This window comes from Polypterus senegalus, chromosome 1 (genome assembly GCF_016835505.1).
Source record: "Polypterus senegalus isolate Bchr_013 chromosome 1, ASM1683550v1, whole genome shotgun sequence".
Taxonomy (NCBI): domain Eukaryota; kingdom Metazoa; phylum Chordata; class Cladistia; order Polypteriformes; family Polypteridae; genus Polypterus; species Polypterus senegalus.
The window spans coordinates 31,313,770-31,457,948 of NC_053154.1; the positions used below are offsets into that span (position 1 = coordinate 31,313,770).

Here is a 144,179-nt window from a genome sequence, read left to right on the forward strand (position 1 = left end):
CACATTTTAGTCAAGAAAGGGAGAATTTCACTGTATGATACAAATGTAAAAAAGAACTGAACTAAGTAAAGCCGTTCACATTTTAGTTTTCAGGTTATAACACAAATTTAATCTCAAGAGCAACCAACACAAAGTCAAAATGGAAATACAAATAAAACTGTATTTATGTACAGTATAACGTTTCTCCGGAATTTCAAAACCAAAGAGGAACCGTTTGTTTTGCATATCGTTTTCTTTGTAGTTTTATTATGATTAATTTAAAATAGACACCAATTTTAGTGGGTAAGGTATCAAAAACGAATACTATTTAATTCCTTAATACGTGCTGAAATAAATGATCAACTGCCCGTTATTTCCTAATAATTAAATACACAATTGCATTAGAAATGCAAGCGATTAAAGAAGAGGGATATTATAAAAAAGAAATAGGTAAGCAAGTTGGTGGAGGAGCTCCTAAAAGTCAATAACGTTTACAGGAGCTCTAGAAAAAAGTATTTAGCGAAGCCTTACATATGCACTCCAAACACCTTCAAGGCGATATTCTGGGCTCTCTTAACAAATGCAAGGCTCCTTTAACTCATTTGTAAAAAAAAAATAATTCATTTAAGGATGACTAAACTAAGTATTTATTGTAAATTCTCCCAAGTACGCTGCCCTATTACAATTTTAATAGGTACTGACATCTAGGCATTTGTTTGTTGACAGTTCAGTAGTAGCATGTAGCATACGTTATATATTATACACCTAAATAACATTTTTTTTTAATTTTCATTAACAGAATATATCAATGATGCTCTAATGTTAATAAAACCAATTGAACGCACATGCGTCAAACAAAATAACGTATATACATCCGCTCCGCTATGTAGTTCAGTTGTGTGTTAGCAGTCGACGATTATAGAAGTGCATAAACACTCAATGGCCGACAGAATCATGACTGAAGATCATGTAGAAGTCGTATTTCTTCAGCATATTAAGTTAGATATACTGGCGGTACTTCAGCAAGTAAATTACCATTCAGTTTTATTTTAAAGATCCCACGCCTGATTAAAATAAAACAAATTTCACTAATCCGCTACTAATGCGATAAAGACAGGGTGAATTTTTTCTTGGCTCGACTAACATTATTTTACTTCTTGAGCAGTTATCCTAGGAAACAAATAAGATATGTACAGAATTACCACACTCTTCATATACATCTACAATCTTTATTACTGTTTACTTTTCTCTGGTTTCTTTTCTGATTCTTTTGTGGTGCCCTTCTGTACTACTATGTCCAGTAATATGAGGCAGATGACGGGCAGACATTCAATAATAGACACTGAGGCCAGAAGTTGTGTTGTCAACCGCACTTTAGTCTTTACTTAGTAAGAACCGCAAAGACAAGAAGAGAAAGCCTGTGTCTCCAAAGATATGCTGCCTAGGAATACTGCCAAACATTATTATATTAATCTCAATACATAACATATACGACCACCACCTGACCAAAGTCCTGTGCAGCCACCTGTGATGTTTGAATGAAAGCAGAGAGCTCAACCTGTCATAAGACCCATTGCGTTCAATTCTCTAAGACGATGTCTTGAAAAATAATAAGGATATAAGGATATGTTAGGCAGAATTCCCAGTGGGGGTTTGGAAAGATTTTGGCCATGAACCCCTACGGATTTTGTTTTTTGTTTTTTTTTTTTTCTCAGGCTTAAATGGAGGTTTTCTTTTTCTTTTCCTCCACCCTGGTCATCTGACTTTATCATCAGACCATCATTTAGACTAAAAAAAAAAAAATTCTACATTGAAGAACTAAGTTTGTCTTAATTATACATCCATCGTATGTGTGAGTTATTTATTTTTGTATACTATTATACTATTACTATTTTTCTTATCTAATTTTGCTTTGTCTTTCTTTGCACAACTACTTCTTTGACATCATGTAAAGCACTTTGAGCTACATTATTTGTATGAAAATATGCCATAAAATTACATTTTTATTGTTGAAACACACCGTTGTTTTCTTTGGCGACCGGGCCCGCTAATTCTGCGGCTCAACGCGCTTTTTGTCCCTTTGTCCGCTCACACACGCCGCGCGGCTCCGCCTCACAGAGCTCTGCCAGGGCGCTACACTACTTCTGTATTAGTTAAATGCTTTCTTATCGCCCAAACAGCGCCAATATTATTTTAACAAATAGTGTCCTGTAAATGTCGCTTTCATTTTACACTCGTTTAGTTTAAGTAGTTTTTCCTGTGAAAATTGACAAAAGTGCGCAAAATTACCAAGGGCCGTCTTATTTACATGGACTTCTACATAGGAAAGTAATCTTCTAGTATGAACTCTGAGATCTGAAAGACCGTTGTACTTTAAAGACTAATATGAATAAACAAGCTATTAACTGGGTCATTTAAAACGCAGTTTCGTAAGTAGTCGTGGCCGAGTGGTTAAGGCGATGGACTAGAAATCCATTGGGGTCTCCCCGCGCAGGTTCGAATCCTGCCGACTACGGGCAAACTGTTTTGATCCCTCTAAATTAGACAGAAATGATTAAACAACAGTACACGTGCAGCACTTCTTAACTGGTGGTACCCTATAGGACTGATCCTGAAAACCCCTCATCTAGATTGTTTCAGGCGTCAATTTACAAGGGCATCAACTTTCAGATAACTGTGGAGTTATTATTGACTGGCAAAATATCAAAATAACTAGAACTAAAACCCATGTTTGTTGAATGTGTTAAGACTCTCAAACAGTCCACATTTTTGTCATAGTTCAGTCCAGTGTAGCACCTATAGATCAGCCTTGCATAGTTGGTGAGAGGAAAAAGGACATAACAACTGCAGGAATGCAGGCACTGAGAACCACTGAAAATCACACAACGACTTAGAGTTGAAGATCAATAGAAAGAATTTTGTGTACACGAGCTGAATGAACAAGGACGGATGGTCAGTGTTCAGACAATTGTGGAGAGACAGTCTTGACAAAAGTTAAGGGCCAATTTTTGACACCAATCCATCTCCAGTCTGAGTGTATTAATATTTCTTGTAATTTGATTCCCCCCGTCTTGTCTAATATGGCAGCAGTTGTAAGTCTAGTGTTTGCAATGTTCACTGTCTATCCTCACAATTCATCATCTCACATATCATCCCATTGTAGCCTGCACATCAGTGATAATGTGCTGTATACTTTCACTTAGTATTAAGTAGAAATTCTTAAATATTGCTCATTTTCAAAGCTGAGATTTAATATACCATACAGTCCAAGGTAATTAGTTAATTATTTGTCTTCATTCCAAAACAATTAGAGTTTTGTATTCTATAATGTCTTGACCAGGATGTCATTTTTTCTTCCTGTAGACCACATTTAATCTGCCGTCTTTGCCAAGGCCTAGTTGACTTGGGTGACTTTACATGGAGAAGCTTATAGTTTGGGTTAGATACAGAGCCCCTTCACCATAACAAATTAACAATCCAGAATTAATTTCTTGTGATTAGCTAACTGGTGTTTCACTGTAAACATATACCAGACCATGTTTATCAAGTAAATATTTAATGTTTGCTAGCTTTCAGCCAATGTCCCCAGTATTCAGTTATTTCTGAAATTCACATATTAAACATAGTGATATTCAACCCAGTTGAGGACAGCAGGGAGCTTTATGGCAATGCCTGGATCCTTTTTATGTATTATGAACACGTCTCTATGAAGTTGCATGAAGAGTAGGAAACAAAGGCTGGAGTTCTAACTAAGAGGACTAAATGTAACCCAAGAAGTAGTCATAGACTGAAGTTTTAAAAATCTTTCTGTAGATAGATAGATAGATACTTTATTAATCCCAAGGGGAAATTCACATACTCCAGCAGCAGCACACTGATAAAAAAAACAATGTTAAATTAAAGAATAATAGAAATTCATGTAAAAGCAGACAATAACTTTGAATAATGTTAGCATTTACTCCCCCGGGTGGAATTGAAGAGTCGCATAGTGTGGTGGAGGAACGATCTCCTCAGTCTGTCAGTGGAGCAGGACAGTGACGGCAATCTGTGGTTGAAGCTGCTCCTCTGTCTGGAGATGATCCTGTTCAGTGGATGCAGTGGATTCTCCATGATTGACAGGAGCCTGCTCAGTGCCCATCGCTCTGCCACGGATGTCAAACTGTCCTGCTCCGTGCTTACAATAGAGCCTGCCTTCCTCACCAGTTTGTCCAGGCGTGAGGCGTCCCTCTTCTTTATGCTGCCTCCCCAGTACACCACCATGTAGAAGAGGGCACTCGCCACAACCGTCTTATAGAACATCTGCAGCATCTTATTGCAGATGTTGAAGGACGCCAGTCTTCTAAGGAAGTATAGTCGCAGTCGCAGTATTGGCAGTCCAGTCCAATTTATCATCCAGCTGCACTCCCATGTATTTATAGGTCTGTACCCTCTGCACACAGTCACATCTGATGATCACGGGGTTCATGAGGGGCCTGGTCCTCCTAAAATCCGCCACCAGCTCCTTGGTTTTGCTGGTGCTCAGTTGTAGGTGGTTTGAGTCGCACCATTTAACAAAGTACTTGATTAGTTTCCTATACTCCTCCTCCTGCCCACTCCTGTTGCAGCCCACAATAGCAGTGTCGTCAGCAAACTTTTGCATGTGGCAGGACTCCGAGTTGTATTGGAAGTCTGATTTATATAGGCTGAACAGGACCAGAGAAAGTACAGTCCCCTGCGGTGCTCCTGTGTTGCTGACCACAATGTCAGACCTGCAGTTCCCGAGATGCACATACTGAAGTCTGTCTGTAAGATAGTCCACGATCCATACCACCAGGTATAAATCTAGTCCCATCTCTATCAGCTTGTCCCCAAGGAGCAGAGGTTGGATGGTGCTGAAGGCGCTAGAGAAGTCCAGAAACATAATTCTTACAGCACCACTGCCTCTGTCCAAGTGGGAGAGGATTCGGTGTAGCATATAGATGATGGCATCCTCCGCTCCCACCTTCTCCTGGTATGCGAACTGCAGAGGGTCGAGGGTGTGGTGGACCTGTGGCCTCAGATGGTGAAGCAGCAGCCACTCCATGGTTTTCACCACATGTGACGTCAGGGCGACAGGCCAGAAGTCATTCAGGTCACTAGGATGTGATACCTTTGGGACTGGGGTGATGCAAGATGTTTCCCAAAGCCTTGCGACTCTCCCTTGTTCCAGGCTCAGGTTGAAGATGCGCTGTAGAGGACTCCCCAGCTCCAATGCACAGGCCTTCAGCGGTCATGGCGATACTCCATCTGGACCCACTGCTTTGCTAGCACGAAGTCTCCTCAGTTCTCTGCTTACCTGGGCTGCTGTAATTGTGGGTGGGGGGAAACTCTCTCTTATGCTGGTATCAGCAGAAGAATGGGTGGAGGGTGCAATACTCTAAGGTGAGAGTGGGTTGGGGTGGTCAAACCTGTTAAAGAAGTTGTTCATCTGGTTTGTTCTCTCCACGTCTCTCTCAATGGTGGCACCCTGCTTCGAGCTGCAGCCAGTGATGATCTTCATCCCATCCCACACTTCCTTCATGCTGTTGTTCGGCAACTTCTGCTCCAGCTTTCTCCTGTACTGCTCCTTCACTTCCCTCCGGACGGCTGGACTCGGATTTCCTTCTGCACATTTTGGAGTGTACATAAATGATCAGTTGACCCAGTTCATGATGAGAGTACATTGACAATGTGATATGACAATAGGGAGGAATAAGTAACACTACGGGAAATGTAAGTACAGTTAAAACTGCAATGACTAGCGATTCTTATATGGCTGGATTATTAATTTGAGGGTGCATAAGTTTTCCTCAGTCCTGACACCAGCAACATGGAAGGATCTTAGGATAGGAAGGCATGAGAATATTGGGCAATTCCAGTTTTTAATGGAAATGAAATTATTTGTTTTTATCATTTGGGGTTTGAACTCGGGTAACGTTCTAGCTTAACCAACATTAAATTAGAAAACAGCTTGTCAGAAGTGAAATTTGAACCCACATCTCCAGGGGAGCCTGCAACCTGAACGCAGCACCTTAGACCACTCGGCCATCCTGACTTAACATCCATATTAAAAGTGGAACCAAATTGTCATTACGCTTTTTATAACTATTTAGTGACAGTCTATGAAATACCTTTTGTGCGGATCGCATAAATCATCTTATGCAACATCATAGGCGGAGTTTCATGGGGACATGTCTCCAAATGATTGCCTTTTCCTGAAATGTTTAGATTTTCTTTTTTAATGCCTTAACTAATGTAAGTATTGTATCACCCCAGCCAGGTTGAAGGCCTTTTGGAGTGACTGTTGGGTCCGATTGAGGGAGGGTTAAGTACAACGCGGAGGGCTGACAGCAAGGGTATGATTGACGTGGAAAGTGGGGGTACCCGGGATGAGAGGAGGGTCTAGAAGGTTGTGTTATGGGGTTACAAAGTCGGCGTTTTTCTTTTTCTGTTTTGCTTTTCTTTAATGGCGTCCCTCAGGACCACAAATGTGAGAGAAATATAGAAGATTGTAAATAGTTCAAAAGTCAAAGACGTTCATTTTTTTGTTGTTACAACTAGTGGTGTAGTGGTATCTGGAGAAGTAGGTATACTGTAAATTTAGCCCCCAAATTTTTTAGTGGCCTACACAGCAAAAGAAAAAAGTGCCCCGTTACTAATAGTGACAGTCTTACATATTTAGTTCCCACTAGAAAGGGGCAGTACTATTTACTTCTGCTGCCTGACTTCATTCACTTCAAGGATCATTATGAGCTCAACAAACCAGAGATGCAGATTTTGCAGATTTACAGAGTGTTTCAACTGCATAATGCATACATTTTCTTAGTCCATGGGGAAAGTAGATTCTTTTGTAAACAGTGTCTTAGAATATCTATTCTGCAACAGAAAGTGAAGGCCAGAGAGTGACACAATTATAAATTGCCATTCATTATTGGTGTCTACAAAAAAAACATTAGTCATAAAATTATTGGTGTGAAAATGGTACTAACACACTAACACAGTTTCAAGTTTAAAATCAGCATTTCTCAGGACGAATAGCGTACCTAGCTAGAAATGCTGTAATGTCTGAGCCATTTGGACACCGGCTAGTGCTCGGGGAAAATGGTGCAAGTGTAACATTATAAACTCTCCCCAACACCTGTTAATCTGTTTATACTCAAAAATAAGAACTGATGTGAAAGTCAGGTTGAATTTGTTGACAGCTAGCAACTTTGAAGCTAATGAAAGTAAAGGAAGCTAATTTAACACTAGCCACAGCATGAGCAAATTGGAACAACAAAAAATAAACAAAACTAAATGAAAAAGCTGCTAGTTAATGCTGTAGAAATGCTGCATTGACATAATTTACAAATATTGCTATTATGGTTGACGTGTTCTTCCATTGAAATTGCAACGTCGATCGGAGATTTAGCGCCTCCACCGTCAGCACCCCCTCCGACTGAGTTTGGGGACCGAGAGACTGTGGGCGTTGGGCTGTGGCTACATGTCCGGCTGGATAGTAGCAATAATGTAGCTTCACAAGGTCGTTTGTTCTGAAAGCTAATTTTTGTTTGTATGGTTCGCTTCATTTTCACTATTAACTTGGTTATATTAACTTTTCACGTAAGGACATATTTTGGTGTGTAACAATTGACCGACAGGAAGGTGGCGGCAATGGATATTTTTCCCGGTTTAGCAAAGGAACGGCATGTCCCGCCCTACTCTGCCTCTGATTGGCGCAATCCGTTTGCTGTAACCATCGTTAGTTCTCCAAAAACATAACCAAAACAGACAACAATGGTAGAAAAAAAATGACGTGTCTGCAGCACATAAATACGCATCAGCGTGTCACTGTGGATGTAGATTGTCAGTGTGTGGACTGAAAAGCTCTGTATACCCGCGTATACCCTGTATTACACTGCAGCTTATACCCATAATAGGGGGATTTAGAAGTAGGTATACGCTGTGACGACATAAGAAGTGGGTATACGCCGTATACCTGCGTATACCCTGGACTACACTACTGGTACAACCCTGTGTTTTTTCCTTCTTTACTGTTCAAGTAAACTGTTTTCTGAATTTAACTTCGCCTGTCTGTTTTTTTCTTCTTTTTCGAACCTGACGCGGAGGTCGCTTCAGTATTTTCATAATAAACGCCAAAAATCCATCCTCCCTAAGCAATGCTCACTTACACCTCGCCTGTCCTTGAAACAGAGAAAAATTCTGTACTACACAAAACGCGGTCTTGCTTACTATTTAAAACTGAGACCGAGAAAGGTCACTTCAACTTGTATATTTTATATTCTGTGTTTTACTCATTTACGTGTCAAGTGCTGCTCCTGTGGGCAAAACAGATCCTCAAGAGGCTGTTTAAATGATTGCAAAGAGACGTGCATGCAGAGGTGTGACCAGAACATAATGTGTGGGTGGGCATTTGGCTTGTCTGGGGGGGGCAAAAAATACCAACCATCCATCCCCATTTCTCAAATAATAATAACAACATAGTTTTATATAATATATAATAGCAAAAAATGTGGCATAAATCATAACTTATTGTTCAATAAAATTAACAAAGGCAATAGAACTTGTATTATTATTTTTTGTGAACAAATATAGAACTACATCTACAAGGTAAATATTAATAAAGTCAAATGTATACAACATATTAGAGCAAGAACAGAAACGTGGCTCATTGTAGTCATTAGGGAGGCTATAGGATATCAGTTTCCAGTGTTTAACCTGGATATTATCTACAGGACCAGTCTGTGGTTACTCTTGGCAAATTCTGAAATAAATTAATTCGTGTCTAGATTTTCTGTGATGTTTTTCTCATGTGCCAGAATGACTAAATTTCTCTTCCTTGAATGTAGCATTGTTCAGCGGAGTGGAGTGAGAATGCAGTTCAAAGTAGAGAAAGAGTTTTCGCATGCAGCTGAAGACACACCAATGATGAGTGCTGTGACATATAGCGAATGCAATATAGGGAAGGCCTCTTTGTACTGCTGAATGCATTTGCATGCTTCAGACAGATTAACATCAACTGGCAGTTTATTGATCAACATTGCTTTTGCCACAGCAATTTCATTTTGCAAGCTCATGCTGTTTTGCTCTGTGCCTGCAAGTGCCTGAAGTGGTTTCAGGAGAGAATGATCAAGAAATAATTCTGATTTTGGCAGGAGAAGCGATGTGGCCCTCAATAATTCAACATTTCTCTGAAAGAATTTTGTCTCCAATTCAACATTAGCTCTATCAAAAATGCTGAACATAGCCCTTTAAAAGTCTGATTATAAGCAATTTGTTCATCAGAGTCACCATGCCCAAGCGTAGACACAGCAATACTATCATCAAGCTGTGAATTAACTTTCCGTTTCTTTTTGAGCGAATTGGTAGGCCTACTTTCACACTGAGAGAAATGCATCTCCCAGAATGAGTGGCATCTCATCTCCTTCAGTGTGGCCACTGAAGCTGTCACCACCTCCCCAGTAGTGCACAAATCCACTGCATGTGCCTGTAGAATTGCATTGGCTGGTTTCAGCACACCAAGAACATGAAGGAGGAATTTTCCAGTATTGAAGAAATTCTGCTTTTTTATTGGGTCAAAAGACCACATGCCTCTATGCAAATGTCAAAAGGGGCAGTCATAGCCTCTGCTACCTCTGAGAGAAGTCCCCTTATAGCTTCCTCATTGTTGACAATGGACTTTGTGACATCATAATGACTGGTCCATTGCATTTCTAGAAGTCTTTTCTGTGTGGGTGTATTGTATGTGTGTGAAACATAATGTCTGTGACAAAATGTGTTCAATGAATTTGACCAGTCAAAGAACTTCTTAGTCAGAGGTTCTGATTCCATTGCATGTATCACTGCTAAATGGAGCTGGTGGTGGTAGCAGTGTACATATGGAATGTACTTACCAACTTTGTTTTGTAACAAAGCCTGGACACCACCCCTTGCCCCAGACATGACAGAAGCACCATCAAAACACTGACACACTAAATTGCCTGGGCTGTAACCTATAGCTCAGAGAGATGTGACAGAATTTGGTTACGAATATATTCGGCATCAAGCTGATTCAGTTCAATTAAGCCAATCAGGTGTTCTTCAGGGATGAAGTTCTGGACAAATCTAATCACTACAGACAAATTCTCAATGTTACAGCAATCCCTGGTAACATCACTTTTAATGCAAAATCCATGAGTCAGCTTTTTCATATTTGGTCCTGATATCTTTTACCACCATTTTAGCAATAGTCTCAATTATTTCATTTTGAATTATATTGGATGAGTATTTTGCATTGTCTGGGATGTATTTTACAATTTCTGAAAGTTTGGCATCTTTTTTGATTATGTAATCAAAGAACTTAAGGAAAAGTCCCTCCTCCCCACCTTTGTGATTGTGACCACGCAGTGCCAGTTCATTGACTGCAAGGAACTGAACGGCCTCCCCAATGCTTTTCACACAACATCTATTCTTTTGGTTGGACCCAGCAGTTGAACTATGCTTTCACCCGTCTCTGCCCGGCGCCGTATACTCTTGCCATGTAGACATCGCTCCGAAGTGCGGTATACTAGACGCGTGTTTGTGGAAGCCGCCACCGTCTCTTTCTAGAGCTTTTTCCAATGAGTGTAGCCGTGTTTGGCGAATATGTCCTCGCGGTTCGAATTGGAAATACTAAATTTGCGGCAGGCAAAGCAAAAGCTGGCATCACGGACAAGAGAATATTCAAGCCATGGTTGAGACTGATACCAGCTTGCACTAAAACATCTGAGTGTCTTTCCGAATGCGCGCTTGGGATAATTAATAAAAAATGGGCTGGGATGGGCTATGTAGCCTATATTTAAGTCAGACAGACCGGACTGATATATTTTGTTGAAGGCAGAGGTTTGGAGTACCCGACATGGGCGCAGAGCTGGAGGATTGCGTAGGCTTAGCTACATCTTTTGGAGTTTCGGTTCCCGACGTGGGTGCGCTGTGCTCCGTGTTGCTAGCAGCGGTGCTGGGCTCAACCGTGGAGCCAGCAGCTGGCGGAGGGACAAAGGTTAAGATGTCTGCTTTTTAATAAGCCACCTATGCATAGCCTTTGGTGTTACCAACCACAAAATAAAAGAAGAATGGAACGTATGCTCTGCTTTAATTAAAGAATGCGGTCAACAGGCTCAAAATGTGCGGCGAAGTGAACTTTGAAAATAAAATGTTATTCTTCTCCAGATTTTTCATTGGACAGACAGAGCATTTTGCAGGGTGGGCACAGCTTGTCTCTGGGGGGCAGTGCCCACCCCAGCCAACCCGTGGTCACGCCTCCGCGTGCATGTGTCCATATCGCACGTGTAAACAGCCGAAAATCGGTCTGTGAAAAAGTCAGGCAAACGAAACACAACTCGTGACAAAACATTTAATACACAAACAACTATTTGATAAAGTAAATAAAACATTAAAAGTGCTTACATTTTTCCTTCAGTCCATTCATTTTTTAACCCACTTATCCGGAGCAGGCACGCAAGGAAGCTTATCGGGCGCAAGCCAGGAGCGATCGCTGAATAGGACGACAGCCCATCGCAGGATGAAAACACACACACACACACACACACACACACACATACACACATACACACATACATACATACATACATACATACATACATACATACATATCAGGGGCTACTTAAGCAATCTAAATAACTTCCATGTCTTTCAAAAAAGTCCAGTCTCAGAACGTCGTTTCAATAGCCTATATTTAACAAACTTGTGTACTTTTTCGAAATGTTAAAGTTTTAAACGCATTACTGTGATATTTAGCTCATGTTGTAGTATTATATTACAAACTATTTGATATGTGACTTGGGATATGATGTAAATATGCAGCAGTATGATTGTGACTATTTTTTATGGTTGTCAAACTCCGCCCATGTGCAGTACCTGCGCAGTCTCGAGCCATTCGTTTCTTACGCGGCTTCAAGTGAATGGCGAGAGGGATGTGTAGCGCATATTAACATGATCGTCTTTATCAGTTCTCGAGACCACTGTAGTGCACATTCAAGCTTTATGTCGAGGTTCGAATATGACTAGCTTCGGGCACACGGCAGAACAGCGCTACAATTTGGCTAAGATGCTCCCACTTCCATTACGATCGTAAATGTCTGATGCCACACTCACTTTCGCTGAGTTACAGAGACATTGGCGATTATAGAGCGCCTTTTAGGATCCTGAACATGTGCGACATTCGAGTGGAAAAAGACTTTTGCATAATGGCATTAAACAGTGCAAATACTGTAGCAATTTCCGCATAAACAGTGCAAATACTGTAGCAATATCCGCAATCTAAGATTATTTATTGAGTAGCATAGTCCTTAATTAATAACTTTCTCCAGTATTATTCGTTGGAAACAGTGTCACATTATCAAACTTTTCTTTTCTGTTTATAGACTTGAATGGACTGCGGTGGGATGGCGCCCTGCCCGGGGTTTGTTTCCTGCCTTGCGCCCTGTGTTGCCTGGGCTGGCTCCAGCAGACCCCCGTGACCCTATTGTTAGGCTATAGCGGGTTAGATAATGGATGGATGGGACCTGAATGGAGCTGTTATTCTGCTAAAAAATAAAAATGTTTCTCATACAAATGAACACTTCCGGGAATATTAAAATGCATAATATGGCGGTGTTACTTTCCCGTATATTTTAAAATATTTAAAAATAAATAAACTATGTTTATTCGTTTTATGAGACTTTTTTTTGCGAAAACGGATTTTCATATATTTAGCACTCTGTGCTAACTGTATTTATTGTATATATAAACAACATACACGAATATATAAAAGTACCATTTGTATGCACTCTTAAAAAAAAAAAAAACTAGCAGAACCGGATCCTTACTAACTGCCCTAAAAACATTAGACGATCCCATGAGTCAGTACCTTGCGCATGAGGCTCCATAGCTCAGTGGTTAGAGCACTGGTCTTGTAAACCAGGGGTCGCGAGTTCAATTCTCGCTGGGGCCTTGATTATTATTCTTTGGGAAAAAATGGAGGTACCAGCCGTCAAACAGTTTAACAAAATAAAAGTTAAGATTTCAGTCTCAAAACTCTGCAGAAGCTCATTATAAGAGCTCATGAAGGCCATTTTGGGTTTCTGTGGCATATGGTGCTTTGCTTAGTTCCACTCCTTAGTATTTGCTGTTTACTGCTAGCCAGCACTGACCTAATGAATTGTTGCCCAATTTACTGATGTTTGATTTACTTGCACATAGATGTCCTTGGGAGGATCACTTATTAATGCCAAACTAGGTGGGAATTGCATTTTAACCGATTGTATTGTTCTGTGCTGTTCATTAATTTGTTGAAATGTATTTTCTTAAGTAGCTGTCTGTTTAATTCTGCTCTCCCAACTTTGAATGCAATTCTTTCCAAACAGGTTATACAGATGTTGGGCAGGTGTTTTTGGAACATATCCTATAGTCATTGAAAACAAGGCTGGAAGAAGCTTTGGAATGGACTCTAATCCATTGCAGGGAGTGCTTACATGTATTTCCCTACATTAGGCCAGTTTAGAATCACTGCGGTAAACCTAGTCTGGACATTTTAGGGAGATCTGGGGAAACTGGAGTACAGAGAAAAAAATCAGTCAGGACATAGAAAATGTGTTAATTCTACATAGACAGTAATTAGGCCAGTACTGTATTTCAACTTGTGATTCAGACGTAAAGAAACAGCATTAATTGTGATTAGTAATGCTGCCCCATAGCTTTAGGACAATGACTTCAATTCCTTTCTAGGGTCGAGATGGATGGCATGTTCTCGCTGTGTTTATGGGGATTTTTCTCCAGGTACTTTAGTTTTCCCTTACATCTTAATGATGTGCACATTGGAATAGTGGGAGTCAAATATGTCACTGGTCTATGTGTGTGATATCTAAACAAGGTTTTTTGGGGGGTGTTTTTTACTGCTATCTTAGAGATGGCCTGTTTAAAGCCCATTAAAAACATTCCTTTTGTGATTTTGAGCCATACAACAAATACATTGATGTTATCGTAAACTGGGGAGCTGTAATTCCATCCATTATGTAATTATAATTTTATGTATTTTATATATGTATTTATATATTTTAATTTAAAGAGCCTTTGTGAAAAGCCAAAGTCCTATCTATCTATCTATCTATCTATCTATCTATCTATCTATCTATCTATCTATCTAGTGTAATTATAGTGTTTCATTTTTAATTGTATTACCAAATTGACACAATGCATTGTATTAATGTCATGTACTCAAATGTTTTATTGCCATTTGTAAAAAGTGCATTTCAGTTTTTAACTTTTCTGCATTCCTTGCTGACCTTCTTTTGTTTCAACAGATTAGCCATTTCTAAGTCTTATAGAAAGGTCAGCAATGGTGAAATTGAAAACAAAAAAATACTTTATGCAGTGGCTAATGAGAAATTACTAACTTCTATGAATAGAAGATTAATTTTTCAGAGGTGCTGAGTTTATTAAGGCAGTTCAATTCAGTGTTGTAGGGTCTTGTCATTCACTCATATTTTAGTGCATATAGTGGCCTTTGAAGTGTATTTGATCAGTTGACACAGTTCAGGATGAGAGTATATTGATAATGTGATAGGCAATACAGGGGAGTAAATAACAATACAGGAAATATAAATGTAGCTAAAACTGCATGACTAGCGAGCCTTATATGGCAGGATCGTTAGCTTGAGCTTGTAGACCTTTTTCTCACAAATCAGACATGAAAGAGTGTTAAGCTACGAAGGAATGAGAATGCTGGGCAAATACATGATATTTTTGATGAGATTTGTTTGTATACTTTGGGGTTTAAGATTCTCCTATAACATTCTCGCTTAACCATTATTAAATTAGAAAACAGGTTGTCAGAAGTGGGATTCGAACCCACGCCTCCAGGGGAGACTGCGACCTGAACGCAGCGCCTTAGACCGCTCGGCCATCCTGACTTGAAACTCCTTTTTCAAGTGGAACAAAATCACCTTCAATACTATAAATCATTGTAATTTGATGACATTTGATAGAATATTTTTGAAGGAATGTCCCCCATAAAGATTCTCAGAAAGTCGCCACTACTCACAGGTACGCTATCAATGGGCGCTGGTACGATGAAATTTCTATAGTTGCGTTACACTGACAATAGATCTGAAATACCGGGCTGGGTGGCGTTTGATGAGTCTGTCCTCTTGAAGTTTCGAGCAGCCATATACTTTACATCGACACTTGAGTGAAAAGCACGCTCCACGCTCCGTGCAGCCGTGAGTCGAGGTAATTCTTGGTAGCGAGAACCAATCGGATCGCTCTCCGCTACCAAGATTCTACCAAGAATTGAAAGCACGGGCCAATCGCGGCCCGTATCGGCTACCAAGAATTGACCAATCGCGCCCCGTTTCGGCTACCAAGAATTGGCCAATGACGGCTCGCTCTTCTACCAAGAATTGACGAATCACGACTACCAAAACTGGGAGAGGGCGGCCCAACCTCCGAGTCGGCACACAGACGCTTTGCGATTTGCGTTGCTTTTTGAACTGTCTAAAAATGTTACTCACTAGTCTCGGTTTGTGCAGATATATTTACGTTCACCTACACATGTTCTGAATGATTTTTTTAAACATTCTTGGTTAAGTTTCTTACATTTAGTAAACATTTGTTCAACACGTGTAAAGACAGATATAATAATGTATAAATACAGTATAATAAACATTGAATTGTATAATCATAGTTTAATTTTACAGAGTGAGCTTTAAAAGTAATAATATGAAGTGCTCATTAATTATAAAAATTCAAATCATAGAGAAAATCAACTATGTGTACATATTTCCTACAAAAGACCCTCGGGAAGTCTTTCTTGTAAATAAAGACCAATAATATATATATATATATATATATATATATATATATATATATATATATATATATATATATATATATATATATATATATATATATATATATGTGTGTGTGTGTGTGTGTGTGTGTGTGTGTGTGTACCTGTAAAAACAAAAGATTGGTATGCTTTTTTATACTTAACACTAAATTATTCTTATAAAGCAGACCTACACCTTTAATACTCAGATGATTCTACTCATGCTGTAGAATTGCATATATATTATAGATATACATGCTGTAAAATAGCATACATATTATAGATATATATATAGTTAATATTATATATATATATATATATATATATATATATATATATATATATATATATATATATATATATATATACTCAGCAAAAAAAGAAACGTCCCTTTTCCAGGACTGTGTATTTCAACAATAATGTAAAAATAACTTTACAGATCTTCATTGTAAAGGGTTTAAACAATGTTTTCCATGCATGTTCAATTAACCATAATCAATTAATTAACATGCACCTGTGGAATGGTCGTTAAGACCTTAACAACTTACAGAAAGTAGGCATTTAAGGTCACAGTTCTAAAAACGCAGGACACTAAAGAGACTTGTCTATCGACTGTAAAAAAACACCCAAAGAAAGATTCCCAGGGTCCCTGCTCATCTGCGTGAACATGCATTAGGCATGCTGCAGGGAGGCATGAGGACTGCTGATATGGCTAGGGCAATAAATTGCCATGTCCGCACTGTGAGATGCCTAAGACAGCGCTACAGGGAGACAAGAAGGACAGCTGATCATCCTCGTAGAGGAAGAGCCCGGATCTCAATCCCATTGAGCACGTCTGGGACCTGTTGGATCGCAGGGTGAGGGCTAGGGCCATTCCCCCCAGAAATGTCCAGGAACTTGCAGGTGCCTTGGTGGAAGAGTGGGGTAACATCTCATAGCAAGAACTGACAAATCTGGTCCAGTCCATGAGGAGGAGATGTACTGCAGTACTTCAAGCAGCTGGTGGCCACACCACATACTGACTGGTACTTTTGATTTTGAGCCTCCCTTCATTCAGGGACACATTGTGAAACATTTTAGTTTATGTCTTATGGTGTTGACTCTTTTAGTGTTCATACAAATATTTACACATTAAGTTTACTGAAAGTAAAAACAGTTGAAAGTCAGAGGACGTTTCTTTTTTTGCTCAGTATATATATATATATATATATATATATATATATATATATATATATATATATATATATATATATATATATATATATATATATATATATATATATAGTTATATATCATGCAGTAGAATAGCATATATATTATAGATATATATATAGTTAATTATGCTTGTTTACTAGAACACATATAGCTATTTTGCACTAAGTATATAAACATTTCCCTCTGCAATATTGCAATATTTCCAAATATTTATTTTACCTACTTCAAGAATGTCAGTTTGTGCAGATATAATTACATTTACCTGCACATTTTTTGAATGATTTTTTAAACATTCTTGGTTAAGTTTATTACATTTATTAAATATTTATGCAACAAGTGTAAAGACAGGTATAATAATCTATAAATATAATAAACATTGAATTGTATAATCAGTTCAATTTTACATAGTGAGCTTTAAAAATAATATGAAGTGCTCTATAATTATAAAAATACAAATCATAGAAAGTGAAAAGTTTTTTTTCTTGACTTTATCTTTGCCAATTTAAAAACTTTAAACTGAATTGTTTGGGCGAGTTCATTTTTATCTGAAAATGATAAATCAACTATGTGTACATATTTCCTACAAAAGACTCTGGGAAAGTCTTTCTGGTATATAAAGACCAATGAATTACTGCAGTAAAAATTATATATATACTGTGTATATATGTACCTGTAAAAACAAGAGACCGGTATGCTTTTTTTTAATACTTAACACTAATTTCACAAATCGTTCATATCAAGGCCAATATAGAATAATAATAATACTCTATATTAACACTGATGTTATAAATTATGCTTATAAAGTAGACCTACACCTTTAATACTCGGACAATGCTATATATATATATAAGTGGTGTTTATGCTGTTTACTGTTTACTTTGCAATATTTCCAAATATTTAATTTTACCTACTTCAAATTAATTGTCAGCATCAACTAGAATATATTACTTCCCAAATGTTGTAAATATATACAAACACAAAGCTGTGCACTATTATTTATTAAATCTTATTGTGCTTTCATTTTTATTTTATCCTTCTTGATTATCTGTGCAGCCGTCTCAGACGATAGTAAAGGCACTTTATAAGGAAGTGAAATGCATTATTATTTGTTATAATTATGATTCAATAGAATGGGCAGGCAGTTTGTTTAAGTGTGATTTTTAACTTTGCTTGTAGTCTGTGTGTTCCTTGACAAATCATTCACTGAACAGTTTTCGTTTAATCAAAAAAGAAAAATAAACAAACTACAACGTAGGATTCAAAGCACCATTCGTTGAAGAGAAAGTTTTTTTTTTTTCCATTCGGCAATGTGCCCTGAGCGGGATTCGAACTCGCGTCCCTGCAGTAATTTCTGGTAGGTCGTCTCTCAAGAATTGCAGCCGTACCTCGACTAATGCGCGATATCCTCATCCCAGTTTTTCACTCAAGTGTCGACTTACAGTATATGGGGGATGTAGTCGTGCAGGTTTCAACCGTGAAGATTCTGAAAAGTTACTACATGCTTATGTGATCAACATGTTACTGTAATACACTAAATACCGCTAGAAATTAAAACTTGCACATTATAGAAAATGATTCCCACATTCTTAACAAGCGCTGTGAGATACTGCGCAACATGCTCACCGGTTCCAGACGCCTCACAGCCTTTGTGTCACCCTATTGTGAAATGAGTGTTACCATTTATACCAATTGCTGTTTTAGCGTTTGTGTTTTGGATCAAGTACATCGTGTCCATACCTTGTTCAGATTTTTTCCCCCTTTGTATTCTTGACTGTACACCCTCCTTAGCTACCCTGAAGATGCTATCAAGTGGATGACAGAGAGCTTAAAATTCTTTCTAGGACATGATCCTTTTTTTCTAATCGAGTGGGAATCTCCGCCGACAGAACGAACTGTTAAAGACTGTGGGAGCTTGGACTGTTATTTACGGACCGTAAACGTTGCATCGGGAGTGATTTTAATATTTTAAATAAATGTGATTGTAAAGGGGCTCCATAAGTGTACTCCTTGCGTCATCGCGCATGTTTATTTCTGGTTCCCATGGAAAGAATAAGAAAGGGGACGATATTAGCAATAAATCAAAAACATTACAAATAGAAAGAAAGAAAGAAAGAAAGAGTGGTAGTCTCTTGGTGTGGGGGTCCCAGTGCCCACAATCCAATGGTGGCATCATCGTTGGTAATCATGAAGCGTCTTTTGGTCCAAACCATGACAAGAAATGTAACTGAAAAGAGTCCGTTCAATAATGACATTTCTGGCCGGGATTTCAAGGCAGTGGGATGTATTAGTTTGTGACCTGCTAAGGATGTTTAGGCGGACACCTTTTTAATAAATTGAGAACCACTGCCTCGGTTCTGTCCCCCTAAAAAAAAAAAAGTCCCCGAAATTCCCCGACGTGTACACAGGACATTAAATTGTTGCTTACATGACTACACTAAAGACCATGAATAAAACATGTCTGTATTATCTTGCATTTGTTTTGTTGCAAATTGTGTATGGGTGATCCATACTATTTGTCATTTAAATATTTGTCATTTATCTAACTACATATACTGTACTGCTCAAAAAAAATAAAGGAACATTTTTTAATCGGAGTATAGCATCACGTCAATGACACTTCTGAGCTATTGATCTGGTCAGTTAAATCACAGAGGGGACAGTTAATCAGTTTCATCTGCTTTGGTGTTAATGAAACTAACAACAGGTGCACTAGAGGGGCAACAATGAGACGACCCCCAAAGCAGGAATGGTTTAACAGGTGGAGGCACCTGACATTTTTCCCTCCTCATCTTTTCTGACTATTTTGTCACATAGTTTTGCATTTGGCTATGGTCAGTGTCACTACTGGTAGCATGAGGTGATACCTGGACCCTACAGAGGTGGCACAGGTAGTCCAACTTCTCCAGGAGGGCACCTCAATACATAACATTTTATTTAGTAGCGTTAGGATTTTACATAAGTTGTGATCCACAAACAGTTGATGAAAGTCCATTAACAATATGATGTGACAATATAGAAGCAAAATAGAAGCAATTTACCTGTTAATATTTCAAAATGTGTTGAGAACGCCTGAATCTCAGCTTGGACCTTTTGCAATGGGGGTCTTCTCAGACACTTGTCTTGTGTGTTTTGATGTGAAGGTCATTTTCCAGTAGATTTCTGAAGGAAACGATGGGCGTTACAGGAGAAATTTTGGTGATGACTGTGATCTCAAGAACATTATGATCAGTCAGCGTTAGTTTAGAAAACAGCTTGTCAGAAGTGGGATTCGAACCCAACCTTCTAGGGAAGACTGCGACCTAAACACAGCACCTTAGACCGCTGGGTGGAATACCTTTGGCGCAGAACACATAAATCATCTCATGCGACATCATAGGCGGAGTTAACTGGGGGCATCTCCCTAAAAGTTGATTTTGTACTCAAACGTTTAGATTTTCTGTTTTAACGCCAGACCTAATTTAAGTATGCTGATAATACGATCATTACATCCATCCTCCCGAAGCAATGCTCATTTACTTATTACGCTCGCCTGTCCCTAAAACAGAGGAACATTTTGTACTAATTAAACTATTGTCAAATACTGCTCATGTGGGCAAAACAGATCCTCATGAGGCTATTTAAATGAATTCAAAGAGGCACGCTTGGGCGCCTGTGTCTGTGTTGCATGTGCAAAGAGCAGTGGAATAAGTAACAATAACATGAAATACAAGTAAAGTTAAAACTGCAATGACTAGCGAGCCTTATATGGCTGGACTATTAATTTGAGCGTGCAAAGGTTTTGCTCGGACCCGACACCGGTAACGATAAGAATGCTGGGCAATAACAGTTTTTGAAAGAAAGTATATGACACGTATTTGTCTTTTGGGATTAGATAACTCAGGTAACATTCTTGCTTGGGCAACATTAAATTAGAAAACAGGTTGTCAGAAGTGGGATTCGAACCCACGCCTCCAGGGGAGACTGCGACCTGAACGCAGCGCCTTAAACCGCTCGGCCATCCTGACTTATGGAGATTACATAAATATTCTTAGGTGGAGTTTCATGGGTACATGTCCCCAAAAGGATGCTTTTTCCTGAAATGTTCATATTTTCTTTTTAATGCCTCAACTAAATTAAGTATTTTGATAATAAACGAATACGATCACTAAATCCATCCTCCCTAAGCAATGCTCAATTACACCCCGCATGTCCTTAAAGCAGAAGAGCATTCTATTCTACATATATTGCGGACTTACTTTCTGTTTAAAATTGAGCCTGAGAAAGGTCACTTCAACTTGTACATTTTATATACTGTATTTTACTCTTTTACATGTCTCCTGTGGGCAAAACATGTCGCATGTGCAAACGGACGCCCGCAGCTCTGTTGAAAACTCAGTTGCACGGAACACACACCTCGTGACAAAATCTTCTTCCGCTACCGTGGCTGTCCGTTTGCCTGTCCCGGACTTGAAATCACCTGTAGAGCGCAAACCATTTGAACTATTGACCTGCAATTTGGTACATATATACTAGGTGACGTCTACTATCCGCTTTAAGGATAAGTGAATCAGTATTATTCCATGTGGTACTTAGGTAGAGAACCTTTACAGGTAAGGGAATGAGAGCCTACCAGGTTTATTTTCTCTCATCTTTCATTAGTATTTTCTCCTTCTTAGTTACCATCACCGGTGTGTTTGTTTTTGGTAAGAAAGCCACCTTTTTTATACATATTTGTTCTCATCTGCCATTATTTTGGGTTTCCTGGATGGCAAAGAGTGCACCCTATGACCCACACCACTCACCCTCTGTTTTGGGCACTAATGAGTAAAGTGTATCCGACCTGAGGTATTCATTTGCTTTAAGCAGTGTTGGACACCATTTCTGGAGTTGATGTCAGTCCTCTCACACCTACGCTCTCACTGGGTGAGTTGTAAGTTGTTGGTTTAATGAAATCTACAAATATTTGGGGTATGAGAAGACACACAAATAAAACACACAGATACAGATAGAATGTGCTGATGTTTTTCCATGGATTAATCAGGCCAAGAATCAAACACACTTGTGTATTTGTAGCTAATGCTAAATGGAAAAAAAGAAATTTCAGATGTTTGTATAGATCCCCAGTTATTGATGTTAAGATTTTTGATGGAATGAATGTGTATATTCTACTCCTTTCTCAAAATGTAGGGAGCATTTTAAAGTTTGTGTGAAGAGAGGAGGTTGTTAACTCAATAACATATATGTTTACATTTTTCAGTGTTCATAGCAGTAAAAAATGAGAAGAGGATTACAGCAGCATAATTAAAATCATATAAGGGCATAGAGATAATGGACACAGAACCACCCTTTTTCCTGAACCAGTTTGCTTCCATCTCAGAAACATTTAAAGGTATAGCCTTTCCAAAAAAGCATTTGACACCAGTAAGGAAGCAACTCAATGCCTATTCTGCCATGCACCCAACCACATTTCCTTACATTGAGTCACTGTACGTATGCGCAAGCTGTACAGATGTAGGGGCTTAACCAGAGCACCTGGAAAAATCACCAAAAATAAAAAACGTGTGCATGTGAGAAATGTATAAAACCCAACACAAACAGTGACAGTGCAGGGGGTACAACTCAATCTTCTGGAATTGTGCTTCATCAGTGGCAAGCACTGAGCCAACATACCCCAATGGAAGCGATCATGTTGTAAAAGAATAAGCATTTCTTATAGATTAAGTCTGTGGATATGTTAGCTCTTTTTGACGAACATTGCTGAAGTTGAAATCATGAAAGAAGAGTTAAACTCTGGTGAAACTGCTTCAGCTTTTTAGCTGTACCGTGACTCTTCACCTCATTGAGGATCATGTTAATTTTTTTGTTCATAAACTTAAAAATTGATCACTTTGATCTTACATTAGACTATTAAGGACACAATTACATTTTTAAAAACATGACATGTGTGTGCAGTAAGTAATCAAGTGCTCAATGAGTTTCACACGTGTTTACTTTATTGCTCATTTTGTTTTTGTCCCAGCTTGTATGTACATTCAATACAAAAATCAGAGGACAGCACAGAAAATGCTGCAAAAATGAATGATGGCTGGTGATTGAGGGAGTCCTTTAACATGACTTTGGTTTACAGTCTCTTTTGTTTGAAAGCCTTTTTTTAGATGCCTGGCCAAAAATAAGCACATTCTTCCTAAAAGGTTATTGTTAAAATGCTAATGTTTTGAAATTGTAACTATTGTAAAAAATGTTTTTTGTACAGTAACATAAGTAAATGAAAAACCATATATTTATATCATATATAGACATTAACTGCTTAATGACCAATTTTCAAGAATTTAAAATAATCATCCCTAAGATAAAGGATCAAGAAAAAGTTATAAGATACTCTGGATAAACCTGATCATCATGAAATACAACAAAGATAGTAGGATTTGGAACTGAGTCTACCAGACTATCAAATAAGTCATTGTTGTTGCTCTGAGAAATAGGTGGTGGGACTCTCATTGAGGAATTTCCAGTAGTGTACTTTCCAATCAGCACCTGAGCCAAGTACATGTAATGTCGACCCTGCTGATCTGCTGGGGAGTATGTAACAGAATATTGTGAGTTCTTAGCAAAGTAGACGCCATGTCCATACACGGTTCCTTTTGGGGAAAACAGAGAAAATAAATTAAAGGTTATTGCAGCATAAGAGCAATTCTTTAAAGAATAATAGTCAGAAAATTAATAATCAATGTTGTTGAGACTAGAAATTAAACAGAATATGCGTTAAAAGAACAGGTAACCCTTGAAGGATTTGCCCCGACGTGTGTTAAAAAATCTCTTCTCTAATGTTCTTATTTATATACACAAACATACGCTTTATTCATTTATAATAACCTTAGTATGTGCAAGTCTGTTTCTAATTACAACATGGTGTCTTTGCTTTTTACTTCCTAATTAGTCAGTCAGTCATCGTCTAACCCGCTATATCCTAACACAGGGTCACGGGAGTCTGCTGGAGCCAATCCCAGCCAGCACAGGGCGCAAGGTAGAGGAACAAATCCCAGACACTGTGCCAGCCCACTGCAGGGCACACACACCCACACACCAAGCACACACTAGGGACAATTTAGGATCACCAATGCACCTAACCTGCATGTCTTTGGACAGTGGGAGGAAACTGGAGCACCTGGAGAAAACCCACGCAGACACGGGGAGAACATGCAAACTCCACACAGGGAGGACCTGAGAAGCGAACCCAGGTCTCCTTACTTCCTAATTATCTCCTTTTTATTTATTTCTCAAAGATTAATATATTTATAAATGCTTTTAAAGCTCTAAAACATAAAGTCACTTGAAAAATAAAACCAAGTGACTTTATCAAGCTGTGATCTTTCATCATGCTCTCAGTTTGTAAAAAGAAATATGCCATGAACTTAACTCTTACAACATATTTATTCAAATTTGACTCAGGTTTGCAATTTAAATCAATAAAAACACCCATTTCATATATTCAGAATGAAACTTTGTAACATTTCCTACATTTTCTATAACTAACACAGTAAAAAAAGGAAATATCCCATAATTTGTGCAGCTTTTTAAAAATATTTGGCTTGCCATGTCTCTCTGGTCAGTTTTGACTCACCAATGAATTTTACTGTTCATTTATTTACTGTTCATTTAGTGTAGTACTAAATGTCATCTTTGTAACTAGAAAATGCGAAGTCTTTCAGGAAAGTGACCTAAGTTAACAAAAAGCAAATGTTTTCTAAATGCCAGATTCTGAACAGCTGCGACACATTTTAATTACTGCCATGTCCTTTGGGTTAGTTTTGACCCACCATTGACTTTACTGGATTTTACTCTCCATTTGCAGTAGTTTGTTCATTAGCCATAAAAACACTTTGCAAGTAATCTTTTTAGTTCAGAAAGTTGAAGACTTTTAGCAATGTGCCTTAACTTTACAAAAAGCATTAAAGGATACAAACACTGTCATGCTCCGGTCAATTTTGACCCACCATATACGTTAGTGGTTTTACTCATTATTTAAGGTGCTTTAAAAACATCCTAAACATAATCTGTTCTAAAAGTATCATCAGTACTAAAGGTCAAGATGACCAATCAATACAGTGGTGTGAAAAACTATTTGCCCCCTTCCTGATTTCTTATTCTTTTGCATGTTTGTCACACAAAATGTTTCTGATCATCAAACACATTTAACCATTAGTCAAATATAACACAAGTAAACACAAAATGCAGTTTTTAAATGATGGTTTTTATTATTTAGGGAGAAAAAAAATCCAAACCTACATGGCCCTGTGTGAAAAAGTAATTGTCCCCTTGTTAAAAAATAACCTAACTGTGGTGTATCACACCTGAGTTCAATTTCCGTAGCCACCCCCAGGCCTGATTACTGCCACACCTGTTTCAATCAAGAAATCACTTAAATAGGAGCTGCCTGACACAGAGAAGTAGACCAAAAGCACCTCAAAAGCTAGACATCATGCCAAGATCCAAAGAAATTCAGGAACAAATGAGAATAGAAGTAATTGAGATCTATCAGTCTGGTAAAGGTTATAAAGCCATTTCTAAAGCTTTGGGACTCCAGCAAACCACAGTGAGAGCCATTATCCACAAATGGCAAAAACATGGAACAGTGGTGAACCTTCCCAGGAGTGGCCGGTCGACCAAAATTACCCCAAGAGCGCAGAGACGACTCATCCGAGGCCAAACAGGCCAAACAATACTGAAGTCAATCTCACTCCATTGTTAGCGGTTGCAAGGATGCTAAGATTCACACTGTGCTAAGACAGTGATTTGTTTATTTTATGGGGACCCTGTGACCCTTGGGCGGAGTGGTGGCCCTGAGGCTAGGGATATGTGCTAACCATCGGAAGATTGCCAGTTCAAATCCCATAAACCCCAGAAGTGACTCCACTCTGTTGGGCCCCTGAGCAGGGCCCTTAACCTGCAATCGCTCCATCCTGGGTATGATGTTAATCTGCAAGCAGGTCCTCCAATTTGGAGGGATAACTTGGGCGTTGGTGGCAGGATTGGCACTTCAGCCACTGTAAAAAAAATCACACTGTTCAGTGTGGTGCTGAGGTGTCACCCGTTGCACCACTGCATTTGGATCTCAGTCTGGGTAGTTTGATGTTTGGTAAATGCGGCAACAAGCTATAATCAGCACATGCTCCCAGCCTCCTCCTATGAACACATCCAACCTTAACCCAGCATGCACACAGTCACACAAAGAGACACTTATAAAGGCACTCAAATGAATTGATAATAAAATATATGTTAAACAAATAAAGAACGCACAAAAAATCAATTATTAAACAAACAACATATATGCAAAAGCCCTCCCCAGTCTCCTGATAGTGATAATTTTTTAACAAATACTGAACAAAGTAAATCGAACAAAGCATTAGGCACTAGAGAATAATCAGCACTTACGGCACAGTCCAAAACACAGTCCAGTTCAATAGGTGCAGATGATGATGGTGTATGGAATGAGAAACCAGCCCTCTGAATGAAATGTAAAGTTTTGTCCTACCAGGTTCCAGTTGTTGTGTGAAGATTTAGTGTAACTTAGCGAGCGCCTCAGTTGGAAATGCATCCAACCAAGACAAAGTCACACAAAGAAGGAAGTACAGGACAAGCAAATACACCCATATAAAAACTGCAATCAACGGGGATTGCATTTTGTAATTCAATAAAGTGTGAAGTATTGCAATGAATAAACACAGATGATCACGATTCTCTCAACATATTGTTGGCAACTTTTTTAATGAAAGTGGCTAATTATCTTTCTTCCCAGCAACCCACATGACATTCTGAAGTTGCCAAATGGTGTAATGCTACAGGGGCTGCTGGGAGTTGTAGGCAATTTAATTAGTGCTGCCACACCATAATATTAAATATAATACTCAAATCAACAACACAATGGGCAAACAATACTCAAATGAATGTACAATAAACTAGGCAGGATTAGAACTCTACAGTAGAGTGTCAATCATTCTGATAGACATATGCGCACAATGATAAATCAATTTTGATATACTATATGCTAAAAACAATTTAATAAGCTAGCAGGCAATCAACCTTCCTAAAGAAACATGTCTGGGACCAAAATTGTAGCTGAGACTAAAATCTGTGCAATAAATAATACTTTAGTTGTTAATGATCTGTGAATTGCAATGTTGCTGTTCTTTTCAACATATGCAGCATTTATCAAATAGGCAAACTATAGCATAAGTTTGCTCTTTTCAAATTGTCTTTGCCCCCTTAAAAAAAATCAGTGCAGAACAAGACATTGAAAAATAGGCAAAGGCCAAAATAGCCTCTTTATAAAATGAAGACCCGTGCAGAAGCGCCACTTTTCTTATTTGCCCTGTAACTGGTCCTGATATGTAGTCTGTACAGAAATGCTGAAGGCTTCTGCTATAGATAATCAAGTGACAACTTTGCTCCATCTTTTTTGATAACCTGTTCCTTGCTGATGTGAAGCTGCTGACAATTCTATCTGCACCAAGAAACAAAGTTCTCCACCTGAATCCTCTGTCTCATCCCCCTTATCAGTACACCCCATAAGTACAGGAGCATCTGAACATGTAATTAATTTATATTATGTCACCATAGGTTGTACAAAGAGCTGGAGCCCAACAAACCAGTGCCCATGTAACAACTTAACAGCTATTTTTTATCATTTATTTACTTCTTTTTGGAAAGAGTTTTTTTTTTTCTGTGATCCCACCAGCAAATGCAGATGAGGTGACACAGCTATGAATATACTTGTAAAGCATGATATAAGTGTTTTATATTTAGGAATTTTAGTGCCCCAGGCACTCTCTTGATTTTCTGTATGATTAATGCAGGCTCAATAAAAATAAATTCCCTTAATCCATCCATTATCCAACCTGCTATATCCTAACTACAGGGTCACGGGGTTCTGCTGGAGCAAATACCAGCCAACACAGGGTACAATTCCCTTAATTTCATAAGAAAATAATCTTTTGTTCTTGAACACTTACCCTTCATTTACCAAATATAAATGATCTCAGTAAATGCAGTTTATCCTTAAATAAGATGGCCACTATCTTACATATTGTGCCACATGACATGCACACATGCACTTGACAACCATGCTACAGTCCAGCAACAATTGTTTCAGATTGCGAAACCAAGGACGTCATCAAGGAATAACACAGAATAGAAAAATATAGACGCCTAATAAAAATAGTAAAAACGTTATCATTTATCATCATCTTTTGATCCTTTTAAGATAAAGATGACTACCTTGATTTTAACCTCATTTTATTGGATCTATTTATTGAATTTTTTAACCTCTGCATGCACCTTGATTTTTATGGATTATTTATTGGTGAAGTGAAACATGACATGTTTGAATCCTTCTTGCTTTTAAATAAAACCACTTGGAGCACCCCTTGCTGAGCATGTGTGTTCTCAGTTGCCCACTCATCCTTGGGTAAGTTATTGGCAGTTACATGTTCACAAGTTTCTTAGAAGTGTCACAAAGATTGTGGGGCCGACCATCACAGGCCATTAAGACTTAATCTGAATGTGATGGTCAGCGTACTATGAAACAGCATGGATTTAGACTAGGTATTATAAAAGAGGAAATGAAAGAAAAGTGAAACTGTGGCTGCAAAGTGGAGGAGCAGGAGTAAAGCAAGCATAAAAACAATGCTGAAGCAATCAAAGCTGAAAGGTAAACAATAAATCTGGGAAGAGACACAGCCTTACTCCTATACATCCATTCATTTTCCAACCCGCTATATCCTAACTACAGGGTCATGGGGGTGTGCTGGAGCCAATCCCAGCCAACACAGGGCGCAAGGCAGGAAACAAACCAGCCCACCACAGGCCTTACTCTTAATATTCTAGAATATTAGATGCTGGATAACACCAATGCCTATAAACAGGTGTGATGAGTGTTGATGAGCTGTTATCTAGAAAAACACTTTATTGTATTTCCGAGGACTTTGTTGCCTTTGTCCATAAAATGAAAACATCCTAGTCATCATTTTTTTTCCTATTCTCCAACATTCAACATACTCACCATTTTGTCCTGCAAAGCTCCTGTTGAAACCATTTCTGTCAATTGAATCACAGGCATCTTTGTCAGTGCCATGAAAAAGATGCATCTCATTTAACGCAGCCTCCCCATTCTTATCTTTAAGTTGTCTTCTTTTTATATCAAAAGCTTGCCATAAAAATACATTTTGGATTCGCTCAATCTGTTTCATGTAATCAAAAAAGAAAACACACATTTTATTGATTGCAGAGTGGGATAAACATGGCCATTTTGTCTACATATTGATGAACAACTTACACTGATGATAGTTTTATTAGCAGCAGTCTGCCTGAAGATGTCTGAAACTCGTTGGAATTCAAGAGATGAAGGATCAAGTAAGACTCTCTGAACTGAAGTACTATCTGTCATTGTCCATGAAGGAGGAATTCTTGAAGCTATAAAAGTAGCATACAAAAATATTTATTATTTATTTAAATATTAGATTGGACAACTTCCCTTATATCATGTAGATCAGTTTAAATGCCTAGGGGTAAATATCACAAGTAAGCATAAAGCTCTTTATCAACAAAATGTTGCCGCCTGTATGGAAAAAATTAAGCAAGACTTACATAGATGGTCAACCCTTCATCTCATTCTAGCTGGAAGAATTAACATTGTTAAGATGAATATCCTTCCTAAGCTTCTCTTATTATTTCAAAACATTCCAATATACATTGTAAAAAGGCACTATATAGGCGTATGACCCAACACAGACTGGACACTGAGGCACACTTAAAATAAATAAACTATTTATTTTCTTCTCCTCTGGGCACACGTCTTCCCCTTATCCCACAGGCAGTACACAGTCCCAAGCACAGCACACAAAAAGCAAAACACTCCTCTCTTTCTTCCACCACCAATCCTCCTAGGCAACCTTGGCCTCCTCCTCCCCATTCTGGCTCCTGGAGTGGTGGATGCTGGCCCCTTTTTATAGTTCACCTGGAAGTGCTCCAGTTGCTTGATCGCCGAGTTCCGGCTGCACTTCTGGGTGTGGCAAATACGCTGCCCATACAGGCTCAGGAGTCCCAGTTACAACACCCCCTGGCGGTGCCTGCGGGACCTAACAGGGCTGCACCCAATTCCAATTCCCATGGAGCCCTGCAGAAAACGTAGGCTCCAACCCAGGGGGGCAGCCATCTAGCATCCAGGGGGAGGTATTGCACCATCCAGGGCTGCTCCCCCTGAATATAGAATGCAGGGGAGTCCCGGCCAGGCATAGACCCAGGCCGCCTGCCACAACATTAGTAAATAATTTTTTAAGAAATTTGATTCAACCATAACCTCATTTATTTGGAATTCAAAACATCCACATATCCAAAGGGCAACCCTACAAAGACCTAAAACAGAAGGTGGCATGGCTCTACCTAAGTTTCAATTTTGTTACTGGGCAGCGAATATACAAGCTATAAATATCTGGACATGGACACAAATACATGAATACACACAGGCTTGGTCTGCAATAGAAATACAATCCTACAATGCTTCTTTATATTCCTTGCTTTGCACCCCAATAAATACAAGTTATCGCCAATGTACTAACAACCCAATTGTGCTTCATTGACTCAGAATATAGAACCAATATAGGAAGCATTTTAAGACAGAGAAGCTTTTATCTGTGGCACCTCTGCACGAGAACCACCTCTTTCAACCCTCTCAAACAAAGCAGTTCTTAATGTCTGGAAAACATTCGGGATTAAATCACTTAGAGATCTGTATATAGACAACGTCTTTGCATCCTACAATTACAATCCAAATTTAACTTTCCAGCAACACATTTCTTTCACTACTTTCAAATTAGAAACTTTGTTAAACAGAACCTGCCCAATTTTCCTCACCTCCCACCTTCCTCTATGCTAGAAAAAATACTGATCAGTCCTAAGGACTCAGACAGTATTTCTGTAATATATAAAACCATTTTACATTCCATTCCTTTTAAAGATCCAAGAATACGATGGGAAAAGGATCTCTCACTCAACATCTCAGAAAAGGAGTGGAAGGTAGCAATGCACAGAATTCACTTGAGCTCCATATGCACAAAGCATAGAATTATTCAACTTAAAATTATATATCGAGCGCATCTGTCTTGTTTTTAAATTGTCTAAAATTTTTCCAGGGCAAGATCCAACCTGCGAATGCTGCAATCAGGTTCCAGCCTCATTGGGTAACATGTTTTGGGCCTGCACCAAATTAACATCATTGTGGACCAAAATCTTTGAATGCCCATCAAACAGCCTTGGTGCCACAATCCCTCCTAACCCATTAACAGCTGTGTTTGGTGGACTTCCAGATGGGCTTAAAGTGGAGAAGGACAAACAATCTGTGATTTCCTTTACTAAACTATTGACATGTAGACTTATTTTGCTCAACTGGAAGAATCCTAACTCTCCTATTCTAAGTCAGTGGGTAAGTAATGTTATATACTAGTTGAAACTGGAAAAAATCTAAGTCTCTTTTAGAGGATTGTTAAAAAATGTTTTTAAAACCTGACAGGATCTAATCAATAACATTTTAGAATAAGCATTTAAATTGAGGAAGCAGATTCTCTCCCCTGTTTACTCCATTTGTCTTTATTCATTTATTAATTTATCTATTTACTTATTTTACTAGCTTAAAGTTTTACTCTGCTGGCCTAGCTCTCTTTTTCAGGGGTAGGGATTGATTTGTTTAAAACCTATTTTTGTAAAACTTGAGTTATTTGTGTGGAATTTTATTTGATTTTAATAAAAACAAACATTTATATGATAAAGATTGTTCATGTCCAGAATTAATTTTGCTTTGTTTCTACCTTCATACAGTCATCTATTAATTAAACCTGTTTAATCTGGTCTAAATCTGAACCAAAGCTTAATCCATTTATATTATGCACAAAGAATGAAACAAAGGTGGTCATGGTGCCATCTCCACAAAGGGCACATTCATACCCAAACCTGCACTTACTCAAATGAGAGTCATTCAGAGTAGCCTGTCCACCTAATGCACATGAAATATAGGAGCCATTCTTAGTACGCTGATGTTCAAGCTATATACAGTCACTGGCCACTTAATTAGGTGCACCTTGCTAGTACTGGGTTGGACCCCCTTTTGCCTTCAAAACTAACGCAGTTCTTTGTGGCATAGATTCAACAAGGTGCTGGGAACATTTCTCAGGGATTTCAATCCATATTGACGTGGTAACATCACACAGCTGTTTCAGATTTGTCAGCTGCACATCCATTATTCAAATCACCTGTTGCACCACATCCAAAAGGAGGTCTACTGGATTGAGATCTGGTGACTGTGGATGCTATTTGAGTATATTGAAATCATGTTCAAGAATCCAGTTTGAGATGATTTTTCACATGGCGTGTTATCCTGCTGGAAGTAGCCATCAGAAGATGGGCACACTGTGGTCATAAAGGCATGGGCATGGTCAGCAACAATACTCAGATAAGTCTGTGGCATTTAAACAATGCTCAATTGGTATTAAGGGGCCCAAAGTGTTTCATGAAAATATCCCTCACACCTTTACACAACCAGCAGCATGAACTATTGATACATGCTTTCATGTTGTTGGCACCAACCCTAACATCTGAAAGTCACAGCAAAAACTAAGTCTCATCAAACCAGGCAACGTTTTTCGAATCTTCTATTGTCTAAGTTTTTTGAGCCTGTGCAAATTGTATCCTCAGTTGCCTGTTCTTAGCTGACAGCAGTGGCACCCGGTGTGGTTTCCTGCTGCTGTAGCCCATCTGCTTCAAGGTTTGACGTGTTGTGCATTCAGAGATGCTCTTCTGCATACTTCAGTTGTAACGAGTACTTATTTGAGTTACTGTTGCCTTTCAATTTAGCTCAAACCAGTTTGGCTTGCTCCTCTGGCCTCTAGCATCAATAAGGAATTTTCTCCTAGAGAACTACTGCTCACTGGATGTTTTCCCTTTTTCTCACCACTCTCTATAAACCCTAGAGATGGCTGAGTGTGAAAATCCTAGTTTCTGAATTACTCAGACCTGCCTGTCTGGCACCATTAACTGTGTCACATTCGAAGTCACTTTAATGACCTTTCTTCCCCATTCTGGTGCTCTGTTTGAACTTTAGTAGGTCATTTTGACAATGTCTACATGCCTAAATGCATTGAGTTGCTGCCATGTGATTGGCTGATTAGATATTTGCATTAATAAGCAGTTGAACAGGTGTACCTAGTAAAGTCACCGGTGAGAGTATGCTCTATATGCCTGTTGCTTAGTTTTGTAACTAAGAATATATAGTTAAGTAAGTACAAGTTTTATTTATTGATAGTTTGTAATAGTATTTCATTTTCAAACTCATATATAAGTAATAATTTTCATTTTGTCATCATGCTATAATTTTGCTACAGCCAGTAGGACAGATTCAGTTTGTTAGTGAATAGCAAGATATTAGGGCTCACACTTTTCTGATGTTAGTCTCATTACCAGTTGTTAGCCCTTGTTCTCTCTGTCCTCTTCATCCACTACACTCTACTATTAAAATTGAATCTGTTGTAAATAAGAAATTCAGAAACACTAGGCTAATATATAGCTGCTCAGATAATACTCATATTTTGTCACTGCCACCAGCAATGATGTGAGGAGTTTCTATAAAATTACTTTCTAAATACAACCATTTGAAAACATAGTAAAGTCAAATGACCTTCTTTATTCTGTGAAAATTTAGACAAATTACAGGATTATGTAAAGCTTTATATTTTGTTTGTACTTTAATAAGAGAACTTACCCAAATCTTCTTTTGTTATCCTTATCACTATGTGTTCATGTGATGAATTTTCAATAGTGGCTACCATTTTTATTTTATTAACCTGGAAGTTTCTCCCAGAGTCATCCATGACTGTAACCATTTGACTTTGATCCTTTTCCAGGGCATAATTTGCCTCTGAGTTGAAAGGTATTGCTTTTCCATTTTCATTAAAGCACCATTGCACAGCACTTTTCAGCAACTTTTGTTTTAATAAATGTTTTAGGAGGTCCTGAACCTTGTTGACCATGAGCATCACATCCTCTCGTAATCCTTTGAACCATAATCTGATTTGGATGCAGTGTTCAAATGCCACCTGGACACTGTGAAGTGCTGAGTCTTCAAAGATAATGTCTATGTCCTTTTTTTTAAGGTGACACAACAAATCATCTTCTAGGCTTTGTTCATGGTAAGTTTGGTTGAAGGTGGATTCCAGCTTTTGTTTAGTATTTTGTACATCACTAGCATTCCATCCCATCACATCAAAAAGAGCAGGAGTTATGTCCATTTCTGGAAAGTCTAATATCTGCTTCAGGCTATTAGGTGACTCTGCAAAACAGAACACACAATGAGATAGTGTACAACAGTTCTGTCTCCAACATTTGTATTTGTAGTACCCATGTGAGGTGTTTGAAATGTTACTATGAAAATAGTTTATTATATTTACTCACAAAAATCAAACTGTAATGTCAATATTAATCTGTTTATGCAAACAAAACATAATTAAAAGGGGTTATGGAATATGAATACAATTACCAGAGTTCTAGCTAGATTCTGGCAAGCTCTATTGCATCTGTCACAATAGGTTTGACATTCTTAAATTGGCCTAATTCATTTTTGGCCTGGATAAATTTCCTCACCCCTTGCTGGGTCCACTTATGCATCTACTGACTCAGGGCCAACAAGAATCAACGATCAGTGTAATGCACATGTTTATAAAGACATGAGAGGGAAAGTGCAAACTCCACATTGAAAATAGAAAACCAGATAAAAAAATCTGCACATAAAAGCGCACTTGCTTCATTATACCACATCCTTACTTGAAAACTAACAGTGTCAGATCGGGAGGAGTGTGAGCATGTTTGAGAGAATATACTGTAACTGAATAAAAAAATGCTAACTTTTACAAGTACCATAACTTTATACAGGCTGTTAAGATGAACTTATATGCAATTTTCTTTTTGTTTGTTTTTTATTAAGTTTTAAATGAATAAAAGCACACTTGTTTCATTGAGTTGTTATAGACCCAACTGAAATGTATGTTTTTATTATATAATAGTAACAGTAATAGCAGCCCACCATTCAAAGCACTAAATAGAGGGAGGACCTTAGCTTGAACCAGTTACATCTTGAATATGAAGCAGCAGTTCTTACCACTGAACCAGCAAATCAGATATCTGTGTAACTGCTGCATTTCCACTATGAAAGATGCAAAGCACATATGCATGCAGACATTTTTACTTTATATCGATTGATATTTCGGTTTCTGTTTTCACATATTGACAACAACATGTAAATTAAACAATTATTCAAAAATAAAATTGAATAAAAAGCACATTTGTTTTGCTATACCCATTTCTGTAGTGTTTATTTGATATTTGGACTTCACACATTATACTCTTCACGTCAATATTTTGTCATTATTAGTATAACATGAAAAAAAATTCTGCTTTAGTTATGTGTTCAACATTTCTTGCCTTGCCAGAAATGTCATCCTACATTTACACAGATTGTTGTAGACACAGAACACACATTAAATGTATATATTTCAAGTCTTCTTCTTCTTCTTTCAGCTGCTCCCGTTAGGGGTTGCCACAGTGGATCATCTTGTTGTCCACATATTGATTTGGCAAAATTTTACACCGGATGCCCACCCTGATGTAACCCTCTCCATTTATACGGGCTTGGGACTGGCACGAAGAAACACACTGGTTTGTGCATCCCCTGTGGCTGGGTTTAAATGTATATATTTCAAATAACAATATATTATTTTGCTATATAATTACAGACACCTTACTTCCAGATAAACAGATTTCAGCAGTATTTTGTGTCTGACTTCAACTGCCTTTGTGCAGGATGGGATGGTAGGTTGCCTGCCTGTGGCCGATTGACACATTTGCAAAACACAAAAAAGTGCTTTTTGTGTGCAATTAATGCAGTAATGAGGAGATGATAGTAAAACTAAGGTGGCCTAGTATTACGATTATTTTAACAGGCTTCAGAGATTCTAGTGTTAAGTGCCTGTTTAACTGGTGTCACATTACATGAGGTGTAGTCAGAGGAAATGATGATATCAGTTGCTGAACCTGTCACCTGAGGATGTCAGATTACAAGACCAGAAATTGTAGGAGATGGCAAGGTTGAAAAACCAAACCTTTGACAGTGAATGTGAAAGAATTCTATCAATTTCTATCCTAATTTGACTTAAGTTTAAGACAGAATTGACCTATCTGATGTAAAGATTGCTTACTGTGTTGTTCTTTTTCTTTTTTTTTGTGACGTCAGACCATGACGATTGAAGGGAAAATAAAGAATCTGTACTTTCTTTAACCTCACCTTATTTTTTGAAGTTTAAATAAACAATAAAACTGGGATAACAGAATTGTTTCAGACATAACAGAAAACTCTCAATCCTATTATCTCTAAAAAATATATCACATTGTTACAAAAAGTGTTGCAATAAACCAATTAAGATGTTTTAATTTTACTTTTTGAGGAACTGTAAAGATGTTGGTTTTCATAAAACTTCGGTGTCATCTTGAAGAAATCAAAAACTCTTTTCTCAAAAAGAACAATTCTGATTAAGGAGACATTGTAGGTTTTTTGCACTGCAGCAGAAATTCCTTCCAGCATTGCTTTAGCCACAGCATTAGGTTGTAATCCACCTGCTCCTAAAAAATAAATAAATAAATAAAGATTTTAATGAAATGCAAATCAATATTTAAGTAATAAAATGTGATTATGTAATCTTCTATCTATCTATCTATCTATCTATCTATCTATCTATCTATCTATCTATCTATCTATCTATCTATCTATCTTTTATTACTGTTTCATGTAAAATTTGTTGTTTATTCCAGGTAATGGAAAAGAAAAAATCAGTTAAAATTATATATAAGGTATGAGAACTTTGCTGTACACCCCAAAGTCAGACAACAGTAATTTCTGATTAATTTATATGGTTTGTGACAATAAATCCAGGAAAGCAAATGCTTGTATTTACCTGTACAAATAGCAGGGAATGAGACTGATCGGAAGAACTGTTTTTCACAAATTTCTATAACTTCCTGTACTCTGTGTTTAATCTGGTTGAGATCGTTATTTCCACAAATATGAATGATTTTTTTACACCGCAGTTTTCCGGCTCTAGTTATTACCAATCCAGAATGGCTAGATGCTTGAAGAAAAAAATAATATTGCAAGTTAAATAGAGTTAATAGAGATTATACAAATATATCAATATAATATGATTATAACTTTAGAAGCTAACTCCTATTTTTTAGCTTAATTAGAGTATGTTGCAAATAAGGCAACTAACCATTCTGAAGTTCAGTTTCCACATCTGTTCCAGCAGCAGACAATATAGCTTGGGATACTCCTATAAAATAAACCAAAATTGTGAAATTAACATGATGGCAGCGAAATGACAATAACCCTGGTATCATTAAACATGTGTCCTGGTTAAAAATATACTTTGTCTAAGAAGGTTCTTTTTAATTGATTTTAAAATAAGCAATAAGTAAAGAATTATAACATTGCATTATAATGCAATATTTTAATGTGAAAAGATTTTGATATTAGTTAAGGCTGCAAAGTTAAGCACTTGTTTTTAATATTCATCATTCAATCCTTTCAGAAAAAAAGTTTTATTTACTCATGTGCGTCTTTGTTTGATTTTAGTCCATATCTCAAATCATTTTAGACCTCAATTTTAATATTTCAAGCAATATTATCCGCTCATTGTTGCTCCATGAATTTTTAATGGTCAGCCCTGGGAATAATGATGACATTATTTAAAAAAAAAACCTTTTCATTAGATTCAAATTCCACCTTTCTCTAGAGACCGATGAGCCTAAGATTAGTTCATTTGTTACATTCATTGTAAATGATTCTCTTTGATAAGGTCATGTTCTGTCAGCACTGCAAACACTTGGCCGTACATCTTGTCTTAATGCATCTAAACTTATATATAAAGTCCGAGTAGATTACAGGTCTATTTCAAAACTTTCTTTCCATTTCAAAAAAAGTTAGAAAATATAGTAAAAATAACTGCAGCAGCTTCTTTATTTCATAAGCAAATTCAAAGAGAAATGTATATCATATTTCACAGCTGACTACACCATACAAAGAACATTTATTAAAGTCATATGTGGTTGTGTAAGTCTTTTTATAATTACACCTGATCCTTCTATCTTCCTGGAACACCATCATCCATTTCTGACACAGTGCTTCATTGTTTTTTCCCTCAATTTAGTCTTCTTATAAGGACACAAGTTCCAAGGCTTCACTGTTGGAACTATTTTGATTATTTTCTACTGTCTTCTTCTTGGTCAGGTAATTTGACAACAGAGTGTTCAATTCTAATGCTGAGGTGATGACAAGCAGCTCTATAACAATACCAGCCTCAATACATGGAGTATGGACACAGAAAACTCTCAAAGCCACACCAAACAGAACATTGTGTCTGAGAAAGGTGCTGGTTGAGAATGCTGGAAAAGGAGCAGTTTGATTATCTAAAACTAAAATTAGAACTTGCTGCTAGTTCATAATGGTAAACTGAAATGCAGCATAAGTATTTCACAGAATTTGCTTGGCCAATCTGTGAACCAAGGATTTAAATTGTGAAATAAATGGAATGTATGTATTATCTACTATCAGATCAAGAACACAGCTAGCCACCAAAATATAACTAGGAAATAAGATGCAATAATATTTCATCAAATCATAAAGAATTCTTAACAGCTCACCATAAATAAAATATAACAAAATGTGTCTTATATGCATCTGATTATGTTCAACATGCTTTTTGCATACTTTTGACCAACTATGAAAGTGAAGGGATTTGTTCACATAAACTGTAGTATCCCCAGACTTTTTTTCTCACATCAAAAACTAAGTTTGGCTAAAATGGATGCACAGTGTAAAATTTTCTTTGAACCTCTTTACATCATAAAAACTTACTACTGTAACACAGAGTCATTAAGTGTCTCGAGAAGATACAGTACATTCATAACCGAGCTGCCACTGATAAGAAAGTGAAAATTAGACATCAGGGGCCTCATGTATAAATGGTGCGTACGCACAGAAATGTTGCGTAAGAACGTTTCCATGTTCAAATCACGATGTATAAAACCTAAACTTGGCGTAAAGCCACGCACATTTCCACGGTACCTCATACCCTGGTGTACGCAAGTTCTCCGCTCAGATTTGTAGACTGGCGGAACCCAGCATCAAAGCAGTGCTACTGTTTCTGTGTGGTTTCCCTTTCTTTTTCAGATTCACATCCCTGACGTGGCTTTATTAATACACTGAAATTAATTGCATATTGTTTATTAGTTTAAGGCATCTGATTGTAATTAACCTGTAACAATGTAATGGTCCACAGAATGGTCAAACTATTCTAAATACAATAGCTGCTTTAGCGTTGTTACTCTCACTGCACCTTCTTCTTCTTCTTCTTTCAGCTGCTCCCATTAGGGGTTGCCACAGCGGATCATCTTTTTCCATAATACTCTCACTGCACCACTCGGACTATTTACAGTATATCACTGTATCTGAGTGTGAATCACAGCAGCAGCTGATCAGAAAGAGAATTATTGGTATACAGCATCAAGCACATGCTACCTCAGTCATTTTCTATTTGAACTGCTCTCATCCAACCAACGCTTCAGAGCCTTTCCTGTTCGGATCTCGCGGTTCATAAACAGTTTCGTTCCAAGAACTATAAACGCACTCCATCAGTCCATCAAGTGCTCATTGTAGAACTGTTTCTACTTATAAGTACAATTACCTCACTGTAAATGTGCGATACAGTTATAATATTGCACAACCTGAACCACTTTATAAATTGTGTATTTACATATGATGACAATATTATTTTTAAGATGAAATGCAGCAAAATATGTTTATTATATTATTCAGATAAAACTTTAACTTCATTTAAATAATCTATATTGTTAATAAATAAACATGTGAGGACACGGTGTCGCAGTGCTATAGCGAGCCGCTGGTACTCCGTTCACGAATTGTTCCTGCCTCGCGCTGTATTCTTACTGGGACTGGCGCAACACTGGAAGTATAGATGGATAGAATAATTAAACATGTACTACGAAGATATTTCAAAGTTTTGACCTTCTTCTTTTTACCTTACAGATGACTTTAAGATCTATCACAGAGCTGATTGTGTGGCGATTGGGTATTTGGAGGAAGAAAAGGAAGGACAGGAATTGGAGGTTAGTATGTTTGAAAAAGACAGTACTGCTGCAATAAAGCATTTCATCGCAGGTCACGCATGGCGCAGCAAGCATCTTCCATCGAGACATGAACAATCACTGCACCACCGTGTTCCCATGTTTAATAACATGCTTTAACTCCTATCATCAATGATATCACATATACTTCTCAGTATTTTAATTATTCAGAGAGTTATAATTTCACGAATGTAATGGATTCTGTCTCCTGACAGACGAAGAGAAAGCTGGTTTAAGTAGCACGTAGTTATTCACCACATAGAGCACATAGTAGATCAAATATAAAACAAAGCATTTAATTTGCTACTATAGTTAACGATGGGATTTGAGAAACTAGTAAATTAAACGATTTTAAGATGAAGCTTATGATGTTCTACTTTAATGCCAAAATAAACTACGTGATTAAAGTGGAAATTTCAAGATTAAAGTTGACATTTCGTGCTTTTTTCACACTGTATGCCTTTTTTTTCTCTGTACCCTAATAAGTTTTCATATGACACTCAGACAGTGGGCTACGACTCGCCTTTTCACTGCGAATTTGATATCTGACAACTTCTTTTTTATTTCGGGCACTGTGTGATTTTGTTAACTTGAGCTTTCCAGTTTCTCCGACACTCTATGTCATTCGATCAACTTCCTTTTGTTGTTTATACCACTGTTTAAACCAACAAATAGTACGTTTTTCCTACCACCACTTGGTATTCGCTGAAATTCTTATATTTTCCCTTGTGCTTTTGCCATTGTCTTTTAACAGAACGCTGAGCTTAAGGGCTATTTATATTGATTTGCATATTCAAAGAGGTGTAATTCTGGGAGGAGATAGGGCGGGAACAGCAGGCGCGTGCATGAGCGTTACTTTTCACGCTGATCGTGATTATGTAGCGGAAGAACGCGGAAGTGGGTGAACGCACAGATTTTATGCTTACATCATGTTATAGTGCGAATTCTATGCACGGCATTATGCATGAGGCCCCAGGTTTGTGATTTACACAGTAGTCTCCTAACAAAGGCTGAATCAGTTTTTTACATCTGTACATTTGATGATCGAATAATTAAGGTGAAGGTTAAAGGCATGGTTTTTAAGACAGTCATAAGTTCAATAATGATGTACAGAGCTGAGACATGCGCAATAAAAGGAGAGCAGGAGAAGAAGTTACATAGATGGGCCAGAAATGAGAATGTTGAGATGGATGTGTGGAGTTACAAAAAAGGACAGAATAAGAAATGAGACAATCAGAGATACAACAAAAGTGCGAGAGATATCTGGGAAAGTGCAGAAAGTAGGTTGAAGTTGTATGGACATGCGATGAGGACAGACAATGAATATGTGTGCAAAAAAGTGATGGGAATGGATGTAAAGGGGAAGAAAAAAGTATGGAGGCAAAACTGGATGTGGATGGATAACATCAAAGAAGATACGAAGGAAAAATGCTTGACTAGCAGGGATGTGCAAGACCAAGCTGTTTGGAGAAGGGTTATCAAGCATATCGACCCCACTTAGAAGTGGGAACAGATGAAGAGGAAGAAGAAGACATTGACTTATATGTGTTTCCATGATTTTGCCCCAGTGTATCTGGAACAGTTTCTCCATATTGTGTTGCCCATTCATAGTCTAAAATATAACACATTTCCACAGGACCAAACTGCATTCACTGGGGGAACTTTTGTTTAGTTCTTGATCCAATCTTTCAAAATGCTTCCAGATGGATTCTAAATTTTTCTGACTCAGGCTTCTTTCAAATCATAAGTTCTGAAAATGAATATGGATAGAATGGTAGTGCAGGGGTTAGCACTGTGACCTCTTGGATCTACCATTCACAGTTCAAATCCCATGATTCTTCATTGTCTTCTTTTCAAATTTTCCACTTGTCTTTGCAGGCATCATATTTTCTCACCCATATCCCTAAATATGTTTGTTAGATTAACCAGTCTGCAGTGGGCTGGTGCCCTGCCTGGGTTTGTTACTGCCTTGTGCCCTGTGTTGCCTGGGACTGGCTCCAGCAGACCCCCATGACCCTGTGTTAGAATATAGCGGGTTGGAAAATGACTGACTGACTAGGTTAACTAGTGATTTTGAATTGACGCTGTGTCTGGGTGAGGTTCCCTATAATAGACTTAAACCCCATCCAGTGTTAATTCCTGTCTTTTCTCTGATACTATCGGGATAGACTCTGGTCCTCTTAACCTCAAATTGCAATTAGCTGGTTTTTGAATGTAATTTCAACAATGATGTATGTCTTTTTTATTGTTGGTTTAATAATTTAAGCAGTTTGGGATATCTGTATGGAAAGAACAATATACAGTTTAACACATATTGTCTCAGAATCACTGAATTGTTGATACAACTGAGGCAATGACTGATAAAGCATTTCTAGTATGTTGTGGTCACAATGGTTTTCATATAATCAAAGCATTACTTTTAGGACACTGGGCAATACATGAAGGATTTCCTACCTGCATGTGTACTCTGAAAATCTGTTGAATTGACAATGATATCTGTAGATTCATCCAGTATATTTCCATGCACAATCTGCAGTCTGACATTGCCTGCCATCACAGTGACCTCATTTGTGAAACTTGTCAAGGAATGAAACATATGTGCTACAATTATAAAAAAAAATATTTATTTTACTTAAATACATATAATTTACTTAAAAATATCTTTAAAGCTTGCCTGAAAGTGATTCAGCACAATCTTTTTTACTGAGTACCTCATAATGAGAACACCATTCAGACATGGACATATGCTCCATAATTTACCTTTACATTCTTAAACTTGAATCAGATGCCAATAAACTCACGTTAAGATGTATTTGTCTGCTTGTTCTTTACTTTTTGTGTTTTGACAATCACAGGTTGTGTCTTTGCACACCTGACACAAAGCTGTTCTTTGATTTTTCTTGAAGAACCTGGACCCTTTATGTTAACCACTTTCTGTTTTCTTTTTTTACAAAGTCAGTGTAAGTTCTTAAAATGGCTGCATTTAAGATGTATGTGAGCTTTGATGCATAAGCCTATTCTTAAGTTTAAGCTACAACAGGAAGGCAAAGACTCCATTACTGAATATATATATATATATATATATATATATATATATATATATATATATATATATATATATATATATATATATATATATACACACACAAAGTCCCACATCCTTTAAAAGCACTTAATGAACTTTAAGCTTTGGGAAAGCCGATAATTGACAAAGATCACAACTTCATGTTCTCCAAAGTAAGGTTCATTAGTTTAAGGTAAAATCCTAATAGAAAACTCTCAGAGCTAATCTGATGTGATTAACAATTAGTTATACACATTTATTAAGTTGCTATTTTATCATCTACTGTTAGGACTGACTATATCATTAAGATTCCTTTGCTCTACCTTAAATTTTTGAATCCATAAACTGCCTGATAAGGTCTATTTTCTTGCCTTAAATGTCATGATTTTCTGTAGGGTAAAAGCAACTACTAAATAAAGAATCAACAAAAAATGGTAATATAAAGAATATTTTATTTTGTAATGCTGTGACTGTTGTTTTTCAGTACATTAATGTTGTATGTAACACTATGATAACTGCTTTGCACCTTCTAAAATCTTTTTATTTATAACTTAGTAAATATCATTTAGTGAACTCACCAAGGAAATTTCAAGGTTATTCATAAAAGTATATTATGTACTTTCATTATTTCATCCAAGTAAAAAACAAAAAGTAAAATTAAAACAAAAACAGTAACTTACATTTATTTGACGAAACATGCATCTTTAAATTCTTAAAATCAAACTTTGTGCTTGCTTCTTGAATTACCTAAATAAAATGCAAAAGATATATATAATTTTCACATGTTATATATTACAAAATCCAATATACTTTACTTACCTCTGTCACACACGTGAAATAAAAAAAAAATCATATCTTTAAAAAGCCGAACATTTGAAATCCAACTATTTGTTAAAAGGTATGCTAGATGTCAGTTTAACATGATTAAAAATTACAAGACCTGACTACTTTAAAAGATGCCTTGCTAGAGATATCAAGTGCATCATTAGAAGTATTAATGCCAAGTTTCCAGGAATTGCACAAGATGTTTCAATGTGAGTAAATTGCAATGCTTAGCAATGGCAGAAAAATCTGGTAAGTTTCCTGGTGTGTGGCATCTGGGGCACAGTGGGTATGCTCTTTTTCTCTGTCTCTGTTTTTTGAGACAGAGATAGAGGAACACCCATCATCCTTGGTAGGCGAGAGAGATATTTTATGTACCAGTAGGAGTTTTTGACTCCAGATGGGGATGAAAATCATCATGCAAGACCTCTAGGTGTCGTCTTGTCTGAGTTCATAGATATAAAAGTTAATGTAACATATAACGCCTATAGCAGGTGTAGCAGTAGGGGGCGCTATCGCACTCTTGAACCCTCAGGTACCATGCCAAACACCAGGTAAAAGTGGAATAATAATTATTTTTATTATAATAATGTGCACTAAGCACCCTCCACTCCACACTATTCATAAATAACCAATAACAAATACAATACCCAATCCTCCCAGGTCAGGGAGTATAAAGGACTGTGGGAGCTCCCAGACGCGTTGCCCTCCTACCACCCAGCTCAGCTCGCCGTCTGGGAGCTCCCACAGTCCTTTATACTCCCTGACCCGGAGGTGTTCCTGCCCAACAGTCCACAAGTCCTTATTCCTTCCAGGTCAGGGTAAATAGTCCTTATCTTCACCCCGGAAGCACGTTGTTTCTTCCTGTCCCGGGATTATGACGCACTTCCGGGTTATAGGGCATAAATGAGTCCATTGGCCTCCCGACAGCGACTCCCAGTGGTCCCCAAAGTATCCAGCAGGGCTGTGCATAAAAACTACATAGTCCATGAGGCCCTGCTGGAATTCGGGGCCAGTCCATGCTGTCGGGAGAGCTCCTCCTGGCGGCCTGGGGGTGAGGGCCGGAATATGAAGCCGGCCGTCCATCACACAGGGCTTTGGGGACATTTCATTATGGTCTACATAATACAAATTTGTAAAGGGAAGAATAGGGACCCTACCATGACAAAACAACAATACTTTGGAAATGAAAGGATACACTTTCTTGAACATGTAGAAAAGCATGGAAAATCAGAAACCAAAAAGTGAAATGTTAATTAGACATCCAAGTTGAATCATTGTTTACAGATAGTAAGGTGATGGAGCTAAAAGCACTAATTAAATGTCAATTAAACTAGGGAGTCTTCAGAAGAATTTTTGCTTGGATTTGCTCCTTTATTAAGGAAAGTGAGTGTATATGGTATTAACCCTGACAGCAAATGGCAGTGGCATGATTGGGTAGGTATGCAGTGTACTTGGCAGATGAAAGTAGGTGCAGCTACCTGAGAAGAAACATGGAAGACTAGAGGGTGGCCAATGAAGGGTACAGCAGTTTTGATGGTGAAATAACCCTCAGAGAGAAATATGTATTGCTTCTCATGTCAAATAAATTCAAATTGGGGAGCATGCACTGGTACAGTGTGTTGCCGCACCCACTACATGTCGAAACAGCTTGGGATCCCTGTTGGCAAACCTCCAGGCAGACACACGGTCCAGTCCTACCCTCCGGAAATTACCCTCTATCTGCCGCAGCCAGGTGTTACGTGGGCGAACCCTTGGTCTGGTCCAGCCACTTGGGTCACCAACAATGAGGATCTTATGAGCTGGTTCACCCTCTGGGAAATGCGCCACATGGCCGTAGTGCCGTAACTGACGCTCCCTCACAATGCAGGTAATGTACCTCATTCGGGACTCCATGAACAACCACTTATTCAACAAAACGTCAAACCAACGCTATCCAAGGACTTTCCAAGGAGACACATTACCAAAGGAGTCCAGTCTTCGTCTCAGGTCACTGGACAGCGTCCATGTCTCACAACCATAAAGCAAGACAGGAAGCACCAGGATTCTAAAGATTTGGACATTCGTCCTTTTGCATAGATATCAGGAGCACCATACATCCCTTTCCAGCAACCTCATGACCCCCATGCTCTCCCAATCCGTCTACTGACTTCACAGGAAGAGTCACTAGAGATATGAATGTCACTGCAAAGGTAAGTAAACCTCTCAACAAGGTCGACACACTCTCCGCAAACAGACACACTGCTGATGGTTGTGTCCAAGAGATCATTAAAGGCCTGGATCTTTGTTTTTATCCAGGACACTCACAAGGCCAGACACTCAGACTCCTCACTCAGTCTCTCGAGCACCCTGATTTGAGCCTCCATTGACTCCGCAAAGATCACAGCATCGTCAGCAAAGTCAAGATCTGTGAATCTTTCTTCACCAACAGATGCCCCACAGCCACTGGACCCCATAACTTTGCCCAACACCCAGTCCATACAAGCATTGAACAGAGTAGGACCAAGAACACACCCCTGGTGAACCACAGAATCAACTGGGAAAGACGCAGAGGTCCTGTCTCCACTCTGCACAGCACTCACAGTACCAGTGTACAGGCCAGCCATGATATCCAGCAACCTCAAGGGGATCCCGCGAACATTCAGGATATTCACGTTTGCGCTCTATGAGAACCCTTAGTGCCAGGATGAGGTCGATGGCAGACTTCTTAGGTGTAAAACCAGACTGTTCTGGTCACTGGTAGGTGTGCAAGTGATCATGGATCCTATTGAGGATGACCCTAGCAAGGACCTTACCTGGCACGGAGAGCAGTGTTTTCCCCCTGTAGTTGCTGCAATTTTGGCAATCACCCTTCCCTTTCCAGATAAGGATGACAAGTCCCATTTTCCATTCAGTTGGGATGATGCCTGTCTCCCAAATGGAAGAAATGATTGCTTGCAATGCCAGGAGGACAGCCTTACCACCAGCCTGGTGAGAGATTGGGTGGTTCACAGCTAATTGGAGAATCAGCCTCAAGAACCGTGGACCCAGAGATATCCAACATCCTAGCCGGAGGATCAGCTTTGAACAACTGCTCAAAGTAGTCAGCTGAGCGGGTCACAACTGCAGTGTCATCCATAAGGACCGTTCCATCAGCTGCCCTGACTGCGACTCTCCGAGGAACAGATTCAGATGTGTGTAATGCTTTGATTCCTCTGTAAGCAGGACATGGGTTGCTAGACCACAGATGGTGTGTCACTTGCTTACAGATTCCTCTAACAAACACCTCTTTATCTGCCCTCAGAGCCCTTTCAGCTGTCCTTCTCAGCTCCCGGTACAGACCAGAGTTGCCATTGAGCCGTGCGCTGCGACTCCTCTCGATGATATCCAGGGTCCCCTGCGAGATGAAACACCTCCTTCTGGGAACACTGGTAACACCAACACAACCCTCAGCAACCTTCAGGGTCTTGTCACGGAAGGTCTCCCACATCAGATTAGGATCGGCAGTCATACCCAAATCTTGAAGTTCCTCACACAAACTGCGTGCAAACTCATTACAAACAGCCTGGTCTTGGAGTCTGCCCAAGTCCAGGATCATTTTCCTAGTAGGTGGTAACCTACTGGACCTAAGCTGGATCCTAAGAGTAGCAACAACAAGTCTATGGTCAGAATTCACAAACTGGGCACTTTTGTAGACTCTGAAGTTTTGCAAGAGCCTCCAGCATCTGCCCACAAGGATGTGATTGATCTCCTTCACCGCACCACCAGTATTGAAGTACCAAGTACAACAATGCGGTTCAGGGCATTGAAACCAGGATCCAGCAATTCGCAGCCCCTGACCTTTTGCAAAGTCAAGGAACATGGAGCCACTTTCACCACGGTCACCAGACCCATGGGGACTGAGACAATCCTCATAGCCGGCCCTGTCAGTGCCAGTGGCTGCATTGAAGTCGCCCATGATCAGAGGAGTGTCACCTCGTGGGCACCCATCAACCACCAAGTGAAGCTGCGAATAAAATGTCTCCCTCGCCGAGACATCATTCACCACGGTGAGAGCATACACTGAGACAACAGACAAGGTACCCAGGGAGTGCCGTAAAATGAGTCCCATAATAAGCTCGTTGAAAGAAATGACATCGGACACCATCAGAAGAAGCCAATCTGCTACAGCAACAGCTACTCCCTGAGCATACAGCCATCAGACCGACTAGACCAATAAAATGTGTATCCATCTACAGAGATCTGTCTGTCTGAGGTGCGCAGACTGGTTTCCCATGCATGAAATAAAATTAAAAATCCCATCAAAAACCTAATTTTGGTAAATTTTACCCATCACAATTGTAATATCACATATTTTAGGGGCAATTTTGGAAATATGCATGCAAAATTAAACACATCTGTTTCACTCATCAGTAATTATGTATGATAAAATATTTTTATATTAAAATATTAATTATCCACAAGTTATTGAATGATTTGCTATAGTGCAGTGATTGATGTATGATGTATTTCGTTTGTCTAGATTTCTGGAACAATGTTATATAGTTCAGAATGAGTGTCAAATGTCCATACTTATACTACTTGTAAGAAGGTAAGTTAAGCAAAAGTGTTAACTTTTATTATCTATATATATAATTCACTAAGCAGCCAACCAAGGCACGCAAGACAGAGACCATGGGATACGCATGACAGAGCCCCGCCCACCAACAATTCACTAAGCAGCCAACTATGGCATGTAAGACAGAGACCATGGGATACGCACGACAGAGTCCCGCCCGCCAACTCTAACCCTCTTCACGCGTCCACCCTCGCTCTCGAGGCATGCACACTGCCTGCTCATGTACCTGCATGCAACACCTCACCAAACACCGCCTCAGTCGCTTTCGTCTCTGCTACAGTCCACATGCACCTCTGAGCCACGTTGACTTTTCATTCTTCTTTTCGGTTCCGGCTGCTTTTCTATATATAATCGACCAAGTAGCCCAACCATGGGATACGAACGACAGAGCCCCGCCCGCCAACTCTAACCCTCCTCCCGCATCCACCCTCACTCTCAAGGCATCAACTTCTCAACTGTCACTCCAGAACAACTCAGTATGCAAGCTATATTAAGCGTCACCAACGAAGACTCGCTACACCTTAATGAACAAGTACTGAAACTTATCCCTACCGATGAAGTAACTTTCACCAGTGTTGACTCCATCATCACAGACAAACCCCGTAGATCAACTTTTATTCCCTGAAGAATTTCTTAAAAGTCTTACTCCCACTGGCATTCCTCTGCATAAACTCAAAATTAAAATTGGTTCAGTCATCATGCTTCTCAGAAACCTCATGCCAGCAAGAGGTCTCTGTCATGGTAATAGACTGACTGTTACCAGCATTCACCGCAATGTACTGGAGTGTAAAACTATCGCAGCTGCTACCTCACAAACTGTCCTTATTCCCCGGATTTCCCTGACCCCATCAGATTCAAATTTGCCTTTTAATTTTACACGCAGACAATTTCCTGTTAGACTGGCCTTTGCAATGACAATTAATAAGGCACAGGGCCAAACTTTCAAAAAGATATGCCTGTATCTGCCAAAACCTGTTTTCAGTCACGGACAATTGTATGTTGCTCTCTCCAGAGTTCCATCTTTTCATTCACTCACAGTCATATCCTCAAACCCACCCCATTTGGACAACTGTGTCTTTCAGGAAGTGTTCACCCATCAATAAATAATTATGCAGCGTATTGTACGCCGCGGGTTGGCTAGTCTTAGATGTTTTTCTAATTGACAACTTACCATAGCAGAATTCTTATCATTTGGATGAATGATAATTCTCACTTTTTTCAGCCAACTGGCACTGAAATTCTTCTCAAACTGGCCAATTTCATTCAGCAAAGCCTTGATAGCAGCCTCATGAGGAAAACCCAGTGCTCTGCCAGGTCCAATCACAGGAATCGCAATTGATTGTAGAGCATTGGAATGGCAGTGCTGTAGGCAATTACGTAGCCCTCTTTTAAGAATCTAGAAATGATCAAGTATATCACATTAACAAGAAAATGTAACACATTTTGGCAGGAACAAATTTTTGAGTCCAACTTACAAAGTTTGTAATTTACTCTTCACTTCATGTTTTTAGTTAAACCCAAACTGCCATTTATTTTTTTAGTGGTCTTTTTATTTAAGTAACAGCTGACAGTTCACCTTACTATTTCCCTTCATAATTTTGAACACCTCAATAATGTAAACTATTAATTCTTATTTGCATAAACTGAAAATATTTAATCTTTGTTATTTTCCTTATTATTCAGTCACTGTAGCTCTGGAAGAAGTCTAGTTGTTCTTCTTTCTACTTTCTCTATGGCTGTTATGTCCTTCTTATAATAAGGAAACCAAAACTGCAGACAGATGTGGCTTGAGAAGTGCATAGGACAGTGTTATATTACAGCACCTCTAGTCAGAGGGAATGTCGAACTTGACAGCTGTAGTTGTTGATCTTGTTGTCTGAGGATATCACATTACATGACCACTTATCGTAGGGGATATCAAATTAGCCAACTCTGTGATGTCTTTTAAGCACAGTTTCACATTTTCAAATTGTCATGTGCTCATTCCTTTTTCTGACAGACAATAACATGTTTCTGACTGCAGAGGTGCTATAATAAAGCTTTACAAGTACAGCAAGTTCAGATAGTTCAGATGCTCTTTTCTGCAGTTATAAGTAACACATTAATTCAATTCTATGTATGGCATTTTTAACATGAAGATTCACCAAAACATACCATCATGCAAATCACTGTGTTTTCTCCACAGGAAATGTACTAAATGAAAGCAGCCTTCTGACCACTATTAACTAGTAACCACCTCATACTAGTTAAGGATATGTACAATTCATGCATCACTGAACTCTTAGGATTGTGATCAGCAAATGGGCATTAAAGCACGTGCCACAAGAACAACCACAACACAAGTTTGATGACTCAACAGCATGCTTTCACACAACTACTCTCCTGAATCATCAGGAAAGGAGTCAGTGATTATTTTTTTTACTACAGATCTTTATTTAAATATTAAATCACAAAGTTTGAGTTTGCAGAAGGTTCACCAGCCATAGAAAACATCCTATGCGGTCCCGATGCCAAAGAAAGGACATTTTAGTGATCCTAAGGACTTCAGACCAGTTGATTTTACTTTATACATTATGAAGACCTTTGAGAGGCTGTTCATTAAAAAGCTATGACCTCTGGTTTCAGAACATCTGCATCCTCTTCAGTTTGCCTGTCAGACACACATAGGTGTGGAGGATGCTTTCATCTACATGCTCCACTGAGCCTGCTCCCACTTGGACAAAGCCGACACCACATTTAAGATAGTGTTCTTTGACTTTTCCAGTGCTTTTAACACCCTTCTGCCTAATTGAATGGGGGAAAAAAAACTAAAGGCTTTGAATCTTGATTCCTCCAAATCTTCTGTATCATGCACTACTTGACCAACAAACAGCAATTTGTGAAGCTGACGAACTGTGTGTCAGAAATGGTGGTGTGTTATATTGGATCACCTGAGGTAACTATCTTGTCTCCCTTCCTGTTTACCCTTCACATAACAGACTTCCAGCACAATACCAGCAAATGCCATCTACAGGAATTTTCAGATGACGTGTCCATTATAGGCTGCATTAATAATGAAGACAAGCCAGAGTACAGTAAGGTTGTACAGGAGGACTTTGCCTTGTGCTGCAGGGGCAACAACCTGCAATTCAAAATTAGCAAGACAAAAGAGCAGGTCCTGGCATGCTGATGAGTCTCTGAGACCATTCATGGGGAGGATATAGATGTGGTACAGAGCTACAAATACTTGGGGATTCACATAAAGAACAAACAGAACTGATCTGACAACACAATGGCACTGTACAAGAAGGGCCAGAGTAGACTGCACTTTTTAAGGAGGTTTACTCTACACTGCAGTCTCCTGGGAAAGCAACCTGAGCTCAAAAGAAGCACAATGTCTGAACAAACTTATCAGGAAAGCCTGCTTCATCTCATAGCTAACCCTGGTCACACTGGAAGCTATTATGACAAAGTTGGATGCCATCATGAAATAACTCTCCATCCACTCCAGGAGGTGCTGTCTTGGAGCACTTTTAGCCGCAGGCTCATTTCACCATGCTGTGCTAAGAAGCATCCTGGGGTAGTCTTTTATACTCACTGCTATCAGACAATTCGGTGCTTCCACCTGTTTAATTATTTATTATTGATTGATTGATTTATTGCTTGGCGATATTATCTGTCCTGTGAATATTTAGCCTTGTATTTTATGTTTCTGCACCAGTATGCATCTGAATTTCATTTCGTTGGGATTAAACGATTCACACAAAATTGAATTTCCAGTGAAACGTAATGTTTTGCTTTTGCGAATATTTTGCAAAACAAATGATGTTTCACTTCCAGGAAAATTGGTACCATTGTCTCAGGAAGAAAGCATATAGTTCTCTTATGGAATTGCTTTTATGGAGTAATTTTACATGTATTTAGATTAGATTAGATGAACCAATATTTGAAAGTAAAATTCAATTATGGTAAAAATCTCACAATTTCCTGAAGTGCCATTTAGAGTAAGTAAAATCTGAATGAATAGATTTGCATCTTTCAGCTTTCAGCTGCTTATGTGTTGCCAAGAAAGCACAACAATGACTTTACTTCCTGCAATGGCTGAGAAAGGCAAATCTTCCCCTTTCATTTTCATCTCAAGGACATCATCGGTGTATCTCTGTTCTCCATACAAGACATCTACAGCACATTCAGCCTCCACAAGGCATCCAATGGTGTGGCTCACACTCAGCATATAGGCTCTAATGGGCTCCTGCCATCTAGTAGACAATATCACAGCATTCAAGCTAGATCATCCAGGCCAGTGTTTCCCAAACTCGGTCCTGGGGATCCCCTGTGGCTGCAGGTTTTTGTTCCAACCAGCTTCTTTTTTTAATTGAACTCCTGGGCTAATTAAGTGAACTGATATTTCCCAATTTCTGTGTTTAGGGAACAATATAGAAATTAGAAAACTAATTTTGTGAAAAAAAAATATTAAAATGTACCAAGCAGTTATATAGGAATAATGTTTTTTGTTTTCTTTTTAACAGTATTTTCATCTTGATTTTTATTCTACTTTTCTAGGTGTTCTAATTGTTTAATTAATCCATTATTTACTAATTAGTGGGTCTGACTCTAAAGTAGTTGCAGCCTTTGATTATTCAATGTTGTTTGCCTGGGTGTCTGATCTGCCTGTTTTAAATTGTTATTATTAAGATACAACGAATGGGGAAAAACTGCACAGAGAAAGGGCAAAGTATAATGAAATCAACAATAGAGAGTTAAGCATTTAAATCTATAGCAAAAGCACAAATATTTATAAATGTCTTATAAATGTAAAAATCATGCTGCTGTGCTTTTCTTAATGTCGAATAAAAGAAAAAAAAAAACAGCTAATTAAATGAAATCAGTGTCATCAGGTGTTGTCACTGATTAAGAAGCTGGTTGGAACAAAAACCTGCAGCCACAGGGGGTCCCCAGGACCGAGTTTGGGAAACACTGATCCAGACTGTGTAATGCAGGGGTGTTGAACTCCAGTCCTTGAGGGCCGCAGTGGATTCAGGTTTTCATTCTAACCATCTCCTTAATTAGTGATTGGTTTTGTTGCTAATTAACTTCTTTTGCCTTAGTTTTAATTGACATGACTCAGACCCCTTAGTTGTTTCTTTTCCCTTAATTAGCAGCCAAACAATAATGAGACACAAAACAAACAGCCATATGACCAGCTAACCTGTGTCCATCAGACAATATCTGAAAATAAAGAAAGGTGAAAGTCTCAATAAAACAGAAAATCAACAGTTTTGGAAATGTCTGCTGTGGCACAATGAAAGCAGAAACAAGCCATGGAATTAAATAACGGGCTTAATTCACAGCAAGAATTGGCTTCTCATTAACAAACTGGTTGGAGTTTGAATCCCCAGTTTAATTGGTCATCTGTTGGCTCGTTTCACGTCTCATTTCTGTTTGGCTGTCATTTATTGAAGAAAAGAATCAATTCGGGCGTCTGAATCCTTAAAAACAGGGATAAAGAAAAGAAGTTAATTAGCAGTGAAAACTGGTCACTTCTTATGAAAAGGATTAGAATGAAAACCTGCAGCCACTGTGGCCCTCCAGGCCTGGAGTTCGACAACTGGTGTAATGGTTTCTTTTCCCTCTTTGTACAACTCACTCAGTGCTTTAGCACCCCTACTACTGTTGAACTACAAACCTTACACTATTTACACTATTTATATATGTGACAGCAGTCTAAATCAAATGCACACATTGCACTTTATAAGTGGTAAACAGTGACTACATTCCAGATATTCCAGGTATATTTGTTATCTTCTTAAATTGCATTTGTTTTAATAAATTAATGTTGCTACTGTTAAGCCATTTCTAACTGATCTGCTGCACTTCGCCCCACAGTAAAAGAATCCTACTCTGTTAGGCCCTTGAGCAAGGCCCTTAACCTGAAAATTGTCCTGGCGCACTGTATAATGGCTGGCCCTGTGCTCTGACCTCCAAAGGTCATGCAAAAAGACAGTTTCCCTACATGGATTAATAAAGTAAAACAAATCAAAAAATCCAAAATGGTGTATTTACACTTAATGGTGTACATTGTCTTGTTGCACACCATGTTGTTTATTTGAAACATGGTCCTAAAGACATGCAATTTCTTCTCAATCTGTACCCTGTATTCGGATGGGATGATGATAAAGGAACTTGAACTTGAGCTTCTGCTATTGAAACTGTAAGACATTTTTTAATATAACTAAAATTCTGAAATGAATATGACAGCTCTAAAATACAAATTCCAGTGATGAACAGACTGCTAACTCTTTATTATTACACTTTAGCCTGCTCCTCAAACCTGCCCTTTTCTTCTGCCCTTTTAAGATCTTATAATTTAATTCAGTATTATCAGTATTCTTCCATATTCCCTTTCACCATACTTCAAGAGAACACTTGATGAAAATGCTACACCAAAAGCATTCTATTTCTAGAATTGAATTAACCTTTGTTTATATTTTTTATATTGATAAAGTTCCTATCAGATGAAGCATCCATCCATCCATCCATCCATTATCCAATCTGCTATATCCTAACTACAGGGTCATGTGGGTCTGCTGGAACCAATCCCAGCCAACACAGGGTGCAAGACAGGAAACAAATCCCGGGCAGGGTGCCAGTCCACCGCAGGGTGCGCACACACACTAGGACAAATTAGAATCGCCAATGCACCTAACCTGCATGTCTTTGGACCATGGGAGGAAACCCACACAGACACAGGGAGAACATGCAAACTCCAAGCAGGGAGGACCCGGGAAGCAAACCCAGGTCTCCTTACTGCGAGGCAGCAGCGCTACCCACTGCACCACTGTGCCGCCCTCAGATGAAACATTAAATCTTAAATTAAACTGCACATGTGAAGCTAAAAAGTGAGTCTTACTGTCAAGCAGGCAGAGAGAAACCAAGTTTACCCTATATATTATTTTCATAAAATAAATGAACAAAAAAGGAAATTTACCTCTAAAGCATGTCCCTGAGGGTCATTCCACTTGCTGCAAAATAAATAGAGGACTTGGAGGCATTTTAGATTTGATACATCATATATCGGGAGTATATCACCAGGGATCAAATGTTTGCCTTGAGCTGAGTGAGAAAATGCCATCGGCAATAATGTTCCTGCTTTGTTTTGAAAATCCATGGAGACTTGTGTTGAATTAAGGTCACCTCCAATTATCGGAACCACCAAAACATTGTCCTAATAAAAGAAAGGCATAAGTAAAAGTAATAAATTTACCTGCATACGTATATGGATGCATACATTATGTGATAATTAAATGTAGAAATTATGAGGTAATTTATTAATAGGTCTATTAAAAAATAAATATTCAATAAATATTGAATACTTTCTAAAGGCACTGTATAATAAAAAAATGTTGTTTGTCCATAGAACACAAAGGAAACAAATTAAGTTTAAAAACTGGATATGTGAATTTAATGTTGCATACTTTGTAAAGTTTTTTCTTTATTCAAAGTAAATTGAAAAATAGTTTGGTAAGCAACTGTTTTAAGCAAAGATGACATCCTATTATGGACATGCATTTTTGTATATTTATCATGGACCATGTTTGAGGTCCATGGTGAGACTCTTGTCCCAGGGAAGGTTTAGGGATTTTTTTTAGAATAGTGGAACTCTGATTCTGCTAGAGTAGGTGTGTGTCAGAGAGACAAGCAGTTGTGGGGAGCTTAATGAGAAAACTGGATCATGGCTCATTTATGTGTGGGAGAGCAGTTGGCACGGCCATCCCTCGTTAGTACTCTACAGAGAATAAATGGTCTGAGCTAGGACAAAAGAGAGATCAAGATCAAACTGAAGGAAAACTGAGTGAGAGAGCACAGAACTGGACAGTCGAGTCAGTGCTGAGGGGGGTAGGCGAGGTAGTTGGGATGCCCTGTGGTGGAGTGAGAGGAATTGTGCTCCAGGGGCAGGTCACTCCTATTGAGCTTTGGGAACAGGAGTGACCGAGTGCTACATGAGTGTTTCCATTGCTGACAAATGTGGCAGAACTAGGGTGCCAGGCCTAGTATACCCCAAAAGACACTATTAGAAGGTCGTTGGGATAAGAGCCAGAGGGCTGACCATATTTGCCAGCGTCTCAGTATCTCAACTGGTTCTAACTCTGATTTTACTCTTGGTTTTAAATATTAATTTGAAACTATTTAATGAGAGTTTTAACGTTCACATTGCACTGTTTTTATGAATTGTTTCTTGAAGAAGGCATTTGCCTATACTTTACTTTTTCAACCACTGCTTTGGATTGAATAAACTTGCTTTATGCACTGTTTTGAAACAACTATGACAACTATTGCTGTGTGTCCTTACTCAACCATAGTTCATCCTTGGCTATGACTGTCGCTGTCCTGGGAAATGGATGAGGCAAATGGCTGCGGGCATCTGGGGCATCAAAATACATTTCTATTCAATGCAAGCAAAATGAAAAGAGAAATGAACAAATGTTGGTAGTAGGAAACATATTTAGTAGTTTTTAGTGATTGTTGTGAAAGGGTTCATATTTATACTTTACTGTATGGGCTGTTCAGCTTCTTTGTAGTAACTATAGCATGATTTTGCATTGCAGGGGTTACTTTCAAAACCTAACAACTATTTCAGTGTGTCTCTTTAACAAACATTAACAAAAAAAGTAAAAAACGAATTAGCAGATTTTGAAACTAAAGGTTTTAAATATAATAAAATGTTTCCTTACGCTTTGTTCCTCCAGTTTTCCCAAAACAACTTCAACTTGAAGGTTTGGGCTTTCTTCTTCATCCATAGACATGTTAACGTGTGATGATTTTTCTATTTTCCGGTTCTGATTTAATGTGGCTTCTTGTATTCCTAGAAGCTTTCTGCAAATATCCTCAAACTTCTTTAGTGTATCTCTGTTGATATCGATAATTGTGATTGAATGAACACTGTGGGCTGTTATGGCAAAGTTCTTCACTGCTGAAATGATGCATTCTGCACTCAGTTCGATGGGAACACCAAATATTCCACAGGAGACACAGGGCATTGCCACTGTCCGAAAGCCTTTTTGTTCAGCAATTTCTAAGGCTTCTTTAATGGCTGATCCTAGCAACTGTTTTACTCTGTTTACATTATTCTCTTCACTCCAGTTTGGGCCAACAGCATGAATGACTGCTTTACAAGGTAATTTCCCTGCCTTTGTTAGCACTGCTTTTCCAGTCTTTATTTTTCCTTGCCTTCTTACCAGTTCAGAACATTCTTTTTGAAAGCCAGGTCCTGCACTATCGCTAATGGCCACAGCCACTCCTGCACCATGACTCAACTGCTCATTTGCTGCATTTATTATAGCATCTACTTTCTCTTTAGTTATATCGCCTTGTCGAAGTGAAAGCACTTTGCCTGTTTCAAGCTTAAAGTCACACAGATTCCTTTGTGTTTCACTGGTGTGCAGTAGTTCAATGTTAGTGTCTTTCTTAAACTTGATTACACAATTATATTCTTTGCTGATCGAAGAAAGATATGAGCTCCCATGCTCACTGAAGTATTTGTAGGCGCCTGGTTTTGGGATGACCAGGTCCTCCAGAATTATTGAAGGCAAAGCCTTCTGAATGGAACTTTGAACACTGGTCACCTGCTGTTGAGGTCCTGTAATAATGACATTCGGAGGAGTTGTTACCACCTTTAATTCGACACCACTAAACTGCAGACCTTTAAGATTTAAAAGGTCAATTAAAGAACTAGCTATCTGTGGAAACTGTAAAGGAATATGCACTGTTGTTAAGGCATTTTTCTCAAAATACTCAGAAAGATCTTTGATTACAGCTCTGACTTCTTCTGTAAAGCCGGCCACACAAATTTTCTGCTTTTTGGCATCTTCTTTAACCCACACTCTTGTTAAATTCTTGTTTATCCTACAATCTAATTTGTGTACAAATTCCATCAGTTTTTCTTGTATAGGAGTCGACTTGAAGCTTTCTGGTACATTAACGTCTTCTTTCCTGAGATCTGCAAGTAAAATCTTTTCAGCTTCTTCCAGTGTTTCTTTTGAAAGACTAAAAAGTGTCACATCAAGGTCAATGTCCATGGTCACAGTGTTACTGAAGGTGTTGAATAAAGCTCTCAATGCATCTTGTGTGCTTTTTAATTTTAAGAAAGAAATCAATAAATTTGATAATCGGATGGTTAGTTCAAGGATTTTCTTTAATTGCTCCTGAAATATGCAAGTTCCTTTTTTAACTGCATTTGGGGTTCCTTCAAGGTGCAGAGAAGACTTGCCATCATAGGTTATCTTTATTTGTCCTTCCATGGCATTTTCAAATAAATCACAAAGAAGGATGTACTTTGGTTTGGACACCTTTAATTCAATTTTAATTGACTCTCCTTGCCTGTCTTGTGATGCCACACCTTCTACCACAGTTAAAAGTTCAAAGATGTCTGCATTTACACCAACCATAACTGTGAAACTCTGAGCAGTTTCGTGGTAGATTCGGATGGACTTGTTGGCAAGATGTGGCATTTTCAGAAGAATCTGTCGTTTTCTAGGATCTGTTTCAAAGTGGCAGCGATACTTCTCCTCCATAATTTTAAAAACACCCTCAACTTTTTCAGAGCAATTGGCAATTTCTCCATTGGTCATTTGAATTAACACCATCTCATCATTTTCTTTTGAGAACTGTACAGTGCAATTAATTTGTGAAAGCTGTTGAGTTAGGTCGTCAGTTGCATCTTTGCAGTCTTGGAGGTATCGGCAAAGGTAAATGTCAACTTTCTGGACAATCAGGTTTCCCTTTTTGGTTGAACCAGCAAAAAGGCCCTGTGTGTCAGAAGCTGCTTGATTTTCTAAACAAAAAAACATAAGGTAATGTTAATAAATATAGAGATTTTAAGCATCATCAAGGGTTAGTCTATTTAAAAGCACAATATCATTTTTCCAAAGAACTGCTGATTTTCATTCTATGGTATTTAGATGCCAAAGCCTACCATTACTTAACTAAATGTGTTAAATGGATGGTTTGATCATGTTTATACTCTGACACATGAGGTGAGGTCAAAAATGTATATTTTTTGCCCTAAAAATGCAATAGAGATATGTGTGTTTTGTGTAGAAGAGTGAATAAGTACCCCTTATATTTCTCATATGTCTTTCTAAATATGCTATTTATGCACGGTTGGATGAATGAATGGATGGATGACGAGACATCTCAAGGGTAAAAAAGAAAAGTTGAAAACAACTGTCATCCAAAACTGTGAACTTTAAGAAGATAATAAAATAATGATCTTGGCTCAGTGACAATTGCAATAAAAACAAAGTACTGTATAACAGTGGACATTTATATCAGTAAAGTGCACAAAAGTATCACTTACGCAGATTTTCTTCCATTGCAAATGTTTCCTAGGAAGCAATATTACAATTTTAGTTTTTGAGATAATAAGTTACACATTTTATATGAATATTATGAGATTTGTTATCTTGAAAAACAGAATTAACAGTTATTATATATCCATTTGATTTTATGAAGTAATTCTTTGACTATTAAAGTTCAGTTACAATTTCACTGAATCAATTAAAAATTTATGTATTTAAAATATACTGTATATTGACACAATCAAAATGTAAAAACAATATTTAAATCAAACAAGGTTTAAAATTCAAATATACTTTTTGATTTTATTGTAAACCCATTTTCAATGTTTATCAGTTGATTTTCTGGTATACAACAGGAAACAATTGTCACATTTTTTTAAGCCTAAGTTTTTAGCAGATCTTCAGCAATTTGTGTGTATTTTGTATTTGTTAAGCCAATAATGATGATGATAAGTCTCACCCACTGCTACCATGGATTGGTCTCAAATGATCAGTAATGTCCTGGACAATCATTACAGTGTTTTCAGAAAGAAAGAAAGAAAGAAAGAAATATCAGATTGACACAAGTATTCAGACCCTTTGCTGTGACAGTTTACATTTTTCTCAGGTGCATCTCATTCTTTTGATCATCATTGAGATATTTCTACCCACGAGCAGTGTTTAGGGGTGTCAAGTGGACCAACTGCCCCAGGCCCCGCACCTAAGGTGGTTCCACTTTTGAGGTCTGCTTTTTCACTTCGATTTGATTTGTCAAGTTATATTCTCCAGTTGTATTTTGATAAAATCTGCATGTTATCTTGCAAAAACTTAGCTAAATACTGTAATGAGAAAATCTGGTGTATGCTAACGTTATTTGTATTAAATTTGTGCACAGGTTTATATAGTCCACACATACTGGTAACAGCATTTGACATAACCGGCCAGTGTGGGGTTGGTCAGCCCTAGACCCTGCACACCCCCAAGGTTGTTCATTTTCTGTATAGGCGACAAAACTTTTGTCTTGCCCAAATTTGACCTTTCTGTCTTGATTAAATGATAAATCTTTTTTCAGTGAAACTAATTTATTTCAGTGCATTAAACATCATTTGGGAGGGCTTTAGCTTTTCATATGAGCTATTTCTAACACCAGTTGATTAATTAAAAGTCAGGTTAATAGCAGGAGTTTCTACAAAATAGAGAAGCGACGAGACTTTTGTCAGGGACATATATATATGTATATATGATAAATAAAACGCAAAATAAATATCATTAGACAAAATGACAGCATATCATTAGACCTGCCTGCAAAACACAAAACACACCTGGCCCCTCAGAGCCAGCTGCCGGCGAGCAGGGAACTTACCTCCCGGATCCTGTCAGTGCAAAGCAGCTGCTTCGGCATGGCCTTCCTAGATGCCACACCGTCTCGGGCGCCCTCAGCGACAGCACACTCATAGGATCTTGCCGCACTCCGGTAACGCCTGTCATTGTTCTCCCACACCAGGTGAGAACACTCTGACAGCTGTCCAGTGGCGGTCTGTGGGACAGTTCTCTCTCCCGGGGCTGTGTGCACGTCGCTCCCGCATCACGTGTGTGTGCACACCTGCTGTACTGGGCCATCCACAAAATTATTTGTGATGGGTACCCGCCTTGTAGTAGGCGAAGAGTCCCATCTGGGATGCCATTGTGGAAGCCGACCCCGACACAGACAGGTGGACAAGTCAATGTCACCCAAAACACGTTTAATCATTGTGTACTATATACAAGAAAGTGCCACACAACCCCAAAGTCCCCAAAAATTCTGGCCACTACACAATGCCTTCTTCCTTCAGGCCGCCTCCTTGCTTCCTCCCAGACGTCGTCCTTCTTCCACCCAATTCAAGTCATTGCACGAAGGCAGGCAGCCCCTTTTAATACACAACCGAATGTGCTCCAGGTGCTTCCCAGCAATCTTCCACCGACATGCCCCCATGTGGTGGAAGTGCTGGCTGTTTCTCCAGAAGCGGGTGTCCCTGCTCCTCTTCCCCCCAGCACTTCCGTGTGGCGGAAGTGCTGAGGTCCAGGGCTCCCAAGGCATTGGGGCACCCCCTGGTGGTGATCACGGGTCCTCAAAGGGTTGAGTTGCAAAGCTCTGTGCCTGTGGCCCCAAAAGGCACCAGGGCAGTCACCCCCACATGGTCTGGGGGAGGAATAAGCCCTCCTCTGGTCCTCCTGGGCATCCCGACCGGGTCGCACCCCCCCAGCCATGCCATGTGAGACTATATATATATATATAGCATATACTGTATATATATCGGGTGCTATATATATATATATTGGGTGCTTTCCTGGTACACATTAAGCCTTATAATACCAAGTGAACATCATTCAAGTGCCACAGTGTTCCTAAGCATTGTGCATCTTTTTTGCCCACTGTCTACTGTTCTTCAAATAAACATGTTCAATAGGACAATACACATTATCATAAAACACAAATTATGTTAAACTTGTTCCAGGAATATGACAGTGACTTCAGATTTGTCTGATAGCCTACAATGTTCCTAGATCTTCAACCCAAAACAGTGCTTTTGGGATGAGATTGAATGAAAAGTTGAGACTATGAATATGTGGCTGAAACATCTAAGAAACTATACAATTCTATTCAGCCAGTTTGGAACGACATTCCAGGGGAACGTTTTCAGCACTTTAATAATCCATCCCTTTAAAAAGGGACAAAAGTGGGTCCAGCCCAGTACTAGATAGTGTAGTTTTATAGCAGTAAATGGTTGTACTCATAACAAACACAAATAAAACAACAACTTTTTCACAAGTGTGCATAACTTATTTTTTGGACAAAAAATTTATATCAGAGTTTTAATCATTAATAAGTTATATTGCATACCTGAAGTGGATCGGCTTCTTTTCTCCACACTGTGATTTTAACTGTTTCATTTCCAACATTGATGTTGTGATCCTTTGTGTTGAGAACTCTCTTTTGAGCTTTAAAGATAAAAAAAATATTACTTTTCAAAACTTCTATATTTAAGAACATGATTTCATAGTGGAGAGACAATATAAGCAACATTTCTACTTTAAAGCAATGGATTTCAAGAGTAACATAAAGATGGGAGAACTTCCTCATTAAGTTCCTTACAAACTGCAAAAATAATATTCTATCACTCACTCAGTCCATTCTGTTCACTTTAGACATAAAAATGATTACATATGAATTTACTTTCTTACCTGATCTCCTAGAATGCACTAGGAACAAGGCACAGAAAAAAAGGTAGAATACTAATCCATCGCTGAGCATAGTCATGTATACATCCAAAATTAAAGAATCCATTATTCCAACACAGGCATCTTTTTTCAATGTGTAGAAAAAGTCATAATGACTGGAGAAAAACTCTTGTAGATGTATGGAGATTGTGCAGACACCATACAGACAAACAGGATTTAGGGCAAATACAGAAGATCCATATATTTGCAGAGCTAATGAGAACAATACCATACAGCTATGAACCTAGGTGACTGTTTTTAAATATGTACATGAAAAGTCACATTTAGACATGGTGAGATCCTAAGTTATGGGAAGCTTTAGAAGCCCAATAAAGAGAATAAGGCTGTACTGAAAGATATATAACAAAACCATGAGGATACTGGGGGAGAGATTGCTGTATTAGATCTTAAAAATACGCAAGCAAACAGTAGCAAATCTGAGGGACTGAGCAAACTTAAACTAACGTATATATACGTGCTTAAGTTCTCTCGCGGATAAGTCGGGGCTTGATTTTACCGTATAATTTCTAGTATTTTATAATGTCGGTCGCATAAGTCGAATGCAGAAAACTCATGCTATTGGTCCAAGAGATTATGATATGCTAACGCCCACCTGAGAGAGTAACCACAGAGCACACGGCCTTTTTATTTCTATGTGGGTGCAGTAATGTGCTGCATCAACTCGTGCTCCTAACCTCCCTCTCTCTCTATTGTGCCTACGTGACCACACGGTAATACCCGAACTATTCCGGTCTTTTGCACAGTTTTGTGTTTTTTGTATCTCATACACTCATACACCTTTATCGTAAGAGCATCCCTTATCTACGATGGAGCGTTCGATCAAAAGAAAATATGAAGCTGCTTATTAAGTTATTGACGTGGTGAAAGAAATTGGCAACTGCACTGCTGCAACAAAATTCGATGTATCTGAGAAACTGGTGCAAGATTGGAGGAGGCAAGAAGATGTATATAAAAAAAAAATTGTCATATTTTTGAACGGGTGTATAAATCAGGGTCTGATTTAATGATCAATTTTTCAGGATTCAAGAACCGACCTTATATGTGAATATATACAATTTAGTTTAGGTGATGCCTAAATCTGGCCTTGTGTTATGCGAATATATATGGTTTAGTTTAGGTGATGCCTAAATCTGGCCTTGTGTATGTGCAGTATAAAAGTGGACTAAAAGACTATATATTAACACTATTTTCAGTTTATTATATTAGATAAGATTAAATTTGAGATATTTATTGTCACATACACTGTGAGACCACATTAAAAATCTTGTGCCATTTGTACCATTTGTAGCATCAGATGTAGTATTGGATCCTGAAGGGAGATATGTAATGGTCATGGGAGACTTATCTAACTGTAAAATGATTTTAATAAATGTTTATGCATAAGGAATTTATACAAAATTTATTTGCATTCATTCCCAATCTGAACACTCATAAAGTTATAATGGCTGGGGACATTAATTGTGTTCTAAATCCACTTTTAGATAGGACTTCCTCCACAGGGGAACGGCATCTAACACCGCAAAGATAATTACAAAGTTTATAACTGATCACAACTTATCAGACCCCTGGAGGTTTTTAAACCCAAATTCAAGAACATATTCTTTCTACTCACCAGTACATCATTGCTACTAAAGAATTGATTACTTCTTTATAGACAATAACTTCTTATCTAAGAGAAAATCTTGCAAATACAATGCTATTGTTATTTCTGACCATGCACCTATGATCTTGGAGCTAAAATTACTAAGCCCCATACACTCACCCCAGATGGGCCTCAACCCGTTTCTATTAGCTGACGAGAATTGTATAGAATTTATATCCAAACAAATCAAATTCTTTCTAGAGACAAATACATCCCCCGAGATCTCTGCAGGAATACTCTGGGAAACTCTTAAGGCCTTCTTAAGAGGACAGATTATCTCATATCTTTCCCACAGAAATAAATCCGAGCAAGAAAGTAGCAGAGATAAAAAGCGAAATTACTAAAATAGATGAAGAACACACCAGACTACCAAGCGAGACTCTACATAGGAGAAGGCAGGCTCTACATTTGGAATTAAACCTCTTGACAACTAAAGAAACTGAACAACTAATTTACAAATCCAGACATCATTACTATGAACATGGGGAGAAAGCTAATAAGCTTTTAGCTCAACAAATTCACAAGCAAGAAGTGTGCAACGCAATCTCGGTAATCACCAACAAACGGAGATAAAATCATCGAACACAAAAATATAATGCACACTTTCAGAGACTACTATAAATCCCTATATACTACTGAGTTTAAAGAAGACAATACACAATCTAATGCATTTCTGGATACATTACAGATACCACAAATATACGCTTTTAGTGTGGAGGAACTTGATAAACCTCTGGCATTATCAGAATTACTAGATACTATAAAGTCACTCCAAGGTGGAAAGCAGCAGGCCCTGATGGCTACCCTGCAGAATTTTACAAGAAATTCTCCGCTCAGCTAGCTCCCTCCTATTAGCAACATTTACAGAAGCCAGAGATAACCAATCTCTTCCACAAACCTTTCGCCAAGCACTAATCACTGTCTTTCCAAAACAAAATAAGGACTTATTACAATGTGCATCATACAGACCAATTTCACTTCTGAATAACGACGTTAAAATACTCTCTAAAATCATAGCTAGAAGGATGGAGAAAGTGCTCCCCTTGGTAATATCACAAGACCAAACTGGATTTATTAGGGGCCAGCACTTATCTTCAAATCTTCGACGCCTGTTTAATGTAATATACTCACCAACTAAATCAAACACCCCAGAAATATTATTATCATTGGATGCAGAAAAAGCATTCGACATGATTGAATGGAAATACCTTTTACTACATTGGAGAAGTTTGGGTTTGGCCCAACATTTGTGCATGGATTAAATTACTGTATACTAACCCAGAAGCTTCAGTTTGCATCAACAACATTTGCTCAGACTACTTTAAACTAGAACGTGGCACTAGACAAGGATGCCCTTGTCACGCTGCTGTTTGCAATTGCCATTGAACCACTGGCAATACATTGTCGAAATACTGATCAGATAAAGGGGATTAGCAGAGAAGGACTGGAACAGAAAATCTCATTATATGCAGATGATATGGTACTGTATATATGGACCCAGAAAATTCTGTGCCTGCAGTCTTAGCAGCACTCACAGAATTTCAAAAGATCTCTGGTCTCAGAATTAATCTGAATAAAAGTGTACTCTTTCCAGTGAATTCTCAAGCATATAATATTAGATTAGATACCCTACCTTTTATCATTGCAGAACAGTTTAAATACCTAGGGGTAAACATCACAAGTAAACATAAAGCTCTATATCAACAAAATTTTGCCTTCTGCATGGAAAAAATTAAACAAGACTTGCATAGATGGTCAACCCTTCATCTCACACTAGCTGGAAGAATTAACACTGTTAAGATGAATATTCTTCCTAAGCTCCTTTTTATTTCAAAACATCCCAATATACATTAATAAATCATTCTTTAAGCAATTAGATTCAACAATAACCTCATTTATTTGGAATTCAAAACATCCACGCATCAAAAGAGCGACCCTACAAAGACAAAAGGCAGAAGGCGGCATGGCTCTACCTAACTTCCAGTTTTATTACTGGGCAGCAAATATACAGGCGATAAGAACCTGGACACAAATAGAAGAACATACACAGGCATGGACCGCAATAGAAGTAAAATCCTGCAGTACTTCTTTGTATTCCTTGCTCTGTGCTCCAATAAACACACGTTATCGTCAATACACTAATAACCCAATTGCGCTCCACACACTTAGAATCTGGAACCAATGTAGAAAGCATTTTAAGACGGAGAAGCTTCTATCTGTGGCACCTCTGCAAGAGAACCACCTCTTTCAACCTTCACAAACATATGCAGTTTTTAATATCTGGAAAAATTTGGAATTAACTTGCTTAGAGATCTTTATATAGACAACGTCTTTGCATCCTATGAACAATTACATTCCAAATTTAACATTCCAGCTACACATTTCTTTCACTATCTTCAAATCAGGAACTTTGTTAAACAGAACCTTCCAGATTTTCCTCATCTTGCACCCTCATCCATGCTGGAAAAAAATATTGCTCAATCTCAAGGACTTAGACTCCATCTCTACAATATATAAAATCATTTTAAAAGATCCAAGAGGACACTGGGAAAAAGATCTCTCAATTAATATATCAGAAAAGGAGTGGAAAGTAGCAATGCAGAGAATTCACTCGAGCTCCATATGCACAAAGCATACAATTATACAACTTAAAATTATACAGTAATCCCTCGCTATATCGCGCTTTGACTTTCGCGGTTTCACTCTATCGCGGATTTTAAATGTAAGCATATCTAAATATATATCATGGATTTTTCGCTGGTTCGCCGCTTTCTGCGGACAATGGGTCTTTTAATTTAGGTTACATGCTTCCTCAGTTTGATTGCCCAGTTGATTTCATACAAGGGATGCTATTGGCGGTTGGCTTAAAAGCTACCCAATTAGAGCATGTATTACATATTAACTAAAACTCCTCAATGCTATAAGATATGCTTCAGCGCGCTTGTTTGCTTCTCTCTATCTTTCTCACTCTCTCTGCCTGACGGAGGGGGTGTGAGCAGAGGGGCTGTTTGCACAGAGGACACGGACGCTTTTCTACAAAATGCTGCTTTATCGCGGTGCTTCTGTATACTTAAAAGCATGTATTGATTTTTGATTGTTTGCTTTTCTTTTGCGCTCTCTCTGACATTTTCTGCTCTGACGCGTTCCTTTAAAGATAAGATATATTTGCTTTCTTTTAATTGTGAGAAAGAACTGTCATCTCTGTCTTGTAATGGAGCACAGTTTAAATGTTTGACTAAAGGGTGTTATTTCATGTCTAGAGGGCTCTAATAATGTTAACAGTGTGTGAGAGTTTATAAGGGCTTAAAATATATAAAAATAACCACACAAACATATGGTTTCTACTTCGCGGATTTTCACCTATTGCGGGGGGTCTGGAACGCAACCCCCGCGATCGAGGAGGGATTACTGTATATCGAGCACATCTGTCTCGACTAAAACTCCAAAATGTTTCCAGGACATGATCCAACCTGCGAACGTTGCAACCAAGCCCCAGCCTCACTGGGTCACATGTTCTGGGCCTGCACCAAATTAACATTATTCTGGACAAAAATTTTTAATTACCTCTCAGACAGCCTTGGACTCACAATCCCTCCTAACGCATTAACAGCTGTGTTTGGGGTTCTTCCAGAGGGGCTTAAAGTGGAGAAGGACAAACAAATTGTGATTGCATTCACTACACTGTTGCCACGCAGACTTATTCTGATAAACTGGAAGAACCCAAACTCTCCTCTTTTAAGTCAGTGGGAAACCGATATGTTATATTATTTGAAATTGGAAAAAATCAAATACTCAGTTAGAGGATCCGTACAGACTTTTTACAAAACATGGCAGGATCTAATCAGTAATATTTTAAAATAAGTTCATAAAGCACAGAGAACTTATTAATTTAGGTATGTTTACAAGTATTAAATTTTATGCCGTTTGGCTTGCTCTTTCTCTCAGGGGTGGGGATCGATCTGTTCTTAACTCAATTTTTCTTTTTGTAAAAACTTGATTGCTTTGCATGGATTGCAATAAAATTAATAAAAAAAAAAATCTTGTGCCACAGTTTTTTGGTGTCTAAATAATAGTGGCAGAAACCAGTAGGTGGGCACAGTACACAGTGCAAAGCAGGTACAATGAAGTTAATGGAAGTTCAGTGACATAATACCCCGGGGGAAGAAGTTATCTTTGAACAGGATGCCGTGAGTGGTGAAGCTCCAGTAGCGCTTTTCAGAAGGCAGAAATGAAAACAATGGATGAGCTGGGTGACTCTTATCTTCTGGTTGAGTAGATGGTATGAAACTGTTGAAGGTCGGCCTCAATTATTCTAGAAGCTGTAATGACAATCCTTTGAAGGAGTCTGTGATTCTGGCAAATGAGGTTACCAAACCACAATGTGATCTACCCGGTCAGGATACTTCCAATAGTGCAAAGGTGAACATTCAATAGTGTATGTTTGTTTTTATTCTAAACTGTAAAATCACTCTTCTATTGATTTGACAGTCAGGCTACCCGAGGTCCCTAGCAATTGGAGGTACCCAGGGAACTAGTCCCACTGGCCTATTCTAAAAATATGGGCGTTATAGGGAAGACTTTGTAGCTGTAAATTGGGCTGTTCCTTTATGCAAATATACTAAGTTTATGCAAATTTAGAATTCTGTACCATACGGGTTAATGGCAATGCAACAATTAATTATAAAATAGTCTTTCACATTGAAACAAATAATTTATATTGACAGCTGAAACACTGCTTAAATGGAAATTTAGATGCATTTATCTATTTAATATCAATATTTTACACCTTTATTGCATTACAGTGCAATATATTTTAATAAAGGTTATATAAACATAATTTAAAATTAACTAAATGTACTAAAAATGTTGTTACTCACATAACTGGTTAGTTCAGTGGTTTTCAAGTTTACCCCTGCAGGCTGTTCCAACCAACCAATTTCACAATCCGTGAGTCATTTTATAATCTCATTGTTTAATTAGCCTCCCTTTTTTCCTACTGTTATTTTACATTTAGAACTAGGTTGTTGTACCGTGTTAGCCATTATGAATGTAGAGAAAAGCCAAGCAAAATGACACCTTTTATTGGCTAACTAAAAAGATTACAATATGCAAGCTTTCGAGGCAACTCAGGCCCCTTCTTCAGGCAAGATGTAATCAAAAAACAGTAGTGTAGGATTTACATTTATAAGATATTTTTGCACTATATTTTGTGCTATACCTTTCAACAATTAATTCTGTTTTATCATTTTCTTTTTGATTCACTCTTTCTTTAGAGTTTTCTCTCTTAATTGTGTTTCACTATTGACATTTAATGTTGAACTGAGCAAAGACCAGTCCAAGCAATTACTGAATGCTAATGGACAGCTATGTCACCTTTAGCCATTTGTCCTCATGTTACTAAATGATGACTTAACCTGAATATTAAAAATAATCAAAATATGAAAAAGCAAAAAGAACTCATATTGACCCACCTATATAAACATAAATTATTTTTTCTGTTCTTTTTAGCATGGTGATATTTTATATATAATCTTTTTTTCTTCAATTTTTTACAGAAACCATGGCTCCTCACCCTCATTATATATAAATATATATATATATATATAAACATATCAATTTAAGCCTTCTTTGAACGATAGTCGCAGACGTCAATGCCGAGCACATCAAAAGACAATATGAGAGTTCTGACTTGTGTTTGGCTTGTGCTGGCACGGGTGTGAAACTTTTATTTTTTACAGTATGTGTGTTGTTTGTAAGGGTACAACTGCCGAGTAATGTCGTTTTACTGTGGCGTGTCATCTGTTTGAAAAAAAAAATGAGCAAAACAGGCTTCTTCGTTTCGGTTTCATTATTAGCTGTTCATAAAAACAATCCAAACAAAAACAAATAAAATGTAAACAAAGGCATTTACTAACTTGTGAACTTGTGTTTAGACACGTCCTGGTGTCCTAAATTGGCGAGATTCGTCTGCCAAAGAAATATATATAAATATATATGTACATTAAAGCGTCATTATTACTAAAAGATTTAACGAGGAAGTGTTTCTTTTCTCAGAAGTTGGCAACTGATCAAAGTGCCATGCACGATTTCGACACACCTCGAAACTGTAGGTGTCACGGGTAATATCTTTATTTGTTTTCACAAGATACTTTAGAGTTTTATTAAGGAATTAAACAAAAATGCTGTCGAAAGAGTTAGTATGACGCTAACACATTACACCAGTTTAAGTTAATAAATAAAAGAAGCAAATCCCAGGTACAATATTTGTAAATAAGCTCATTTACCGAATGAAAATTCGTTTCTTCGATTTGCATTCCTACGTGCCGCTGCTTTTATAGTTTTATAGTTCGGACTGTAAATTAATGTTTCGTGGTCATCTTTCATCGCTTGATGCCACCTAACTTGCCATCGTGTCAATTTGTTATGAGTAAATAAGCACAAAAAGAAAGAATTTTTTAACGACAATGCCAGTTTGTTCTCTTACCGTCCTCGTTTTCAAAAGAAATGCTGTACAAATTTCCATCAATGTGTTTTAGTTTGCTGCATTCTCCGCCGCCAGACTTCCGTTTTATTCGAAAATAAGACTCGATCCTTTCTTTATACTTTCCTCCCAAATTCGGTATTTCCATTAAAACGGTATAAGGATAGTTTTCCATTTCGTGAAAGACTCCTAAATGTTTCTTTACTTCTAAATCATTCCAAGTCACAACTGATTTGCTTCAGCAGTTCAGTTTCACTTTCACTAAGCAGGTGGGTTAGACTTTAAAATGATTAAAGGCTAAAAAATGCTGTGATGTTTCTCAAAGCCGAGAGAGTTAGCAGGACATGAACAAATGAGATCAAAAGTTTAAAGCTAAGGCGCTTAAACGCAAGAAATTGGCCAAACTCACTTTTTTATAAAGATGAATTAACACAACTTAAAACAAGCATATCAGCTTATTATTTTGAAGTACCGTAATCATAACTAATATCTTTTACTTAGTTATCGCTTCTCTATTTTAGGTAAACCATATATAGCTATTATGGTCTGGGTATCTGTGGCATCCAGGGTGAACTTCTCCAGACTGGTGGTAAGGCTGTTCTCCTGGCATTGCAAGCAATCTTTTCTTTCATTTGTGGAACTGGCATCATCCCAACTGACTGGAAAACGGGACTTGTCTTCCTTATCTGGAAAGGGAAGGGTGATCACCTGGATTGAAGCAACTACAGGGGGATAACACTGCTCTCGGTGTCCTTGCTAGGGTCATCCTTAATAGGATCCATGATCATTTGCTAACCTACCAGCGACCAGAACAGTCGGTTTTACGCGTAACAAGTCTACCATTGACCGGATGCTGGCACTGAGGGTTCTCATGGAGCGCAAACTTGAATATCAGCAGTTTCTTTGCAGCCTTTGTCAATGTTTGCAAAGCGTTCAACTCAGTTGATTGAGCTGCCCTGTGGGACATCCTGAGCGTTGGCGGGATCCCCTCGAAGTTGCTGGATATCATGGCCGGCCTGTACACTGGTACTGTGAGTGCTGTGCAGAGTGTAGGCAGGACCTCTACATCTTTCCCAGTTGATTCTGTGGTTCATCAGGGGTGTGTCCTGCTCCTACTCTTTTTAATGCTTGTATGGACTAGGTGTTGGGCAAGGTCATGGGGTCCAGTGGCTGTGGGGCATCTGTTGGGGAAGAAAGATTCATGGATCTTTACTTTGCTGACGATGCTGTGATCTTCGCGGAGTCAATGGAGGCCCTGATTGGAGCGCTCGAGAAACTGAGTGAGGAATCTGAGTGTCTGGGCTTGTAAGTGTCCTGGATAAAACCCAAGATCCAGGCCTTTAATGACCTCTTGGGCACAGCCATCAACATTGTGTCTGTTTGCGGAGAGAGTGTTGACCTTGTTGAGAGGTTTACTTACCTTGGCGGTGACATTTATGTCTCTTGTGACACTTCCTATGAAGTCAGTAGATGGATTGGAAGAGCTGGGAGGACATGAGGTCCCTGGAAAGGGGTGTGTGCCGCTCCTGATATCTATGCAAAAGGACGAATATGCTATATGGTTGTGAGACATGGACGCTATCCAGTGACCTGAGATGAAGACTGGACTCCTTTGGTACTGTGTCCCTCCGGAAAATCCTTGGGTACCATTGGTTTGACTTTGTATCGAATGAGCAGTTGCTCGGAGTCCTGAATGAGTCAAATTACCTGCATTGTGAGGGAGTGTCAGTTATGGCACTACGGCCATGTGGCATGTTTCCCAGAGTGTGATCCGGCTCATAAGATCCTCATTATTGGGAACCCGAGTGCCTGGACCAGGCCAAGGGGTCGCCCATGTAACACCTGGCTGTGGCAGATAGAGGGTAATTTCCAGACGGTAGGACTGGACTGCGTGTCTGCCTGGGGGGTTGCAAACCGGAATCCCGAGTTGTTTCATCATGTAGTGGGTGCAGTAACACACTGTAACAGTGCATGCTCCCCAACTTCACTTGATATATATATATATATATATATATATATATATATATATATATATATATATATATATATATATATATATATATATATATATATATAATTTACAAGGTTCAAGTAACAAGTTCTGAATGCCGATATGAAAGATTAACGTAAAAATTTAATTGAACAGTTTCCTGAATGTTATATGTATAAAAAGTTCTATTTTCAATCCATCATCTTAAAACTATTTTAATCTTGAGTTTACAGAGTTGTATTTTTTAAAGTATGGTACATATTAAATCTGCCTATATCATAATGTGCTACCTAAACACTCTTAAAATAGAGGTATTTACTGGATTTTCAGAGTAATACCATAGATAGATAGATAGATAGATAGATAGATAGATAGGAAAGGAACTATATAATAGATAGTGCAGGAATTTTGATGATTAATAATGAATAAGACAGTCACCCAGGAGGATGCCATAACAATGAGAGATTAATCTAATAATTCAACAAGGGTCCTACTTTATCTACCTTACCTTTCTCTGTTAAAGTAGACTTACAGTATATTAAAATAACTGAGGCACACTTCTGTTAAAAACAGAATAATACCATTTATTGGTAAACATGAGGGGTATAGAAATATGATAACTGCTTATATATACATTGACAGAAGACTGGAAACAGACAGACTAGACCAGTGGTGGAGAACTCCAGGCCTGGAGTGCCACAGTTGGTGCAGGTTTTCATTCTAACCCTTTTCCTAATCAGTGACCAGTTTTCACTGCTAATTAACTTTTTCCCCGTCACTTTAATAGCCATGTTAGAAGAGTTCAGCCGTCTGAATTGATTCCATTCTTCATTAAATGACAGCCAAGCAGAAATGAGGTGTGAAACGAGCTAACAGATTAACAGCTAAACTCAGGCTTCAAACTCCAACCAATTTCACTCCAATCACTTTCTTAATGAGAAGCCAATTCTTGCTGTTAATTAAACCCATTATTTAATTCCATGGCTTGTTGCTGCTCTCATTCTGCCACAGCACACATTTCGAAACTGTTGTTTTTCTGTTCTAAGAGCACTGTCAAAATGACCTGAGAGATCAACCTTACCAAGACCATCACCTCTCTTTAATTTCAGATATTGTGTAATGGGCACAGGGGAGCTGGTCATATGGTGGCTTGTTGTGTCTCATTATTATTTGGCTGCTAATTAAAGAAATAGAAACAACTATGGGGCCTGAGTCAAGTTAATTAAAAGAAGTAATCAGCAGCAAAAATTGGTCACTAATTAAGAAGATGATAAGAATGAAAACCTGCAGCCTTTGTGGCACTCAGGGCCTGGAGTTTGTCACCCCTGGACTAGACAAACATAAAACATATAGGCTGGCTGTTTACTGGTATTTAGAGCTCTAATTTATCTTACCATAGATAAATAGTTTTATGATACTAAGTCTCTATGGAAATGTCCAATGTTGTGTGGAGTTGTTGCTTTGTTGTTGCTCCCGAGTTCAAGTGGAAGATTCCTAATGTGTTGCCGTGCACTTGTTCTCTTTGCTGCGTGATCCTTATCAGAGCTGTGCTGTCACTTCCTCAGTTTGCTTTCTGCTGTTAGGTCCTTTGCTGTGCCGTCTGAATCTGTAGTTAGCTGCTACAATTTAGCCATTTCGATGAATGATGATGAGGGCTGATTCACTGATGTGAATGTTCGACCCATAGAGATCTTGACTCAAACCGCTCCGCTTTTATAGACAGCCGCCCACGCGGACACACCCCCGCTGGCCCATGTGATTTAAACATGTGAGGGGAGGGGAGGGGAGGTCAGGCCGGGGGCCTGGCCGCTGTCAATCCGGGGCCCCCTGGACGCCGGGACCCTAGGTGGTCGCCTACTTCGCCTATGCCTAAGGCCGGGCCTGGTGCAGTTTTGCTTAATTTCAGTTTGTGCATTTCTCAATCTACTTTAAATCATGCCTTTCAATATATATTAATGTTTACAGCTGTAATTAGTGATTTCTTTCATAAAATTTAAGTTCTAGCATTTTCAAACCGTTTCAATTTGTGCATTTTTTTAACTCGTGTCTTATCTTATAGCTTCAGGTCTGCGTTTTAATATTGTTTCAATGTCAGCTTTTTCATGTAGTTTTAGTTCATGTATTTTTAAACAGTTTTAATTTGTGCATTTTGATAAAGTTTATGTGCTTTTGTTTTAAACTGTGATGAAAGATGTTAGCTCAGGAACAGCATAAAAAACTATATATATATATATATATATATATATATATATATATATATATATATATATATATATATATATTAATAAGTTAATTAATAAATAAATATTATTAATTAAATTAATAAGTAATTAGTAAGTGCCAGTATGTCTGTAGTAATGTTACTCAGTTTCATTCAACACACAAAGCTGCACAGTAATACTCCCAATTATCATTATCAGTGTGGTGTGCCTACGTGTTCTCGGATGTACCGCAAAGCCAGTGTTCTGAAAACACACACATATAGAGACCGTGAGGAAGCAGTTCCTACTCTACTGCACTACAGACAGTTCACTACACCTTTAAACTGTGTGGTTCAGTCATGTGAATTTGAGTGTGATGCTTTGACCTCTCTCATAAAGCATTTAAAATCACACATAAAACAAGGACTGAAAATCAAATGCCCATTCAGAGGTTGTGAGAGTATTTTTACAGTTAAGTCAAGTTTAGCCTTGCATATTTCAAGGAAACATACAGGCTGAGAGGACCTAGATGATTCAATTCTAGATACATCTGTTCCCATGGATCCCTTTGGTGTTCCTAGTCAGGCAGATTCAAATATTTTTGATGAGGATGATTGTGAACCAGAAAGGCCACTGGCTGTGGATGAAACTTTGTTTTTACAAAACATTACACTTCTTTATCTGAAATTACAAGCTAAGGTATTGATACCAGCAAGTACCATACAAACAATCATTGAGGACTTTCAAAATGCCCATGATATTGGACTTTCACATTTACTTAAGATTCTGATTGAGAAATTGAAGGCACTTGGAATTCCAGAGGCCACTATAAGTGACATAATTGATGAAACGAACAGGGGGGATCTCCTTAAGATGTATAACAAGGAACTTCTAAGTACAGAACAAAAGAGAAAGACTGTTTTAAAAAAGAATTTTAACTATGTTGAGCCTGTACCCTTGTTTCTGGGCACTGATGAAAATGGCAAAGAATGCTTTGCCCAGTATTTACCAATACAAGAGACTTTACTTGCATTGTTCAAAAGCGAGTCTGTAAGAGAACAGTATGCCTTAGCATATTCTCAAGCATCCACTGAAAATGTCTATAAGGATGTTGGAGATGGAGAGGGAGTTCGAAGTAATCCACTATTGAAAATAGAACCTTCTTCTATTGGTTTGATTTTATATCAAGACGCCTTTGAGGTTGTAAACCCACTTGTTTCAGGGAGAAAAAAACCTAAAGTTTTAGCTGTATACTTAACCCTGGCTGCCACATAATAGATCTACTACAGCTCACATGCAACTTGTTCTCTTATGTAGGGAGCAGAACTTAAAATACTTTGGAGTGACCAGAATTTTTGAACCTTTGATCAAGGACCTCAAATTTCTAGAAGAGAGAGGAATTTTGATAAGTGATGGCAGACGTAAAAGGCACTCTGATTGCCATTTCAAGAGACAACTTGGGACCCCATTGTATTGGAGATTTTCTGGAAAACCTCAGTCGGGCTGATCATTTTTGCCGATACTGTGAAATATCCATCCATCCATTTTCCAACCTGCTGAATCCAAACACAGGGTCACGGGGGTCTGCTGGAGCCAATCCCAGGGCACAAGGCAGGAACCAATCCTGGGCAGGGTGCCAACCCACCGCAGGACACACACAAACATCACCAATCCACCTAACCTGCATGTCTTTGGATTGTGGGAGGAAACCCACGCAGACACGGGGAGAACATGCAAACTCCACACAGGGAGGACCCGGGAAGCGAACCCAGGTCTCCTAACTGCGAGGCAGCAGCACTACCACTGCACCACCGTGCCGCCCTTACTGTGAAATAGATAAAGCAAAATGTATTAAAGAACCATACTCGTGTGGTGCTGTGAGGACAATACAATAATATAAATGTCATGTTCAGGGTTTAGACCCTGCTGTATCAGGTATCAAGTGTGACTCTCCTTTTAACCAACTTTCTTATTTTCATGTTTGCCATCCTGGGCTTCCACCATGTCTAGCCCATGACTTGTTTGAAGGTATTGTGTTGTATGACCTTGCTTTGTTTGTTGGTCATTTAATACATGAGAAGCACTTTACTTACTTGCAATTAAACAGATTTAAGAACCAATTCAAATATCAAGGAAATGATGGCAATGACAAACCTGCAGATGTTTCTCCTGGTAGTGAACGACTAAATGGACATGCAGTTCAAAATTGGTGTTTTCTTAGATTGTTACCTCTCTTGATAGGTGACAGGATTCAAGATCCCTGTGAAAACGAGGTATGGCAACTCCTTTTACAACTAAGAGAGATAGTGGAGCTTGTCTGTGCACCAGCTATCGCAGCAGGCCAAGTAGCATATCTCAAAGTCATAACTGAAGAATATCTACACTGTAGGAAAAAGCTTTTCCCTAATCACCCTTTAAGACCTAAGCATCATTATATGTGCCATTATCCTGAACTTATACTCCACTTTGGTCCACTTATTCGCCTTTGGACATTAAGGTTTGAAAGTAAGCACACATTTTTCAAAACGTGTGCCAGAAAGCTACACAACTTTAAAAATCTGTGCAAAACACTGGCAGAAAGACACCAACTTCTTCAGGCTTACTTGAGTGCAGGCAGCCTGTTCCCTCCAGTTGTACAGGTACACAAGGGTACAGAGTTTTTTGTGAATGATTATAATGACAAAATCAGAGAATCTGTTGCCAGTTATAGTTTTGAGTCACAGTCTACAGTGGCATGCAATGAAGTGACTGTGAAAGGCACAGCATACAGGAAATCAATCAATCAATCAATCAATCAACATTTATTTATATAGCACATTTTCATACAAAAAATGTAGCTCAAAGTGCTTTACAAAATGAAGAATAGAAAAATAAAAGACACAATAAAAAATAAACATAAGTCAACATTAATTAACATAGAATAAGTAAGGTCCGATGCCCAGGGTGGACAGAAAAAACAAACAAAAAAAAAAATCCAAAGGCTGGAGAAAAAAAATAAAATCTGTAGGGGTTCCAGACCACAAGACCGCCCAGTCCCCTCTGGGCAAAAAGGAAAGGAATGTTTGTTTTGCTTGGAAGTAGTGATGAAGAACTTTATGTTGGGAAGATTATTCTTGTACTTACTGTCCATGATTCTGCATACTTTGTTACAGAGAAGCATACCTTTGTGAAGTTGAGAGAAATAGGTGTCTATTGTTAATTAGGAGTAGTCCAAAAGGATTATGTTTGTATAAAGCAAGATGATTTGCTTGACTACTACCCACTTCCAGCTTATAATCTGTGTGACCTACTGCTAATTGTTCTTCATCATTCTTTTTTAGAAATTGTGTAAGTAGAAAGGATAGGCAAATAATGGAGTAGGAAGAGTCTGTGAGGTTCTGTAAAGAACACATACATGTATATAGGACTTTGTCTTTTAAATAACATCTTTGTATTGTGGTGAAAGTATTGTAGAAGATAACTACTGTATATGATTCAGAAATTGCCTTTGAAGATTCCAGCACATTTACCTATAAATGAAGAGTTAAATTTTCTAATGCAATTGAAATCAAACTGAGATAGGGATAGTCTGTAGTTTGTGAATGCTTTTACTTCTTGGCGTACTCACTAGTGCCTTAATAAAGCATAAAATCATACAGACATAAAATTGTAGCAAATAACGCATTACTGATAATAAACAAATAATCAAGAGGTTTTATGAAATAATTGGTTAATATTTGACTGTCTGCTACAAACTCTCTTTTAGAAAATGAGTCAAGACATAAGGGAAGTGGTGCTATCTATCTTGCCAAGCCTCTCAAATGAATCCTTAACATCTCTTCTTGAACGGTTAGAAGAGCTTGGTGTGGAAAGCAGGGAAGACCTTGCTTTTATACAAGAGAAGGATCTGGAGAAATACATTAGGTCAATCCAGTGTCGCAAACTGTTAAACAGCATTAAAAATGAAGGTAAATATATATTCTGATAACTGCCATTGGTAAGCTGAACAAATAACACTGAAGTGCAAAGATTATTGAAGGGCAAACTCATTGACCTGAAAAACACAGTCATGTTTTTCTCTTACTAGTGTCCTTCATTCTGTTTCTTTCCAGTGGCTACCAATATAATATATTGAACAGGAAGAATGTAATTTATCATAAATTAATTTAGTGTGCTGCTTTTTTGTCTTTCTTCCACTGATCTTTTTTGCTATCATGTCTAAGACTTGTAACAGTTCAAAGTGAACTGGATGCTACTGCCTCTTCATTCCTCTCATCATGCCCCGTGAGCACTCCACTCATCCTATCTTCTAACTCCTCAAGCAGTTCAAACTCCTCTGTTTCTTTGTCCCCGCATCCTGGCAGGCCATGGTATGCAGAGTTCCAAGTCAATTGGAATAGGATGCCAGCAGCTATTCAAAAAGCAGTGGCAAATCAAACAAGACCATCACCAGGAGACAGAAAAGATATGGTAAAAGCAGTGGTGGATCAGATGCTTGAACACGATCTTAATGTGCCACAGCGTAGTCCGAGGAATTGTAAGGGAATACCCAAAAAGTTTTGCGGATGTTGGAAAAAAAAGGAGACATGGTTGGAGAGGGCTGCCACTCTCTTCTTCAGCAAATTAAAACAAGAGTGGAATATAAAAACAGAAAAAATACTCTTGCAAGGCGACGCAGAGAGAGAAGGTCCCACACTAATGCAGCAGGGGAGGCAAGAGGCCCTGTAGATCAGTATGGATGTGTGAGGTGGTGTCCTGTAGAACTGCCAGCTGGAGAAACGGAGGCATCATTAGATGACGTGAAAATGCAGCGGATGAGATGAGTGGAGCAGAGAAAGCTGAACCCCTTATGGAGAAGACCTATATCCTCTAGCGCCGATACCTTAATGGAGTGCCTGCACCACACATTGCACAAGTTCAGAAGGAATGGCCTTTCCTTTTCTCTCAAAGATGTCTTTACTCCCACTTTAGGCTTCTAACAAACATCTGTATCCTCAGCAAGCTGCAAGAGGCACTGGATAATAAAGGCAGTACAATTATAAAGTTCTGCCAGGAACTAAGCCATCATTCAGGAATTAAGGATGTCCTGTCTAAGTTTGAACCAGAGGTTTCAGTGAAGGCTGCATGTGTCCTTCTCCTCCTGATGGCATACTTTAAAGAGCCCAAGGATGCAATCCTACTTCAAGCAGATGTAAGTAATTGTTTTAGAGATAGAAAAGTGAGTTTTGCTTACAATAGACCAGGAACCCAACTGGCATTGAAAATGCTTTAGAGTTGATTTTAGTTTTTATATTTTTCTAAAATCAATGCCTTGAAATTTTAGAAAATTAATATGGTATCTTGAGGAGTGCTGGATGTGCTTGATTGTTATATAGCAGTAAATGTTCAGTATTCTATATGAAGAACTAGTTTGATAGAAACAATAAGATGAATATGATGGCTCAACTCAACCTGAACAAGAGTAAAAAAGGCAGATGCCAATGCTGGAACTTGGGTAGACAATACAGTATATTAACTTTCATACTTGTATTCATACACTCTTAATCCCCCACGTAGACACATAGTTCTCTGACTACTGAATTTTAGTAAAATACAAACTGCTAAATCTAGAATTGTGAATCACTGGAGTCAAAGGATTTTCTCCTGCCATCATTTTTACTCTTCACTAAGGGATATACAGTATACACTGTACTGTACATATATCCAGCATATGTTAAAGTTACGTATTACTGTATTTTACAGACATGTGCCACAGGCACTGATGTTCAGAGGACAATGATGCTACCAAGCACACCCTGCTTGATTATACAAGGTAATGTTAACAACACATGTAGCTTATAGTGTCAGCAACTACAGTATAGTAGAATGTAAACCTGTATTACCTTCTCATATATGTTTTGAAGGTCTGTGCAGCTGCTCTTTACTTTGCAACGACCAGAAGAACAGTGTGCACACCTATGACTCCTTTTTGCTTTTATGAGTAATACACTCTAATTATTTCTATTACTTTAATAGTTGTAATCTAAGACCCTGTGTTAGCAACCCATTCCTTTCACACTGTTGTTCATTAAGAATTCCACTTCTCTGCATAAGTACATGATGAATATCTTTTTTATTTCAGATGACACGATGAAGCCTAAAGCCTGGATGTTGTCAATTGAAGGACAAGTGGTCATGGGACCACATCATGACTTCATCAATGGTATTGCTACAATCGTCGCAAGTTATTACAACCTTAACTTGCAGTATCCTGAAGATGCCTCATCCACATTGGAGTTTATCCAAAGGTAAACTAACACACTAACATTGTAGATAACACTAGCAAGGGTAATAGTGAGACTAGTAAATCCTCACAACATTGTTAAAATGGCAGAGAAATCATGTTTGGCTTTCCTACTTAGGATGAGTGTTAGGCATCTATATTCTGTAGAAAGGAACAACATTTAATGTCTTTTGAAAAACAGTGTGAAAAAGCTCAAATAAAACTGATAGCTTCTATATTTTTTTCCAGGTGTTTTTTGGGTATTAACCCAGAGTCGGGCTCAAAATCAAAAAAGAAACATGGACACATCAACCAACAAGTCTGCACACTTTTGAGGAAACTAATTGATTTTGAATGGATGTCAATGTAGAGATTATTTTCTGAAAGGACTCCTAATAATTCAAATTGATTTAAAGTGTTTTAATCTCCTGTTTTGCCTCAGTTGAATTTCTGTCTTGCTGTCTTTAAAAATGTTAGACTGCTTCGTAATTACATTTTTGTTTTCTAACATTATTGTTTAAATGTTAAACACTGAAGTTCTATGTCTTTAATTTAATTTCTTAAAATATACATTTTAAAAGGAGACATGGTTTCAGAATTATTGATTGATTTTCTGCATTTGACCCTTTCAGATGTCTGCATATCTGGAGAAAGTAGCATTTACAAATAATACACTGTTGACTGCTAGATAACTACTAGACAGCCAATAATAACTGCGGGCACTGTGGTACAGTATGTGGCAAGTTGTTTACTACAGACGATATTAGATATACAGTCCAGTAAAAAATGTGTTTTTGTTTATTGTACATTGTGATGGATGGCCGGCCATTTATCCCGGCCAATACCCCCAAGCCGCCAGGTGGAGCCCTCCTTGCAGCGTGGAGGTCCCCAGAAGACCAGCAGGACATCATGGACAATGGAGTTTTTATGCAAAGCCCTGCTGGATGCCGTGGGGGCAACAGGAGGGAGCTGCAGAGAGGACCGAGGGCAACTTCGTGCCCTGTGACCCGGAGGTTCGTCACAGGAAGAGCGACGGACTTCCGGGTTGAAGAAAGGGACTATTTACCCTGACCCGGAAGGAATAAGGACTTGTGGACTATTGGGCAGAAACACTTCCGGGTCAGGAGGTATAAAAGGACTATGGGAACTCACAGACAATGAGCTGAGCTGGGTGGAAGGGTGGCAACGCGTCTGGGAGCTGGAGGATTGGTTATTTGTGATTAGTATTAGTGATTTATATGAGTATTGTGGAGGAGAGTGTGCTTTGTACACTGTGGAAGAAAAATAAAGTCAACATTTGGACTTTTACCTGGTGTCTGGAGTCGTGGACAGGGGTTCAAGGGAGCGAGAGCGCCCCCTATCGTTCACAGTGGCGTAGCCAGCAGGATACTCTAGCATCATTTGCAGAGGACCTGAATAAAATATTTCTGTGGATAATGAACCCCGAGAAGACTACGGAATCAGGAATCACCACAGCATCGCCAAAACCCGAAAAAAACGAGTCCAAAATGGGAAAAAAGAAGGGCAAGCAAAGCGACAACGCCAGCGGGAGTGCCATAGGTGCAATGGCCGATGCTCGGGAGGAGTTAAGGAGAGGCCTTACAAGTCTGGAGAAACCTCCAGGAAGCAACGATCCCTCTAAGGTACGTGCCGGGAACGACATTAAAAATCCTTTTATTGCTTCTCACCTTGTCCCGTGCATGTACCTTGGAGATGAACACCTGGAGGCTCCGAGGGGAAAAGGAGCCTGCCCCGAAGACGACGGCCTTCTCCTGTCGAAGCCAGAGCGCCTAGAAATCGACTTCCGCATGATGGCAGCCGACGAGGGACACGGTAGCAAACCCAGTGCATCCTGGGAAGGAGGAGCTCCGCGTCCTGCTGTTTGCACCTTCGAGCCCGAAGGAACGGACTTGGTCTTTCCGAAGGGGAAGGGGGAGGCGAGCGAGGCATCGCTCAACCCACAAGAAGGTAAGGAGGGTCGGGAAGAAGCTGATCGGGATGTCGCAAAAATATTAAAGACAGACCGCAGTTCGCCGAAGAAGGCAATTCGACCCTCTGAGAACTCCAAGTCCCAGAAGCCTCCGCGAGACCCGTCAGAGCACGTGCCTGAAGCACGCGTGCTCATTGGCTCCCAGTCGGCAGGTAACGCGAACAAGGAAGTGAGTGTTCTGCCGGTCGAAATAAATAATTATATAAACTTGCGGGAGCTCGAAAAACTAATCGAGCCCGTAGCGAGTGTCTTACAGGTCCTGACGACCATTGAAAAGATCGTTGGGGATTTGGGAGCGGCAGCCAGAGAGCCGTTGGAGAAGGTGAGGGCCTACGTGCGGCGATTTGGTGGGGAGCCTCCTGTAATGAATGATGCGGCGATACAGGTATGCGAGACCCGTATCGTACATAATAGAGGGACGCGGTGTGATCCGGGCCCGCGTTTAATAAGTAGCGGGTGCCAATACATGGCGTACCCTACAAGAGAGGTCGATACGTTAACCGAGTGGTCGGCGGAAGGGCTAATCGATCCGGGGCAGCTAGACAGTGCTGACTCCCGGAGTGAGGCAGCCCTGAAGACGCCGCCGCCGGTAATTTGTAAAAGTAAAGGGGTGCAAACAGTAAAGGGTCTCTCTTTACTTAATAGAGAGACCCAGACTGTATATAAGCCCCAGATTAAACAGGAGGGCTCTAAGATTAAACGGGGGTCTCCTGACAAGAAAGAGAGAGAAAAAGCACCGGTAGAGGCTGGGTTTCTCTCCCAGCAAAAGGGGCGGACCTAACATTTCCTTATTGTTTTCAGTCCCGTAGGGGAAGAATACCAGGAGGACAGAGGCAGTGTTACGGGTGCCGAAGGTTGGGCCATATTTGGCGGAACTGTCCTTGGAGAGAGGGGGACAAGATGTCAATTTGGAATAATATTCCCCCTAGGTTCTCCAGGGACCAAGATGTTCGTTTTAATCAAGGCTCAACCAGGACGTCCTCTTGGAGGAAGACTTCCCTCTCGGGGCAGGCCGCTCCGAATAATAATTCGTCGCTGGGGGGGGAATACTGTGATGGATGGCCGGCCATTTATCCCGGCCAATACCCCCAAGCCGCCAGGTGGAGCCCTCCTTGCAGTGTGGAGGTCCCCAGAAGACCAGCAGGGCATCATGGACAATGGAGTTTTTATGCAAAGCCCTGCTGGATGCCGTGGGGGCCACAGGAGGGAGCTGCAGGGAGGACCGAGGGCTTCTTAGGTGCCCTGTGACCCGGAGGTTCGTCACAGGAAGAGCGACGGACTTCCGGGTTGAAGAAAGGGACTATTTACCCTGACCCGGAAGGAATAAGGACTTGTGGACTATTGGACAGAAACACTTCCGGGTCAGGAGGTATAAAAGGACTATGGGAACTCACAGACAATGAGCTGAGCTGGGTGGAAGGGTGGCAACGCGTCTGGGAGCTGGAGGATTGGTTATTTGTGATTAGTATTAGTGATTTATATGAGTATTGTGGAGGAGAGTGTGCTTTGTACACTGTGGAAGAAAAATAAAGTCAACATTTGGACTTTTACCTGGTGTCTGGAGTCGTGGACAGGGTTCAAGGGAGCGAGAGCGCCCCCTATCGTTCACAACATATGCTTACTGTATGTGAGGTTTAGGTCATTTTGTTTGTGCAATTAAAAAAAAAAAAAGTTGAACTGCCTGTTAAGACTTTTATTGAATTTAAAAGTGTATACTTGAGGTATTCTGTGCATTTAACTTTTGAAGAAACACTGCTGAATAAATATGCAAAACACAATGTGTTTTTGTTTTTATTTGTGTTTAACTTTATCAATTTTCAATAATTTAAAGATTATATGTGTTGTAAAGTGACTGGTAAAAGTCTAATCCTGACTACAGGGACACTAAAGGAAACATATTTTGTACAAACATCATACAGAAAACCACAAATGCAAGGAACAAGTGAACAAGTAGTGAGGTGGACAAGGGGACTTTAGAGACCATCAGAACTTAACTTACTGTAAATTTGGGGAAATTTGGTAAATAGGATGGGTAATCAAGGTTGTTTTAATGTCCTTTACAGTATTTAATGTTGTTATTGCAACTGTAAATTTACAGTAAATTACTGGCTACTGAGTTGCATTACTTTTACAGTTGGCATGTAAAAATACAGTAAATTAATGTAAATTGAAAATGGTTAATTATTGTAATTCAACAGCAACATACTGCTACATCACAGTAATTTTCTTGCCCAGTTTACTGTGAAGTCACAGTGTGGTATGGTAATTTTATTGTAATGTACTGTAATATGATACAATAAAATACTGTAAAAGTAATGCATCTAGTAGCCAGTAATTTACTGTAAATTTACAGTCAGATTTTTTACAGTGTTTTCTTTGGTTAGGCACTTAAGGACAATCAGAAACTTGTCACAAAGCCACTCCAAATGTTGTATTGGCTCTTTGCTTTGGGTCGTTGTTGTGCTACAAGTTGAACCATCATGTCAGTCTGAGGTTGCATGCAATTTGCAGTAGCTTTTCTTTGAGGACCATTCTCTACCTGCATTCATACTGGTGGTCAAAGCTAGAGTGTGGAATAGTATTAAGGATGGACCTAAATTAGAACATAATTGAAACAGATTAAGAGATGGAGGAAGTGTTTCAAAGTCAACAAAGTTTAACAAAATAGTGACATCCTTATAAGTTCCCAATCCTCCTTCATTAAATACCCAGTAATTCATTGCAATTCTCGTGGCTGTAGATTACTTGAATATATTATAAATAAAACGGGTTGAAATTTAATTAACCAATGTAGACCTCAGCATTAACGTTTGCAGTGCACTGTGTATCTCCATTATATGCCATTTGTAAAGGCAGTGTTAATGTCTGCGATGCGCCATCTTATTGGAATGACAAATGCAATGCGTTGTTTAAAAATGTTAGTTATGCGCCACCTTCTGGAATGACAGAGACACAGCAACCGGACGGACACAACGACATCCACACAGGCACATCGTTTGATTAAGGTGAATTACTGGTACATCCTGAAACAATCATAAGGTCCAGTAAATAACCTGGCATCAGAAAAGAATATAACATTTTGAACATAATGGAATAAGGGAGAGGAAAAAGTAATTCAATGTAGATGTCTGGCAAATTATTCTATAAAATTAAATTAATAAATTATAAGATTTAAATCTATACAATAAAAGCAAAAAAAAAAGTTTTCGATTCTATGGGAGTAAACATAATAATCACATAATAATAATAATTTATAAAAGAATCAGCATTTAATTTTTCACAGCCATCTTACTGATGCATAGGTAATATCTTCTATATTCGGCAAGTTTTGTTGTCTTTCCTAGAAATTAAAGGAAATAATTTTAGCCAAGAAATCTTTCATTAGAAAAAGACAATTAGAGTAAAAGTAGAAAACATAAACATTAAAATTAAATTTAATAGTGTAAAGTGTTGCTAGATAATTGATGACATTTGCAATATTTTGACCTGTAAGGAGAAGTTATTCTTTCTACCTTTAACTGCATGCTCATAGCAATAGGAAACAGAAATAAAAATATTTTAATTCATAGTTTTTGATTTCAATTGCTGACAACATTTACATTTAGCCTTTGGGTAAGTGGGTTCTAAAAATTGGTGAATGGAAATTCTCAAAACTATTTGTGCATATAAAGTGAAGAATACATATTTTAAATACACAGATGTGTCTAGTTTAGTCTCCTGGGAGCTCTAGAGATGGTGAAAGTAAGCATACTTAGAAAACTACATACTTTAACTTAATATTATTAGAAAAGCAATATGTATAAATGATGAATAGGTCCTATAAGTCGCAGTGGCATTCAGAGGCTAGAAGATGTCCGGGGCAAACTCCTTGATTGTATACCCCCTAAGGTATGGTACTGACAAAGTGTATTATAAAGAAGGCACATGAATATGATAAAAAAGGCATATTAAATAAGAAATATAAACTTTATTCAAATTAAATATTCATATAAGTTTATTTCCCCAAATTATAACTCCTCACATTGGGTGTGACGAGGATGGACTGGAATAAAAATGAGGACATTAGAGGGTCAGGTCAAGTTGGATGGTTGGGAGACAAAGTCAGAGAGGTGAGATTGCATTGGTTTGGACATGCGCAGAGGAGAGATGCTGGGTGTATTGGGAGAAGGATGCTAAGGATAGAGCTGCCAGAGAAGAGGAAAAGAGGAAGGCCTAAGCAAAGGTTTATGGATGTGGTGAGAGAGGACATGCAGGTGATGGGTGTAACAGAACAAGATGCAGAGGACAGAAAGATATGGAAGAAGATGATCTGCTGTGGCAACCCCTAACAGGAGCAGTCGAAAGAAGAAGAAGAAGAAGAAGAAGATCTCCTCTCTGAAAATAATTGTACTACTTCATTTTTACATCATCTATGAGGAAATCTTTTTCAATGCTAATTAAAGCCAGGTTGGTCAGATGCTCTTGTGACATAAAAAATCAAGAACCTAACTCCAGTACATGCAAGAATTATAACATAACCCAGATTTACTCAGGCTACACAGACTACATATTTCTCCGACTTATCTTACTGGACTAGCTAGAAAAAGAACATGAGAGATGAAATAAGTGAGGTAAACACTTCACTGCACCAAGATTGGATAAATGACCCTTAACACGTTCACTGTGCATACGGGACTGAGGGAGGGAGAGGGAGCGGAGCATCTCTCTCGTGCTGAAACCCATTTCAAGGTTGTTTGACTCATGGGTTCAATTTCCAGTCCCATGTGAAATGAACATAGTTTTCATAATGTTTTCAAGGGAAGGCCCAGTGCGAGCATTTCTAGTGCTTAGAAAAGCCTAGCAAAATTACACTTTTTATTGGCTAACTAGTTTAGTTAGCCAATAAAAGGTGTCATATTGCTTGGCTTTTCTCTACATTCATAATGGCTAACATGGTACAACACCTTAGTAATAGTGCTTAGAAGTCATAGTACTTCACTGAGAATGAGCTATAATAATTGAAATTTTCTCATATTAAATTAAAATTATTTTTGATACAGGCCTCTCCTAGAGACCAACACTGTTTGGACTGGATAAAACCCCCAGATATAGATGCCCTGGGCCACTGTCTTCTCGGCCCCCCTGCATGCCACTGATAAGTCGTCAGTATTAGAATTTCAGATAACAGTCAATATAACTGCATTGTAGAGTTTTCCTTGAGTAACAGTTTTAACAGGGAGTCCGCATTTGTCAGGGGAAGTATTGCCTTGCACTTGTGGTAATTAAGCAGGAGAAAGTAATTAACCATAATGGAGGAAAGTGTAATAGTTAACGGATTTTAAAATAAAAATGCGCTATGAAGGGTCTCACTTATTCTGTTTAAAGTGCATGCAGTCGCGTTTTTGTAAGTGAGAGAGAGGCATTCTTTTCAGGTTGGTGTGATTGCAGCTTGACACTTGAAAATTAGGCTGTCTAAGAGCAGATAGATATGAAAAGCATCTGCCTGTTTTTTGACAGAAAATAGTAAAAAATGACTAATGACCCATTAAACATACTAACGTTGTGGACAAATTTGTGGGCAGGCAATGATGGCCCAATTGGGATTTGAACATGGAGCAACATTGGCCCAAAAACGCTGGTCCAATGTGGGCAGACGGACAGGGAGCCCAAATTTGGTCATGAACCTGAAAACTGTCCATCCATCCATTTTCTGTACCTACTTGTCCAGGGTATGGTTACTGGGCATCTGGAGCCTATTCCAGAAAGCAATGGGTGCAGGCAGGAACAAACCCTGGACGAGGTACCAGCTCATCACAGAGTCAACTCAACAGGGTCACAACACTCACACACCACAGCATAGGTCCAATTTACCACCACCAGTCCACCTAACCTGCATGATTTGGGGAAATGGGAGGAAACCAGATCACCTGCAGTAAACCAACACACACTCTTAAAAGTAATGATTCTTAAAGGATATTTTATGGTTCTTTACTGGGTTGTATGGTTCTTTGGAGAACCATTTGTAGGACTGATAAATATGGATGGATAGCCCAAATATTAATTTGATTTGCGAATAAGGTGGGTGTAAATAAATTGGCCTGGAAACAGTTTCAAGCTAGGTGTATGAGGAGATCAATAGCTAACTGGGTGTTGCAGTAAGGAAACAAAATACTGTATATGCGTCTCAAATGTTCACTTTTATGTGGCAGGTTTTAATTAATTTAAAGGGTTTTTCATGAGGATTTTAAGTATGCATGTATGTATATATGTATATTTTTACGAGTCAGGTGTTTTAACTAATTGTAAGTTTTGTTTTGTTAATACAATAGGTGGGTAAGTATATAGGAAGTAAACAGGCAGCTTTATTGGCATCCTGATAGTCTGTTTGTGAAAATGGAGAGTTCTGAGACACAAAGCAGGTATGGTGCAGGTATTGGGCTTACAAAGTGTAAAGGAGCTGGAATGTTCAGTCCTCGTGGAACCATTAAATGTAGAAGAAGTGTGCCTCCTTCCAGATGTTATGATGGGTTGCACATATAACAGTGTTATAAAGGGTATGTTGTATGTTCCGATTTTAAATTTGGACAAGGAGGATATGTGGTTGCAGCTAGCAAGGTTGAGTGGAGTGGAGGTTCCCCATTTTGAAATAGAGGTAGCCTTTAGAAGGGAGGAAGAGGAGGAGGCAAAAAAGGTGGTTTCATGTGAGTCAAGTGCAGGTGGGGAAGATAAGGTAGGGGCCAAAGATATGATAATTAATGCCTTTTTTTCCAGGGCCTGATACTGGTCAAGTGGAAAAGGTTAAAGGAATGTTGGATAAACATGCATCTGTTTTGTTCCACTGGTGACCAGTATTTGAGATATACTGAGGTAATCTAGCATGACATTCCTGTTATTGATGACGTTCCTGTTTGTCAAAAATATAGTAGACATTTCCACCTAGTCAATATGAGGAGGTTAAGGCCCATATTCGGCAGTTGTTACAATGGAAGGTGGTCGGAGAGTTGCAGTCCCTATTCATCCCCAATTGTGGTGGTTCGAAAGAAGAATGGTTCCCTCAGAATGTGTGTAGATTACAGACAACTGAATGCAAAAACAATAAAGGATGCCTTTCCACTTCCTTGGACTGAAGAATCTTGGGATTCCTTAAATTGTGCTTGTTGGTTTTCTACCATAGACCTTGCAAGTGGATATAACCAGGTAGCAGTTGCTGAAAAGGACAGACTCATAAGGCATTTTGTATGTATTTTGGTTTGTTGGAATTTAATCAAATTCCCTTTGGATTTTGCAATGCACCTTGTACATTTCAATGGTTGTCGGAGGAAATCTTGGGTGATGAGCGATATCAATCCTTATTGTTTTGAATGGATTTTGTTATCTTTACCAAAGTTGAAGAACATATGCAGAGACTGGGCCATGTATTTGGACGCGTTAAAGAAATTGACCTAAAAGTAAACCCTAGTAAATGCTCTCATTTTAAGACTGAAGTAAAGTATTTGGGGCATGTTATTTCTAAAGATGGGGTAAAAACTGACATTGAGAAAATACAAGCTGTTTCTAGCTGGAGATACCCAACTAATGCAGAATTGAGATAATTTCTAGGGTTTGCAAACTATTATAGAAGGTTTGTAGTTGGATTTGCACTGATCACAGCATCTCTACATCACCTTGCTGCACAAGGGGTTGATAAGAAAGGGGAAAAAAGGCTAGGTCATCTTCACAAGTCCTGTTGGTGCAATTGTGGGACGAGGACTGCAAAGCGGCATTTGAGAAATTTAAAGTAAAGTTAATTTCTTCCCCTTTGCTGGCATATGCAAATTTCAATGACTCTTTAGTTTTAGAGATACTATAGATACCAGTCACCACGTTTTGGGAGTCGTTCTGTCTCAGGACTGTGAAGGTCACAGAAAACCAATCGCATGTGCAAACAGCATCCAACAGAGGGGAACATGAAAATTACAGTGCTATGAAGCTGGAATTTCTCACCCTAAAATGGGCAGTGACTGAGATGTTTCAAGATTGTTTGTTGGGAAGGAACTTTACAGTTTTTACAGTTAACAGTCCTTTGAGCTACTTGTGGACAGTTAACCTGGGTGCAGTGAAGTAAAGATGGGCTTCTCAGTTGGCCCTGTTTGATTTTGATATTTAAAGACCAGGAAAGAATGTTAATGCAGATGCATTGTCTTAACAGTATACTGCTCATGAGACATGAGAGTTTGTAATAGCTCCTGAGGTACAAGTCACCTCTGTTCAAACAGTTCCAAGTGTTTGTAAAGGATGCATTAATCAAGAGGAATCTAAAGATGTGGACTATGCTTTGGTGCAGAGTGTGTCATCCTTTCCAGAATTTTCACAGAAGCAATTAAGTGTGTTACAAGAAATGGATTAAATCATTGGACAATTTCTTTATTTTCAGGAGGAGAGGTAATCCACCAGGTCCCTGGGAACGGGGTAAGGTGTCAAAACTAACACTTAATTTAAGACAATGGGAAATGATAGAACAAGACGGCTCTTGTACAGTACAGAGTGGTGAATGAGGATGAAAGACTGATTAAGCAGATGTTGTTGCCCAACTGTTTTCAGGAAGATGTACCTACCTAGTTGCATAAAAATCATGGTCATCTAGGAACAGAACCTTTCATATGGTACTAGAAAGAGGTTATTGGCCAAAGATGTACCAAGACTTTAAATCATGGTATAAAAACTAAGCTTTGTCTAATTAGCAAAATATGTGCAACCCAAGGACAAAGTTGCAGTGGGTTATTTGAGAATATGTAAGCCCTTGGAAGTTGTCACAATGGATTTTACTGTGCTTGAACCATTACAAGATGGTATTGAAAATGTTTTATTATAGATGTGTTTTCAAATGTCACCATTGCAGTGCCAACAAGAGATCAGAAAGCAATAAATGTGGCTGGTGTTTTAATAAAGGAATGGATTTTTAGATGTGAAAAGAATTCACTCTGATCAGGGAGAATGTTTTGAAGCACAAGTACTGTAGTTCCTTCATTTTGAAGAAAAGCAGGACCATGCCATGTCACTGGCAAAGGGAATGGGCAATGTAAAATCTTTTATAGAACACGACTGAAAATCATCCCACAGGGTATTCATTTTTTTTACTCTTCCTGTTTGGGAGGTCATTTAGGCTGGTAAGAGATTCCATATAGATTGTGGGAATGTTTGGATAAGAAGTTGGTGTATACAATTGTCCTGGTAAATGGGTCCAAGCCACCTTGTAGCATGCACTGTTATGAATTGTGACTCTGTCCAGAAGTTCAGCCATGTTTAGAAATCAATCCGGGCTCAGAAGCACTGGAAGTAACTCTGGCCATTTCTACTTCTAGTGAAGATTAGAGAATTTGAAGTATGGGCAACACCATCTCAAACGAGGGATAATAGTACAATATAGGAGGAAGAACTGGACGCTCCTCTGGAAATGCAGGAAGATGTTGCTGTGGCACCTGGCAGAGCAGTTGGTGTCCAATTTGACAAAGTCAGTTTGGAAAACAGCAAGAAGGCATTTCATTCCATGTCACGTGCCAATATTTATATATCACCAAGGTATGAGACTGAAAGAATAGAGGCCTTCCTGATTGGACAGGAATAGGGGAACTGTGATTCTCTTTAGTCTAAGTACCTCCACACAGTGCGTAGATGGGTTTTTAATAGTAGAAGTGACATGATCATTGGGACAATTCACCTACCTATTGTGTATAAACTGGCCTAGAAACCGTCTCAAGCCAAGTGTGTGAGAAGATCAAGGGCTAACTGGGTGTTGCAGTAAGGAAGTGAAATGTATGTGCCTGAAATGTTCGCTTTTACGTGGTAGGTTTTAAGTACTTTAAAGGGATTTTATGGAGATTTTAAGCATATATGTAGTTTTTAAGAGTCAAGATGTTTTAAACTAGTTTTGTTTTGTAGATACGATGGGACTTGTCACGTTTTTCTTTACATTTTTCATGATAGTGTTAGACTAATTTGCCATTGTTGTGCCATTCTGTTTGTCACATTATCATTTCACTAGTTCTTGGGAGGTTTGGGGTTTTATTGCACCTTACAAATTTCTTTTGTATTCTCGTTTTAATGGAAGCCTTCACTGGTTGTATTTTGGTTTTTGTGGTTTGTAATAAATTTCATTTATAGGCCTGCATAAAAGCATGAGCATTTATTTTAAATGCAGTACTTGTGCTATACATTTTTTGACAAAGCATCATTCCATTTTGGAAGGGGTTCTCAGCATATGATATTTGTTCTTTGTGCCTTGATAAATTCCTTAATATGTTGAAAACATAATCTGTGATGAATGGTAGGCTATCTCACAGTACAATATAATTAAGAAAATCTGGCCTGTGCTATTGTATGAATTAAACAGTCCTTTTAAAATCACGATTAATTGGTATTTAACAAATCTGTTCCCTTACTACTCTATATGAAGCCTGCTGCGGATTTAAATTAAGGTTCTTTCTAGAGCCTTCATGTGGTTGGGTCTTTTGGGAACCAAAGCCTGCCAAATTTCAGCCTTCTACCTACACGGGAAGTTGGAGAATTAGTGATGAGTGAGTCAGTCAGCTCCCACATTGGGCCAGTGCAGTACATAATTGGGTTTTCCAAAGCACACACTGCCCACGGTCCATGTGTGACTATATTGTTCATTACCTTCGGCAATGCTTTGGGTGTCTTTAAGTATTCTCAGTGTAACACTATTTTAAAGTGGAAATCTCAAGATGTTGAACACAGGCTAAGAAAACATCGCAATGGGTTTATGATATTATCTGCTTAATGCTAGTCAGAATTTGGTTTTTTAGACATAAACAGCATTTTTAAATGAGCTAATGTCAACCCAGTCAAGATAGAATTTCAGTTCCTGTTTTAAAAGCGTTATTGACCAACTATGATAACTTTAATTCTATGAAACATCAGCCCCAAAAATGCACGTGGGCATACCTCAGTACTTTTGTCTGTCTTCTTCTTCCACAGCTGTACTGTTTTAATATGAGGTTGCTATTTTTTTTTTGTCACCAACGGGGGTAAAGTAGTGATATTTTACCCAATCATTTCAGTAATTAAGAGTACTACACAATAACTTTTGAAAACTGTGTAGAAGTTAAAAAATTAATTTATATTTTTTAAGTAGAGAAACAACTCAAAGATACTTGATGAAACAAACTGAATAAAAATCACAGCCTTTAAGATTAAAAAAAAGTTTAAAAAGATCCCCTATGGAGTTTCTAAACATTCTTGTGCCAATTTTGTAACTGTAAAGCAAAAAGATTAAACATCAATTAATACAATGCATTGCTGAATAAATGCAAAATAAAAATAGTAAAGGGAAACAGCAGGGCTGAAGGTGAAACCAATGGCAGTAAAATAAAAGGATTAAATGGCAAGCATTGCTGATGTGCTTAAACTTGAAAAGTAAAATTGAAGCAGCCAGTTCGAAACAATATGTAACTGGAGACGCTCATGTAAAAGCCCACTCCTCCTCAAGCCCACTCCTCTGCATGGTTCAAGCACAGAAGAATCTCTTTCCTTCTTATCCCCACATGTATCACTTCTTGTGCTTCTGATGCTAAAAAACATCTTGCAGCCACGTTTTTTTTTATAAATTGCAAGAATACAAAGTTATGAACAGATTCAACATTCAGTTGTGATTCTACATTTGTATTTTTTTTACTTTGTTTCTGATGGCTTTATAACTTTTGCTGTTTTGAGACATGGATTTTGAATTTTTCAACCAGGCCATCACATTCTAGAATATTTCCCTTACCAGCGTATGTGCATGTTAGAGATTTCAGTTCCAGATATTTTCTTTTCTTTGGTTTCTGTGTTGTTACTAAATTTCAAGGTAATTAGTGACAAATCTGGACTGTTTTTTTGACCAGATGACGAGTAATATGAAAAAGCCTCACGACCTTTGCTTTATCAGAATCACTGAGGAAACATCTCTGTATATCTAGTATAAATTATATAAAAAAGTAGACATACTTAAAATATAATTTGTTCCTGCCTCCAAAAAATCATATAATAATAAATGAGGATTATAGGGATACCCTACAAAAAAAATAAAACATTAATCTGTTTTTCATAAGACAATCATACTCCAGTAGCACCGGACTATTAATCAACACTACTCTCCTTTGTACAAATGGGGAATCTGTGGTGTTTATAATTAAAAGATAAAAACATCATTTACTGTATATCTTATCCCCATTTCCTTCAACATTCTAAATGTCTTTGAACAATCAGTAGAAACTAAAGATTTTTTAGGAAATTTGTGTAAATAAAAACTCCACCCTGAAAATGTTCTAGTTCGTGGTCTATTTAAATCAAGTATTTTTTTTTCTTTTGAAAATGTGTAGCCATAAATACTCATTTGAAACAGATCTAAAACAATGAGCATTGTTTATGTGATTAAAAGTTTAAACAGCACCTTTTGGTCAGCTTCCTGTGGTATCCATAGAGACAAAAAACTGTCCACACAGTTATCTAGAAGACATAAGAAATACAGTAAAACTATGTGACAGAGTTGCAAACAGGAAACTTAAATACTTTATATTCAAGTAGTGTTAACAATACAATATGCGCCTTACAAACAACGTGTACATTTAGTATAGTTTACTTTAGTAAGTTCTCTTTTATCTTACTAAAGTGTAAATTATCATTTAAGATAATGCTTTTAGGAGATAAAGAAATCAAAGGCCTACTAGGTATTGTTCAATGGTGAAACAGTCAAATAAATGTATATTTAACTCAACTGTTTTTAAAATTCTTTTACACTCATTTCCAGAACAAAATAAACTAAGCAACTTGATAACCATCATCTTTATGATAATAATGATTGTTTCCTGGACTCGTACCTGCTGTTTTACTACACCTCCAGCTGTAATTAAGTTCCAGTTTTACTTAAAAATGTTGTTACTTCTGCATTTTATGCACCAGAACAATAACTCTCTAATCAACTGCTGTTAACCGTGGAATTCAGCACAAATATGTGAATTGTATTCACAGTAATTGATTACTTTCCCTAATAATTAAGATATTACGTTCTTATTTCTTTCACAGTCTTAATTGTTACTTCGGCCACTTCATGTTGAGCACACAGGTTAAAATTTACATTAATTTCTATGGCCCTGACCAGCTCTATATGTTTAACAGCTCATCTCCTGGAATCTCCTCCATGCTCTTTAGACCTTCTTACGACTGCATGTATGGATGTGACATCCTGGAGGAGAAGGACAACCTGTGTAACCTGAAATGTGATGTACCATCTGTTGGAATGCATTTTATTACTGATATCAGGCATTTCAAGGCTTCATCCCAGGGCACTAGTTAAGTTTATTTTAGATTCCATTTTTGAAATATTTGAACAATGTTTATTTATTTATTTATACTTACATATTTATTGATTGACTGTATCATTTGTCCTGTGACTCTGTGTCCTTGTTTTTATGTTTCTGTGGCTTTTTATGCATATGAATTCCCCTTGAGATAAATAAAGTTTATCCAATGTAATGTTATTATAAAATTCATTCCATTCAATGGTGTACTGCAAATATTAATGCTGAATGTGATTAAGTCTATATTGATTAGTTGGATTTCAACAAGTCTTAAATGGGTAGCACAGTTAAAATATGGGTGCTACTGTTTTAAGTTATTTAAAACACAAAATCAGCCAAATGCTTAATCAGTCTATGTTTTAAGACAAATTTGAGGAAACATTTTGCAATGTGATTCTTTGTAGTTATAGATTTACAGTATATTTTTAAAAGTTTCAATAGCAAGCAGGCTCAAGCATTTAAGATAAGCCTTTTTGGTTATTATGAAATAAGTAATGCAAATTGCATTGATATTAGCAAGAACCTCATGTTCTTTCTGGATCTGCTACAGCAAAGTGATGCATTTTCTATATTCTGTATTTGAATATGCACTGTAGTTAGTGCAGCTTCCACAGGGCTCCAGTGTGCTAGGTTCAAGTGTTGCACCCACTTGTTGTCGGTGTTGATGTTGAATATCTTCACAACATGTCTGCATTTTTTTTCCACAGTGACTTTCTATTTTTTCTCTCACTAAAAGATTTCTGTTTTAGAACCCCTCTGTCACTTTATCTGACTTCTAATCGGAAGGGATGTCATACTTGATGACAGAGTTGCTGACCTCCTTGCTTGAGTATTTCAGTTAACACAAGGCGAAAGTACAGGGTATATCAAATTAGATGACTGTGTAATGACTTTCCAATGCAGTTTAAAATTTCCAGAGTATTGCAAGCTTTCTCCTTCTACTGCTGTAGACTCACACAATGAGCCAGCCTGAAAATTTGCATTGTGGTAACTTTCGGTGGCCAGCCATTAAACCATAACATCTGGATTACAATAGCCCTCAGAAACAGTATCTTATCAGCCTAAGCTGCCAGAAGAACTCCTGGCCTTAGATGAGCAGAAAATATTCCAATTGAGCCATCTCGGTTCTCCGATTTGCATTTTCTGGTGACGTTAGCTGAGCGCTCTCTCTCTCTCTCTCTCACTCTCTTTCTGTTTCGCCCAGTTCCCATCTTATTGTGCAGCCCCACTGTACCACACTTCCACAGAAATACTCCCACTTTTTTAACAGCCAGTAACGTGTAGCCTGATTGAATTGGTGCCCATGTGAAGGTCTTAGGTATGGCAATTTCAGCCATAGTCTCTTCCTCTTTTTTTTTCTTTTGCTTGATTTCCATTGTGTCATGGTACTTAAAACATACAACATCAGACAGGTGAGACCCTTGTACCTTATTCCTCGTCACTGCATTATATGCATTGTACTTTCAGGTAAGTACTGATTTATTGTCAGCTCTCATGCACACAGAGCCCACACCTATGACTTAAGAAAAAGAAATGTAGTCAGGGCAAGTAACAGACCAGCAGGACTGAGTTTCTGGGTATATAGTATTACATGACTGTGGGTCACAGAGGCATGCATTGCATGTCTCCAACTTGGTAAGATTACAGTATGTACAGTAAATGAAGTATGTGACTGAAAATCACTGCAAAGGGCATGTAATGTGACATTAGTGATCCAAATTTGTGTGTGTGAGAATGGATCCTATGATGGTGCCCTTTTCCTGAAATGCTTTCTGCTATCTACCTGAGGTTGATGTCCCTGAACTGGATTAGGTGAGTTTAAGAATGTTAAGTGTTGTTACATTTTTAAAATGTTTTTTTTTATGATTGAATGTTTTCTGGAAAATCTATATGCGCACATAACAGTTATACTGGGTATGTAGGTAAGTATGTCCCATTCCTACATTCAAACCAAAGTAAAAGTTTTACAATGTAGGTAAGTAAGTAAGCATCTCTCTCCAGCAGCTCCATGCCAATCAGGAACAACATTCATTCTTTATACTAGCTTACTACTGCTTGGCGTGCATTAGTCCGCTTGCATCTTGCATCATGTCTCTACATGTATTCGTTCAGAGTGGGTTTTTTTACAAGTGAATTCATTATACATGTGGGTGCATTGAAGTAAACGTCAGCTTTAAAAAATGAATTTGCATTGAGTCAACTTGGCGGCACCCGGCAGTGAGTGCAGCTCACAACAGTCAGTCGTCAGTCAGTAGTCATCACACCACAACAATAAAGTCTGTAAGAAGTGATGAGCCTGAAACGAGCATTTCATTGTGAAAGGTCAGTTAATAACCATGTGCAATGTCATTTCATTTTCTACTTTCATTTATTTATTGTGATGTGTACAGAAACATGCATTCAGTTGCATGCTTTAAAACCAGTCATTTTTTATTTCAAAAATTAGATTTCAAAATTTAATTTACTGTATTTAAATAGTAGTATATAACATGATTGTTTGTGTTGTTGATTGTATTCATTTAGACAGCTTTGCAAGTTAAAGTTTACTCAGAACAAGTTTATTGGGAAATATTTAGTTAATCCTGAAACTACAAACCCACAGCAGCTGAGATAAATGAACTGCCTGTACCTTTGATAAAGGAGGCACAAGAGGTCCACATCTCCTGCCCTGTGTAATTCTTTGCAATTAACTGACGCCTCTGCATACATGGCTCTAGAATCAGTGTGCATTACATGTGGTGCGGGCTTAACTAGTCATCAGAAAGAAATATGTATTATATATATCATAAATAAATGTCACCTATTTATAGGAGTGAATGGAAAATTTTTATTTTAATGAAAAATATTTATCCTTAAATTCTGATAACTGCACTTTTTACAGAGTACTTTATTACATAAATACAGAATAACTTTATTTAAGAACAACAAAATGAACAGTTATTTCTAAAACCTTACCAATTTGTTTACGGAAGCAAAACAGACCTGCCAGTAGAAGAAATCCAAACCCAATTGCAATGCTGATTCCAATCAATACTTCATATGCATGAGCCATTGTACCTGTAAAATCATATGTATACAAAACTTTATTATTCTTTTTCATGATTCAACTTAGAAAACTAAGCAAGTACTGTAGAACCTAAATTAATCATTAGGTCCAGATTTTAATTTGCCCAGATATGGAAAAAAGAGGAAATACAGTCATGCTTTTAGACACAATTAAGATATTATTTGAACCTGAATGCTTAATGAATATATGGAGTAAATATACAGTAAAAAGAATATGTTAAATTAAACTGTCCCACACGTAAAAAGGGATTTGAAGTTATAGACTATCAAACTGGAATGTTTAAGAAACCACCAGAAAGCACCATTTCATTCTGGGAAGGGTTCTAACCATAAACTGGTTGTTAATGCTTTGAAAGCTTCCTAATGTGTAGAAAAAACTGAAATCTTTAATGTAAGTTGGGCAATTTATCGAGGCACTAACAGAATAAGAAAATCTGAATTTAGCTTGTGTGATTGTATGCAGCAAGAGTCCTTTTAAAATCATGATTGTTGGTATTTCACAAATCTGTTACCATATATTTATGATTATTTAATGTATGGACCCTGTTAACAATCTAAATAAATAAAGATTCTTTTTGGAGCATTCATGCTTTTGGATCTTTTGTTCCATGGCATCGCTCTAAAGAACCACTTTGGGACCTTTATTGTTAAGAATGAATGTGGTAAAAAATAATTAATCAATGTTGTTTATTTAATTTGCCTTAACTTTTTAAAACATTTTAATAGCATTTTTCAAATATTTCTGCAACTAGTTCAACATCCGGATTTTAGTAACAATTCAACAAACTGCATAAAAGATTGAGTCACACAGCTAAATTATTACTAACAAATTTGTGTTTGCTATTAGTAGTTTATACAGGAGACAGGATAAATCTTAAATAATGTGACAATAAGAAATAATTTGTATTGAAATATCTACAGATTGAAGTCGTACTGAATTGTCCATACTATTGCTCAACAACTTGTTTCAACCTTTTTATATTACAGTTCTCGCTGATCCAACAAATATGTAATTTGCACTACAGCAACACTGAGGATTTTAATTAAAGGCGACTTTGCACCTTAAGCTGCAATGGTGAACACGCGAAAGTTGCCAATGGCGTCTAAAAGTGCACTAAATATGCGTCCGTGAAGACCGGACATCTGCAAGGGCTAACGTGGGCTATGTATATATATATATATATATATATATATATATATATATATATATATATATATATATATATATATATATATATATATATATATATATGTGTGTGTGTGTGTGTGTGTATTTCTCCTGATACACGCAGCCCCCTTTAACTTCTTTACCGTTATCCCAGAGATTATTCGTCCACCCAATTTACCTTCATATCGTCTCCTATCAACCAGGTGTATGCATACTCAGCCAGCAACAGGTAATGACAGCCAGCATTTGAGGCAGCTGCAGAGCCGAACACGGAATTTCAGAACACAAAGCGTTACTATACAATCTTGTGACAACCTGTATAACAAGCATCCCCGCCATCCATTTGATTGCTATAAGCCACAAGTACGTTCATCGCATATAACAACGAATCTCTAAAAATGTAGGGAAGATCAGAGCAAACTCAAAGCACTGAATACCGAATCGGCAACGCAGCCGCGGACCACCTGATAATGCGTCGCAGACCACGGGTTGAGATACGCTGATTTTACAGTGATGGGGTGCAAAACAGAAATGGGTTTAAAAAGAGATGACATGCATTGGACTTCATATAACTGTAGTGAACCTGTGCGACATCTGTAAATCAATCAATCAGTCAATCAATCAATCAATTTATTTATTTTTACACAGAACTGTTTTTATGTCTTTTGTCATCTACGTCTATGCTACACTAGCGACAGTACGCTTACAATTCTATTGCTCAGCCGCTCAGAAGCTGACTAATAATTCTTGCTTAATCAATTTTTAAAGCGTCAACTACAATTCATTTATAAGTACACATTCTCACACATAATTATTTATTTTAGAAAAAAAAAGTTACAGCAATGACCCTGAAAACATTCCGATCCCTAAAAAAAGAAAAAAAAAAAAACCAGGAGAATCTATTTTATTTTGAAAGAAGTGCGATAATTGTTGATAAAATGTATTACGTTTTAATACATTTTTGAATTATTACAAAAGATCCTTTAAACATCATTGCATTCATATGACAAAATAATAGAATGGTAAAATAAGTGCAAATGAGCCCTTCAGCGCTTATTTTCTGATACACAAGACTGAGTGAATGTGTGTGAGTCAAGTGCGCACGATGATGAAATGACACCCCAATACCAGGTTTATTGTTGCTATGTATTATAGTATGCACGCCATTTTAATATTTTAATGCAAATTGCTTCTGAAAATTAAATAATAATCCAAATATTTTTAGGGTTTTTCTGGGGTTAAAATGTTTAAAGTTATTGAATTACTTAATATACTTAAACGCATCTGTAACTCAAAGACGGTTTCTTAATTTTATGAATTAATAAACTGGATAATCTCTTTGGTCCCTCTGGTTTATGACTATATGCTACAAGCTGCAAAATTAATAACTGTTTTCTCTGATATAATTTTCTTTTTCTTTCGTATGTCACTATATTCTGAAATTAGCTTATTTTTGTCTAGTATTTTTCCTATAGTTATTAGAGATCTATTGGTTTTATTTTTGTTCTTAGTTTTTCATTGCTTGTGATACTACTACTAATACTACTACTACTACTACTACTACTACTACTACTACTAATAATAATAATAATACTAATAATAATAATAGCCATAGTTTTAACCATATACAAATCATGAGCAGTATACAATGTATTGCCATTAAGGATGACAATGTTGCATTGTCTAAGATAATTTTACAATTTTGCGAGCTGTCTTGTTTATTAAAATATAAACTTAAATTTATGACATGTAAATCCTTCTTTTTATGGCAATTATATAATGTAGATTAATGTACAGCTCATATGCTTTCTTCAAGAAATGACTAAAGAAACAAAATATTAAATAGAACTCTTAAGACAAACAATGTAGCACCATAGTGTAGAGTTGATTATTGAAAAAATGATAATTTAAAGTTTGAACATTGAAAATAGTCAGAAAATTACAGCAGATTGCTTTATTACATGCTTAATTAATCAGTTTTCTAAATTATTAAGTTTACTTACAGTACTTTCTATTATTGCTGCTAAAACCACTTCAAATGGTTAAAATAAAGGTCTTCTGCTTCCTAGAAATGGTAAGTAGAAATAGAAAAAGTAAAAATACTTAACTTTAAAATAAACCTTCAGCTCTCGCTATCTCCACCCACAGTTTCCGTACCACTATACCTCATAATGCAGTAAGCTTAATTCTATCACGGTACTTAAGAGTCAATCATTCTTAGTCTGCCTTAGGGTTTAAAAAATACCCATAAAGTTAAAAAGAATTGATTCTTGTAAATTGTTGCATCCATTCTTAATTTTTAATTTGTTTTAACACTATTATTATTTATTGTAACAGTAGAGCTTTAATAAGTCTATAACTAAGGAGTTTAGTCAACATAAAGCTGCACATTACATGGAAGGAAATAAATGAAGGCTGTAAAATGCAACTACTTTAATAGCTGAAGTACTGCAACTGACTCAAAGCAAATTTAAATGAAAGTTGTAATGTAAATACCTAGAAAGGAATCTGTTTCTTCAAAAATGAGAGTTGAAATGCTAAGATAAAAATAAAGAAATTGGCAAAAGTGTTTTGTTTGGCTGAATCAAACACAATAGTGCCGACTCTAGCACTTGCTTCGAAACAGACTCCCAGACTGATGTTTACTTGATTATGTTGACATCTTTTGTAAGTCACTTTAGAAAACTGTGTCCGTTAAATGAGCAAATGTAAATATAACTCTGACCAAAATGAAATGTGCATGTGAGAATAATCCTCTGCTGGCACACTCTGGAAATCCTTTTAAAAAAGTAATTCTCTTGAATCAAGCCCCACCATAAACCTATTATTCTGATAATGAGTTAAGAAAAGGGACAGATACATAAAGCTGTATGATCTTTTCACCTGATTAAGTCAATTAGCTCTCAATATTCAGGTCCTTCAATGATGATTGTATCATTGCAACTATTTTCTATCCACCTTTTTGGCCCTTGAGTTTAGATTTCTCTAGGCCTCATATCTTCTGTCATTATGTGATGAGAATATTTTTGCTGTAGTTTACAGGATTGTAGCTGATTCTTGCAGATTAGTCTTAAACTATTTGCGTTGGTTAACTTTTTGATATTTATATGCACAGAATCCTTCTCAGTGACCCCAGTTCAAACTATTGGATTGCAGCTTGCTTTATAGTTTATACTGCATGTTGATGCTTTGAGGCTTTTAACTTGAATCACACTGGATTTATTTGCAAAATAGTATTTCAGACTTTTCTGAAGTCAAGTCAAGTCAAGTTGGGGAGCATGCACAGGTACAGTGCATTGCTGCACCCACTACACGACGAAACAACTCGGGACTCTGGTTGGCAACCCCCCAGGCGTACACACGGTCCAGTCCCTCCCTCCAGAAGTGACCCTCTATCTGCCACATCCAGGTGTTATGTGGTCAACACCCTTGGCCTGGTCCAGCCACTTGGGTCCCCAACAATGAGGATCTTATGAGCCGGATCACACTCGGGGAAATGTGCCACATGGTCGTAGTGCTGTAACTGACGCTCCCTCGCAATGCAGGTAATATGCCTCATTTGGGACTCCATGAGCAACCGCTCATTCGACACTGTACCAAAGGAATCCAGTCTTCTTCTCAGGTCACTGGAGAGCATCCATGTCTCACAACCGTATATCAAGACAGGAAGCACCAGGACTCCTTTTGCATAGATATCGGGAGCACCACACACCCCTTTTCAGTGACCTCATGACCCAGTGTTCTCCCAATCCATCTTCTGACTTCATAGGAATGTCACTGCCAAGGTAAGTAAACCTCTCAAGAAGGTCAACACTCTCTCTGCAAACAGACACACTGCTGATGGCAGTGCCCAAGAGGTCATTAAAGGCCTGGATCTTAGTTTTCATCAGGACAATTACAAGCCCAGACACTCAGACTCCTCGCTCAATCTCTCGAGCACCCCGATCAGAGCCTTCATTGACTCTACGAAGATCACAGCATCATCAGCAAACTCAAGATCCATGACTCTTTCTTCACCAACAGATGTCCCAGAGCCTTGCTCAACACTCAGTCCATACAAGCATTGAACAGAGTAGGAGCAGAACACACCCCTGACGAACCCCAGAATCAACTGGGAAAAACAAAGAGGTTCTGTGCTTTTCTGAAGGCTTTCCTTAAATTCAAACTTCTATTTCTTTTAATGATTTTAGGTTCTACTTATTTAGATATTTGTATGTGTGTGTTCTAAGAAACAAAACAGAGACGGCCAAAGATTTGGGGCACCCTTTGGCGAACCCCATGTAATTGAATGTTAAAAATTTTCAAAATAATGTGTGAAGTATACAAAACATCTTCTTCAGACATAAGCAATCGACTGTCCAAGCTGGTGGTTCTTCTGGTCAGTTGGTAACAGGGCAAGGATTCGAGAGCTGTCAATCTTCTGAAGCAGGAGGAAAAGAAAGAACATTATCACACAACTCCATCCCTGAGGCTGAAGGAGAATTACCATTACCAAACTTAAATGGTCTCCTAAGCATACAGTACTTGTGTGACTATGTATGTGTGTATAAATATATCTTCTTATACAATACACTACCGTGGCTGTTCGTTTGTCTGTCCAGGATCTTAAATCATCTGTAGCTCACAAACTATTTCACCTGTTGACCCATAAATTTGGTACACATACACTACATGATGTCTACTATCCGCTTTCGGGTGATGATATTTATTACTCCTTTTCTTTTTTTTTACTGTAGGATCAGCACTTGGCAGTGCGCAGCAGGGTGGCCATATGGCGCATGCGTATGCGCATCGTTCTCATTCCCTACCACCTTCGTGGTCACTTCCCCCACCTCTTCATATCTTTAATCATTCTTGAGGCAGATTGTGTCGCTTAAGTGAAAAATTTAAGAAAAACATACAAAGTAATTGCAACACAAAAACTAACTTAATCAGTTTCAACGCGAAAAGATGCCAATGAAAGAAGAGAAGCAGTGGGCTGCTAGGGTGAAGAAAAGAAGAGCTGTTCAGGAAGCAGCAAGCGCATCAACTTCTGAGCAAACCTCTGATAAATGTACAGAGAAAGAGGATGAAAACTATGAATGCTCAAGTCAGGTGTATTCACTGTACATTATCATGCAGTGTCCCATTACTGGTATAATATAATGCTGTAAACTGTGTTTCTTGCATCTGTGGTTGATGACTCTAACACAGTCCCTCACCACATGTACCACACCCTCCCTTATCATTGTGTTGTGTCAGAAAGTACAGCACACATCCTGTCCAGATCTGGGATCAAGATAGAGCACAAAACTTGTCATGGAGACAAGAAACACAGTTTACAGCATTCCATGCAATGTATGCCCAGCAATACACATGGGACAAACAGCTAAAAAACTCACAACACGTATACAGGAAAATCATAAAGCCATTAGAAGGAAAGACCCACGGTCACTGATTTACACAAATATAAGTTCCACCAGACACAAATTTAACTGGGACACCGTGACAGTAAAATTCAGGGCCATCACTAATAGATAGATAGATAGATAGATAGATAGATAGATAGATAGATAGATAGATAGATAGATAGATAGATAGATAGATAGATAGATAGATTATATTGTATGTAGTGTGCAAGAAAACAGGCATTGCATGAAACACATAGTTTAGAAGGAAACTGAAAAATGAAAAATTCACCAAAACATATTTGAAATTCTGAGAAGATAAAAATTGCCATGAGATATTAAGTTGAAAATGATATCATTCCAATAGTGTGTGTCATTGTGCTTTGTCATGGACTCATGCCCAGTCCAGGGGTGCATTTGATCATTTCAGAATATTTAAAATGTTCTGGCTGAGCACTTCTGCAAGAAAGGTGCATTATGAGCAGCATGTGTAGTCAGTTGAGGAACAGTATAATTTGATTCATGTGTTTTGGTTTTCATTAAATTTATCTTAGGTTTGAGTACTTATCATGGCTCTACATCTACTAGAATCAAATGGGTTAATTAAATAGTTAAATGTTATAGCTGCAGTGTTTAACATATGAAATGTAAGTTATTCATTGCTAATCATTACAGGAAACCACTTTCTGAAGAGGACTAGCAACTCACATATATCAGCAAGATGTTGCATCACTTCAGAAATCATACAGGGAAAAGTCCAAAATTGGAAAGCTGCTTAACCTTAGCAACTATTTTAATCTTAAAGCAGTGATGAGGTCCACAGCCACCAAAATGAATCTCCTACAAAATGTTTGCAATTAACCTTCAGCTATTTAAAAGTGGTAAATATAATTGCTGTTTGTAACTTTGTACAATCATACGCTTCATACAGTGGATTCAGAAAGTTTTCAGACCCCTTCACTTTATTTATTGTGTTGCAAATGTAATTTTATATAAATAAATTCACACTCAATAACTCATAATGACAAAGTAAAAATATGTTTATCAGAAAGGTTTGCAAGTAGATTCAAAACTGATAATCTCTTTATATGTTCTTAGTGAAGCACCCAAGATTGTGGTCAGGTACATCCTGTTTGCTGTAACTATCCTTAAGATGTGTGTGAAACAGGATTAGAGTCTATCTGTGACAGAATTGATTGGGCATCATTTAGAAAAGCACACACCTATGTATACAAGGTCTCACAATCCACTCTGATATATCAGAACAAAAAGCAAACCATGAAGTTTAAGGAACACTCTGTTGGCCTCTGTGATCAAATTGTGGTGAGGCATAAATCAGGATAAGGGGATAAAATCATTTCTTACGTTTTGAGTATTCTCAGGAACACAGTGTCACCAATAATTGCGATATACTGAGACATTTCAAACTACCAGGACAATTCCTAGAATTGACCATCCAGCCAAACTAAGCAGGAAGATCCTTGGTCAGGGATGTGACCAAAAATCCAGTGGTCACTAAATAAGAGCTTCAGAAGTCTTCTGCTGAGATGAATGAACCTAAATAAGAACACCTTCCATACTTGTTATAAATTCAGTTCATCGAGTTTGCCTGGACAGCACTTTAGCTGAAGTGATGTCCTAATATTTAAATTCAAATAAGACTTAGATGGTATGGGATTGTCTGGGATACTAATGGTGACACCATACAGGAGGATGATTTGTCAAGGCCTGTAGAGATTAAAAGAACCCTCATGTGTTGCCAGAGGAAATGATTGCACATCAATATGGATACACAACAATCTCAGAGAACAGTAGACAATATATCTTTTTTCACTGACCTAGAAGAAATACTTAAGAGTTACTAAAGCCCTGATACAATTCCTCCAAGCTGCTACCAGGTATCACACTGTTCATAAATAGGACAATAGCTGATGCAAGATAATTAGTTGCTTTATTGCTATATGTCATAAAGACAATGGCCTTTTTGTTCCGCATTCCATTTTTTTGTCATTCATAAAGCTCTGAGGGAAATTAGGGAGTATTTTTGTAAGAGAGAGAGAGAGACAGAGAGAGAGAGAGGGGGTTAGGAGTACGTGCTGATACAGCGCATTGCCACTCCCACCACACAACAAACCAACTCAGAATCCAGATTAGCACTCTAGTGCAGCCATGCAATGGGTGACACCTCAGCACCACACTAGTTCAGATGGAGTGGAACAGTGTGAGGTTTTTTTATGGTGGCTGGAGTGACAATTTCACCACCAACCCCCAAGTTTTACCTTTCAGGTTGGAGGGCCTACATGCAGGGATGGATGCAGTTTAACGTCATACCCAAGATGGAGTAATTGCAGGTTAAGGGGCCTTCTAATCTGTTAAAGTGATGTGACTTGTGCAGTAAAACAGGCAGGCAAATTCGGATGTGCTGTCTGTAGAGTAATTGACAGGAGGTGCAGCATGTAGTTAGCATTCAGCATTTCTTCTATTGCAAAAATATGTAGAGAAAACAATGTGGTTCTTTTAAGAAGGGAAAGGGTCGATGAACTGTTTTAGTTCCTATACTTTAGACTTTGTTAAGGTAGAACAGAGTTCTGAAGTAATCACAGGCATCACCCAAGCCCACTTTGGCTTCATGACCCAAAGGTTTAATAAGAAGTGCTCCCATTGTAGTATTTAAGGGACACTTCTTATTAGCTGCTTGTTAAGTCTGGAATCAGGTGGTGACCTTGGCTGAAGGCTTTCTGTCAGACAGGACAGAAACCAGAGATTTAAAGCCAGAGAGACATATATGGACTGTAACAGGTATTTGTTGGATGTGGCTTTCAGAGATGGGAAGTCATGGTATACAAAAAATAAGGCCATGACCAGTAGAGGGATACCCAAAGAGGCAACAGGGGCTTGGGCTCTGTTTATTTTGATACATTTTATTATATGTTTGCTACACTTTTGTGTTTTGGTGAATAAACACATGATTGTGTATATTTTTGGACTACAGGTTCCACAGTCATCTGGTATCCTTTTTCTTTATTTCTTTACATTTTAAATCAAATATTCACACAAGGTATTAATCCCAGGCGTTATCTGGATCATATCCATTTTGTGTCATTTCCGCAGCTGTGTAAAGTTGTGTCTTGTGGACTCAATTAAAATGCCCAATTCTAGTCATACTTACATGGAAGTGCAAGTGTTTTGGCTTTTATCCTTGCTTAAGATTTGTTGTTCTAGGGTTACATTGCCAAATATTTTTTACATTTTGTCTAATTTTGATAATTTTTTTTTTCTAGAAGAGATTACTACTTCCACTTTCCTACACCATTTATTTGCTATAACTTTCATAATAATGTAAATTTGTACACACACACACACAACAGACTCTTATTATTGTTTTAGTATAGGGCTAAGTCTGCAAAGAAAATGGGTTAATTGTTAATTAAATGGAAAGAAGGTAAAAGATACAACATGTTTGCTGCAACTCTTTCATCAGGTTTTTCAACTGAGAAGAACAAAGCGGGTAACATAAAAAGGAGAGGAAGGAGGGAACACAGCAAGGGCAGATGAAAGGAGAAAACATGAGAGTAGGTGAAAAAAAGTCATTAGAGATGAGATTAAAAAGTTAGTCATTAAGACTATATTATTGTTAGTTTGTTTCTTTGCTGGTTCATGGTGTGTTTTATAAAATACATATATAAATTTTGCCCACTTGAACTACATCAGTTATTGTAGACAGGTGTTAAATTTCATCGTCTTTAAGGATAGATGTCTGATGCAAGGTTTAACAAAACAAGAAACAACAAAAAACAAAAAAGTCCCAAAACATTTGTTTCCGGGGCCGCATCCGAGTGGCAGCCTTTCCAGCAGCTCCGTATATGACTTTATCTTTTTACCTTTTTATCTCTATTTTTCTCTATTTCACTGATCACTTCTACCACTTTCTTTTATGTGGAATTGCTCCCTGGACACTTTTACTATTTTACTATTTGGCATGGATTTTTACACTCCGAGAATTGCCTATTCAAGTAGTCAGCTTAAAGCACTGAGAAGAGATGCTTATGCGGTGTGGTTCCTTATTTACCTGACGAGGTAAGAAGACAATATCGGGGCAGCCGAGCCGGCGCAAAGATAAAAGATAAGATTAAATCGAGACAACTTGAGAGAAAATGGCGTTATAAACCGTCTGTGCCTTCTGTGATCCTGGGAAATGTAAACTCACTACCAAATAAGATCGACGAACTGGCTGTGCTGGTGAAAAATGTCAGAACCTACAGAGAATGCAGCTTGCTGTGTTTTAGTGAAACGTGGCTAACGTCTACCATCCCAGATGCTAACGTGGAGCTACCCGGGTTTAGCACAGTTAGAGCGGACAGAGACGCAAGTACCTGCGGAAAGAAGAAAGGAGGAGGACTCGCTCTCTATGTCAATACAAAGTGGTGCAACTCAGGACATGTAAACGTTAAAATCTCCACTTGCTGCAGGGACATCGAACTGTTGGCCGTAAGTCTGCGCCACTATTACTTGCCCAGAGAGTTTGGACACGTGATTGCTGTTATTGTTTACATCCCCCTCAAGCGAACGGAGATGGCAGTGACATCATCCATTCCGCAGTTGCTAAGTTACAAACGCAGCACCCTGAGGCACTTGTGCTAATCGCTGGAGACTTTAACCATGTAACGCTGGACAAAACATTACCTGCCTTCACCCAGTATGTGGATTGTAACACTCGGGGAAACAGGACTATCGACCTACTGTATGCAAACGTTAAAGAGCATACAGCGCCACCCCGCTGCCTGCGCTTGGGAAAGCAGATCATAACCTGGTTCTGCTTTAGCCTCAATACAAACCAAGAGTGAGGGCGCTACCTACAACTACACGCTCATTCAGGAAGTGGTCCCCTGAGGCAGAGCAGGCTCTGAGAGACTGCTTTGGAACTACAGACTGGGATATATTGCTTGGATCACATAGTGAGAACATTGAAGAGGCTGTTGACTGCACAACTGATTACATCAACTTCTGTATGGACATTATAGTTCCAGTAAGAACAGTATGCTGCTATGCTAACAACAAGCCATTGATTACAAGTGACATCAAGGGCCTTTTGAACCAGAAGAAAAGGGCTTTTAAAGGTGGTGATCAGCATGAGCTCAAGTGCGTGCAGAAGGAACTCCGAGTCCAGCTCAGGGCGGCAAAAGAGCAGTACAGGAGAAAGCTGGAGTATAAGTTGCAGAACAACAGCATGAAGGAAGTGTGGGATGGGATGAAGATTATCACTGGCTGCAGCTCGAAGCGGGGTGCCGCCATCGAGACAGACGTGGAGAGAGCAAACCAAATGAACAACTTCTTTAATAGGTTTGATCACAGTAACCCACTCTCACCTGCATCCTCCAACCATCCTTCTGCTGATACCAGCATAGGTGAGACATCCCCACCCACAATTACAGCAGCCCATGTGAGCAGAGAGCTGAAAAGACTTCGTGCCAGCAAAGCAGTGGGTCCAGATGGTGTATCGCCACGACTGCTGAAGGCATGTGCGTTGGAACTGGAGAGTCCTCTACAGCGCATCATCAACCTGAGCCTGGAACAGGGGAGAGTCCCAAGGCTTTGGGAAACATCTTGTATCACCCCTGTCCCAAAGGTATCACGTCCTAGTGAGCTGAATGACTTCTGGCCTGTTGCTCTAACGTCACATCTGATGAAGATCATGGAGCGGCTGCTGCTTAACCACCTGAGGCCACAGGTCCGCCACGCCCTCGACCCTCTGCAGTTCGCATACCAGGAGAAGGTGGGAGCGGAGGATGCCATCATCTATATGCTACACCGATCCCTCTCCCACCTGGACAAAGGCAGTGGTGCTGTAAGAATTATGTTTTTGGACTTCTCTAGCGCCTTCAACACCATCCAACCTCTGCTCCTTAGAGACAAGCTGACTGAGATGGGAGTAGATTCACACCTGGTGGCATGGATTGTGGACTATCTTACAGACAGACCTCAATATGTGCGTCTTGGGAACTGCAGGTCTGACATTGTGTTCAGCAATACAGGGGCGCCGCAGGGGACTGTACTTTCTCCGGTCCTGTTCAATCTATATACATCAGACTTCCAATATGACTCGGAGTCCTGCACGTGCAAAAGTTAGCTGACGACACTGCTATTGTGGGCTGCATCAGGTGTGGGCAGGAGGAGGAGTACAGAAAGTTAATCAAAGACTTTGTTAAATGGTGCGACTCAAACCACTTACACCTTAACACCAGCAAGACCAAGGAGCTGGTGGTGGATTTTAGGAGGCCTAGGCCCCTCATGGACCCCGTGATCATCAGAGGTGACTGTGTGCAGAGGGTGCAGACCTTTAAATATCTGGGAGTGCAGCTGGATGACAAATTGGACTGGACTGCCAATACTGATGCTCTATGTAAGAAAGGTCAGAGCAGACTATACTTTCTGAGAAGGTTGGCATCCTTCAACATCTGCAGTAAGATGCTGCAGATGTTCTACCAGACGGTTGTGGCGAATGCCCTCTTCTACGCGGTGGTGTGCTGGGGTGGCAGCATAAAGATTAAAGACGCCTCACGCCTGGACAAACTTGTTAAGAAGGCAGGCTGTATTGTAGGATTAAAGTTGGACAGTTTAACATCTGTAGCAGAGCGACGGGCACTAAGCAAACTCCTGTCAATCATGAATAATCCACTGCATCCACTTAACAGCGTCATCTCCAGACAGAGGAGTAGCTTCAGTGACAGACTTTTGTCACTGTCCTGCTCCACTGACAGACTGAAGAGATCATTCCTCCCCCACACTATGCGACTCTTCAATTCTACCCGGGGGAGTAAATGCTAACATTAATTTTATTTTAATTTTTTTCATTTTTATTACTATTTAATTTAATATTGTTTCTTTGTATCAGTATACTGCTGCTGGATTATGTGAATTTCCCCTTGGGGTTAATAAAGTTATCTATCTATCTATCTATCTATCTATCTATCTATCTATCTATCTATCTATCTATCTATCTATCTATCTATCTATCTATCTATCTATCTATCTATCTATCTATCTATCTATCTATCTATCTATCTATCTATCTATCTATCTATCAATCAAACCCTTCAACAGACTAGATTTCTGTGTCTTTATAAGTGTGTTTAGAGTTCTGCCAGAGTATGACACCATTCCAGTAGTATTTCTTTCTGTTGACTGTTCTTTCTCCTGTGCTTATCTATGTACCTTGCAGTTGCTACACTGCTGCATTGTGAATATTGTAGGGACCCCCTATTGTGACTGGTTGTGGAGAAGTGCTGGAAGACGCTGCTCTTTTAACAGTTCAGTTCAAAGTACTTTACCAGTCACCAGATGTCCTGCAGTAAGAGCCTACAAAGTACATAAATAATTACAGTCTGGGTGTGCACAACATTGTTATGCACAGCAGTACATTAGATAAATAAAAAACACTTCAATACACTTTCAATGCTGGTGAAGGTCATGTTGGCTACATGCTGAGGAGGACAGACCAGGTTGTCATGTTCTCATCATATTCCTGGCACACTAACTAAGGGACTCACCCTGGGGTCTTTCTAAAAAAAATGCTCAAACCACCTGAACTGTGTCCTCTGTATCTGAAAAAGCAGCAAATCTACTTTACAGTCCACCCATATTGAAGAGCTCTACACCTGTTCATAAAGAGTGAGCCCAGCAAACCTATGTATGAGCCACATTTTGCCTCTATGGACCTATGATCTCACTCTTTTGACCCCTACACAGAGATATTAAAGGGGTAGTAGGCTGACAGGTAAATAAATAGCTTAATGCAAAGTCTGAGCTTCTTTTTCATAACCACACCTGACACACCTGGTTTTAACGTAACTTTATTCTTTCATGAGTTATTTACAAGTTTCTCTTTGTTTACAGCCATTCACATGTCGCAGAGTTTAACACGTGAGGAGCGGATAGAAATTGTGTTGATGTCTGGTGAACGCAGTAACTGGGTCATTGCAGCAGATTTCAATGCAAGACACCCTATGAGACCATCCATCTCCCATGCTACAGTTAGCAAATTGCTTGCTAAGTTTCGTGAAACTGGTTCAGTGTTGGATTTGCCAAAATGTGGATGCATGAAAACTGGCACTAATGAAGAAACATCAGTGGCTGTCCTAGCTTCATTCAGCAAGAGCCCACAGCGTAGCACTCGCCGCATGTCACTGGAGAGTGGCATTAGTCAAACATCCCTTTGGCGGATATTAGCTACTCACAAATGGCACCCTTACAAACTCCAGCTACTGCAGTATCTCAAGGAGGATGACCCAGATCAGCGTACTGAATTTGCAGAATGGGCAAAACAAAAATTGGAACAGGACCCTCAGTTTACGCAGAAGATTTTGTTTAGTGATGAGGCAAACTTTTCTGTGAATGGTGAAGTTAACAAACAAAACCACCGCTATTGGTCTGATACTAACCCACATTAGATAGATCCCTCCAAGACTGTTGGAACAAAAAAATTGATTGTATGGTGTGGTATATGGGATACAAAGATAGTGGGGCCATTCTTCATCAATGGAAACCTCAAGGCCACTGAATATGCGAAATTGCTACATGATGATGTGTTTCCCTCTTTATGCACTGAAGCTGGAATGTTCCCTGAGTTTTTCCAGCAAGATGGTGCACCACCACATTATGGGTGTCAGGTCCGAGCATTCCTAGATGAACAATTTCCTGGAAAGTGGATTGGTCGTCATGGGCCAGTTGAATGGCCCCCAAGGTCTCCCAATCTGACCCCCTTAGTCTTTTATCTTTGGGGTCATCTGAAGGCAATTAATTGTCTATGCTGTGAAGATATGAGATGTGCAGCACCTGAAACTACGGATACTGGAAGCCTGTGCTAGCATTTCTCCTGCAGTGTTGCTATCAGTGTGTGAAGAGTGGGAGAAGAGGGTTGCATTGACAATCCAACACAATGGGCAGGACATTGAACACATTTTATAAGTGGTCAGAAACTTGTAAATATCTCATGAAAGAATAAAGTTACGTTAAAACCAAGCACACCATTGTTTTCTTGTGAAATTCCCAATAAGTTTGATGTGTCACATGACCCTCTTCCTATTGAAAAAACAAAAGTTGGATCCAAAATGGCCGACTTCCAAATGGCCACCATGGTCACCACCCATCTTGAAAAGTTTCCCCCCTCACATATACTAATGTGCCACAAACAGGAAGTTAATATCACCACCCATTCCCATTTTATTAAGGTGTATCCAAATAAATGGCCCACCCTGTATTTTTGATTTTACTTTGTGTTTTGCTTTGGTTGTTTAGCACATCTACCAAAGGCTCTTCTCCTGTGGAGTCTTTTGGTTCTGTTCATCTTCTCTCTCACTGTCTTCTCCTTCATCAGTTTTACTTGCACTGCAGAAATCAGACCTTTCTGTTGGATTTCCATTCTCATCACCTAATTGCACTGCCATTAACAGTTGCTGTCATTGTTGTTTCTGATTCGTCCAACAAATATTAGAACAATTAGAACAATCTAGACGAGAACAGGCCATTCAGCCCAACAAAGCTCGCCAGTCCTATTCACTTGCTTCCTCCAAGAAAACATCAAGTCGAGTTTTGAAAGTCCCTAACGTCTTACTGTCTACCACACTACTTGGTAACTTATTCCAAGTGTCTATCGTTCTTTGTGTAAAGAAAAACTTCCTAATGTTTGTGCGAAATTTACCCTTAAGTTTCCAACTGTGTCCCCGTGTTCTTGATGAGCTCATTTTAAAATACAAGTCTCGATCCACTGTACTAATTCCCTTCATAATTTTAAACACTTCAATCATGTCACCTCTTAATCTTCTTTTGCTTAAACTGTAAAGGCCCAGCTCTTTTAATCTTTCCTCATAATTCAACCCCTGTAGACCTGGAATCAGCCTAGTCGCTCTTCTCTGGACCTTTTCTAGTGCTGCTATGTCCTTTTTGTAGCCTGGAGACCAAAACTGCACACAGTACTCAAGATGAGGCCTCACCAGTGCATTATAAAGGTTGAGCATAACCTCCTTGGACTTGTACTCCACAGATCGTGCTATATAACCTAACATTCTGTTAGCCTTCTTAATGGCTTCTGAACACTGTTTGGAAGTTGATAGCTTGGAGTCCACTATGACTCCTAAATCCTTCTCATAAGGTGTACTCTCGATTTTTCGACCGCCCATTGTGTATTCAAACCTAATATTTTTACTTCCTATGTGTAATACTTTACATTTACTGACATTAAATTTCATCTGCCACAAATCTGCCCAAGCCTGTATGCTATCCAAGTCCTTCTGTAATGATATAACGGATTCCAAATTATCTGCTAATCCACCTATCTTGGTATCATCTGCAAACTTAACCAGCTTGTTACTTATATTCCTATCTAAATCATTTATATATATTAAAAATAGCAGCGGCCCTAGCACTGACCCCTGTGGAACACCACTCTTAACATCAGCCAGTTCTGATGAGGTTCCTCGCACCATCACCCTCTGCTTCCTGTGTCTGAGCCAATTCTGCACCCATCTAAAAACATCACCCTGAATTCCCACTTCTTTTAACTTGATGCCCAACCTCTCATGTGGCACCTTATCAAATGCTTTCTGAAAGTCCAGATAAATAATATCATAAGCTCCACTTTGATCGTATCCTTTTGTTGCCTCCTCATAGAATTCCAACATGTTAGTAAAACACGACCTCCCCTTCTGAACCCATGCTGACTGTTCAGAATAACTCCTGTCCTTGTCATGTGTTGCTCAATCTTATCCTTAATAATTCCTTCCATTAATTTTCCTGTGATGCTTGTTAAGCTTACTGGCCTATAGTTGCTTGGATCTGCCCTGTCACCCTTTTTATATAATGGGATGATATTTGCCATTTTCCAGTCCTTTGGAATCTCTCCAGTGCACAGTGACTTCCTAAAAATATGTGTCAAGGGTTTATATATGTACTCACTAGCCTCCTTAAGAACACGAGGATAAATATTATCTGGGCCTGGTGATTTGTTTGATTTCATCTTATTTAATCTGAGCAGCACTTCTCCCTCTACAATTTCCAAATCCCTCAGTACCTCCTTAGTAGTTGTGTTTACCTCTGGCAGGTTATCCACTTGCTCACTTGTAAACACCTCAGAAAAATGTAAGTTTAGGGCATCTGCTATTTCATTGTCTGTATCTTTTAATTCCCTTTACTATTCCTGATGAACTTGACCTCCTCCTTAACTGTTCTTTTACTACTAAAATACTGAAAGAATCTCTTGGGGTCTTCTTTCGCCTTATCTGCTATATTCCTCTCCAACTGTCTTTTAGCCTCTCTGATATCCTTCTTAATGGTTGCCCTCATGTTCTCATACGCTACGGTTCTCTTTGCAGTCATTAGTCTTATATGCCTTATACAGCAGTTTTTCCTTTGCAACTTCTTTTTAAATCTTTATTAATCCATCGTGGAGATTTTTTAGTTTCCTATTACTTCCAAATTTAGGTATGTATCTGTCCTGCATTACATGTAAAACATTTTAAACCTGTTCCACTGCTCCTCGACTGTCTCCACATTTAAAAGCTTATCCCAGTCTATCCTACTTAGACTTTGTCGCATCTGCTCAAAATTAGCCCTACTAAAGTTCAACTTAACAATTTTAGTCTTTGCATCTGTACTCTTACAAAATACTGAGAATTGTATTACATTATGGTCACTTGACCCTAGTGGTTCAATCACCTCTACACCCTCAATTCTATCCTGATTATTACAGAATACTAAATCCAGATAGGCTTCACCCCTTGTTGGTGCTTTAACATGCTGTGTTAAAAACAGTCGCGATTACTTCTAAAACTCCTGCTCTTGTGCTCCTCCATCTGTAAGGTTATCCCAGTTAATATTTGGATAATTAAAGTCCCCATGACTATAATATCCCCTGTAAACTTGCCTTTTGATATTACTAAAAGATGTGTGTTGAAATTACTGTCTGAATTGGGTGGTCTATAACACACTCCTAAAATGAGACCTTTTCCCTAATATTTTCCAGGCGAAGCCACATGTCCTCACTAAGATGGGGCTCATCATCCAACTGAAGATGACTTACATTTAATTCCTGTTTGGCATAAACAGCAACCCCACCTCCTTTTCTGTTCTGTCTATCCTTCCTAAAAAATGTGTATCCCTCTATGTTACACTCATCCCCATCTTTGTTATTTAGCCAGGTTTCCGTTATTGCTATAATATCATAATTGTGCTCTGCTACATACAACTCCAACTCACTTACCTTATTTTTGATACTTCTAGCATTAAGGCAAGCTATTTTTAATGTGTTAATCCTTCTATCTTTACGTGTTTGCTTAAAATTTACATTACTATGCATTTTTATTTCTACACCATTGTTTGTTCTTCCATGTATAGATCTAAATCTGGCCTGTCCTAAACTCCCTGCCCCCCCATTCCCTAGTTTAAACAATCCTCGACTAGCCTACACATACGCCTCCCCAATACATTGGTGCCCCTCCGGTTCAGATGTAACCCGCCACGGCGGAACAGGTCCCATCTGTTCCAAAAGGAGTCCCAATGCCCCATAAACCTATACCCTTCTACCCTGCACCAAGATTTGAGCCACGCGTTAAGCCTTCTAATCTCCTCAATCTTACCTGGACTGGCGTGGCACAGGCAGAACTTCGGAGAAGACTACCTTGTCAGTTCTGCTCCTCAGCTTGGTACCTAACTCTTTGAATTTGGATCGCAGAACTGACAGACTACCCTTATGTATGTCATTTGTTCCAACGTGGACAATGACAACTGGATCCACCCCGCTCTGGCCAAGAGCCTATCCACCCTTCCAGGAGGTCTCCCACCTGTGCTCCCGGAAGGCAACACACCGTGAGACTCTCTCTCTCTGGAGCACACCTGCGCTTCAATCCCCCTAATGATTGAGTCCCCAACTATCACTACCTCTCTCTTTTTGGGAACTGGTTTTGAGGTGGCCCGTTGGGGCTCCTCAACCCTGCCTACCACCTCAGAATTATCAGAGTCACCGTCCAGCTCCGCCAGGACATGATAACGGTTAGACACTTCTAATTCTGGGGTTGATGCCCCGGACAGTGTGCACCCTTTACCTTACGCCTTGCGACCGTGACCCACCTATTCCTACCTGTCTGGTCTGGAATCTCCTCAGCGCCACCTTAGGGGTGCACACTATCTCTAAAGGACACCTGGGCCAAGTCCGCCAATTCTCTATTACAACGCAGGTCAGCCAACTCCTCCTCCAGTTCAGCGACCCTGAGCTCGAGGTGTTGGATCAGCTGGCATCTCTTGCAGATGTAGCCCTCATAGACAACTGGCTCTTCCAAACCATCATCTAAAAAGTCCAACATCCAACAGGACTTGCATTGCACTGGCCTCATTATTAAAATTTGATTTGGGATTACTAAGCTGCCTTAACTATATATTTTTTTTTTTTTCTTAACTAATAATTTTTTTTTTTCTTATTTTTCCAGTCTTGTTGAATAATTGTGTGCTGTTTTTATCCACATTAACCGCTATATATCATATTTTCTATATTTCTGCCTTTTTGAGTTAGTCATCTCTTCTACCCATGTGACCTCTTGTTCAGTACAGACAGGATAAATGGTGTGGTGGTTAGTGCTGCTGCTTTACAGCCCCAAATGCCATATCTGCCATGATTTCAAAATGTACTCCAGTTTTCACCAGCACCCTTGCACTTGTGTGTTGGCTGATGGGCCACTTTGGATTTCATGTAGAGGCCAAGCATTGCTTTACTTTTATTACATATTAATATACTGTGCCATTTATATTGATCTACTGTCACAGTTTACCCTGCCTCACACACCTGACACCTGCAAGAATGGGGAAAAAGCTCCAGATGCCTTAAAGTGTGCTGCTCCTTTTCTCCCAATTTTTTTTCCTGGGGATAATTGAAAATATTTGGTAGGAACACACCCAGTTAGAAATTTGGAAATGCCTTGGCGATCACCTGGGGCCTCATATATGAATGGTGCGTACGCACAGAAATGTTGCGTAAGAACTTTTCCACATTCAAATCGCGATGTATAAAACCTACACTTGGCGTAAAGCCACGCACTTTTCCACGGTACCTCATACCTTGTCGTACGCAAGTTCTCCGCTCGGTTTTGCAGACTGGCGGCACCCAGAGTCAAAGCAGTGCTACTGTTTCTGTGTGGTTACTCTTTATTTTCCTGACATGGCTTTATAAATATACTGAAACTAACCGCATATTGTTTATTAGTGTAATGCATCTGATTGTAATTAACCTGTAACAATATAATGGTCCAGGGAATAGCCATAGTATTCCAAATACCATAACTGCTTTAGCATTGTTACTCTCACTGCACCTTCTTCTTCTTCTTCTTTTTCCTCTTTCAGCTGCTCCCTTTAAGGGTTGCCACAGCGGATCATCTTTTTCCATATTACTCTCACTGCACCACTCGGAGTATTTATATGACGGTATCTGAGTGGGTAATCACAGTAGCAGCTGATTGGAAAGAGAATTATCAGTATACAGCATCCAGCCCACGCTGCCTCAGCTGCAGCAAAACATTTCAAAGCCTTTCCTGTACGGACCTCGCGGTTCAGAAACAGTTTCATCCCAAGAACTATAAACGCACTCAATCAAGTGCTCCTTGTAGAACTGTTTGTACTTTTAAGTACAATTACCCCACTGTAAACTTGCACTACAGTTACAATATTACACAACCTGCGCCACTTTATAAAGCGCGTATTTGCATATGATGACGGTATCATTTGTAAGATTAAATGCAAAATATGTTTATTATATTATACAGATAAAACTTTAACTTCATTTAAATAATCTGTATTGTTAATAATTAAACGTGAGGACACGGTGCCACAGTGCATGCATGTTCACGTGTTGTTTCTGCCTTGCGCTGTGTATTTGCTGAGGCTGGCGCGACATTGGAAGGATAGATGGATAGAATAATTAAACACGTACTATGAAGATATTTCAATGTTCCTTAAAAGTTTTGAAGAATCGTCATTGTAAGCTTACAGATGGCTTAACATCTATTACAGAGCTGATTGTGTGGCGATTGGGTATTTGGGGAATGAAAAGTAAGGACAAGAATTGAAGGTTAGTATGTTTGAAAGAGACAGTACTGCTACAATAAATTATTTCATCGAAGGACGTGCATGGCGCAGCAGCATCTTGTATGAGACATGAACAATCACTGCACCATTGTGTTCTTAATAACATGCTTTCATTCCAATCATCATGAAAATGATATCACGTATACATCTCAGTATTTTAATTATTCAGAGAGCTGTAATATCACGTTTGTAATGGATTCTGTGTCCTGTTGGAGAAAGACAAAGAACGGAAGCACGTAGGGATTCACACACATACAGCACATTGAAGATCAAATACAAAACAAAGCATTTAACATGCTACTTTAGTTATGATGAGATTTGAGAAAATAGTAAATTAAATGATTTTAAGATGAAGTTTATGTTCTACCTTAATGACAAAATAAACTATGTGATTAAAGTGGATATTTCGAGATTGAAGTTAACATTTCGTACTTTTTTCCTACTCTGTGCCTTTTTTTCTCACTGTACCCTAATAAGCTTCCATATGACACTCAGACGGTGGGCTACGTCTCGCCTTTTCACGGCAACTTTGATATGTGACAACTTCTTATCATGTTGGGCACTGTGCGACTTTGTGAACTTGAACTTGTTTCTCCAACACGCATGTCACTCGATCAACTTCCTTTTGTTGATTATACCACTGTATAAACCAACAAATAGTACGTTTTTCTTTGCCTCCACTTGGTATTCTCTGAAATATTTTCCCTCTTGCTTTTGCCATTGCCTTTTCATAGAAGGCTGAGCTTAAGGTCTATTTGCATATTCAAAGAGGCGTAATTCTGGGAGGAGACGGGGCGGGACAGAAGGAGCATGCACGTATGTTAGTTTTCACGCTGATCGGGATTTATGGAGCAGAAGAACGCAGAAGTTGGATTACGCACAGATTCCTGCATCTGGAATTTTCTGTGCATAAGCACATTTCGGCTTTTGTGCTTACGTCGTGTTATAGTGTGAATTCTACGCACGGCATTATACATGAGGCCCCTGACCCAAGAAGGTATATACAAAGATGTAGATTTTCTCCTCTGGTCAGTTAACAGTAACTTCATATAAATGGAGCACAGTACCAAGGACTGCAAGATCACTTCTTGTACACTGAGAGGAGAGGAACTCGGCCCCATATTGTACTTTTTATGCAACATCACAGAGTATCTCCATCCCTGTTAGCTTGGGTAAATGAGGGGAAGAAAAAACTGTGGAATACCTGTGAGCTTGTTTATGTTTAACAGCTGTGTGGACTGAGTAAAAAAGAGCCTCTGTTATCTCCAAGATAAGAGATATGATTTTTATTCTTTATAGTATTGAGCCAAACCAGTCATTTTCAATTCACTTACTGTAAAGTGCCATAAAACTGACAATAAAATTGTTTTGAAGATGATTTTGCAAACTTTGAAATCCAAAATTTACTAAAGAGAGTTTTAAATGTTTTTGAAGGAGACAAAAATTAAATACTGCTTCCTCTGTGGTTACTTGTGTTCTTTTCAGCAGTTGTACTACATAATGTAATTCTGACCACACTGACAAAATCTAGCTCTGTTTATGTCTCTTATTCACTTCACTGCAGACATGTGCAGTGCATTTTTAAAAAGGTGACATGCTGCATATTTTCCACACAAAGACACACTAAAGTGTACCATATTCCACACTACTGTTTTTTCTCGCTGCTGCAACCACCCTCCATTACCTAAGCATCTGCTCCCATTACCTAGCACCTGCCTTACTCTAGCTGAGATTATGTGTACTTCTGCTGATTTTTATAATTTTCACCAGAAATCTTTATTTAAATACTAAATGACAAGTAGACACAGGTGGATTTAATGGATGAAAACACAAATGTCACTGGAGGTAAAGTGCAATTTATTTTTACTTTTTTTTGCAAAGTGAAAAACTGAGTTCCTCTACTAATTCATTCCATTTCACTTATCACACGTTATGCATTGTGACTTGACTTTTACTGAATCACTGGCTTCCAGAGAAGGAAAGTATATTCAATGAATATTTGTTAGTGGAGCACCCCTACACATTCAGCCTGTATTTATTCTAGAAATATGTGCCCCAAAATTGCACTGTACATTTTTTGGGTGACTGTATTTATTTGAATGTTTATACTTGATTAATATCATGTCAATATTTTGTGTATTCTTTTCATCTGATGCACAATGGCCCTCATGTCAATAACTAATCTGTGGTTCACTTCTATTGACAATCTGGACACTAAATAGAAGTTTTCTGATGTCATGGAAACTTGTTAATGGAACTTCTTAATCTTTCACACCTTGCATCATTAGAGGCCACTCCAGGTCCTGTGGTTAATCTTCACACAGTGAGCACTTAACATCCTGGTATGCCTCTCAGACTCTGTTTGCAACTCGAAGTTAGCTATGGTTTAAGCCTGTTTAAACCTATGGATCTTTTCGATTCTATGAAAAAAAAATAGCATGGTTTGAATTTAAGGAATTACATTTTAAGGCACATAAGAAATGTAATAAGTGCAAATGTTTTGTGAAGATTCATTATGGTTACAAATTAATAACTTATAAAATCCTTCATGAACAAGGTAACTTAGGCAAATAGATTTTGTGGGATTGTCTACTTAATTTTGTACAAAGCCCTGCAGAAAGTATCAGAGTATTGTAATAAGACTGTGTAATGTAATAATATTGTAATAAAATTGTGTAATGTCAAATGTGTACGAATAAAGGTACCCAGAATAACTTCTGTTTCTCCATATTTACAATTTTATAAATTATTATACAATTGAAATTTTATATTATTATGGTGAGGGGTCCTAAGAAAGCTGAAAAACTCCTATCATCTGACTAATGAATTTTAGAATTTTTTTTTTTTTTTTGCTTGCATTTCTGTTCTTTTTATTTCATACACACTTTGTTCAAAGTGCACATACATGATTGGCTCATTACAGGAAACCATAGGCTTCAAAATTAGCTTAGTTAAATTTAGAACTGAAAAGGAAGCATCTGTCACCATTATTGTATTAACTATGTACCAGGAGTACAAATAGCTACCTAAACCTAATAAGCAAACAGATAGTTTTCCATCTTCTCTTTTTTCTCAATTTTCAGATAAAAATCACTTTTTAAAAATGTTCTGCCTCATTACAATTCTTCCTTGATTAAAATGTTAAACTCCTAATCTGATGTATGCTTGAAATTCATAGTTTTTTTGGCAATAATAATTTATCACAGAGTACCCCTCTTGCCACCTAGCCTGGTTTCACAAGCTCAGTTCCAAACAAAAGTTATAACCTCCATCCATCCATCCATCTTCTAACCCGCTGAATCCAAATACAGGGTCACGGGGGTCTGCTGGAGCCAATCCCAGCCAGCACAGGGCACAAGGCAGGAACCAATCCTGGGCAGGGTGCCAACCCACCGCAGGACAAAGTTATAACCTTTGCTATATATATATTTATTTACAGTATGAAATTTATATACTGTAGAATCTATTATCTTCTGATTTTTATAACTCTCTTCTTTGATCAAGCTACTTCTTCTGGTTGTGCAAGAAAGACACAGAACAGTGGATGAGAACTTTTACACTTCATACTTTCCAAATGGTGAGCAGTTTAGTGTACTGTAGTGACCCACCTGACCTACAAGGTTTCCAGTTCTTTTCCCAGCTATGTCACCCAGAACATATTGCTTAACCTGCTTGTTGTTCAACTGTAAACAGTTGTATAATATCTCTGGGTTTTGGGGACATTAGTTAAAGATGAAGGTCATGTAAAGTAAGGGTTGCTTTGTTGATTAGATTTATAGGATTGTTATTGTCTCATGTCCTGGGTACAGTGAAATTCTCCCTTGCATGTGGTTCTCTCTGGCTGCATGATTAGTTAGTTTTACAACCTTACTTCAAAACTTGAGGAGATAATCTCCCCTACTTTATTGGTATTTGTTGCACAGTAGAAGATTAAGAGAAACTCTCCCCCTTGACCACATACCTTCCTATTCTGGAGTGTCCAGTTGTGCTCCAGTACATGCTTACAGTATATCTTTTATATAAAACATTTTAGATATGAGCATCAGTAGGCTTTGCGCCCTAGGAACCAGGTTACCCAAAATATTCTATAACATTTCAGTAATTATTTTCCACCTTGATGCTGATCTTTCTGATCTTAAAATAGGTCATTATGATAGCAATTGATGAGAAGAATTAATAATTAATTGGAGAATTACGGCATTTAAGGGCTCGTCTAGAGTGTTTCTTTCTCTTGCACAATTTGGCTCAAAAACTAATCAGCACATTGTCATCTCATAACAGGCTTAAGTTTGTAGTTTGGTATTTTTCCGACCGGCCAGTTTAGCTCTAGACCGTCCTGAAGAAACTATCACACACACACACACACACATACACACAGACAAACACACACCCATCATCGAGATATCAATATTTTTGGTATCAGGGGACCCTAAAACATTGTAATTCATCCAAAACCTGACATCAAAAGTTTTGTCAAATCTAAAGCTTTTGCTCCTTCCCTGTAGACAATTGGTTATGGTGGAGGAGGGTGCAAAGCAAAAAACACTGAAGTCTGCATGTCCAGTCCCTCTGAGTAATCTGATTGGTCAGTTTGGCTTTGGTGATGTGATGAAAGAGTAAGTGCAAGTAATGCACAAGGAGGAGAAACGACATGGGAGGAACACTGAGGCAGTTGCCTTCAAAGGCAGCAAGTATTGAAGTGGACTGGAAAGAGAAAACCACCCTGAAAATAATGTCAGAGTCTGAGAAGCAGGCCTTATGGGAATGAACTTGAGAGAGGGAGTGCCGGTAAAGAGACATATGCACACACGTGAATACAGAGGAAAGTAGCTGAAAATGCGCATATGAGATAGCAAATATTTTTAAATGATTCTATTAACTATGTTCAATAGTATTATATGAAACTGTATAATAACAGGTGTTTACCGTTATAGACACTGTATCATCATGGCGTGAGAGGGACTCACTGCATTTGTCTAATAAACCCCACAGGCCCTATCTACTTAAGCACTGATTGTGAATGATGCCTACACTATCTGTCACTCCTTAGTACTCTTCATAGAGACTCATTATCTTTAGCATGAATAACACATGGGTGTCCCCAGATATAATATAGAAGCTATAGACTAACACCTTGGTCCCCAAGACTAACCTAGAAATACTGAGACTGATACACCTTCTGCAATGTCATTAACTAATAAATGATATGCTACTTCCAACCATGCTGCACTCAGTTGGAGACATCCCCCTACAACCTTCTATCCTTATGAGAAAGAAAATAGAGCGTGCCCTATATCTACTTTCTTATCTCAATCATTAAAGGTATGCAGACAACATATAGAAAGGTAAAAGCAACGCAATATGTTTTAAAAATAGAATAATAGCAGCAGAAAAATATACATGAAATAAATAATATAAAATATACAGTAAATGAAATGTAAATAATATAATATTTATAGATAATAGAAAGTCAAAAAGAGTAAATCATACTTTCCATAAAGATTTGGAAAATAAAGATTACCATCAAAGGAAATATCTGTGTCAGAGGAAGATCTCCATCTTTGGTGGCTTTTAGTTTCAGCAGTTGTGTTGCTACATGAACAGCTTCCTTGATGTCCAGATGGATGGTCTTGTTATTTCAGATGGAATGAGTTCTCAGTCTATGAAGCCTTGTGCAGCCTGTTCTTTGTTAAGCAAGTTTAACAATGGTATGCCATATTAGGCACTATCATTTGAGTTCATAGCAATTAAATTGTTACTGCACAGAAAAAAAGATTTTGGTAAATCAGAACTCACCAGGAATAATTTTGAGTGTGTGCTGTAAAGGGGTCAGTTCCTTATGCAAATATATCCACTTTATGCAAATGTAAGATTCTGTGACTTTACGGCAATACAATCGTAAAATAGTCTTGCTCATTGAAACAAGTAAATAAGTTAAAACACTTCTCAAATGTAAATTTACATGTATTTATCTGTTAAAATCACTATTTTGACCATTTGTTGTATTCATTTTTTACTGTGAAAATATACAGTTATTGTAATGTATTTGTACAGAGATTTCTAACACTGTTAATACATGCAGACGTCTGCAGACTAGTACTTCATCATTCTTGATGACAGCTGGAGTGGTGTCCCTTAGGGTTTGATACACATATCAATTTTTTTTCTAATTTTATATGTGGCCACTAGGAAAAATTATTTGGAAATACGTTTCAAAATGAATTTTACTTCCTCTGTTGATGAAACTCATTTACATTTGTCAATAAAATCCATCTGAGGATCTAATCCAGAGATGAGAACAATTTAATATAACTATTTCTTCCCAAACTGTTCAAATAGCTTAATGGCTATTGTAGATAGTTAAATATATTGTAGCAAGGATCATAACATTAAGCTTTATTTTACTAATCAGCAGGCAGATTTCTTATTAATTTTTTTCAGTTTATCTGACATCTGCACATATATACTATTACTATTTAAATGACCTAACTGAAAAGATGGTGGTGTTTTGTCTTAATGGTAGTACTAGGGTGTTTGTTGTACAGTGTTAGCCATATGTAGTGAGAAGTCAAGCAAAATTGCACCTTTTACATCTTCACCTTAAAAAAAGGGATCTGATTTGCCTTGAAAGCTTGCATTTTGAAATCTTTTTAGTTAGTCAATAAAAGGTGTCATTTTGCTTGTCTTAATGGTGAAAAGTAACATATATAATCATCAAAAAACTGTCCCTTTGTTGTAAACACTTACAGCTAAAGTTAGGTGTAACTTTAGTGGTCACCATGACTCGCTCCCTCCAGTGACTAAAACCTGACTCTCTCTTTCACTTCTCACTGCCAAAACTGACCATCATTAAAAATAATTTTACTACTGGGATCTTTCACTGTTTCTTATTGATTATTTCACAGCAGACACGTTTATGAGATATGCCTTTAATGCTCACATTTTAACATTGTTCAAAATTATTCCAGAGCTTATTTGCCTATTTATATTAAGACCATTTTACATTACTAGTGGTTCTACATATCCAGTATTTGAAAAAAAAAACTGTTTTCTCTTAGAGCAGTAGTAGCTAGTTGTCATTAGGCAGTGTAAGTGTCTGAGAGGAAGGACACATCCAGGCCGGGATGGAGGATGATTTCTTGCTCAGATGGGAGGCCATAGTGGAAGGATGGCAGGATTTAAGACTCAACCCTGGCGTAAAGCCTTACATTCTTCATCCCGGGACAGAAAGAAAGGTGATAAACAGACTGGGTGAATGTGTGTGCTGGGAGCAGTTAATTCTCATACATGACACCCTACATGCTAAACCCAGTTGAGACACCTGCAGGGTGGCATGGGAATCGAGTTCAGAAGTCTTTGGGTGACACAAAGATGCACTGATGGGGAAGGACTACCCTGGTTTCCACCTGACCCACAAGTGCTCCAGATGACTAATCTCAGAATACCAGAAGCAGTCCTGAGTCCAGTTTAACAGAAGCCCACAGTCTGACCTGGAGGAGTCAGAGTTGGGAGGCAGCAGGCAAAATTCAACTGGAGGAGTGGAAGGAAAGGAAGACGTTTATTAACATAATATTTGGGTGTTTGTGGCTTTGTGCACTTTAAAAGGAAGCCAATGAAAATAAAAATCCATTATTTTAAACCAAGGGTTGTATTGGATGATATTGTGTCTGAGGTTTGGGCTCAGTTGCAACCCACTGTGGTTACAACAAACACGAAAGACTTTATTAAGACTGTTTTTTGTTTGTGCAGTTGGCTCCAGCTATTCGCTATTCACTTTGGAAAATAACTTGTAACATGAAAATAAAGCAGTATGTGCAGTCTGCATCATAAGGAAATAAGCTATTACAGATTTTAAAGTGAGGAAATAATTGACATAATATTGATGTTGAAAACTGTACAGCACAATACATGCAAACTTTAAGCAATTGATTTTCAATAAATGCTTAATTCTGATTTGGCATGGGCTAAGAAGGAGCTTCCATGAATGGAATATTCAAGACAGAAGGTGGGCCTGGTCAAATTCATTCTAGAAAAGTAGGACTCATGCTGGTGTCAGAAGAGCTCCCCTAAGTGCAAGTAAAAGGGGGATCCAGATAGCTGATATGAAGTACAATACCCTGCATATCTATGGATATAGATTATGATTGATATAATTTGTATAGCACTGGTACTCTGATGTGTACCTGCATGGACAGACTTGATACTCAGATAAATTTAAAGTTGTTTTCTTTTGCAGTTTCAACCTGGCATGGGCTTCTCTCTTTTTGATGTGCCGTTTGCAACCACAATTGAATTGCAAGTCTTAGACCAGTGTTTCTCAACCTTTAAGTATTTGTAACTGTTTTCATAACAGTTTTAATCACACCCCCCCTAACATTTTTTTTGAAATGTAGGTGCATATTTTATTATACCTACTTAACTTTAATCGACATTTATCTAACTCTATATTTATTTTTCTAGTATCAGAATGTAGTTTAAGTTAATTTGTTTTGGTTTCAACAGATGTTTTTCTCATATTTTTGATTTTGATTGTTGTTTTCTTTTTTCACATCTTCGTGCCCCCCTTTTTGTTACTTCGTGCCCCCCTAGGGGGGCCCGCCCCACAGGCTGAGAACCACTGTCTTAGAGTCAATTGTTTTAGTGGTCAGCTTGCAAAAATGAATATGCGGTAAAAGAGACCGATTTTTGTCTGACAAGTACCTTCTCTCCCACTGAAAATCACTTGTCACAAGCACCACTGTATTATTGTCTAGATACTGGACTGCAAGTACTGACAATAATGACCAGATCACACATAAAGACAGCAGACAGATTTTTCCAAGCTTGTTTAGGAGGCATCCATTTCCTCAAAGCAGACTCTGTCTCAGCAGACAGGCAGCCAAGGTCTCATTCATTTGGTTAATCTCACTGAGCATATTGTTTCCAAAAACATGAGTGTTGTCACGCATGCGCGAGTAGGAGGCCGCGGATGGACCTTAAACCACATCGAAAGACGTTCACCGGCAGGGAGTGGCGGGGTACTAACCTTTCTCCTTTGTTTTCCAGAACTAAAGGCGCTCCGCCATAAGGACCTTTCCCGCAGTACGTCCACTTCCGCCCTTCCTCCGCCATCTTCCCTGACGTCAGCAGTCCCGTCATCCCTCACGCCTCCTTCCCAGCATTCCTCCACTTCCGGCTCCTCCTTTATAAAATGGCCGCCGACGCCTAGTATGGCGTCGTGCAGATGAACATGTTTTTGTTTTCTCTGTTTGACCTGATTTATTTTCCGAATTGTGGATTGTCGACAATATACGGGGCCGGAAAACCCCAAACCTTTTTGCTGCCTAGTTCTGAGTCTTTTACAGTGTCTTGCTTCTCCTTAAGCCAAGTAGATCGATCAAAGATCAAGCAATTGTCACATGCATTTAATGATGTCTATCATGCTTCAAATTCAGAAATTAATGCTCTTAGTAGATGCAATTTGCCCCTGTCAACATCACCATGAAAAGGTGCCATTTTCCATTAATAACAGCTTCTATCAAGTATAAGTGTGACCTGTCCCACAGCTACCATGAGCTCATCTTTACATGCTCACACCAAAATGCAATACACCAGGGGTGAGAAACTTATGTCCCAGAGGACCTCATTGGCTGCACATTTTTGTCCCAACTGAGATGCTTAATTAGAAGTCAATCCCTAGTAATTACGTTCTGATTTAATTTCATAGCTTGTTAGTGTTTTAACTCTGCCATATCAGGTCATTCTTACATTGAAGATTTTTTTTTCCTTTCTACGGATACTCATCCAAATGATTTGAATCTGTCAGGCCCTCGGATCAATTATCAGATAAAACCGACAGACCCCAGATCCTTGATAGAGGGAATGAGGCTAGTGGAACAGTAAGAGAGGCAGACACAGAGGTGCAATTTGAAAAAAAGGTGCAATTTATTGTGAAATAAATAGCTAAAATAGTCCCAAAATATGCATGTAGCAAAATAGTGAAAACAAATGTCCAACAGCTTTTAAAAAATACAAAAAATACACAATAAATATCTCAAGCAAAAAATGATTGCACTCCCAGCACATTCAATCTCTAACATGCTCATGGGCCCCAGGCAAAACTGTACGTCCATTCACTCAGCTTGTCCTTCCTTGTCCCCCATTCCACTTTCCCAACAGGCTTTAATAAGTTCCTCTAGCAATCAGCTGACAAGGGACCTGGTCACCCATTAACCTGTCACACGTCCCATGCCCATTTAAACCAGTTAACCATGTGTGCAAGTGTGCGTTCACCTCCTCACCAGATGGCGCTAGTTCATGTTCACATACACCTCATGACTTCTGCACATGGCTTCCTAGGCCCAATCAACTGCATCTCTCAGCCAGCAACAGAAGCAGCAAAAAATGAAAAATGAAGTTTTTAAAACTTTTACCGCACTTGCCTATCTTGCCGTCTCTAAATCTGCGGCAGCAAGCGAGCGCCTCTGGAAGAAACTGACAAGCGGTGGTCGATACAGCTCCCCAAGGGCGCTTCGAGGAGAGACGCCAACAGCGTTATCTAAAATCCTCCTAAGACACATCACCTGGTGCCCGCTGATATCGCCCTACACCCCTTCATGTGCACCTGAAAGGGGCCAGGTCTGTGCCATTTCTCTAAATTTTATTTATACTACTGAGGACAAACAGGGCACAGTTAGTTATAATCATCAGGGCACCTCTGTGAGGAACTACAGACTGTCCTGCAAGAAGCTGGTGAGGGCAAATATTGTCTACATTGTTGTGAAGGGAGTTATATCTTCACAGAAGCGTTAACGTTAAGTCCTTCTTTTTTTATCTTCAGTTTCCTTCCAAATATTTTATTAAACTAGATAGTTAATGATGAATACACAGAGGTGTAAATGGAGATAAGTTAGATGGAAAATAGCTGGTTCTTTTGTCATTTGCATCCTATTGCTAATAATTAAAAACAGTGAATTCAACAGTTTAGGACTAAAATATGCAATTAAGTGTGGGGAAATGTTAACAAACAACAAAACTAAAAGGATGCATAAAAGGTTGACTTCTCCTTAAGTAATTGGATTAGAGCAAAAACCTGCAGCCACTTTGGCCCTCCAGGATCAACGTTGCTCATCCCTGCAATAAACGTTTTTCACAGAAAAGTGCCAATATCTGGTCACTTCAATAAGAAGTAGAAAAAAACATTCTGTACAGATTTCTTGCATGTCTGAAACTGATTACATTTGATCTGGAATTGCTGAAAAAAACTTACTGATAATAGTTAGCATTTAATTTCTCCATACACACTACTGAATAATGTGAAGCGTGCCTCTTCACAAAGTCGCTTTAAGGCATTCAGTGTTTTGCTGTGTCTTTCAGCAAATAGAAACTAAGAAATTTCAGAACACTTTAAATAAATATATCACAGTATGGAAGAGAGCCATCAGCTGATTTGGAGAAGTCCTCAAGTGTGTGCAGTGCAAAGTATGTGAATAAGGGAGTCTCTGAACGCAACTATTTGTCGTCGTAACTTAGGGGCAACTCCATTGTGAATTTCCCGTTGGGATTAATAAAGTATCTATCTATCTATCTATCTATCTATCTATCTATCTATCTATCTATCTATCTATCTATCTATCTATCTATCTATCTATCATTGTACATACTAACATTAACAGCAGCCATATCTTAGCATACAGACACTAGTTTCATCTTCAGTTCTATTTCTAGACCTTTGGAATGCAGTAAACTGTCATATCGATTAACTGTATACAGCACAGAACAAGCAGAACCTAAATTAATTAAACCAAAAAAAAAAAAATAAGATGAATATTCACTTTTTTTAGAAACCATGACAGAATGAACAATTTCTTCCTGTGATTTTATGATGTCCTGTCATCCAGCAGAACAAATTCTCCAGAACTCTGCAGATTTCATTTTCTTGACAACAACAGAGTTAACTTCACTAACAATCACATACATAGCCACATTAGTCAGATAAGCAGTCCTAACATTAATGCCAAGCATCTTTAATAGTACCACACTGTGTGCAAAATCACGAATGGATTGTGCATTTAAACCTTAATGGAAAGTGAGTAGAAAGACATTTTCGACAGCTTTGAACATTATTTCATTTGTGTGTCTATTGTTCAAGAGGCACTTTCAATCCCCATTAGCTTTTTTTTTTTCCATAGCGTCAACAGTTCTTTTATGTTCTTTGCAAACGCCATATTTATTGAAAACTAGACGACTAAAACTTTTAGCTCCTACATACTAGACATATTTTTTGTCAGCAAGATGTGGGAATGCACAACAAAATTGACATTGCACTCAGCATTAGCCCAGGTAACCTGTGAAGACATTAATTTGCTTTTTTCCATCTGGATATTTTTAGCAGGAAGATGTAAACATCACTAATTTGTGTCTGCTTTGACATTTTCTACCTGTTTGGACTGAAAGGAAAAGTAAATGTAAAGCAGAGATCAAGAAAAGTAAATAAAAAGCAGAGAGCTACTGTTCTGTTTGAGAAGCTGAAATGTGGTTAGATCAAAGCACCTACCACTAGGCTAAAAAGTAAATGAAACATCAATGAGTCATTTGATTTCTTTTAAAGACATTCCTGTCTGTCTGGCATTCCTCTACACTGTACTGAGCCTTTAAAAGCATTACCAAGTTCAAGTCACATGTCTCACTGCAATTTCCACATGCAGCTGGCAACGAGGTAAACTCATTTGAAAATTAAAATAACAAAATGGAGGAAAGTTAAAGTTCACAGGATGTTCCTAAAGTATAATAGTACTCAAAAACATGAAGAAACATGAAGAAAATAAACGTTAAAAAAATTAAACAAATCACCCTGTGATGCCTGTGCAAATCACTCTCTTTGCACTGACCTTATTGTGGGGCATCTTACAGTTCATGATGGAGGACGTACCAGGGTGGCAGAGAGAGACACAGACAAGATGGTCTGGTGGTACAAACTTAAAAAGCAATTCTTTATTAAAATGTGCCAGCAAATATTGATGTTCAGCGTCAGATCTGCAACAAAGTCTTTGGCACTGTACCAGTGATATAAAAATTAAAAATATAAAACAAGCAAAAGAAGAAACTAGAAGGAACAACAACAAAATGTATTTGGTGTCCCAATCAGTTTCTTTCAGGAGCAAAATGTAATAATAGCCCTAAAGTGATTGTCACACCAATATCATGTCCCTGGTAACATAATAGGAATTTCTTTCTCATGGTCTGGGATGATGTGATGTTGTGATTAGTCAAATGTTCTTCTCCACTACGGATATGTGACAATAATGATCCTATAAAACCTATAATAAAAACCCATAACTCCCCACCTCAACCCCATCTCCAGAAAACACTCCCCTCTATCCAATCCTGCATTTAATAGGGTGGAGGAGATTTCTTCATTAACACTCACCTTAGTCATGCATTTCAAAATAGACATTACAGAAAGTACAGAAAACAAAATTTAGCTGGTTTAATATGACTTTTATTTCATATGCACAAATATATCATAACATAAAATCAATGTCTATTAACCTCTTAATTTAACTGTTTAAAAAAAGAAAAGTAATAGAACCATTATTTTAAATATTTTTCACATGACATTGGAGAGAAACAGCATAATGAAGCAAATGAAAAGGTCCAGTACAATTAAAAGAAAAAAATCAGGTTGTTAACTACATTTCAAAGGTGTGTCCATTCCGGTAATTTTTGATGCTAAAAGAGTCTACTGTGGATGCAAGTGCAGGTGTGTGTATGATTATGTCCTGTAATTGACTGGTGTTGGAATCTGGGTTGGCATCTACCTTGTAAATGTTGGAATATATTCTGGTTTAGAAAATACATGGTTTCCTGGATAAATAGAAATTCCAAGGTGTGTCACGGCGAGTATCAGGTACTGTGGTATTTTGTGTACAGTGGTGAACCGCTAATTCCAATGCTAATTTAATACTGAAAGGGTTGATACAATCAGAGGAAGTGGAAAAGGTAGGGGGTGACAAGAAATTTATGTGAATAAACAATAGTAAATAGAGCATACATTATGAAGGAAACTAAAATGTGTAATCCAGACATTGAAAATGTAGACTGAATTTGTCAAAGTTACTGCCTTAGGATGATAAGTTATAGCGTCCTGATTAAGGTTTATTAGTTCAGCAACAGAAATGAGTCACTGAGGAATCATTCTGACCCTAGAATGCTGATGGCATCAACCAGGTGAACACTGGAAGGAGCAAACTTCTGTAACTATATTTCTTTTGTGGACAGAACACACTTGACCTGCTGTATTCAAATGTTAATGCCTTTAATGTGAACCTGTGGCACAACTGGGCAGGTCTGACCACATCTTAATGACACCTACAAGCTGTTATCAGATGGCAGCAGCTCTTTTATTAACCAAGTCAGAAGTTCTCTTTTGTATTCCCTTCAGTTTCTTTATCTAAGCATTTCACTATTATTTGCACTGTGTGCATAATTATATGTAACAAATAAAATTTTATTTGATTTGATATGCTTTTAAAGTGAATTGCCACAAATACTTGAATTATTACATTTAGATTGGTTTCTGATGAATAGATTATAAAGGAAATACAGTTCTCAGATAATTAAAAAAAGAAAGAGTAAGAAACATCCATCAGATTAACTTTAACCACCAATAAAATATTTTTGCAAAGCTAGTTATCCCAATAGAAGTCAACACCTTAAGGTTTCACAAAGGTATTTTGTCATCTATACTAATAAAAGGCAAAGCCCTCACTCACTCACTCACTCACTCATTCACTCACTCACTCACTCATCACTAATTCTCCAACTTCCCGTGTAGGTAGAAGGCTGAAATTTGGCAGGCTCATTCCTTACAGCTTACTTACAAAAGTTGGACAGGTTTCATTTCGAAATTCTACGCCTAATGGTCATAACTGGAAGGTATTTTTCTCCATTAACTGTAATGGAGTAGAGCTGCAAAGACGTGAGGGGCGGAGTTTCGTGTGACATCATCACGCCTCTCACGTAATCACGTGAACTGACTGTCAACGCAGTGCGTAGAAAACCAGGAAGACCTCCAAAAAGCGCTTAAGAAAACATGCATTATATAATTGAGAAGGCAGCGAAACAATAAGAAGCGAGCGAGTGACATATACTACCATATTCATGAGTGCTGCTACCTCGGAAAGAAAGCAAGGTGTAAACCTAAACTTTAAATTAAGTTCATAGACAGGCTACCGCTGGCGTTTCACATGCCCACAGGTAATGCGGGATACAAGTTTAATGAGAGGACGCAGGATATAAACGAGAGTTTTGATCACTTTGTAACTAAGTTAAAATTGTAGGTGAAGGGGTGTGCTTATGCAAATTCCGAGAGACTGTGTTTGTGGGGATTGACAGTTAAGGCGGGGGGGGGAGTCACGTCATCATCTCCCCTCCCATTTACCTCAAGTTAATACACACGCTCTCTCTAGAGTTTCTTCACACTGAATCCTCCAGGCACTACTTACAAAAGGTCACATTGACAAGCGTGTTACGCTATTTTTAAAATCTTTCCTTTTCTTAGCACAAGCACAGCTGTGAAGCTTCGATGCATGTGCTCCATAACGCGTTAAAAAATAATGCATTTAATCACACTGAATAATGCATTTCTTCACACTGAATCCTCCAGGCACTACTTACAAAAGGTCACATTGACAAGCGTGTTACGCTATTTTTAAAATCTTTCCTTTTCTTAGCACAAGCACAGCTGAGAAGCTTCGATGCATGTGCTCCATAACGCGTTAAAAAATAATGCATTTAATCACACTTTGCATTACAAGCAAATGGGAGCTTTTGTCAATGCATGATTTCCTGGTACACCGATTACATTGATCAGCACATCCCGATTCATTTTACCCTCGCACCACCTTAGTTTGAGAAGAAGTATGAAAATATGAGGTTAACACAGAAAAACAGATCACCAATTCAAGCTTTATGAATAATCGATTCGCCATCAATAATTGTTTTGGTAAAGCCATCCTCCTTCCATTTTATAATTTTTCCGCCACTAGCCATGATTAAATGAACGGTAAAAAAGTAAGAGCGAGGGTGACTTACGTATTTAGGCAGGAATATATATGATAGCAACACTCATGAAAATGTCAATCATGTTACGTTATTATTAAAATGTTTCCTTTTCTTTTTCATTACTTCTTTAACACACTACTTCTCCACTGCGAGGCGGGTATTTTGCTATATATATAATAAATGAATTACCTCCAAAGAGCGCTGAGACTTTTGATATCATGAACGTGTGTACAAAAGGGGTCTCCTGCCCAGCAAAAGTCGAGCAGCCAGCGTGCATAGCTGTGCTGGCCTTTGAGACGCTGACTGCGCTTCTGCCTTAAGTCAAAGTGAGCACTTTTAATTTTTTCATCCTCCCTTGCGCTATAGCCCAGACAAGTGCAAACACGGACCCCTTTTCTACACCACGGCAAAATAATATTAAGGCGATTCACACTTTCTTTTGCACGTATACGATTATCAGGTCCTCAGCTCGGATTATGAACACACGCATACGAGTGGAGGACTGACAGTGCCATCACAGCCGATTAATGGCAGGGACGTCTCACCAGTCTACACAAGACCCACACGACTGTCGCCAAAAGGCGATCATAACGTCAGCGAACACATCTCTATACTATATAAAAGAAAAGGCAACTTTCCTTTCTTTACACCTTTTTTCCTTTTATCCCAAACCAAAGCCTTTCTCTCTTAACACGGCAGATGACACAAAAATAATTTTCTTTAATTGCCGGTAAGGCACATTACCAGAGGCACAAATTTGAACGTTCACATAGAAAATGTAATTTCTATACCACAGCCGTCGTGTAGCGCCTTTCAAAAGGGATCTACTACCGAGAGATGATCCATATACATTTTAGCTGCTGTTAGTTACTTACCTGTTTTGTTACACAGTCTTTAAAATGTAGTTTACCCACAACCACTCCAGTAGTGCTCAATGTACCTGTACTTCTTAAAACGTTAATGTTTTACTGTTTAATAACTTATAGACTATATTTTATTATTTTTCCCTTGCACTCAGTGACCAAAGCTATACACACACATATAGACACATACAAACATACACACAAGTATATGTATGTGTATATATATATATGTATGTATATATATATATATATACACACACACCCCTATCTAGATTATATATATATATACACACACACACACACACACACACACACACACATACATACATACATACATACATACACACATATATATAATTTGTGTGTAGATATGTATATAGATATGTAGATATGAAGATATGTATGTGTATATATATATGTATATTATATATATATATGTATGTATGTGTGTATGTGTGTGTATATATATATGACAGCAGCAATCCAAGCTGTGAGAAAACAGTAAAAGGAGGCGTGTCAGACGTCGTGGTACATTTTCTGATGCAGCTACCGAAAACAACTTTGTGACGCTGCCACCAAATACACAAAACAATTACATTGACAATCATGTTACGTTATTTTCAAAATGTTTCCTTTTCTTTTTCATAACTTCTTTAACACATGACATCGCTGCGAAGTGCGGGTATTTTGCTATATATATATATATCACAGCGACACTCATAACAGTGACAAAACAATTACATTGACAATCATGTTACGTTATTTTCAAAATGTTTCCTTTTCTTTCTCTTTCCTTCTTTAACACACTACTTCGCTGCCAAGCGCGGGTATTTTGCTATATATATATATATATATATATATATATATATATAGATAGATAGATAGATAGATAGAGATATATATAGATAGATAGAGGTATATATATATATATATATAGATAAATAGAGATATATACTGTATATAGATGGATATATATATATATATATATATATATAGATAGATATGAGAACAACATAGATAGATAGATAGATAGATAGATAGATAGATAGATAGATAGATAGATAGATAGATAGATATGAGAACAACACTCATATCAATGACAAAACAATTACATTAACAATCATGTTACGTTATTTTTAAAATTTTTCCTTTTCTTTTTCGTACCTTCTTTAAAACACTACTTCTCCGCTGCGAAGCGCGGGTATTCTGCTAGTTATATTATATACTGGACTGTACAATCATGATTATCCCCTTCCCAAACAAGTTATATATGTTACTCTATTTTATTTCTGTGACTTCTTCCTAATTAATTATCTGTGTGGATTTCTTCTTGTAGAGTATTCTTCAAGGATATTTTTTAATGGTTAGCTAGTTGTTGATTATGACTCAGGCGCCACAGCGAGTGTCAGCCTTTCCAGCAGCTCTGTGTATGACTTTATCTTTCTACCTTTTTTCTCTATTTTTCTTTATTTCACTGTTAACTCCTAGCACTTTCTTGTGAATTTCCCCTTGGGATTAATAAAGTACTCTATCTATCTATCTATCTATCTATCTATCTATCTATCTATCTATCTATCTATCTATCTATCTATCTATCTATCTATCTATCTATCTATCTATCTATCTATCTATCTATCTATCTATCTATCGATATAAGCAATACACTCTTTTCTGTTATATACAGGTTGCACATATTGTTGCTTTTTAAATACATGACATAAAGAACAAAGCATTACTTTTTATCTTTGACTTCAGTTGCTTCAGTGATTCCTATTCTGAGATTAACATTTCGGCAGGTATGGTACAGGGAAATCAGGTTACACGTTTCTTCAGATTGGAACTTGTTATGTGATTCTGTCTTTTTTATTTACTAGTGCTATATCAATAGAATTATGTCAAGTTGTATGTTGTAAAGAGAAGTAAAAAAGGTGGAAAAGAGAGGAAATTCAAGCAGCCTTACAATCTTTTTTACATGCTAGGTAGTTAAAATAACAAGGCTCATAGGGTTTCCATTTTGCTAACACAGTTTTCACTCTTTATTACCACTAGAATGCTCTAAATTATTTTTTTTTACTTTAGCAAGAAAACATTAGACTATTGTACAAATGTTAAGTTACAGAGGAATGCTTTACTATATTACCCACAGTATAAATGATTTTTGGTGATTACATTAAAACTAACCCAAAGTGATGGACACTAATACAAATGGTAGTCATTTCAGTCTACTTATGATCTCAATATCTTCACTTTTGTGTTTTAGCAGTAGTATCTGTAGTTTTTAGGTACATAATTAGTAATATGTCACAAGATACTCTGGGTAAACCTGATCATCATGAAATACAACAAATATTGTTGGATCTGAATCTGAATCCACCAGGCTGTCAAACAAGTCATTTTTGTTGCTCCCAAAACGTGGAGGAGGGACTTTCATGCCTTTTTTCCCAATAGTGTAGGTGCCAACCAGGACTCGAGCCATGTACATGTAACATAAATTCTGCTTGTCCGGAATGGCATATTTGGTAGAATATACTGCATTCTTGGCAAAGTAGACACCATAGCCATAACTAACTCCTTTGAAGACAAAAACAAAAAGAAAACAAAACCATTTTTACAGATTTAAACAACTTCAATCACTTATTGTTTCACCTATGGGACAATATAGTCAGCTGATTGACGTACAGTGCAGGATAAACAGTATTTAAAATATGAAAAAATAATCAAGAGTCAGTACATTTACATGTGCCTTAATAACCCGGTTATAAAGAGAAACCTGTTTTTAAAATGCCTTGTAAATTCTTATTCTGGTTGGAGAAACTGGGTTAGTGGTCTCTGAGAATCCTGTTTAACAGGCATTGATTTCTCCGCGAGTACTTGGTTATGTGACCATGTAAACCCTTAACCGGAGTTCATTGCATTCTGTTAGCTTCCCAGATGCTTCCAATAGGCATGTCATAGAAAACAGTTGAAGTGTCTACAAAGATCAATTTCCTGAGGCAAATGCTTGGGCGATCACGTTATTACCTCTCCTGGTTGAAATAATCCACTTCAATATTTCAGAATTTGCTAAATGTATGTTGATGAGCTGACTGTACAATTCACAATCACAGAAGCAGTACAGTAACACATTTAAAGTAACATACATTAGTTTTTAAAGTAACGCAATACTGTTTAAGTAAAAATACCTGAGTTATTATCCCAGCGGCACTAAGTAGCAAAACAGTGAACCACTTATTTGCAGAGTTCAATCAAACTGCCAAGCAGAAAATTATATAGAAATTATTGTGGAACATGACCCGGACACAGGCAGGAAGACACATTAGTATTAACCCACACACGTTTATTGTGGTCTTCCATCCTTCACAACTCAGCTCAACAACCCCAATACCCCACGGTTCGGGCCAAAACAATGTCCTTTCTTCTTTCTCTTCAGACCGCCTCCTTCTCTCCTCCAGAGACCTCGTCCTTCTTCCACCCGACTCAAGTTCTTCTCTGAAGGGAGGCGGCCCCTTTAAATAAGCACCCGGATGTGCTCCAGGTGTGTTCCCGGCAATCTCCCACCGACACGCCCCAGTGTGGCGGAAGTGCCGGCTGTATCCCCGGAAGCACTCTGGGTGTCCCTGCTTTTCTTCCCCCCAGCACTTCCGGGTGTGGCGGAAGTGCTGAGGTCCATTTTCCTCCCGGTTATTGGGGTGCCCCCTGGCGGTGACCACGGCCCCTACAGGGTCTAGCTTCCCAGCTCTGTACCTGTGGCCCCCAGGGTGGTCGCCCCCTCAAGGTCTGGAGGAGGCACAAGCCCTCCTCCGGTCTTCTTGGGCATCCCGGCTGGGTACCACCCCCATCCGGGTACCACATTATATAAAAAATATTGTGCTATGTGCAATCTGGTAACAGAAACCTTTTACTAAAGTTTCAATTTAGTTTTCATTCAGCTGTTTGCTACAGATATGTTGAAAGAGTGTGAACTTACAAAGCGGCGGTCAGTGTTCACACTGCGAATCTTCAGAGGCTCACTTTAGGAATTTAAAAAGGGGATAAATGTGATTTATTATGTTTATTCGCACATACAAGACTAAATGTATTTATAAAGCAAAACAAAATTATAATTTTTGGTTGTGTTTCTGGTCATTTTCATGAAAGTTCATATATAGGATTTATTAATGAACGCTGGCCAGTCAAATGTGCAATTTTCATACAAAAGAAGAAAAAGTAATGCAAAAGTAACACAATATTTACAGATTAGATTTTACAATAAGTAACTATATAACATATTTATTTACTTTTTGTAAGTAATGCGTAATGGAACTGAGTTACTTTTAAAAGTAATGTTCCCCACACTGTTTGGGAAATACCTGCTTCACGTTTGTTTTTGGATTTGCATGGACAAATAATGACATTTAACTCATTTTGTGCAGTTTAATGACATCTGAGCATTTTGCCTAAGCAGAACTTCATGTTTGTAAGAAACCAGATTTCATCCATAACCAGGGGCCTCATGCATAACGGCGTGTGTATTCACACTAAAACATGGCGTAAGGACAAATGCAGAAATGTGCGTACATACAAAAAAATCTGAATGCATAAATCTGTGCGAACGCCAACTTCCACGCTCTTCTGCTCCATAAATCCCGGTCAGCATGAAAAGTAATGTACATGCACATGCAAGCTCTTGGGATGAAACTGTTTCTAAACTGCGAGGTCCATACGGTAAAGGCTCTGAAGCGTTTGCGGTATGAGAGCAGTTCAAGAGACAGCATGGCTGAGGCAGAGTGTGCTAGATGCTGTATACCGATAATTCACGTTCCGATCAGCTGCTGAGCTGTGAATCCACACTCAGATACAGTGATATAAATACTCTTGATTGGTGCAGTGAGAGTAATATGGAAAAAGATGATCCACTGTGGCAACCCCTAACGGGAGCAGCTGAAAGAAGAAGAAGGTGCAGTGAGAGTAACAATGCTAATGAAGCTATTGTATTTAGAATAGTTTGACCATTCTGTGGACCATTATATTGTTACAGGTTAATTACAATCAGATGCATTAAACTAATAAACAATATGCGATTAACTTCAGTGTATTTGATAAAGCCGCGTCAGGGATGTGGATCTAAAAAAGAAAGGGAATCCACACAAGAACAAAAGCACTCCTTTGATGCTGGGTGCCGCCAGTTTGCAAAACCGAGCAGAGAACTTGTGTGTGCTATAGTTTGAGCTAGCGTGAAAATGTGCGTGGCTTTACGCCAAGTTTAGGTTTTATACATCACGATTTGAGCGTGGAAACCGGAGTACGC

The 144,179-nt window shown here is 38.4% G+C and overlaps 2 protein-coding genes, 1 long non-coding RNA gene, 4 other non-coding genes and 1 pseudogene across 7 annotated transcripts in view; 3 read left to right on the forward strand and 5 right to left on the reverse strand.

Moving 5' to 3' along the window:
* The first annotated feature begins 2,412 nt into the window (after window positions 1-2,412).
* Window positions 2,413-2,494, forward strand: trnas-aga. Its single transcript has one exon. It is a non-coding gene; the product is annotated as a tRNA-Ser (tRNA).
* Window positions 2,495-12,873: 10,379 nt separating this feature from the next.
* trnat-ugu lies at window positions 12,874-12,946 on the forward strand. The gene has a single exon. It is a non-coding gene; the product is annotated as a tRNA-Thr (tRNA).
* Window positions 12,947-14,820: 1,874 nt separating this feature from the next.
* Window positions 14,821-14,903, reverse strand: trnal-cag. Its single transcript has one exon. It is a non-coding gene; the product is annotated as a tRNA-Leu (tRNA).
* Window positions 14,904-20,956: 6,053 nt separating this feature from the next.
* Window positions 20,957-21,039, reverse strand: trnal-cag. Its single transcript has one exon. It is a non-coding gene; the product is annotated as a tRNA-Leu (tRNA).
* Window positions 21,040-22,985: 1,946 nt separating this feature from the next.
* LOC120523857 (protein mono-ADP-ribosyltransferase PARP14-like) lies at window positions 22,986-71,797 on the reverse strand. Its single transcript, XM_039745522.1, has 15 exons — window positions 71,510-71,797; window positions 62,986-63,083; window positions 60,125-60,152; window positions 57,501-59,599; window positions 55,757-55,993; window positions 49,961-50,185; window positions 44,051-44,117; window positions 42,761-42,907; window positions 37,375-37,434; window positions 37,060-37,233; window positions 36,545-36,727; window positions 33,819-34,385; window positions 29,346-29,482; window positions 29,073-29,250; window positions 22,986-23,652 (listed from the first exon to the last, which is right to left on the reverse strand). The coding sequence occupies exons 1-15, from the start codon at window positions 71,679-71,681 to the stop codon at window positions 23,372-23,374; spliced, it is 4,653 nt and encodes a 1,550-aa protein (XP_039601456.1). The 5' UTR covers window positions 71,682-71,797; the 3' UTR covers window positions 22,986-23,371.
* A 7,620-nt stretch (window positions 71,798-79,417) lies between these two features.
* LOC120523862 lies at window positions 79,418-82,382 on the forward strand (annotated as a pseudogene).
* Window positions 82,383-87,209: 4,827 nt separating this feature from the next.
* On the reverse strand, window positions 87,210-103,537 carry LOC120517726. The gene is made up of 4 exons (XR_005631095.1): window positions 103,484-103,537; window positions 100,197-100,298; window positions 96,335-96,390; window positions 87,210-87,268 (listed from the first exon to the last, which is right to left on the reverse strand). It is a non-coding gene; the product is annotated as an uncharacterized LOC120517726 (long non-coding RNA).
* A 37,367-nt stretch (window positions 103,538-140,904) lies between these two features.
* LOC120523866 (protein mono-ADP-ribosyltransferase PARP15-like) overlaps window positions 140,905-144,179 on the reverse strand; it is a 17,603-nt gene continuing 14,328 nt past the window's right edge. The window contains exon 3 of the mRNA XM_039745535.1: window positions 140,905-141,463. Coding sequence (XP_039601469.1) covers window positions 141,183-141,463 — 281 coding nt within the window. The 3' untranslated portion in view covers window positions 140,905-141,182. The remainder of the gene's footprint in view (window positions 141,464-144,179) is intronic.

Excerpts from the sequence above, each read along its gene's own strand:
- LOC120523857 (XM_039745522.1), bottom strand. The coding sequence starts at position 71,681 with ATGGAAAACTATCCTTATACCGTTTTAATGGAAATACCGAATTTGGGA. Across the intron at positions 29,483-33,818 it reads GATAACAAAAGAAGATTTGG|CTTCAAGAATTCCTCCTTCA; the intron begins GTAAGTTCTCTT and ends CTACTTTTATAG. Across the intron at positions 29,251-29,345 it reads CTAATAAAACTATCATCAGT|ATTGAGCGAATCCAAAATGT; the intron begins GTAAGTTGTTCA and ends TACATGAAACAG.